General features: G+C 38.4%; 2 protein-coding genes across 4 annotated transcripts; both read right to left on the bottom strand.

Moving 5' to 3' along the window:
- Positions 1 to 27,787: 27,787 nt before the first annotated feature.
- On the bottom strand, positions 27,788 to 29,932 carry RpL4 (ribosomal protein L4). The gene is made up of 4 exons (XM_067762431.1): positions 29,797 to 29,932; positions 29,423 to 29,603; positions 29,000 to 29,370; positions 27,788 to 28,639 (listed from the first exon to the last, which is right to left on the bottom strand). The coding sequence occupies exons 1-4, from the start codon at positions 29,797 to 29,799 to the stop codon at positions 27,944 to 27,946; spliced, it is 1,251 nt and encodes a 416-aa protein (XP_067618532.1). The 5' UTR covers positions 29,800 to 29,932; the 3' UTR covers positions 27,788 to 27,943.
- Positions 29,933 to 44,944: 15,012 nt separating this feature from the next.
- LOC137237967 (colorectal mutant cancer protein) lies at positions 44,945 to 109,055 on the bottom strand. 3 transcript variants are annotated; one of them, XM_067762428.1, is made up of 9 exons: positions 108,408 to 109,054; positions 104,996 to 105,266; positions 104,729 to 104,931; positions 100,118 to 100,289; positions 86,264 to 86,421; positions 76,495 to 76,799; positions 63,393 to 63,530; positions 62,701 to 63,333; positions 44,945 to 48,159 (listed from the first exon to the last, which is right to left on the bottom strand). In XM_067762428.1, the coding sequence occupies exons 1-9, from the start codon at positions 108,702 to 108,704 to the stop codon at positions 47,865 to 47,867; spliced, it is 2,472 nt and encodes an 823-aa protein (XP_067618529.1). In that variant the 5' UTR covers positions 108,705 to 109,054; the 3' UTR covers positions 44,945 to 47,864. The 3 variants fall into 3 exon arrangements, with proteins under 3 accessions (XP_067618529.1, XP_067618530.1, XP_067618531.1); XM_067762429.1 differs by lacking the exon at positions 108,408 to 109,054 and adding an exon at positions 107,000 to 108,315; XM_067762430.1 differs by lacking the exon at positions 44,945 to 48,159 and adding an exon at positions 61,538 to 62,636 and having other exon boundaries at positions 108,408 to 109,055.
- Between the last annotated feature and the right edge of the window lie 12,099 nt (positions 109,056 to 121,154).

Raw genomic sequence — 121,154 nt, 5'->3', positions numbered from 1 at the left:
ATATATGGTTACATAAAGGTTTACGCACTTCCTGATCTGATTTAAGGTCTTGTTGACAGATGGTACAAATATTACCTTCGGCCTCTGAGCCTTCTGGTACCAGTGAAAGATTTTCATTACTATGTACTACTGCCATAGTGCTTTGTTTTCAAAAAATTTCCAAAAATAAAAAATATAACTCTTAAGGTGGTAACTTCGTTATGGGTAAGTGAACATCGAACGAGATGGAGTTCTAGCTGGCGTTTACTTGGACTATTGCTGACAGATATTTTTCAGTGGTCCATTGTTTTGAGTAGGGGTTGATTTTGGACTAAATAATGAACTAAAGTCGATAACTTAGTATTTCCAAAAATCACTTCTACTTGGTACAATGTTCCTTTATAGATTTTTTGGAATTGTATACTAAAGGTGATTATACAAGAAAAGAAAACAGTTAAGAAGAGCCAGGCGGTCGATTCTACTGGGTCTTGAACACGCCCCATAGTAGATAATCCTGCGAGGATTCAAAACTTATTTCTAATATACACAAAAAAAATTGTTTGAACTAAACAAGATATTTATGTGAAATTAAGGATATATATAAATAAAGATACTTGAGAAAGAGCATGTAGGAACGATGGAAAATGAAAAACGTATTACTAAAAAGAAACCGGTGCACTGTGGAGCAAAATGATGGTTGCAGATGTTAAAGTTGCAAATTATTATGTATGTGCAAACATGTACAAAGTATACATATATATTTCGCGACCTTTCCTCATAGCACTAGACCCCATTACATTTTATTTCAGAGTCCCTGTTTATTTATCACAAAAAAATTTATTTGGTGTGCACTGTCTCTCTAACTAACAAAACGCTGCTAAGGGAAAAAGGGGTATGAAAAGGGGAACTCCTCCTTCTCCAAGTTATGAGCTGCACAGGTGACATGGCGCTCGTGCTTCTTATATCCCTCCCTGCCTTGACATCTAATTTAGCACTAATCGTTGTAGATGTCCCTATGTAAACACCACTTACCACTTCACTTCGTTGCCACCATTAATAAATTTACTCACTCATTTTTTGTTTCAATTCATTCACATATTAGCTTTTTTATTTAATTAGAAATTCCGCTTAAAGTGCAAATATGTACCAAATTATATCTATTACATCTCGTGTACATACACAAGTACGTATCTAATTCATCCAATATCGAAATAGAAATATGAGAGCCTATTCGCCTATGTATGCTATCAATGTTTTATTATTTAAGATTGGAGAAGAGTTGTCAAAAAACAATTTATTTTTATACCCATGTTATCGCAGAAAAAATTTACCTTTGTGATACTAAAGTTCCCTATTTTAAATTGCATGTATAAGATAAAATATATGAAAAGTTTTAACTTGCAACGTTGTCGGACGTGCACAATTTATATATGTATGTAAGTGTTTATGTTATTCAAAATCAACGCAACACCACTGTTATAACTATTCTTAGAAAGTCAGTTTACATACGCTATTGATGTAAACCTTCTTTAACAACATTGGTGTTTGACGTGATTTGAATGTAATATGTTTGATATGTGCAAATTCCCAGAGAGCAATTATGTTAGTTTTTGACACAACATTCGATATTAAAACATCGAACATTTATACTTAATAAAACATTATCAGCACAATTCAACAAAATGTTCGCATCGACTTAACATCATACCAAAGAGTTTGCACAAAACTCTTTAATACAATTTATTTAACATCATATATTCTGACTGAACATTATGTGCTCTCTGAGTAGTGATACCAATTATATAAGTTGAGCAATGTTAACTTACGTGAATTGAGAAACAGCCCACGATGAAAGCGCTTCCATGTATGCGTGTTGCTCAGCTTGTAAAAGAAGTAATGTACGTGTATGTGTGTTATGACCGTGAGAAACAATTAGGGCAAGTGTCGGCAAAAATGTTGTGTGGATGTATTAGTGAGAGCGCTTTGATCGCACGAATCAATTAATTCACTGATCATTCTCTTGTTAAACTGCAACGGCTAAGCACGCAATAAATAATAAGTTATTGATGCGCACAATGGCAAGCGAATATTTTATGTTGAACAACGCCTTTGGGCAAATTCAATGCCCGGATCAAATCTACAGATACAGGATGCTGCTTGATAGGAATTTCAAAAAGACCTGCTTTTTGATAAATTTTTATAAAGGTAGTCCTTAAAATGTTTTTTATTATCTTTTACTTACTACTTTAAATTCCACTTGCATATGCAAATAGATCCCTATAATTTTCCTAATAAATACATACGTTTTTTACTATTACTATTAATATTTACAAATTTAAGACTGACACCTGATTGTACTAGAAATAAATGGGCAACAAAACTATATATGGGGTATTCCATGGGATGGAATACCCCATATACACTAAAAAATTAAGAATTTTGATGAAAATCTACCGAATTTTTAGTATTATTTTCAAATAAAATTTACAGTTTCTCTATTGGATTCTGTTGCATTTTTTCGTATTAAATTAGTTAAATTAATTCATATTAATAAAATGTATTTACGTAAATACTTGCATATATTTTTCGCTGCACAACTAGCGATACCAACACTCGATGTTGACACGCCAATTGCTCATTGCAGACTGAACCATTCACTAAACAAAGAGTGCAGGCTATCTGTGTGAGTTGCTCACCATCTTAAGATGTATGAAACGCCGATGTCTGAATTAGGGTGACCAGAATATTTTAATTATTTATTTTTTGCATATATACATATATTTTTTGTTTTATTATGCAAGTTGTTTAAGCTTTATAAACTCAACTCCGCACTTTTACAAATTTTAACCTAACCAAAGGCTTATTATTTCACTTTCATGAACAACACTTTCATGAGCAACTTTGCATATTTTGTATAACTAGCTTTTAGAATTACTTATGCATATATTTAATGTTTTCTACATACGCCACTAAATGAAAATGTTCCTTTTATTTGTTTTTTTTTTGCTTGTTTAAACGCAACTTTTCGAACAATTTTATGTAGCCATGTACATATATACTTTTTGTGTAGTGCTTCTATCGTTATTTTGTAAGCTTAAACACTTTTGTTTTTGTGCTATATTTACGTATTTACTTTTTTGGAAGTTTAGCTAATAACGTTGTTTTACTTGATTTCAGTTGCATTTATTTCATTTCACATCGTTTTGATTGCAACTCAAAGGGAACCAAAGTATATGCTTTCTTTTTTCATATTCACTAAAATTTATTATTTCTAATGATTTTATAGCAATTAAAAATAGTTTTTATATTTTTTCTTTTTTTTTTTTTTTTTGAACGGCTTTGATTTCACTCTTTCTTAATCACTTCATTCTCTGTGTTTTCTTTTCTTTGGCCTACACAGGTCTTTGTCTTAGCCCTTTTTTGCTTTTTTACAGGTTTTCACTTTACAATTTTCCGTAAAAAATTTTTTTTTCTTTATAGCTTTCTTGTGTCTATATGTAAATATGTTCACCTTTTTTTTTACATAGACACTTCTAAATTTTTCCTTAATTTTTACTTTGCCTTATGGCTTTCTTATTATGTGAATATTCTCACTTTTTTCCCTTTTTATTTATATCTACTTCTTGCCCAACAATTTCTTTTACATATATATAGGTTTTTTTTTTTTTTTGAAATATTACATTTTTTAAATTCTTATTTTTTTTTTTTTTATACAACCGCACTAAATTTTTATAGGTGTCTATTCTTCCGTCTGCATGATTTCAAACTGGTTGGTTTGGCGATCTCCTCCCTGCTTTCGCCTTCTCCTTTGTATTTTTCTGCAACAATTTATTTAGCTTGTGGTGGCAGAGTGGAAACTGTACCCAAGCGGTTTCTCTCCCACCAAACGTATGTCTCACACATGAATAATCTATGATTTCAGAAAATTCTTTATTATAGTTTAATAGAAATATTTTTTGGAATTACTAAAAAGTAAAATGAAACCTATACTAAGTTATACCTTTCTAAAAGAGGGTTGAAAGGAGTTTTTTTTTTAATCTTTAGATTCGAAATCTACGAAAATTTGAAATAGTGATATTTAATGAAGTTTTTGATTAAATACTTTCGGCATAAGCTTTGCTTTGCCTCGAAAGAACTTTTCTTTAGATAAGGTTGTATGTACATACAAAAATGTTCGCATACTTTTCATATGTACAACCAACCCTTTTTAAAGGAAGGTTTAACATATCTAAATTTTTATTTTTACTTACTAAAATATTTAATTTAGCATTTACTAAACACTTTTTTATTATAAAAATTAACACATCAAAAAAATGTCCAACTTACCAAAAAGGTTGATGAGTTTTTGACGTCCGTCTCGGGTGAAGATTAAATCCAAAAGAAGGAATGTCGATCACCGGAACGAAAACCAAACATCATTCTTGTCTATTTTCTTTCATTTCCTCTGATCAGCATATGACTTCCGTCATATGGAAATCAGATTGAAGTTTAACGAAACTCTACTCTATTACAATTTGGAACTAGGATGATTTTGCGTTAATACGCTGGAAATGAATTGCTTATATATTTGAAAATTCTGAAATCGCACATTACAAACTGGATAATTCACGATTTATTTTAAACCGGTAAATTAGACTGAAAAGGGGCGATCAAACTTTGATATCTTTGGCATGAAATGTTCCCACGATCTTCCCTTGCAAATCTTCTAAGACGTAGTAGGAATTACCCAGCTTCTCGCGAACTCTCGCTTTTATAAAAGCTTTACTTAATTTTGCATTGAAATTCGTCTCGAAATTACTTTGTGCAAAATTACGACGGAATACTTCTTGTCCTACTCTAAATGATACAGGTTTCGCTCGTAGATTGTATTGTCTTTCATTACAATGATAGGCATTTGTTAAATTTTTCTTCAACTTGGCACGGCCAAGGGATAATATATCGTCTCTAGCTAGTTGTATGCAAGGTTCATCTAGCGCATGCGCTTTGCGTAACAATTCATATGATGATCCATGAGTGATCATATCGAGTCCATATAACGCGTGGTATGGTGAGCATTTTTAAGGACTGATGTATTGAGTTCCGAAGCGCACAACTGATAAAAGTTAAATTTGTGTCCCATTCCCTGTGGTCATCCTTTATATAGGCTCTAATGGCAGCGATCAACGTACGGTTCACACGTTCTGAAGCATTCGCTTGTGGCGAATAAAGCGCTGTATATACATGTTTAACTCCATATTCCGTGAAAATGCTTCAAAATCGTTAGATTTGAACTGTGACCCATTGTCACTGACAAGAGTTTCTGGTACTCCATATGTATGAAAAATGTGTTTTTGTAGGAATTCAATTATAATTGAAGACGTAAATTTTTTTAGAGGACACAGCCAGTGGAATTTGGACATGTGATCCAGCACTATTAACAGTCCGATATGACCTGCTTTGCTACGGGGATAAGGTCCTAAAATGTCTACATAAATTCTTTGAAAAGGACGATCCGTACTAACTTGGTTTCCCATTGGTGGTCGCAACACAACATTTGGAGCTTTGGTCGATTTGCATACTTCACAATTACTTACGTAGGTTTTAACATCTCGAACTAATCCTGGCCAATAGAACTTGCGGCGTATAAGATCCAGTGTCTTATGAATCCCGCCGTGAGAAGAAATAATATGGTCGTGAGCACGCCACATGACATCTTTGCGAAGTTCACTAGGGATCCACAGTTTCCAGGCGCATGCTTCGGTGACAGTCGTACCATCTGAGTGCTCTGTGCGTATGTACAGCTCTTCGCAATGCATCCTAGACAGTGCATCGGGAACTATATTATCCTTTCCTTTTCTATGGCTAACGGAAAATGTATAGCTCTGCAGCTTAAGCGCCCATCTTTCCAAGCGGCCACTTAACTTTGGTTGCCTCATAAGCCACACGAGACTAGAGTGGTCTGTAATAATTTCAAATTCTTGCATTTCTATGTAACACCTAAAACGTTCTATTGCTTCTATTGCTGCCAAACACTCACGTTCCGTAACGCTATAGTTCCTTTGGGCAGAGTTTAATTTCTTTGACATAAAGGCTATTGGACGTTCGTTTCCTTCACTATCTAGCTGTATTAAAACCGCACCTATCCCGTAATCGCAGGCGTCGCAATGAACATAGAATTTTTTTGAAAAATCCGGGTTCTGTAAAACCGAAGCATTCATTAAACGTTCTTTAATTTTCTCAAAGGCTGATTGGGCAGCTTTTGTCCACTCAAACTTGCGTTTGGTAGACAAAACCTCAGTTATTGGATAAGCTATGTCCGAAAAGTTTTCTATGAATCTTCTATACCATCCCGCTAAACCTAGAAAACCTCTAACTTGTTTAATGTTTTTCGGTGTTGGCCAGTCCTTTATTGACTCAATTTTCTCTGGGTCTGTCGCAATGCCACCGTTACCGATAACATAATCTAGATATTTTACTTTTGTTACACAAAATTGACTCTTATTGATGTTAATTGTCAAATTCGCTTTTCTAAACTGCTCAGCTATCCTAACAAGAATAGATAAAAGGGATTCAAAGGTGTCTGATACGATACAAAGATCGTCTAAATATCCAAATACACATGTTCGTAGGTCAGCTGGAATGATTTCGTCCATTAAACGAGACATAGTCTGCGCAGCGTTACATAAACCGAAGGGCATCACAACAAATTGATACAAAGGACGTCCAGGCACAGTAAAAGCTGTAATTTCTTTGGCTTCCTCTGCCAAAAGGCATCCTTTAGATCGATTTTAGTTATAATATTTGCTTCTGGCAATCTAGAGAATATACCCTCTATTTACGGAAGTGGGTATGCATCTTTCTTTGTTACTTTTTCTTGCATCTAGACACAGTCGAATTTTATTGGGTTTTATAACCATATGCATTGGTGAGCTCCAAGGACTTTGAGACTTTCCAATAACTCCTAACTTCAGCATTCTATCTACCTCTTGATACATTAATTTCTCTACTGCTGGGGAAACTGGATAAAAGCGTTGCTTTATTGCCTTTGCTTCTCCTACGTCAATCTCGTGTCGCAAGAGACTTGTCCTGCCGAGTCCTTGTTTTTCGAAATTAGGAAAAAGTAACTTAACTGCTTCTAGCTGCTGACGTTGACCCTCGGTCAGCGGATACAAAATAGATTTATAATTTTCACTTATGTGTGGGTTATCCCTATCTGAACTACTTTCACATTTGTCGTTGGAAGAAATACTACTAATTATGCTTGGAGCCAATTCAAACAATTTCCAAAAATCAATTCCTAAAATTAGGTTTTGGCTTATAGATGGAATTATATAAAGCTTTATCCTTTTAATTTTTGCCTTGTATTCTAAATTTATATCAAGATAACCAGTTATTGTTTGAGATTTCCCATCTGCTGTCTTGACATTAGATTTAAATTTTCGGAACTCGGATAAGTTTAACAAATCCTCTTTGGCTAAACTAGAACCTATACAACTGATATTCGCACCAGTATCTAGCAATCCGAACATTTCGCGGTCAAGAAGCTTCACTTTTGCATAATACCTAGCATCTTCTTCATTTAAAATGGACGATATTAACATCTTTTTCTTATATTTAATTGCTTTCCAAAAGCGCCTAAGTCGAAAGGTTGATCTTTTGGTTTTTATTGAAGATTTATTGGGTTCAGGATGATCCTGGAATATTCTATTTCTTGCCTCAATATAGTTACGTATACGCTCATGTAATGGTTTGCGTGGGTAAATGAGTTTATCCACTTCTTTCGAATCGATATCTCGTTTTAAAATTTTATGGTTGTGGGAGTTTTCTACACCTAACGTTTGGTCGAATCTTAAATAATTATCGGAATTAATTGGAATTTTTTCACCGTCTCTCTCTAATTTTTCGGGTTTGCTGGACGTTCGCTTGTGATCGAACGTCTTCTTCGAGGGGTTTTTTGGCCTGGATATGCAAGTTTCGCATTGGGGTTTGTATAGGTTTTTAGCACCACATCCGTAACAAAAAATGTTACGTGCCTTAGTGCACATATCCCATGGGTGACCTTCTTCATCACAGTTCCAACAGATTAGTTGCCGGATGTGACCGGATGGTAACTCCACTGCCGATACTTGTGCTTCCTCAAAATCAGAGTTGATTTCTTCCATTTCACCTGCCTCTAACGATGCAACATTGCGTCTCGGAGCATATGTTGGCGGATTGGTCCGGGGTATGGGTGTTCGTTGACATGTGGCTTCATTTAACAGATTTTCCCTCATCTGTACTAACTTTCGTAGATATGCTACTGAAAGTACAGGAACATATAGAAGCTCATGTCGGATATCGGGACGCAAATTCCTAGTTAGCAACTCTACTAATTCGTGCTCTTCCATTCGCATGGGGAGTCGATCTATCATGGACATTATTGAGTCATAAAAAGTTACAAAAGTTTCATTTGGAAGTTGCTTTCTGTTTCTTATTTCCTCACGTAGGTCGTATGTGGAACGGTAATCTTTGAATTCATACCTTAACATAGTACAGAAAGAATTCCAGTCGATTGCCGGTACTTGTTTGTGATACCGCCAATACCAGGTTTTGGCTTTGCCAGCAAGCAAAATATGTAAATTTTTGCAAACTGCATTAAAATTGTTGTTTAAACTTTCCGCTGTCAGCGCATGGACGCGATATATAAACTCGTTGCAAGTTAGTCCGTCACCTGAGCCGTCAAATTTTACGTGCCAGTTTTGTATGATGGTAGTTATTTTATCCTGGCGAATGGATGGAACGTTAGCTGGCTGAAAACCTTGCTGATCCTGTCGTATTTGGTTATTATCCGGGTACTGGGTTGTATTCGGAGTATTGGACTGAAGATTTAAGCTGGATCTCAATCGTTCAATAGCTGCATCGACGATTTGAGATATTTGGCTACTATCAGCTAAGTTTGAATTAACGTTTTGCCGGGTATTATCGTTTACTCGAAAACGATTATTTCGATTTTCAGAATTAATTTTTATCAAAGGTAAAGAGCGATTTTGATCATCGTTATTAGTTGGTTATGATACGTTATTACTATTACTCTCGTTATATAGTCGGCGCTTAGAATTGTATCGAAAATTGTATCTGGGTACCGCTCCGCCTCATCCTTTTGAAGTTTGAGTCGGATTGGAAAATGTCGGATTATTACTTTTACCGATCGTAATCTTTTGCAATTCGCGAAAATTACAAGTTCTTCTACAATATGGACATTCTTGTGAAGTGGATAACCAACTTCTGATACACTCTGTGTGATATATATGGTTACATAAAGGTTTACGCACTTCCTGATCTGATTTAAGGTCTTGTTGACAGATGGTACAAATATTACCTTCGGCCTCTGAGCCTTCTGGTACCAGTGAAAGATTTTCATTACTATGTACTACTGCCATAGTGCTTTGTTTTCAAAAAATTTCCAAAAATAAAAAATATAACTCTTAAGGTGGTAACTTCGTTATGGGTAAGTGAACATCGAACGAGATGGAGTTCTAGCTGGCGTTTACTTGGACTATTGCTGACAGATATTTTTCAGTGGTCCATTGTTTTGAGTAGGGGTTGATTTTGGACTAAATAATGAACTAAAGTCGATAACTTAGTATTTCCAAAAATCACTTCTACTTGGTACAATGTTCCTTTATAGATTTTTTGGAATTGTATACTAAAGGTGATTATACAAGAAAAGAAAACAGTTAAGAAGAGCCAGGCGGTCGATTCTACTGGGTCTTGAACACGCCCCATAGTAGATAATCCTGCGAGGATTCAAAACTTATTTCTAATATACACAAAAAAAATTGTTTGAACTAAACAAGATATTTATGTGAAATTAAGGATATATATAAATAAAGATACTTGAGAAAGAGCATGTAGGAACGATGGAAAATGAAAAACGTATTACTAAAAAGAAACCGGTGCACTGTGGAGCAAAATGATGGTTGCAGATGTTAAAGTTGCAAATTATTATGTATGTGCAAACATGTACAAAGTATACATATATATTTCGCGACCTTTCCTCATAGCACTAGACCCCATTACATTTTATTTCAGAGTCCCTGTTTATTTATCACAAAAAAATTTATTTGGTGTGCACTGTCTCTCTAACTAACAAAACGCTGCTAAGGGAAAAAGGGGTATGAAAAGGGGAACTCCTCCTTCTCCAAGTTATGAGCTGCACAGGTGACATGGCGCTCGTGCTTCTTATATCCCTCCCTGCCTTGACATCTAATTTAGCACTAATCGTTGTAGATGTCCCTATGTAAACACCACTTACCACTTCACTTCGTTACCACCATTAATAAATTTACTCACTCATTTTTTGTTTCAATTCATTCACATATTAGCTTTTTTATTTAATTAGAAATTCCGCTTAAAGTGCAAATATGTACCAAATTATATCTATTACATCTCGTGTACATACACAAGTACGTATCTAATTCATCCAATATCGAAATAGAAATATGAGAGCCTATTCGCCTATGTATGCTATCAATGTTTTATTATTTAAGATTGGAGAAGAGTTGTCAAAAAACAATTTATTTTTATACCCATGTTATCGCAGAAAAAATTTACCTTTGTGATACGAAAGTTCCCTATTTTAAATTGCATGTATAAGATAAAATATATGAAAAGTTTTAACTTGCAACGTTGTCGGACGTGCACAATTTATATGTATATGTATGTAAGTGTTTATGTTATTCAAAATCAACGCAACACCACTGTTATAACTATTCTTAGAAAGTCAGTTTACATACATACGCTATTGATGTAAACCTTCTTTAACAACATTGGTGTTTGACGTGATTTGAATGTAATATGTTTGATATGAGTGTTAATACAATTTATTTAACATCATATATTCTGACTGAACATGATGTGCTCTCTGAGTAGTGATACCAATTATATAAGTTGAGCAATGTTAACTTACGTGAATTGAGAAACAGCCCACGATGAAAGCGCTTCCATGTATGCGTGTTGATCAGCTTAAGCAATTTACAATTGTAAAAGAAGTAATGTACGTGTATGTGTGTTATGACCGTGAGAAACAATTAGGGTGACCAGAATATTTTAATTATTTATTTTTTGCATATATATGTACATATATTTTTATTTTTTTTGTTTTATTATGCAAGTTGTTTAAGCTTTATAAACTCAACTCCGCACTTTTACAAATTTTAACCTAACCAAAGGCTTATTATTTCACTTTCATGAACAACACTTTCATGAGCAACTTTGCATATTTTGTATAACTAGCTTTTAGAATTACTTATGCATATATTTAATGTTTTCTACATACGCCACTAAATGAAAATGTTCCTTTTATTTGTTTTTTTTTTTTTTTTTTGCTTGTTTAAACGCAACTTTTCGAACAATTTTATGTAGCCATGTACATATATACTTTTTGTGTAGTGCTTCTATCGTTATTTTGTAAGCTTAAACACTTGTTTTTGTGCTATATTTACGTATTTACTTTTTTGGAAGTTTAGCTAATAACGTTGTTTTACTTGATTTCAGTTGCTTTTATTTCATTTCACATCATTTTGATTGCAACTCAAAGGGAACCAAAGTATATGCTTTCTTTTTTCATATTCACTAAAATTTATTATTTCTAATGATTTTATAGCAATTAAAAATAGTTTGTATATTTTTTTCTTTTTTTTTTTTTTTGATCGGCTTTGATTTCACTCTTTCTTAATCACTTCATTCTCTGTGTTTTCTTTTCTTTGGCCTACACAGGTCTTTGTCTTTGCCCTTTTTTGCTTTTTTACAGGTTTTCACTTTACAATTTTCCGTAAAAAATTTTTTTTTTCTTTATAGCTTTCTTGTGTCTATATGTAAATATGTCCACCTTTTTTTTTTTACATAGACACTTCTAAATTTTTCCTTAATTTTTACTTTGCCTTATGGCTTTCTTATTATGTGAATATTCTCACTTTTTTCCCTTTTTATTTATATCTACTTCTTGCCCAACAATTTCTTTTACATATATATAGGTTTTTTTTTTTGAAATATTACATTTTTTAAATTCTTATTTTTTTTTTTTTTTTTTATACAACCGCACTAAATTTTTATAGGTGTCTATTCTTCCGTCTGCATGGTTTCAAACTGGTTGGTTTGGCGATCTCCTCCCTGCTTTCGCCTTCTCCTTTGTATTTTTCTGCAGAAATTTATTTAGCTTGTGGTGGGAGAGTGGAAACTGTACCCAAGCGGTTTCTCTCCCACCAAACGTATGTCTCACACATGAATAATCTATGATTTCAGAAAATTCTTTATTATAGTTTAATAGAAATATTTTTTGGAATTACTAAAAAGTAAAATGAAACCTATACTAAGTTATACCTTTCTAAAAGAGGGTTGAAAGGAGTTTTTTTTTTTTGAATCTTTAGATTCGAAATCTACGAAAATTTGAAATAGTGATATTTAATGAAGTTTTTGATTAAATACTTTCGGCATAAGCTTTGCTTTGCCTCGAAAGAACTTTTCTTTAGATAAGGTTGTATGTACATACAAAAATGTTCGCATACTTTTCATATGCACAACCAACCCTTTTTAAAGGAAGCTTTAACATATCTAAATTTTTATTTTTACTTACTAAAATATTTAATTTAGCATTTACTAAACACTTTTTTATTATAAAAATTAACACATCAAAAAAATTAACACATCAAAAAAATTAACATATCAAAAAAATGTCCAACTTACCAAAAAGGTTGATGAGTTTTTGACGTCCGTCTCGGGTGAAGATCAAATCCAAAAGAAGGAATGTCGATCACCGGAACGAAAGTCAAACCTCATTCTTGTCTATTTTCTTTCATTTCCTCTGATCAGCATATGACTTCCGTCATATGGAAATCAGATTGAAGTTTAACGAAAATCTACTCTATTACAATTTGGAACTAGGATGATTTTGCGTTATTAATACGCTGGAAATGAATTGCTTAAATATTTGAAAATTCTGAAATCGCATATTACAAGCTAGAGACTTGAAACTTGGGCCGTGGGTCAGAACCCGGTGACAATGCAATATTTTATCAAAAAAATTCCGCTAGGTGGCGCATGGATCGAGATATTAGGAAAACAAATTTTAATTTGGGAATCTTTCAATCCATTTTAACTAACTTCCCGGTTACCTAGAGACTTGTAACTTAGCCCATAGTTCGCGACCCGGTGACAATACAATTTATAGAAAACAAAGTTCCGCTAGGTGGCATGTTAATTGAGATAACTACAAATCCCTGAAAAACGAAGGGAATATTGCGATCGATTTTTGAGTAACTTGCCGGTGAGCTAGAGACTTGAAACTTGGGCCGCGGGTCAGAACCCGGTGATAATGCAACATGTGGTCAAAAAAATGCCACTAGGTGGCGCATGGATCGAGATATTAGGAAAATTAATTTTAATTTGGGAATCTTTCAATCCATTTTTATCTAACTTCCCGGTTACCTAGAGACTTGTAACTTAGAACATAGTTCGGGACCCGGTGACAATACAATTTATAGAAAACAAAGTTCCGCTAGGTGGCGTGCTAATTGAGATAACTACAAATTCCTGAAAAACGGGGGGAATCTTGCGATCGATTTTTGAGTAAATTGCCGGTGAGCTAGAGACTTCAAACTTGGGCCGTGGGTCAGAACCCGGTATTGAGATAGTAAGAAAACAAATTTTAATTTGGGAATCATTCAATCCATTTTTAACTAACTTCTCGGTTACCTAAAGACTTGAAACTTTGCACTTAGTTAGAGGCCTGGTGGCAATACAATTTATAGAGAACAAAGTTCCGCTAGGTGGCGCGCTAGTCAAGATAACTGCAAATCCTTTAAAAACGGGGGGAATTTTGTGATCGATTTTCGAGTAACTTCCCGATGAGCTAGAGACATGAAACTTGGGCCGTAAGTCAGAACCCGGTGACAATGCAATATTTTATCAAACAAATTCCGCTAGGTGGCACATGGATCGAGATATTGAGAAAACTAGTTTTAAATTGGGAAGCTTGCAATCGATTTTTAACTAACTTCCTGGATATCTAGAGACTTGAAACCTGAAATATAGTTTAAAACTCGGTGACAGTGCAATGTTTGGTCAAAAAATTTGAGCTACGTAACGCACAAGTCGAACTGTTTAGAGGATTAGGCCATACCTTTATGGCTAGCCTACTGGGTGTTGCAGGCGTTGTAGAATTCCACCTCGTTGAAGGCCCAACTCAATGCACGTCCTTGCATACTTTTAGGTGTACGCAACTTTCACCACGATTCTTTTAGACTTTCAGGCGTATGCGAATTTCACCACGATTTTAAACTGTGCAAATTAAAGCCCCCATTACTGATACTTAGCATAGACTTGACTTGACTTGGCGTAAACTTGGCAACTTAGGCACGATTATACTCCACTTGGCGCATACAACCTGGCATCATAATCAGCGTTGAAATTTATTTTTAAATAAATGTCAATTTGTATGACAAAATGTCAAAATGAAATGGAAACAAACAAATGGCATCTCAAAATGTAACGTCACTTAGAACTTACATAGAAAATCAAAATTCAACAGACTTCTAAGTCAAGTTAAGTGTTGCTAAGTTTTGAGTAATCAGTTACATGCAATGTTCATTTAACAGAACTGTAAGTGACAGTTCTCACGCCAAGTCAAGTCTATGCTAAGTATCAGTAATGGGCCCTTAAGTAGCTGACAAACGAGGTGGAATTCTCTTGTTATGATGCGAGGTGGAATTCTGTTATTGTCGCCAGTGTTGTCAGCGAAAATTCCACTAATTCTATTAAATCTTGCTATTTTGAACAAAGAAATAAAGATACAAATTTTCACTTAGGAATTACTTAAATTACTAATCAAAGTTCCAATTGCCTTTTTGTAGGCAGAACTAAAAAATTTAAAATAAAAAGATGATACAAAAATTTTAAGGACTACCTTTATATAAATGGACCAAAAAAGAGAGGGCAGTATTTCCTTTCATACAGACATAGTCTTGTTGAATTTTGACTAAAAACCTTTAACAATAACTCTTGCAAAAGAATTTTGGGATTTAAAACTATAAAGGTGGAGCGCAATCTTTCAATTTAAGGCAAACCATGTACTTGGGATTAACTAATTGATTATTTAAAATTTAAACACGCGGTCTACCTTTATAGTTTTAAATCCCAAAATTCTTTAACAAGAGCTATTGTTAAAGTTTCTTAGTCAAAATTCAACAAGACTATGTCTGTATTAAAGAAAAACTGGCTTCTATTTTTTGGTCCATTTATATAAAGGTAGTCCTTAAAATTCATCTTTTTTTAAACTAAATTTCTCCAGGGCTCGGTTATATCAATTTTATTATAAAATCAGAGAAAAAGTTAAAAAAAAAGTTTCCAATAGCTGGGTGTTCGAATTTTTTTTTTAAATTTAATTCTTTACTCTTCCGTTTGCCAGTGCACCCTCACGCTTCAATTTTCCCATCTATGGCCTAGATTCAGTTAGTGCGGGTTTTGAAATGTACTTGTTTGTTGTTTGTTTAACAAACAATTAACGAAAATTGATTTGCTTCAAGATCCAACACTTTTCTAAACTATCTGCTAGGTGAAGTACCATTGTTCAGCTACATTTTGTTGCGTTACATTTTTTTGTAATAAACACATTGACGTAAATTATAAATTATATTAGGGTTAATGAAGGTGTGGAAAATTTTGTGGGTAGTGTTGAACATTTTTTTCTGAGTGAAAACGAACAATCTTGATTACAGCCTAAAAAGGACAAAAATTGGAAAAAAGGACCAGCGGACCAAATGGTGTTGGAAAGGACCATTTTCTGTCCAAATGGACCAAAAGTGGCAACCGTGCTTACGTAATCTTTTGACTGTTTATCGCACCATAGATGAAGTGTGGATCGCTCCGTGCTCTTTTTACACGGTGTCAGAGAACATGTCTCCGATGAATGGTTTAGCTCCTGTTTTAACTCTTCTCTAGACAACACAAGTTGATTTTTTTATTCCTTTTTATCGTGATTAAATATCCTTTTTTTATTCATTTTTTCTTAATTAGGTGCACACATATACATATATTTTTTTACAATATTTTCATTTCTTTATTTTTTATTAATTTATTTTTTACTCTCAGGAAGGCGTATACCTCCGCGGCTGGAATGGAAAGAGACCTTGCTTCCAATCCGTGCCTACGCATGGGCTATCTATGTATGTAGGTTAAAACCATTCCCTCCCAGGTTGTTATTTGGACGGTTGGGGATGCCTTGTCTCCCATCCGTACCATATCATGGCGTATCTATGTGGGTAATAATCGTTCTCTCCGATGTTGTTATTTGCGCGGTTGGAGAGGCCTTGTCTCCAATCCGTGCCTTTGATATAATGTCTTGATTATTTACTTACACCAGGTTTCCCATTCGAGTTTCTTTTGTTTATTGTTGTTGCCTAGTCTTTACTTCTGCGGCGCTGACTTTCCAGACTTCTTCCAGCCTGCGATGACTCTGGACTCCCCCGTTCACTTTTCGATACTTTGTAGCCGCAATTGTTTCGGGAGTGTAATTTTCCCAAATATACTGCGCAGTCTACATTTGAAATTATGAGACCTTGGGCATTCGAAAAAGACGTGATACACCTCCGCAGTGCGACCACTTATTATCTTCATAAACCGGTGATGGTATTCCTTAACATTAACATTATTCTTTTCTTGATAACGACATTCCATTCCCAGATGATTTTTTTTGGTGGACGCATCTCGATGTCATGGCTGCGAATTTTAATGACGACTTGCCCCACTTTTTACTTCCTTTATATTAGTTTCATTTCATGTTTTTCCACCAATTTCCAGATGAAATTGGAAACTCTTGCGACCCATTTTTGAGTAGCTTTCCGGAGAGCTAGAGTTTTGAAACTTCGGTACCCGGTGACAATTCATCGTGAGGGGAAAAAATTTTGCTATATTTTACAAATATCATAAAATTTCTAAAAAACGTCCGAGCTTGGAAATTTTTCTTTTGAATTTTCAGAAACTTCCCGATAGCTCAGAGATCTGAAACTTTGAACGAAACAGGACAAGAGTTTTCTAGATGGAACAAGGATCGAGATATTCAGGGATATTTAAAAAGTCCATTTACAACATGTGGAATTTTGCGACCACTATTTGAGTTACTTACCGTTGAGCTAGATTATTGAAACTAAAAACATATTTCAGAACTCCATGACAGTGCAACATGAGGAAAACAATTTCCCTTCGATGGTCCAGGGATAGTGAGGATTCAAAAAATCGTCCGAACTTGGAAATTTTGTTTTTAGTTTTAAGCAACTTCCCGATAACCCAGAAACCTGAAACTTTGGGCTCTATAAGGTTGAAATACTTAGGGCAAAAAGCTTTCTAGATGGGACATGGATCTAGATATTAAGAGGTAGAGAACTACTCACTGAGCTACAAACATGAAACCTTACACATAGCTCAGGGCACCTTGATAATGCAACTAAAGGAGAAAATAAAAAGACTGTGACGAATATTAGCAACACTAAGGGATACTACCATCTCTAAGCCGATACTAAGCAGTCACTCGTATCTAGATAAACGAATCAATCATTATGTCTACACATATGTACGTACACGCATCGGAGAGAAACGCACAAACAGGCATATATCTTATCTGAGATGCTCACAAAAGTAGGCAATAATTTGTGCAAGTATCACTCAAATATACACGCGCATATGAGAAGCTATAACGTGCATCTGTAGTTATAGCTGGTAATTTTATAGCTGGTAACTAAGTTAAATTCTAGAAACGCTTAGAAGTATGCGAACGAGGAAATCGAAGAGTATAAAAAAGCGCAAGTTGAGCAATCATGAAATTAGTTTGATTTAAGCACGCTATCTGTTGAGAAATAGAAGTGTTATTGTAGTTGAAAGTAGTCTAATAAAGACCATTTTACATTATTGAATATTGGAGTTATTTATTCAACAGTTTAGTGATTCGAACGTTAGCAGAAGGTTGCAAATAAGTGGAATTTCCCAATATTCGTTACAATCGGCAATTGGTGTCAGAAGAGGAATTGTTGAATAAATTCTGAAGATTTTGAATACAAATTGGACATGGCAAAGTGGAGTGAATTGAAGATCCAGCAACTGAAAAAGGAGTTGGAGAACCGTGGATTGAATACAACCGGTAAAAAGATCGAACTTCAGGCACGACTACGAGATGCTATGGAGTCGGAAGGAATTAACGTGGACGATGATGTCTTTCATCCTGATGGGGACAAGACAACAACAAAAATTGAATAGAAAAACGAAATATCGCAGACAGTTACGAGCACAGACTTGAACATGATTTTGGCTGCAATATCTGCTCTAACATCGACAATGTCATCTCAACTAGAAGAACAGAAAACATATATGACATCTCAGTTGGCTGAGCAGTTGAAACACAAGAAACGCGTATTTCAGAAATGTCGAGACAGATTACATCCAAGATGGAAGCACAAGAGGAGCGCTTATCATTGCAGGTGACACAAATGTCTTCGCAGTTAGAAGCACAGAATACAAAAATTGTACAGCTCGAGGACAAAATGGATGCCGAGATAGAAGCTTTGAGATGTCGTATACAGGAGTTGCAAATAAATCGCTCAACAGTTTCAGCGAGTAATCCAAAGGTAAAGACACCATCCTTTGACGGTTCCTTTTCAGGTCTTTAAGCTACAGTTTGAGAAGACCGCAGCAGTGAACAACTGGAATGCTGAAGATAAGTTGCCTACAGCGGATATCTTACAGACGATTCCAGAGTACGGACGGAACAGTTATGAAGCATTGATGGCCGCTGTGGAGAGACGTTATGGAAGCGAGAATAGAAAACAGATATACCAAATTAGTTGCAAAACCGTTACCAAAAAGCGAATGAGAATTTGCAGGAGTTTGTGTTGGATGTTGAAAGATTGGCTCATCTCGCAAATGCAGACGCACCCGTGGAATACACCGAGAGGGTTACAATTCAGTAAGTTGTCATGGAAACTCAACGTGGAGGAGAGGGTCAAGAAGGCCTCAACGGCACTCTATGCATGTAAAAGAATGCTGTGGTGTACGGGGGCCTATCGCCATCTCCTTATAATTGGGTTTTTACAGCGATTGTAAGCCCTATTCTATACTATGGAGTTCTTGTTTGGTGGAAAGCCACACAAAAAACAACATACCTCAAAAAATTAGAGGGGGTATGCACACTATCGATGCTTAGCATTACGGGAGCCATGAAAACAACCCCGACGGCTGCACTGTATGCCATTCTGCACATTCCACCTGTAGACCTGGTAGCAAAGAACAAAGCATTAACGACCGCAACCAGGCTCGGTGCTTCGGGGCAGCTTGAGCGCCGACCATATAGCCATAGTAGTATAGCGTCATCAATCACAAGACGAACAGACTACCTGATTCCCTATCTGCGCTTCGAGGGAGATCTTAAGGCCACAATAGAGGTGGACGGTTGGCGCAAGGGTGCGCAAATGGCGGACGAGGCGATACATGTGTACACCGATGGTTCCAAAGTAGTGGAAGTAGTAGGGTCTGCGGTATACTGCGCTGATCCGGAAATAAGCAGTTCCTACAGGCTGCCGGATTACTGTAGCGTTTTCCAAGTGGAAATATTAGCCGTAACCAAAGCAGTAGAGACCCTGGAAGAGAATAGCTTAAGCTGCAACCATGTTAACTTTTATATTGACAGTCAAGCAGCAATTAAGGCAATAATCTCGCATAGCACAGCATCTAAATGTGTGTTAGAGTGTCAGCAGTCTCTGGAGAGAATCGGGACAGGGAGAAGCATATATCTATATTGGGTCCCAGGGCATATGGGAATAGATGGTAATGAAAAAGCGGACGAAATAGCTAAAAAGGGCGCATCCCTTGAAGCTTGCTCCGTAGACGTCCCAATTAGACTGGGCGAGACTAAGCGAAGACGAGAGGTTCACATGATCGACCCAGCGGGAAAGGCGTGGGTTCAAGCGCGGGGCTGTAAAGTGTCGAATATTATGTGTATGTCTTACAACCTTAGACTAACAAAGTTGCTTCTATCATTGAAAAGAGAGGACTGTAGACTCATGACGGGTATTCTGACTGGACACTGCCTTCTGGCGTCACATGCCTTTAAATTAGCCTTGGTCAGTAATAGCAGATGTAGGAAGTGCGGTTTGGAGGAAGAAACGATCGAGCACGTTCTGCGCTCGTGCCCTGCACTTGCCAGGCTAAGACTCCAGCTATTAGGAGTGATACAGCTGTCAAATCTAGAAGCAGTAAGTGGCTTAAGTCCTAGGAAGGTTCTAGTATTTGCCAAGAGGACGGAGTTATGTTATAACATAGGTCCTGGTTTTTGATAGGGTTTTTCAGTTTGGTCGTTAAAACAAACTTCTGGTAACACTACGGACTCAATCAGACTATGTGAGGTCCTCATGGACCGGCCAGTTCAACCTAACTTAACTCGTTTAGATTTATGCATAATGTAGTACAATATCACTTAATATTATTAAAATGTATAAATACATCCTTATTTTTTCACTTTATGTCCAACTTCGCTCAATAAAATCGCTTGTTTACATTTCCAGCTAAAGTATGCAAATTAGAGATCGACGAAATATCAAGGGCACTATCGACGACACTATCGATAGCATTGAGGTAAAATAAGCATGTTGTACTATGTTTTATTTTATTTTTGGGTTTCATAAACACTTATTATGTACTTTAAATTTAAACACTATTTATATACTTAAATTAAAATTTAATAAAATTAAATTTTATTAAAATTTAGACACATTGGCGCTAAAAGTATTCACATTAAATATATGTGTAAGTAGGCTTTCCAATCTATATTTTATGTGCGAATAAAACTAAATTATTCCACTGTTTTCCCAACGTTTCGCTAATCATCGCAACCAAAAAAGTACAAAATTAACACGGCTAAGAACCTTATAAGTAAAGTGTTGGCCATAAGCCACAATAAATTTCACGAAACAAACTTAGAAAAACTAAACAACATTCTAAGCAAAAATAATTATCCAAAAAGTTTAATACGCGAATTAATAGACCAGGAGCTCATGAAAAGAAACTGCCACAACCAAATAATAACAAATTCGGAACCACAAACACAAAAGAAATTCTTCAGCGCAACATACATACCACGACTCACCGAAAATGTTTACCACAGCATAGCAAAAACACCTAACACAGTACTAGCTTACAGGTCAAACCAAACCATGTCCACAATATATACAAGAACAAAGCATCCCTTAGAACACCAACAACAAAACAATGTTATATACGAGGTAACATGCAAAGGCGATGAAAACGACGAATGTAGAAAAATATATATTGGTACTACAAAACGACCTCTTTCGGTTAGACTAGGCGAGCATGAAACGGACATCAGAAAACAAAAAACAAGTACAGCACTAGCGCAGCATATATTAACAAGTGGACACTCAGCTGACTTTACCAACACGAAAATTATTGATAAGGAAAAGAGAGAAGCAACAAGATATACACTTGAGAGCCTGAGAATTATGGAAAGACGAGAAAAGACGATCAATAAACGCGAAGATACGGAAAACATAGCGGCCGCTTACATTGTTTGTTTACAAAACAATAATTTTTAGTATTGACAAAGCCATTGTACAGGTCTACAAGTAGGATATGTAGCAGCACGCACATACACAGCCACGCTCACCTGATAAAATGCTTGTTCTTGTTCGTTTTTTTTGTGGATGCTATTTGGCACTGTTGTACTTCTTAGGACCAAACAAAGTTTAGTAGCTGCTATCGAAAACTGCTTAAAATTTTTTTTCTTATATTACAAAGAAATATACTTATTTCCTTTCAAACGAGCACTTAATTACATCTCTCTTTAATAACCATATATTTTGGACAATTTTAATTTGCAAATTGTGATACTTTTTTACGGGGACGATTGCTAAAACACGACCAAAACCGTCGGGGGAGGTATTAATAGACGCGTTTTTGCCTCGCTTCCAATAATTCGAATACTTTTTCTCTTCGGACTATTGACAACAGGACAAAACGGGCTATTCATTTTTCTTTCCGCTTTTTTGGACGGGTTATTGCAGTCGACCTCGGTTTCAAACTGTTTTTCGCGGAGAACTTTTGAACGGGTAGAAAAACTTAACTCCCGTGTTTGTATTCTTAATACTGAAATAACTACGCGTCCTCAGATACCCCAATTGAAGACTTTTTTATAATTTTCTGAAGGACCCACATGGGTGCACTTAAAATTTCCTACTAAATTCGTTAAAAGAAATTTACCATCACAGCAACCCATATCTGATATTCCGATCCCTTTTTTGCTTCCCTGTGTCGCTTTCGACGAAGCAACCCCGGTAATTTTGACACTTCGTTCAGTGTCAAAACTCATGTTCCACGCAGGTTCCACTGGGTTCCACGCTAGTTTGACACTGACCGAAGTGTCAAACTGCCGTGTGTTAGAAAGGGAAAGAAATTGTTTCCCTCTCATACATATCATACTTATAAACCTGTACAATGGACAAAGCTACCATGATAGTCAGATGGTAATGATTATATTGTGATGATTTATGTTTTTAATGTTTTTTACAACTGTTTTGATTTAATGACAAAATAACGTAAGTTTATCTTGTTAAATGTTAAGCTATTCACCAAATTATTTTTCTTTGTTGTTTTTCATGTCTGTTTTGAAAACTAATTTATAATTTTCATAATTTTTATATATTGTTTGTAACAGATAAATTAATAAATATTCCCCTGATGATGCTAAAAATAAAAATATTAGCGAAACGTTGGGAAAACAGTGGAATAATTTAGTTTTATTCGCACATAAAATATAGATTGGAAAGCCTACTTACACATATATTTAATATTAAAGAACCAATCGGAATATATATAAAATTCACATTATTATTAACGAAAATCGATGGTTTTCTACCAGAACGGAACGAAATACAAGTATATCTCAAACCATTCTCAAGTTGAAGAACCACGTTTGAGAAAAAGTTGAGAGATTATTTAGCTTCAAATGATTAATAATGCTGAATATCAAACTGAGAATTAATGTTTTCTCAAACATTTGAGAGAAAAAAATTTTCAAGTATGTCTCAAATTATTCTCAAGTTGAAGATCGACGTTTGAGAAAAAGTCGAGAAAATATTTTGTTTCAAATGATAAATAACTGAATATCAAACTGAGAATCAATATTTTTCCCAAACATTTGAGATTTTTGTTTTCAATGTTTGTTGAGGTTATATATATGATGAGAAATAATCTCTTCACTTCAAGCTGCTGGTTATGTGTGCGAAATATTACCGTTTCTTTCTATGTATGTGTGTAAATGGCGTACTGTCGTTGGGATTATTTATTAACAGCATAGTGACGTTAGAAATGTTAATATACGCCACAATATTGTTGGTCCTCATAAAAATTTTACAGTGGTTACACTGGACCACGAATTTCAACTTTTTCTCTTTACCAGAAACGCCGTTATGAAATTCGTATGTAAAATCACCCCCTGATTTCGAAAATTGAGTTCATTTTTGATTCTATGGTACGGTTTTTGAGATATTTGCTATTTACCGTTATTCGAAAAACCAAAAAGATGGCTCCCTTTAATTACGTATATCTCACGAACGGGTAAAGCAATTGCAAAAAAGTTTACAGAATCGGAAAGACAATAAAATTTGCTATAAATGCATCATACATTGTTTTGTGCTCAACCAGATAGTTTTCGAGATATTAGCTTATAATTTCAGATGTTTTTTTTTTTTATGAAAAAATATGAAAAAAAATTACTCTTTGCGAGGGCAGCATTCCAAAACCACAACTTTTTTTCCAGATGTTTTTTCTTTACGTAAAGCTCTGTCTAATTAAAAAAAAGATAAGCTACCATCGAAAAAAATCGATGCAAAACTACGTAAGTTATAAGCGATCAAATAAAAATACCCAGGTTGGGCAATTTCAACGTATACCTCAAAACGTATGTATGGTATAAAGAAGAGTGAAATATCTAGCTATGCTCTGTTTCTATTTAGTTAAAAGTTCAATTTATGAATGAAATTTCCCATATTTTTAACTTTTTTTTTAATTTATTTATGTTTATACTATATTCTAACAATCTTTATCTTAATTTGATTTTACTATGTAGTCGAAATAATTATGTGTTCTACTTTGACGCTTATTCAGTTTAGGATCGGTTTCTCTTATGAGAAACCAGCAGTAGTCACCCATCATTGCGACGTCCCAGAATCCTTGATATCGATTCTCAATTAATTTCATTTGCTGATGAAACCTTTCGCCATGTTCGTCACTTTCGTCGCCAAGATTTGCCGGAAAAAAGCTCAAATGTGAGTGCAGAAAGTGAATTTTTAAGGACATATTTACGCCTGGAAAGAAAATATTAGTTAGGTAAACAAGTTATAGAATTTTGAGAAACTAATTTAAATAAGCCTTTAAGCCATTTTCGCATAATTATTGATTAAGTCGTTCACTATCTGCTCGTAGTTAGGGCTTTTGTGTCTACCGAGAAAAGAAGCAACGACCTTTTCGATAGTTGATGATGTAGTTGCTTCATCTTGCGGTGTAGAGGATGGTGGATTCATTGTAAACTTTTTGATTTGGAATGGTCACTTCACTTTTTTTTTTTTTTTTTTGAAATATTTTTTTATCTGAAATTGAGTTCTTCACAACGACTTAATGCATTCACAAAAACTGTTGCGTTATATATGGTCTACGAGACGAGGTAATAAGAATGAAATGGTAATTTCAATTCTACCTGATGTGTCTTGTGGTGGCTTAAAAAAAACAACACAAGCAATTTTACGATCTGCAATTTTGTCACAGCGATACCTTCATTTTTTAAAACGGTTGAATAAAAAACCCACATAACTATGTTTACGAGATGCAAATGCATCACAGTGATGCCTTGGTTTTAAAAGGGTTGTAAAAACGCTAATTTCTAATAATTTTTTTTAATTTCTTTTCTATTACTAAGTTAAATTCATTTTTTCATTTACATATGTTCTGACTAAATAAATTTCTAAAGAGAAAAATAAACTCCAAAAAGAAAAAACATAGCCATTTAGCTGATTTTTTCATGTAAAGTGCAAAACCAGCGATTTTTTGAAATGTTTGTATGGTGAACCCCCAGGGGGGTTCCAGGGGGTGTGCCACTGGCATCGGTGGGTCGGGCCTCCAAAGTTAGTGGGGGTCAGTCATATATTTGGACTCGATTGGAGCACTCTAAATGGGTCAAAGTGGGATTTTTCAAAATTTGCCCCTACCCAAAAGTTCGACCCAAATTGGGGGACATAAGAATTCGTTTTAGAGGTATGGTTCCTTCGGAAAAGTTTCTTATTTTGAACCCTAGAATACGACTCACAGAGCAATGAGTGATTTTTAAATCGACCCGCCCTAGTGGTTATGCTAAAATTTGAATATCAAAGCTCAACAAGATTTGGTCTTTGTTTAAAAAAGACCTTTTTAATTTTTTTTTTTTTTTTTTTTTTTTGATATTGATATAAAGGAAGTCCTTAAAATTTGTTATCTTCTGTTTTTCATAATTGATATGAGTACTGCCTTCATTTTTAGTTACGCCAGTCATGTTGCCCTAGCCATGATTGGGCGCTGGTTATGCGTGTGTTGTTGTTGTTGTTGTAGCGATAAGGTTACTCCCCGAAGGCTTTGGGGAGTGTTATTGATTTGATGATCCTTTGCCGGATACAGATCCGGTACGCTCCGGTAACGCAGCACCATTAAAGTGCTAGCCCGACCATCTCGGGAACGATTTATATGGCCACATTAAACCTTCAGGCCATCCCTCACTCCCCACCCCAAGTTCCATGGGGAGCTTGGGGTCGCCAGAGCCTCTTCTGTTAGGTTATGTGTGTGTCGCATATTATTTCGCTTAAGTGCTTGGCAATTACAACAAAAGCTATGTAAGCTATGTCTTCCTTGAATACAATAATTTTACCTCCATTAGGTCCTTCGAGCGCAAATTATTTCTGGGTACAGATTTCGTTTTAAGCCTGCTTCCCTCTTCAAATTTGATATCGAAAATAATTGCTAAGTGGTCACTTTTTTGTAGCATTAACTGATATTTCCCTGACACAGTCTGTAGAGATTGGAGCTAACAAACGTTTTATATCGATAATGGAACCGAAGCCATTCCTTGAGACGCTATCTTGTACACCTACATATGTTTAGTAGAGCTACATGAAGGCAGCCAAATCCTTCGAGCAGAGCTCTCCCTTTCGGTGAAATTTGTTGGGAAACCCACTCGATAGCCCACCCATTGACGTCTCCTGCTTTGATGATCCGCTGCCTCGTGGTCGAGTCTATGATATTTTTCTGACTATTTCCTCAAAAATGTCTAGTGGGGTACTTGGTTGGGCATCAAGGACAGGACCATACATTTTGCGGAGAGCTTTTCTCTCGAACACTCCAAGAGCAATCTCCAATTGCCTACTCAGTTCAAAGTAGCACTTGTTGACAAGAGTGATTCTCCGCTAGATTTCTAAGCTGGCATTGGTTTGGTCTGCTTCCTAAAAAACGAAATCCTTCGCAGTTCCGAATGTCTATCCGCCAAGAGTTATGTGGCTGCCAATGCGGCGATTCTTTTTTTGGAAGTCAACAAGAATTCTTCTTGTCGCCATTTACCGCAAGCCCCCTTTTTTGCTTCTTACTCTAATCCCGAAAAGACCGAACTCACAGTATGTTTATCCAGACCAATAATATCAATATCAGCATACGCATAGATTGTACCATTGTGGTTTAGTTTTGCTGCTCAAATCATGAAGTCCAGCATTATATTAAAGAAATCGCAAGAAAGGCTTACCTTCTCTGAAGCCTCGTTTGGTTTCGAATGGCTCCCTATATTTACGGAGCTGGTGGTGTTGCTCAAGGTCATTTGGCAGAGCCTAATTAACTTTACAGGAAACCTTAATTCAGACCTAACAGCATACAGCAGCGAACGCTGCTTTGAAGTCGGTGAAAAGATGGTGTGTTGTGTTAACAGTGCTTCACCCCATTCAATGGGCACGACCATTCAGACATTGTCATCAAAGTCCGCTAACGGGAATGTGTGTGGTATGTGCCGCTTCTCTTATCGTGAAGATCGAGAGTAGATTTAGTAGGTCTAAAGCCGCACTGCTAAGGCTCGACATTAAGCAGGCTGATTCCGCGGTTTGCGCCATCGCCTTTCTGGGGATTAGGCAAAGTACACTTAAGTTCCAATCTGGAGGCATGCGCTAATCCGACGATATTTTGCATACGAGTTGATGCATGCTCTTTACCAACTCTTTGCCTCCGTGTTGGAACAGCTCGGCTGGTATTCCGTCATTTCCTGGCGCCTTGTGATTTTTTAGAAGGAATATTGCCATTCTCACTACGTAATAGTCGGGTGCCTGAAAGAGTCTTCCACCATCGTCGATTGGATATCGGGTCCGTCTCTTCCCCTCGCTAGCTGGCAATGAGAAAAGTTCCCTACACAACTTAAGCACACATTGTACGTCAGTTAACAGGTCGCCATCGTTGTTGACAATATTAAGCAAAATTTTCAATTTGAGACTGAGTTGTGACGATAGAACTTCCGAATGTTATTTTAGGAGTTATTCAGATTTCGAAACATAAATATTTCTTTCATAAATTATGGATTTTTTCCTCTGATGTTCGAATGAAATTTCAAAACCGATAACGACAATAAAAGGATTTCATAAACCCAAGTTTAAAAACATTTTGTTGTAAAAATTTCGATTACCTAGTACTTCATAATGAATTTCCGCGGACAACCTATTAAATAAATTCAATAAATCATCTATTTTATTAATTTAAATAATAACTATGTATTTCCTTTTTCTCAAGAAGTATTTTGTATTACGCATAGACCTTTTCTCTGTCCATTACATATTAAACAAAAAAAGTCAAAAAATTACTATTCCGTTCATGATGTATTCATTTCATCATGATCCCCTTTTTACTTCTTGGCTGGTGCATCTTTTTTGGCAGCAGTTTTTTTAGCAGCAGCTTTCTTAGCAGCTACTTTCTTCTTACGTTCAGCCAAAACTTTCTGCAACATCTTGCTACGGTTGGCTTGCGCTTTCGATGCAACAGCAGCAAAGTGTGATTTTGCCAAATCCACTTTACGTTTCTTTGAGATTGCCAATTTTTTGGCAATTGTACGTTTTTCAGCAGCTAATGCAGCACGACGTCTCAACACCTCAGCGTAAGGATTCAATTTGATCAATTGACGAACGTTGGACAATGGATTTAAACGGCGGACTCGACGGAATACCTTTTTGCGTGGATCACGTAATACTTTACGGATTTCTTCAGACTTCAACAAGCGTGCTAAATCTGTATTGGCCATTTTTGGTTGTGGCAAATTGTAACCCTTCTTCAAGGTTGATGGTGTCTTCCATGAACCGAACAATTCATTCAAACGTGCAAATGCCGACTCAGTCCAAATAACAAAACGGCCAACATGACCACCTGGAGCCAATTTCAACAAATTCATTTTGTCGACATTCATTGTTTCAATGCCAGGGATGTTACGGAAGGCTCGACGAAGACCCTCATCCTTATAATAGACAATCAAGGGCCCACGACGAGCAATACGACGCCGATCACGCATTGTACCACGACCAGCACGGAAACGTTGCGACTTGTATACCTGTCAAAGATTGGAGGAAAAAAATATATATTAAAAAAATGCATCTTCACACGCATGTATGTAAATTAATGTACTTTTCAAATACCCCGACTGAGAAGCATCAGTTGCTAATCAACGGAACGCCTAATGAAAAGCATTTAATCTTGCAGTACTTTGTTTATGTAAACTCCAGCGTATAGAAGTTATTTCACTTGCAATCGCACGGAATACTGCAAAATACCAAATTTGGCAATATATTTTGTATATTCAAGATGTCGGAAAGCTTCAATTTTACGGGTATTATGAGCAATATTTTGAAAAATGTTCTGCCAACTGTATGGTCATTTAGTCTCCCTTTGTAATTAATGTTATTATATTTACCTTTTGGATATCAGCCCAGATTTTCATGCGCCTCAAAAATACTACAGCTTGTTTGGTTTTCTGTAGTTTTTGCACTTCATCGGATACAACCAATGGAAATTCGGAAACTCCATCAATGATATGGCCCTTAGATTGTACAAGAGCTGGTACACCAGATGCAGCAATAGCAGATACTAGCGCATATCGACGTTGGTTCACATTAACTTTGCGGTGCCAGCGACGAAAAGTCTTCGTGGGCGCAAACATGCGTCCACCACGACACATATTACCGAAGGCACCCTGACCAGAACGATGAGTACCACCACCACGAACACGGGGAATACGTGCGACAGCACGACCAGTACCCCACGATTCAGCAGATGTTTGATGACCTATGCACAAAAAAATAATAAATCTAATCCACCATCATGTCTTTTTAAATACCTGCTTGTTCGCTAACGGCATAAGGTTGACGGCTGTTGCGGCGCATTAGCTGATGCACTTCATTCACAATATCTGGCCGAATGGGCGCTTTGAAGACGGTTGGCAAACAAATATTCTTGTCCTTAAGTTGTTCATTTTTATCCGAATAAACGGAAACCAATGGCCTCGCATTCGCTAAACTCTATACAGCAAATATATACAAAAAATATATATATGAGCAAATTACACACACGAACTGCGGCTTCCAATTGCCACATCTAACACGTGTACTTCAGAATTCATAACAAATGTCACTCAATGTGGCGTTACGTTGAATTTATAAGCATCAATCGTTTTTATTATTATAATCCAAACGTTTTAACGCGCTAGCTTACCATTTTTCTTTAATTATTTTATAGAAATCGCTCAAAATTCCGCTTTAATAGCAGAAGACGATCTCTAGCAAACAAAAGGGGACAGAAAAGACAGCAAACGGGCGGAAGCTCAAGATGGCTGAAAAGCGCTGTCACGTTACGGCATAGATGCCGCTATAAAATGGATAAGCGTTGACAGTTTAAAAAAGTTAACTAAAATGGGCGACATCTAGATGTGACGTTGTATTTCTTTACTGCATGAACGGCTGCAGTTTTTAAATGACTACAATTTGATTCAATTATGAGCAAATTTATTTTATTAGGCAGTTTCGGAATTGAAATTCAAAAATTTGCATTACAAACATTTCATTTCAAATAAAAAATCAATTATAATGGACTTTAATCTTTACCGCGATGAGTAAGTTTATTGCTTTTGCTATTCCTTGCTTATTATTTTATATTTGGAATGGATGCTTTTTATTGTCGCTGGAAATCAATGCATTTATTAAAGAGTATTTTCGACATTTTGTAATTCTTACCTCAGAGCATGATTCAATCACAAGAGGTTTTGCTCTGCTGACAAATTTTTTGACAATTGGAGCGATTTTTCTCCCAAATCGAGTTGACATCCATTAACTGTGTTGTTTCTTGCGATTTTTCGAAAATTATTAGTATGAGTACCCTGCAAAAATCGTTGGACCATGTGGTCCACTGGAGTACTTACCATTATACTCCACTGTAATGCAGCAATGGACCAACTCATGTTTCTACATGATCATATTGTAAGCCGATCATTGATCGTTTTTAACTATTGTAATCACTACACGATGTTTATTAGACTGTGGGTACTCCATGGATTACTCTGATGTAATGCGGAGCTGGAGTATATGGTCCAGTCCTAGGACATCGCAATGTTAATTGGACATATTTTTTTTATGAATTGTGGTTAATTTTGGAGCACTCGGTTGGTCCATAGCGAGTACTCCATACATGCGTGCATGGAGTACTCGCGATTTTTGCAGGGTAGCAATCAGTTTGCAAATACCCAATAAGTACTGAAAAGCATAATTCTTTCGAACAATTTTTTTAATTTTATGATCAATTTATTAACCATGATATGATCTATTAGTGCGGCTGAACATATGTAGGTAATTTTATGAAACGTGACGACACCAAGAAATCGTGCACTTTTGACATCCTTTGAACATACGAAACCTACATATGTACACCAATTTAAAATTCATCGTTCAACATCAAAAACTCGACTAGTAAATCGATTCACGTAAAAATGTCATTAGTAAATAATGGAGATGCCATAACGAAATGTACTCATTGAGCATGGTAACTTATTCATTCCGTATGCTCGTAACACTCATCTCCATTTAAGAATTTCGGGAATCGGTTTATATTTGGAATATTACATATATATATATATATATATATTAGGGCGGGTCGATTTAAAAATCGCTCATTGCTCTGTGAAAATCGTATTCTAGGGATCAAAATAAGAAACTTTGCCGAAGGAACCATACCTCTAAAACGAATTCTGATGTCGGGCTGCCAGTTCGAAATCGTCCTATCTCAAAATACTTTTCAAAAATTTCCCATTTCAGGATTTGTCACAGAAACGCCCTATATTAGAATTAGGTTGAAGAACGCCTTATCTTAGAAGGATTTTCATTAACTCCCTCTTATGTCAAAATCCATTGAACTTATGCTCAGATAAGGAGTTTTTTAAACAAATTTTGAGATAGTGTATTTTTGAATAGAATTCTGACGTACGACATCCTTCAAACAAGGTCTGAAAGCATGATCAGACCAACATAACGCTATATCAATTCACGAAATATTTAGTAGAAAATGAATTACTGCCCCAAAACCTGCTGGCATTTACAAATTTATTATCAGTACTAATATACTATTAAAGGTACTTTTCTACTAAAATTTCGCTGAGGGGGATTGAATTATTCACCTTTTCCTTACTTCGTAAAAGCGACCCCACCAGATTTTTAAACTTGAGAGTCTCAAATCTCTGTCATCATTGGAGAACAAACCTGTAGTAATTGAATCATGTTCCTTATGCCCTCAATTAACGCTGACAGCACACGCAAGGCGTGCCGATGTGATACTTATGCGGAGAGCGACCATACTACATTCATGTGGCTTATATTTAGGTTTCCTCTCAGATGTCATGTTTTCAAACGGTTTTGGGAATGCCTTTCAATTACAATATCAAGAATGTATTATTTATTGGCCAAAAAGGGCCGTGAATAATGGTCATAAATTACTCAAAATATCGTCATAAAATAATCATTTTGGAGTTCAAAAAGAACCGAAAATGAGCTGCGATATTGCATTTTGATGCGCTTCGTCCAAATCCGCTAACAGATTTCGTTCTATGGCTGAACTGTAATAACCGAAAAAAATAAAAATAAATAAATCAATGACGATTGAGGTTAAGGCCTCACCAAAGCCCACTAGGCCAATTCTAACACAAGATTCGGATTCAGCGCATCAACACGCATGGGAGTACATTTATCTTAAGATTTTGAAGAATTAATGAGCTTAACACCGGTAAATAATAATTCTTACTCAATTATTATTTTTGTTTATTATGAAAAACTGAAATGAAGAAAACAGTTATTGGCATCTTGCGATGGTACCATTTCAAAAACCGCCACGTCATCATCGTCAGGTAATTTCGTAAAGTTTTTATTTATTTCAGCATGGGACTGTTGTTGGTGTTTGCTTTCTTTGCTAAAATACTGTAACGAATTTAGTTAAACTCCGCTCATTTTACACCTTATACTAAAGTTCGTATCGCTAAACTGTTGAATAAATAACTCCAATATTCAATAATGCAAAAATGGTATTTATTAGACTACTTTTATAGTACTTCACAATAACACTTATACTTCACAACCAACAGCGTGCTTAAATCAAACTGATGCCAGATTACTCAGCTTTTGCTGCTTTTATACTCTGTGCCCAAATGTCTAAAGCTACGTCCACACCGGCAACGAAATAGCAAAGTTGTATAACAATTGTTTTAAAACAACTTTCAACTTGTTATACAACCAAGTTATCTAATTCCTTTGATCTTTACCGACAACCTCTGGGTAACATGTAACCTGCTATAAAAACAGAAAAAAAGTTACACAACATCGTGTTATACAGATGATGACGTGACGGTTTTTGAAATGGTACCATCGCAATGTACCAATAACTGTTTTCTTCTTTTCAGTTTTTCGTAATAAACAAAAATAATAATTGAATAACAATTAACAATTGTTTTTACCGGTGTTCAGTTCATTAATCCTTAAATATCTGATACCGATTTCGCACAGGTGGTAAACGAAATAATTAGTCCCATTTTTTACATTAAAACCCTTATTGAACTCAATTTTCCATACAAATTTCTAATTATCTCATTATTGCTTTATTGAATGCCTGATGGAGTCAAAAAAACTAGTACGACAAATGACAATCAAAAGTAAATTATTTTCAATAATTTACAAACAGCCCAATTCTAAACGAAAATTCCGTGCGAGTTTTTTCCCTTCTCCAATTCCTCGTATTCTAAATAAAAATTCCTTGAGAGTTTTTTCACTTCTCCCTTTCCTCCCTTCTGAAAAAGAGGAAACCGGTTATGGGAGAAAAGTAGGTATTATGAATATGAGGGAGAGGGAGATTTCTTTGCCATTTCATGGGAGTTTTTTCACTAGTTAAATTAAAGGGAATGCATCAAAATAGTTAAAGGAAATTGGTTCTTTAAGAAAGAACACTTATTTGTACAAATTTGCGCTAAAATATGTATTTACATTCTACCATAATATTCTCACTATTAATACAACAACAACAGCAACAATATTCTTTATTTTAAGTCGAAAAGTATATCATAAGCAACGGAATAGCTCTTTGTATATTTGATGCATCCAGCCAGAAATTGCGCAAGGATTTTTAAAGAAGGCTTAATTAGATTTTGGCATATGGCGAAAGGCGAACTCAACTCGACGTGGCCGCCAGAAAATTGCTTTGCAGAATGAAAGCAGGTAACTCCGGCGGATTTGTGTTAACCCGCCGTCTTCTTCTTATGCTCCTCTGTTGATGTTGCTGTGGCACCAATTCATTATTCATTTCAGTGTATACCACATGAAATGCAATAATGTGCATTGTTTATACCTTATTTCTTAATTTCAAACAAATTCGCAACAATAATTAAACTTTTCAATTTTTTAAACAAAATAAGAAATGCGCAACGAAATTTCAATTGACAAAACAGCTGACTTCGAAAATTCGAAATTCCTATTCCCCAATTTTTCTTCTCCCTAGGAGAAAAGAATTGGAGGAATTTTTCCGCGGGAATAAAAAAATCTGCGAGAACAAAATTCCGCGAGAATATTTAGAATTGGTCTGAAAAAAAAAAAATACAAAAAACACCAAAAAATTAAAAATGTTATTTTCGATGCATATGGCTTTTTGAAAAAAGGCACATATTTGGTTAGGTGCAACATCTACGAGTATTGGTGCAGTCCCTGCTTTTTGAATGCCTTTATAGTTAAGCAAGAAACGACCACTATCCATTTTAAAATTTTTTTGTAAAAGCGTAATTTTTTTGCGGCTGCTGATGTTCGCTTAATAAAGCAAGTGACCCTGTGTGAAAAGGAAAACTTAATAATTTCATTAAACAAAAATTTCATTCGATTAAGTTTCTGTGTGAAATCGGTATTAAGTTAAATTTTTATACTCAGCGTGCTTTGCACACAGAGTATATTAATTTTGATTGGATACCGGTTAGTTGTACAGGTATAAATGAATCGAGATAGATATACATAGACTTCCATATATCAAAATCATCAGTATCGAAAAAAAAATTGATTGAGCCATGTCCGTCCGTGCGCCGGCCGTCCGTTAACACGATAACTTGAGTAAATATTGAGATATCTTCACCAAATTTGGTACACGAGCTTGTCTGGACCCAGAATAGATTGGTATTGAAAATGAGCGAAATCGGATGATAGCCACGCCCACTTTTTATATATACAACATTTTGGAAAACAAAAAAAAACCTGATTATTTAGTAAATAATACACCTAGTTTGACATGTGGACTGAATTTGAAAATTTTTTTTAAAATGGGCGTAGCACCGCTGATTTTTAATAAAATCAATTTTACAAATATTATTAATCATAAATCAAAAATCGGTAAACCTATCGTAACAAAATTCGGCAGAAGGTTTCCTTCACTATAAGAAATGCTTTGAAGAAAAATTAACGAAATCGGTTAAGGACCACGGCCAATTTTATAAAAAAGATTTTTAAAAGGGTCGTGGACGAATAAAATAAGCCATATGTTTGCAAAAAAGAGCTCTATATCAATGGTATTTCATTTCCCAAGTGGATTTATAACAATAAATAGGAAAAACTTTAAATTTAAAAAAATGGGGAGCCATAACTCGAAGAAAAATTAACGGATCGTAATAAAATTTGGTACACAGATTTTCGCTATAGCAGGAAATATTTCTATCAAAAATGGACGAGATCGGTTAAAGACCACGCCCACTTTTATATAAAAGATTTTTAAGAGGATCGTAGACGAAAATAATAAGCTATATCTTAGCAAGAGCTTTGGATCAATAGAATTTTACTTTCTAAATTGAATTGTAACATTAATTGGAAAACAATCAAATTTTTGAAAATGGGCGTGGCACCGCCCCTTTTATGACTAAGAAATTTTTTGTTTCGGGAAAAATTAACGGATCGTAATGCAATTGTGTACACATATTTTCCTTATAGCAGAAAATATTTCTAGTAAAAATGGACGGGATCGGTTAAAGACCACGGCAACTTAAATATAAAACAAGTTTAAAAGGTTCGTAGGCTAGAATAATAAGCTATAACTTAGCAAAAAATAGTTTTGGATCAATGATATTTCACTCAAGTTTTACTATAAGATGAAATGGGGAGACATTTTTCTTTTAAGCTGGCGGGTGCCACGTGTTATGTAGGAAAGTAATTTATCTGAAATGAGATGTACAATTGAAGCTCACGCTCAGTATATAATGTTCGATTACACCCGAACTTAGACACCTTTAGTTGTTTTCATTGGTTTTTTTTTTTTTCTAATTTAAGAGCACGAAATGAGTCTGAGAAATATGAGAATTTTATATAGGAATTTCATAATGGCGTCTCTTGTGCATTTTGGCTGTAAACCAGTGTTATTGAAGACTCGCGGCAGTAGTAAATAACTCGCTACAAAGCAGGTTGTTCTGAATAGCGGAGAGACGCACCTCTGTTGGTAATAGTGTATAGCTGAATCGGTTGCGATGAATAGCGGACTCACACACTTTTCGGCCATAGTGAAGTGAAGAATAGTGTAGGGATAAAATGGCGGGGCATATTTCAGTTGCAATTGAGTTTGATGCATACTGAAATTTAACAGTACTTAGTTTCTGCGCAACAATTTCATAAGTGTAGATAAAGTTACACACTTAGGCCCACTTGCAAATCGGAAAGCTAACTTTTTAGGTCAGATTTAAACTGACATGAAGGGTTAAACTCAAACATTTTTGACATATTTTTTTAATTTGACTCAGAGCTAAAAAATAATTTCATTTTTAAGTTAAACGGTTTTATTGATAACAATACTTACATTAAGTAGTAATATGTAATACTAAAAGATAGAAAATAATTAGGTTGGTCCTAGGTACTAATCATCACACTCCTCATCAATCTATGGCGTTGATCAGGCAATTAAATAAAAGCGTTGGGCGTGTGAAATTTCTAAAAATGTGAGGTGTAGCATAACCTGATTAAGGTTCAGTTGGTCTTACTTATGACTATCAATAAAAATTTGACGCGTCAAACGCTTTTATTTAATTGTCTGATCAACGCCCTAGATTGATGGGGAGTGTGATGACTAGTACCAATGACCTACCTAATTATTTTATATCTTTTAGTATTACATATTACTACTTAATGTAAGTAATGTTTTCAATAAAACCGTTTAACTTAAATTTTTTTTTTATTATTTTATTTCTTATTGGGTCTGTAGGATGTCTATTTAGCGGTTTCAAGTTTTTTAAGCTAAAGTATCTCATTTATGTATAGAGGAAACTATTTTAGTTCGTACAGCCCAAGACTTTGTTATAAACCTGAAAGGGTTAAGTGCATATGTTTATACATTATAGCGGGTCAAATTAGATGGATGGATTTTTTTCATCAAGAGTATAGCAAAAACGTAATCTACAGATGATTCTAAGAAAAATTGCTGAAGACACCATATCTCTAAGTCCGATTTCGAGTCCCCCACTTTTGCAAAATAGATATTTTGCCATATGAATGTAGGGTTTGGCCAAAAAATCTTCATAGCTTCTGATAGAATTATAGGAAAAATATTGTGACGAATATTAGTGACACTAAGTGATACTCACATCACTAATCTGATACTAAGTAAATAAAGCCACAACAACAATAAAGCAAGCAGTCACTTGTATTTGCATAAACGAATCAATCATTATGTCTACACATATGTACATACACGCAGCGGAGAGAAAACGCACAAACACATTCATATATCTGAGATACTCCCAAAAGTATACAATAATTTGTACAAGTATCACTCACATACACACGCGCATATGAGAGGTTGTAGGCGTGCATCTGTAGTTATAGCTGATAAGTTTATAGCTGATAAATAACTAGTAAATTCTAGAATAGAACCGCCTAGAAATATGTCAATGAGGAAACCAAACACTATAAAAGCAGCAACATTTGAGGCACGAAAGTTTGTTTGATTTAAGCACGCTATCTGTCGAGCAATAGAAGTGTTATTTTGAAAGTAGTCTAATAAAGACCATTTTGCATTATCGAATATTGGAGTTATTTATTCAACAGTTTAGTGATTCGAACGTTGGCAGAAGGTTGCAAATAAACGGAATTGCAGTAAAATCGTTACGATTGGTGTCAGAAGAGGAATTGTTGAATAAATTCCAGAGGAAAACAAGGACATGGCAAAGTTAAGTGAATTGAAGATCCAGCAACTGAAGAAGGAGTTGGAGAGCCGTGAATACAACCGGCATTAAACTCGAACTTCAGGGACGACTACGAGAGGCAATGAAATTAGAAGGAATTGACGTGGAAGAGTATGTCTTTCATCTTGATGACGATGAGACAACAAAATTGGAGGAGAAAAATGAAACACCGCAGACAATGGCGACCACAGACCTGAACATGATATTGGCTGCAATATCGAAACAAATGTCCGAAATGTCTTTACAAATATCCACCAACGTGCAGAATAGCCAGAGTTGGTAGACACAATTTTGGAAGCACTGAAGGGATCACAACAGAAAAATTGCGGGAGTTATGAAATTTTTCAAGTGCGGCAACCCAGGTCACATTGCACGTCATTACAACACCGGTCCTAATACTTCCAACAATGTGGGTGGCCGTAAACGCAGAGCTGACGGAGATGAGCAAATCTCCAAGTCCACTCAATCGTTAAACTAAAGAGAGTCAGCCGCAAGGGGCGACAGCTGGCTCCCTCAATTGAATGCCCCATAATCTCTATCTCGCAAATTTGAAGAAGATAAAGCAATCTTACTGTCGGAGGACATGTGGATGGAAAGGAACGTTTACTGATTGAAGATACGGGTGCATCTCATTGCATCATTCGAGCGCATTTAGTCAATAAGAAGATAAGACCATTGCATGGAGCAAGATTGCATACAGCCACTGGAGAAGACACAACGGTTCTAGGAGAAGTAGCATGTGAAGTCGCAATTGGGAACGTCACGGTAGTGCACAATTTTATAGTGGCAGAGATTGTTGATGAAATCATAATTGGAGTGGACTTCTTAATCGACCAAGGCATCAAGATCGACATGCAAAGCAAGACTATGAGATATAAGAACATGGATGTGCCACTTAATTTGGGCTACGAGAGAGGCTACAGCAGTAAACGATTGTTGGTGGAAGAGAGTCAGCAAATACCACCAAAATCAGAAGCAGTCATCTGGGCAAAGGTTGATGGAGATTGTGGGACAAACAAATTGTGGGTTGTCGAACCAGCAAACAAATCAGCACCGAACATACTTGTAGGAAAAACCCTGGCTATTGCAAAACAAGATGGACGTATTTCGGTAAGAGTACTCAATGAGTTCAAGTCACCACTCAAACTGACCAAAGGAGCTATTTTGGGAAGATGCCAAGAGGCTAAGTAGTTATTAACTGTGAACAGCTCCACGAACACGTTTCATCTAATAATACTGATCTTTCAAATGACATCACGGCATGGACGGAGGGGCTAGAGGAAGCCTATCAGAGTAAGGCAAAACAAACGCTCCTAAAGTACGCGAACATATTTGACCAGGATGGTTCCAAACCAGGCCGCACCAACGTTGTGAAACATCAAATTCACACAGGAGATGCGAGGCCGATCCGTCAAGCTCCACGTAGTGTTCCACTGGCGAAGCGGGAAGTTGTGAGTCAAATCATACAAGAATTGAGCGACAGCGGCGTCATCGAACCATCAGCTAGTCCATGGAGCTCACCGGTGGTACTTGTGAAGAAAAAGGATGGGAAAATGAGTTTTTGCGTGGACTACCGCAAGTTGAACAACGTCACGAAAAAGGATAGCTACCCATTGCCAAGAATTGACGATACTCTGGACTCGCTATCTGGTACGAAATGGCTTTCCACACTGAACTTGAAAAGCGGCTACTGGCAAGTTGAGGTGAAGGAGGAAGATAAAGAGAAAACAGCGTTCAGTGTCGGTGATGGTCTTTGGCAATTTACAGTGATGCCTTTTGGACTTTGTAATGCACCAGCTACTTTTGAGAGACTCATGGACCAGGTACTGAAAGGACCACATTGGAAAACATGCTTTGTGTACCTCGACGACATCATCGTATTGGGCAAGAACTTTGATAAACATCTTAAGAACTTGGAGGAAGTTTTCCAGAGAATACCTGGCGCTGGTCTGAAACTAAGTCCCAAAAGGTGTTCGCTGTTTAAAAAGGAAGTAAATTATTTGGGTCACAAGGTAACGACAGAAGGCATCTGTACAACGAATGAAAAGATAGAGGCAATAAAGGATCGGCCAAGACCACAGAACTTGCATGAATTAAGAAGTTTCCTTGTACCGCCGCATTGTACCAAACTTTTCCAGCGTAGCCCATAGCCTCCATGAGCTTACAAGAAAAAATAAAGCTTTTGAATGGAAGGAGCAAGAAGTGGCTTTCCAAACATTGAAGGAGCGTTTGTGCACTGCCCCAATGTTGGCATATCCGATTCCAGAAGCAACATTTATTCTAGATACAGATGCGAGTGGATATGCTATAGGAGGCGTTTTATCACAACTGGTCGATGGAGAGGAGAAGGTTGTTGCATATTACAGCCGTTCGATTGGAAAACCAGAGAGGAACTACTGCGTTACGCGGAGAGAGCTGTTGGCATTGGTAGAGTGCATTAAACATTTTTACAAATACCTCTACGGCCAGCGATTCCGAGTCAGGACAGATCACGCAGCGTTGAAATGGCTTCTGCAGTTCCGTAATCCGGAAGGACAATTGGCACGGTGGATCGATCAACTACAACGCTATGACTTTTCCGTTGAGCATCCCAAAAGGTAGTACCCATAGAAATACTGATGCAATGTCACGAAGACCATGTAGTTTGGAATGGAAGCACTGTTCAAAGGCCGAGGCTAAAGAAGGCATTATAGATGTCCGGCTAATGACTATAACATGTACGGATGAATGGGATAAGGAACAACTAAGGAAGTGTCAGCTGGAAGATACTGATCTGTCACATGTCATACAAGGGCTCGAACGAAATGAAAGACCAAATAGAGGGGAGATGTCAGCAGAGAGTCCCATTGCGAAGTCATATTGGGCACAGTGGAACAGTTTAGAATTGATATCCGGTTGCTTGGCCCAAAACCCGAGAGCTAATGGGCCCAAAACCCGAAGTCATGGCCAGATGAAGCAATATAACTCAGGTGCGCCATTTGAAAGGATCGCTATGGATGTCGCAGGTCCATTTCCTACTAGCAACTGCGGAAACAAATATGTACTGGTGGTTATGGATTATTTCAGCAAATGGCCAGATATATACCCAATCCCAAATCAAGAAGCGGAAACAGTAGCAGAAGTGTTTATAAACAATTGGGTTGCAAGGTATGGTGTACCAATAGAGTTGCATTCTGACCAAGGCAGGAATTTCGAATCAGCTGTGTTCCAGGAAATGTGTAAATCATAGGGCATTCGAAAAACACGGGCAACTGCTTTGCATCCTCAGTCCGATGGCATGGTGGAACAATTCAATAGAACATTGGGGGAGCACTTAAAGAAAGTAGTGGAGTAGTGGAGTGGTCTAATAAAGACCATTTTGCATTATCGAATATTGGAGTTATTTATTCAACAGTTTAGTGATTCGAACGTTAGCAGAAGGTTGCAAATAAGCGGAATTGCAGTAAATTCGTTACAATATCATATTAGGCTTACTTTAAAGGTATTTTACGTACATTTCTAAATCTGTATTAATATCAATAGTGTTTTTGAATTTTAGTAGAGACATCAGGCTTTAATTATGAGAAATTAGCCTAAAATGAACTTTTAACTAATATATTATCATTTTTAACAAATTCCTTATGAAAATTTTTTTTCTTTACAGCTAAAATAAGTTCAGAACATTTCCAACAACTTTCATTCAGACAGTTTTTCTTTTCTCGAATTCGTTTTAGTAGAAAAAATTTTTCAAGGAATAAGCAAAAAACACAATTTTTATAATTTTAATGTAAGTTATTTAAAAAATTATTTTTTTTTACTTAGAATTGATCATTTTAAAGTCTTTTTCAAAATAAAAGTAATGTTGTTATTTTTTTTTTTTTAATCGTTTTTGCTCTCCATTCGTGGTTGTTTTTCACGACTTTCTTGCTGTAACAGCCATAACACCTCCACGTTTTTTTTCTGTAACACATTTCGAAACAGACGTTAACAACTATACATATCTTTCTGTTCCTTGTATATGCATTGGAATATTAGGATCATGTAGTGTTGGCTCATCATAACTTAAGAATTGTATCAAGTGATCGAATGGGATATTTCTTGTGCCGGTTCAGATAGTAAATTATCGTCATTCAGATCAATCATATCAGTATAATCTGAAGCATTAAAATTCATATTATAGTTTTTGTAAACTCTGAGTTTAGTTGGATAAAGTATTTTTTCTCGACAGTATACAATTTTTTTGATAGCTCTATCACGTATGGCTTTTCTATCATCAAATAATATTGTCAAATAATATAATCAAATAAAATGTTTTCTGGATGAGCGTAATATGAATTATTTTGGATTACACCATCTACAATATTAGGGGGACTCATGTAACCGTATAAATGCCTTATAAAGTGTGTAAACGTATAAATTTATCTAGTTTACGCACGAGCTGTCAAATTTTGTATGAAAAATCATTTACACAATCTGTATAAATTTACGCGCACATTTCATTGTGTAAACGCGGTAAACTCAAAGGAATGCAACCTTGCAGACATTACAGACGGCATTTTCATCAAAAATCTCCAACATCAGCAAGTAAAGGCGTTTTAGTTTTGATTTTTCACTTAATCTTGGTATTTTTTAATTTGTATAACAATCAAAAAAATTTGTTTGGAAATAATACAGCTGAAAAACAATCAAGTTTATCAAGAGTATTACTAGGTGCGTTCATATAACCGCGTGTGTAAATGGATATAATTTTACACCTTATAAGATTATATACTATCATGAGTCCCCCTATTAAGTAAATTACGTGGTAGGTATCGTATCCAACGAATAAACTTTGATAAAAGTACACTGCCGTATACAACAGAATTATAATATTTTACATTTAAATACATTGGCATATAAATTCTAATAATATTAACTGCTAGAGTTTTCAAATTTTCCGATGGTGTATTAGTTGTTTTATATAGACGTAATACCCTGCTGGCTTTGGTTAGGCATCGAGAATGTACAACTGGTCCTTTGTTGTTGTTTGTTGTTTTTAACTTGCATTTACATTTTCCAATGTAAAATAATTAATTTTTTGATTGTACGAATGCTGTAAATTCCTGAACATTTTTCTGTGTTTAATACTTTCGAGATATTTTTCAATTGAAACATTTAGTTTTCTTAGAATACTACATCTATAAATTAGTTGAATATTCAATTTATTCCGAATTTCAACCAATTTATCAATTAAATCGTTGTGGATAAGACAAGTGTGATATCTTATCCGTCAACTGCCTGGCAGGATGTTCAATATGGCTACTTTTTAGCATTTTGGCAGCGTTTTGACAGGGTGTTCAATATGGCGGCGGCGCATAGGGCCGGCTATCTTCAGCTGGTGCTAGAAAGAGATAAAGAATGAGACAGCGATAGGCAATTTAAAATCAGGTGATCCATTCTATTTGTAATTTTGACGTCTTTGCAGAAGTTATCACACTTGTTTTATCCACAATGAATTACATGAGGAGTTAGGTTTTTAAGCGAAAACATTTTACTTTGAATTTTAGCATGATCACTTAAAAAAAAATAAAATCTTAAAATGTCACGACTAGACGGTAAATTCAGATTATTTAATTCACTTGATAAACCAAATGCAATAATATCGTGTTCAAGTATATGTGATAAAGTGGCTTCAGATGATGTAGAAGGATGTGGTTTATCCATTTTAAATTTAAATACAAAAAGCTGTAAAGAAAAAGAAATTTCCATAAGAAATTTGTTAAAAATGATAATATATTAGTTAAAAGTTCATTTTAGGTTAATTTCTCATAATTTAAACCTGATATCTCTACTAAAATTCAAAAACACTTTAAAGTAAGCCCAATATGATATTTTTCCTATAATTCTATCAGAAGCTATGAAGATTTTTTGGCCAAACCCTACATTCATATGGCAAAATATCTATTTTGCAAAAATCGGGACCTCGAAATCGGACTTAGAGCTATGGTGTCTTCAGCAATTTTTTTTGGAAACATCTGTGGATTACGTTTTTGCTATACTCCTGATGGAAAAAAAATTTACCCGCTCTAATATAAATAAAAAAATAAATGTAAGGCCCGATAACCTCCGAAGAGATCTAAGGCCGAGCTTCTCTTCCAATTTGCGTCGTGTTCCTCTTGATTTTCCCTACAAATTGGTCGGCGGGACCTACATGTTTTATGCCGACTCCGAACGGCATCTGCAAGGCAGATGAGTTTTCACTGAGAGCTTTTCATGGCAGAAATACACTCGGAGCGCTTGCCAAACATACATGTAAAAAAACATAGGGCCCATATCGTGTTTTGCGATCCGTAATCGAAATCCATTTTGTTAACCACAAGAGCTCTTGAATGGTGAATCCTTTGAATAACATATGATTACCAGTGAACACACATTCTCAATAGATCCACAATTTAATTTAACTTTGATACTTAGCTTGACAGATTCATATTCATCATTTGAGTGAAATTGGTTTTTCATCCGTGATTGTATGCAACGATAGGGGCCCAGCTAATGTATGGCTCATATCGGAGGACCATTGTAAAAATGGAAGATTTAGATGTATTTTTTATGACACTTTTTAACTCGAAATGTTGAAACTCAAGTTTTGGAGGCTAACTTCGGGGAAACAATTTTTTTTTTTTTTGGTTTTTTGCTAAGGGATCAATATCTACAAAAACGATTTGGTAAACAGAAGTAACGTCGTATAAGAGCCATCCACTCGATACTTTGGCAAATTACTCGTTGTTTTCTCAAGATATTCGCTGTTTTTTTTTGTCAGATAAATTTATAAAAATGCCTTCTATACATTTTCGTGGTGTATTTGTGTTCATTTTAATGATTGCATTAAATTAATTAATTTTCTTTCCGAAAATCGCAGTTACGCAAAGTGACCGAATAAATATATTGGATACAGTTAACCAAAACATCCTTGAGAAAACATTCGACATGAATTGATTGCTTTGTTGTTGCCAAAGTATCGAGTGACGGCCCTCAACAAATAAAAACTTTGCAATTATAAAAGTCTGATCTGCATCAAAAATGTTATGTGTCGGCCCTATTACATTTCGGGAGTATCCAAAAGGAGCTGGATTCTTTTACAAAATTTATAGGAGCCTCTCGTGATATTAAACAGTACTTCGAAATTTTTTTTAATAATTTGATTATTTATACTTCAGCGCTATTTGTACATTATTATAATAGTTTAACAAGCAATGTATAATTACAAAAAGAACAAAAACGTGTTTGTGTATATATGTAGTTTAAATAGATATGCTTTTGGGTTCAAGTACACACACATACATGTGTATAAATATTAACCTGGGTCGATTTATTAACCGATATTGCGCCATCAATTTTTCGATAGGATCTGGGCTCAGGAAAAAAGCTCTACTACGCATACCCAAAAAAATATTTTTCGAGCCTGCGAAATTTCATTTTTTTGACTTTTTTCGACTTGGATTTTTAAGATTTTTTCATGACCTACTAAAAAATTTTCATTGATTGTAAAATTTTCATGTATACCCTGTCCAAATGTCTTTTTTTTCAAAAAACTGTTATCGACAAAGTTTTTAGTGGACATTTTTGCGTCGGACAGCATATGAAATTTTTTTTTGTAGGTTATGAAAAAAACCTTAAAAATCAAAGTCGAAAAAAAGCAAAAAAAAATTAAATTTCGCAGGCTTGAAAATTATTTTTTTGGGTATGCGATTATTTTTTTGGGTATGCGTAGTGGAACTTTTTTTCTGAGCCCAAATCCTATCGAAAAAGTGATGGCGCGGTTAACTTTCGTCCATACAATTCGACCCACCCTAATAAATATATCTAAATATTTGAGATAATTTATAGAGAAAATGCATTAATATAAGATATATGGGTAAATCCCAAAAACTTTAACTTTTTTGGATACTCGGGTTTTACACACGGGCAAAAAACTTAAGGTCAGAAACAAGTACAAGGACATTAAGTTTGGAGTTTGACTATCCGATCTGATGATTTTAAAAATCAAGAAAGTTGATAGTAAGTTTTTGCAGAACTTCGAAACGTAAAAAACGTCGATTTTTACACTTTTTCAAGCGATACCCTTGATTTTTTTTTTTTTTGAATTTTTTCGATAAAATTTTGAGGCATCGCTGAAACGCTATGGAATTTAACCTGAATGTTGTTTTTGAGACGGGGATTCTAAAAGTATGAAGAAGAATAATGTGCCCCTCCAATACTCAAAACTATCATCAATCAAAGTAGCGATACTTTTTTTATCATTTTCAACATTGACAGTTTTTTGCTTATAGCTTTTTGAGGCAACTGAGTATTGAAATTTGGATTATGCACGATAATAGCCTATCAGGGACTAAAAATACCTAGGGCTTCAAATTCGATGGGCCCCTTTCAGTTTTGAAGGTAGAGGTAGAAAAGTGGAAGCGCTTGGTTGCGTAAATTTTTTCAGTTGTTTTTTTGTGGGCACCGCTACAATTTTACTTTTATCACTTCATACCCGTTTGTTAATTTTTTCTTGGAATATTCACGCAAGGAAAGTTATTGATGTTTTTACATGGGGCAAATATACGACAAAAATTGGCAATCGTCAAAAAGTGTAGACATTTTCTTTTTTAACCAGGTTTTATTTAAAAGTAAATAAAAAGAAACACAAATTTGGTACAAAAATTAAGAAAAAAAATTTGTTTTTCTACACTTTTTGACGACTGCCAGTTTTTGGCGAAAATTTCGTATATTTGCCCCATGTACAAACATCAATAACTTTCCTTGCGTGAATATTCCAAGATGAGGCAATTGATGGTATACTACTGTGGTGTAGAGAAAAAAATTAACAAACGGGTATGAAATACTTGACGGTTACTCGGTTTTATATTTTTGCCGATATCTCTAAAACTGGGTTTCGGGTATCAACAAAATTTTACCTAAATATACCCCACATAGATATGTACATCCTGATAAAATTTCAACACAATCGGTTAAGAAGTGTTTAAATAAGTAAAAAAATTAAGGTTTTCCGGGTTTATATTTGTATCAGTATCTCCAAAATCGGATCTCAGGAATTAAAACTTTTTTACCTAAACATACTTCGTTCACATGTCTATATGTTTTTAAAGTTTCAAAAGCATCCGTAGAAAGGTGTTAAAATAAATGTGTTGCAAACTTTGCAGTAAAAAATATTTAGCACTTATTCGGTTTTATATTTTTACCGATATGTATCTACAAAACCGGGTCTCGTGTATCAAAAAAATTTTACATAGCTAACAGCTGCATATATCTCCATATTTTGTTAAAGTTTCGATATAATCGGTACAGAAGTGTTGAAATAAATGTATTTAACATTGCGACCTCAATTTATATATTTTTTGATCGATCTTCTTGAGGCATTATGTAAGATGAGTAACGGCGATGCACTATAGCTCCAATTTACCCCTCAATGTTCCTAACAAAAAGATATTTGCGTGTTACCATGTTTCAAAAAAATTTTTTTTTCTCCAAAAAAAACCAAAGTTTGGCGGATTTCCCCATATGTTTCCTTAACTTAATTCACAAAGGCCCTAGCCAACAGATTTTTGGAAACTGCGTTTTTCGCAGATTTTGGTCTGATATATTAAAATACATTCCCGGCAAAAATTTGAAAGTTTTAGAACCAATAACAAGAGATTTACGCCTCTATTAAAAGCAATTTCTGCATACAGTAAATGTAGAAAAAAAAATTTTTTTTTGCTCCTGTAAAATTTTAAATTTGTTTGGTGTGGCGTTGGGAATTAAGTTAACGACATGTAATATGTGTATTTAATGTAGGGATATACATATATATATTTATATGGAAATTGCATACTGGCACAAGGACGTCCGATTAGCTAAGCCAAGCGGTAAATGAACATGATAAATGGCACATTCGAATATTATCTTAGATTATATGTAAGTACTAAAAAATGTTAAAGATTCAAATTTGGCGTATGATAGGCTAGAATAATAAAACTAATCTTATTTGCAAATATACAACTTACGTATGTATTTAATGCAAACATAGCTTTTGTTATATGTAATTTATTTCTATTTTCTAAAGAGTAGTCTCAGGCACGATCTCTTGTATTTGCAGTTGTTGTGACTCATATGACTGTGGTAATTCTTCAGAGATTTTTGATTTTAAGCATTGAGGCGAGGGCGCTACATCGACATAGTCATTGGAGCTTTTAGTGATATTTTCATTAGTAATAGTATCATCGGTGAGATTAAGTTTTGCTCCGACATATTTTTGATCTAAGCCAAATGACATTTCCATAATTTTTTGTTCTAATCTGCGCACACGAGCTTGATATCGACGTTTATTTTGCTCTAAAAGCTGTGTTAAATTTCTGTAAAATTCACAATACTATGTTAACATGTATGAAAAAGGTTTCGTTTTGCATGGCGCCTTTGGTTATGGGTACCCAAACCGCAGCTCTGCAAATGTTTGTGATGGAGCAATATACACTGTACAGAACACAGCTGGGTATTGGACCAAACCAATTTTCTTGAAGAGATTTAACCACAAGCAAAGAGGCAATATTTCCGATCTTTTAAATTAGTTTATAAAACATCTATATTGGCTTTCGAAGTTCGATAAAAATTAAAAATAGTAAAAATGTAGGCGTGGTCTGCCATTTTTCCTTATGCAAACGGTATATATTTTATTGGATTTAATGACTCCTTGTCTCATAAAAAATTTAAAAGGTTTATAAATCTCTTTTTTTTTGAAATTTGTATTCAAACGTTAATTTAAAAAGCTTTATAAACGTTTTGTATTTTTTTTTTTTGAATAAGGGCGTAAATATTACAAGAGCACAAAAGGCAGATCTTCAAAAAAAATAAATGCTGTAAATTGCATAGCTCCGTAAAAAAGGTTCGACTTTCTTGAGCATAGGGAGTTTCTTTTTCTAAAACTTCAACATTTTTTACGCTCGTTTAGAATAAAATTTCAACTGAAAAAAAACTAAGCGAGTTGTTTATTTTGTTTTTGCTTTACAATTGAAATTTTGTTCCAATGCGAATTCAGTGGCGGGTGTTGATATCCCAACAACTGATTGCTTTTTCTTGATTATTTTCCATACGGGCGCCTTGTACTCAAGGCGAATCCATACCAGGTGGTGGCAAAGCGAATTCAACCAATTCGCCGTGCAGAAGAATGTCAAGTCAAAAGAAAATTTTCATTGATTTCGATTAACTGACATATTAAAGTACAAGGCGCTGTATGGAAAATTATCAAGAAGAAGCAATCAGCTGTTGGGATAACAACACCTGGTACTGAATTCGCCTTGCTTGTACTTTAAAATGTCAATTAATCGAAATCAATTAATATTTTCTTTTGACTTGACATTCTTCTGCACGGCGAATTGGTTGAATTCGCTTTGCCACCACATGGTATGGATTCGCCTTGTTTTATTCTAAGCGAGCATACAAAATTTTGAAGTTTCAGAAAAAAAAACTCCATAATAAATTAAAATAATACAAGGTGGGTCGAATTTCGGATACCAATATCTATGTTTTTAAAGCTAAACTTGAAGCTAACTTTGAAAAAAGGGGAAACCAGTTCTTTTAGTCATGGTGCAAGTCCATGAAAAAATTTGTTTGGTCTAATCCCAAGTTGACTTTGTATTATAGTGTTATTTAAACTACTATTTATTATGAATTCATACAAGTGGCGAATGTTCATGATAGTAAACAGCTTAGATCACGTGTTAAATCACTGTTCAAGTCCTTCAATCATTTTGTTACGGTCTGCTGCTACGGTCTACGGCTACGACCCACTTGGGAGCGTGTTCACGGGAACACACCTAGCGATGTGGAAAGGGTTGCGATGAAAAATATCGAAAAAGAAGGGAACAGACAGACCGGCCATCACGAGAAGACGGAAAAAAAAAAAGAAAAAAAGAAAGGAAGAAAAAACCACCACGAGTTTCCGAGGAAGAAAAAAACTTTCCTTTCCTTTTTGCTGGCGGTCTGAAGCGGTAGAGCACACAACCCTCATGACCAAAAAGTGGTCAAGTGAAAAATTACAGGATACTTAAGTGCATCCACATATAGTTGGTGGAACTGACGAGCGCGTTCTCAAAAACAGATAGTTCACCATCAAAATTTGGGCGGTTTATAGCAATCGTAAAACACTCCTCTACATATGTTCATCGTATTTTCGGAATTCCTCAAAGCCGTGCTTATATACATAGCCAAATTTTGAAAGGCTAAGGAGCTACATACGGGAAGTTTACATTTTAACGTTTTAACCCGAAAATTGTCTCCGAAATGAGTGAATTCAATTAAAAACGAAGTAAGCTAGCCGGTGGCCACGTTGAGACCGTTTTAACCTACTCTCAGGACGTGCTAAATTCCCGAACATCGTGAATACTAATAAATAGTAATTGGAAGGCATCGGCGTTGCCTTCTCCGCGTATGCGAGGAGCGCGGGAATGTTGGAATATTCCCAACGATTGCCACGTAATATACACGGTTCCTCAACTTAGCAATAGTGGTGTTGGCTTAGCGGTGTCATTTCCATCCACACCAACTGCAATAGCACCAACCATATCCAGTGACCCCGGCACCGTCATATGCCAAGACGCCAGACGTACCACTCCTAGAGTGACATATCAACAAACACAGCGCCATTCACCACAGCAACATATTAATGATACACAACAATTGCAACAATTACAATTGCAACAACAAACGCAAAACCATCATCTAAACGAGCTGAGCAAATATTGGGTGGTGTCCAATGGCCAAGCATTGCCCTATAACATTCTACCTAATGGCACGATAATCACACCTCATTAACGCCAGCCAGCAACATCTGAGCAACATACGCACACTCAGCAGCAGCAGGTTCAGCAGCAGCAACAGCAACAACAACAGTACCAACACCAACTACAACAACAACGTTTGAAACTGGGTGAGTCCGTTCCAACTCGGTGAAATTGTATTATGTATCTATGTGAAGTGATAAAATTCGTCACTTACAGATTATCGTTCCAAATTTTTGTAATTCATTCCAAGCACGCTTAATGAACCTAAAGACCCCTTTCTGTAACTCGATTCGAACGTACGGTGTATGCATTCGGACACTTTGGTGCTCTTAACTCTGTTGACCCGTCGGATAAGTGCAATGTAAAACCCGTTCTGCAATCTTGCGAATAAGAACCATTGTTCTGTAAAGCTTGTGAAAGGTCAATACAGTCAAGAAATAGAAAACCAAAATTATGAAAGTGTGAGTTCTGCAGATAATTTTATTCCAGTCGAGTTACAGAATAGTGTCACTAGTATATATATAATACCTTACATATTTGAATGTGTCACTCGGAACCATAAATTTTTTTATACTTACCTGCGAAAGCCATGTAAATGGGTAATGCATTACACATTAGCGACATAGGCCTTTCTGCGAGAGTTATAACCTAGATGCAACAGGGGTTGGGGAGCGATGTCCTTTTGAACCCGGAACAATAAACTCGTTTCAGACGTTTTTTTTTTGTATTTTCAAATAACGTCGCGAATGAACCCTTGCACAAAAAAAAAAAGGGAAGAAGAGGAAGAATTCCCCAAATTAAATGAAATACATAAAAATGAATTTAATGTAATTGCACTAGTAATTAATAACCAAAAGATATTTAGTACATTCAAAATATTTTCTACACTATATACGAAACCACTAGGCTGTAAGACATATAAGGAGTTGAATCCGAATAATTGTATGCGATGTAAATGTAATTCGGAATAAACGTAAACTCTAGCATCACATGTGAAACTTAGAAATTCTCGATAGAATCCTAAAAATTTAATGCATAAGTTATTAATTAGTATGAACTGTCAATAAATCTAAATTGTAAATGGGAATGCTGAGGTCTCCTTTCTTTTAGAGGGCACCTAAGGTATACAGGTAAGGGGCCACCGAGATTTAGGTGCGTCGGTGGCCATGGTTATTTGAGGGTGGGACAAGCACCGGGCGTCGCAACAACACCCGCGGCGCCCCCTATGTATATTCGGCCCTTTTCTTTTTTATTTTTAATTTTTCCAGCCTTTTTGTTATTGGTTGGTTTTTCAGCGTTTTTTTTTTGAATTTGATTTTCAACGTTGGTAACCGGCCATGTCCGGTTCGGTAATTTTTTTTTTGCGCCAGTTTTTTTTGAATTTTAAATTTTTGAATTTTTTTTTGAATTTAGATTTTGAATGTCAACGGTCTGTCCGTGACATCCGGTTCGGCCGGATGTTGTTTTATTTTGTATTGATAAGCGTTTTGAGTCGGTCTCTGCGCTTCTGCCAGGTTTCTTGAATTTGACAGCTGCTCGTTTTGATAGGCATGATAGGAACATTTCTCTGTTTATGGCGCAGGAACAGTAAGGTTGGCAAGGACCCGCCCCAGCCGACAATGACTAGCCACTGTGCACCAACACATCATGCCGACCGCCTTCCTTACTGATTCCATCGTAAATGCGTATCCATAACAGATGGCGCCCAACGCGGCGCCTGAAGCGCTGACCGCGGGGGTCAGTCGGGTCAACCTGTGAGGTTGACCATCCCACCAGTCCGAGTGAGCAGCCACAGAGCTGCCACCTACGTTGCGGTGGGATGGTTAGACGGATCAGGTTGTCCGGGCTGGTCATCGGGGGCAGTAGCGGAAGGAGCCACGGACTGAACGTCTTGTCCTCCGGACTTTTGTATTTCACCCAGTGAGGTAGTGCTAAACGCACTTGATTTTTTTTGTAAGTGGGTTTTTGTGTTTCCGGAATGTTGTCCGCAGTCGGCTATGGAAAATTATATGTCCGCTAATTGGGTTTTTTTTTGTAATGTAAAATTTTTTTTTTCTCTTTTCCTTGCCGAATTTTGTATCGTTTTGGTATGAGTGTGTGAGTGTATGTGTTGTAGGACCCCAGCTCATCCCACGTCTCAGGTGGCAACACATAGTGCCACCTGGATTGTGACGGGTTGAGCTGGGATTCAGAGTGGCACTCCTTCCTGTCCCACCAGACTGGGGGAGCGGTTCCGAAACCGCTCCACCCATTGCGGCGGAGGCAGGAGGGGTGTCCAGTAAAAATGAACGGGAGGCCTCAACACCCCCAACCAGTCCCAGGGGCAAGCCCCTGGAGACTGCCCCTGCGTTGCGGCTGGGCGTGTTGAGACCAACCCGTGTGTGCCTGGAGTGACCCTAGTGGCCTCAAACCAGTCTCGGAGGGGGGCCTTAAGACCCCCTCGCACTGCGGTTGGGAGCACTAGGGCCAAGTATGAATGTGTTTGTAGTAAATTTTTTCTCGACCTGTAGCCCGGGTGCCTTCTGGGAATGGGATGTCAGCGTTCCCATTACAATTGCTACCAAGTTTTCTCAACTCCTCGCGTAATTTTTATATGCACATTTTTTTTTCAAGGCATCGCCTAAAATATAAAGTAAAAGGGGGAATTCTGATTTTTTTTTGTTGACCCCTAACTGCGCTACGCGGCAAAAGTTTTTTCTAGCTACTACGTAACGAGCTACATATATATAATTATTTTTGATTATGTCACGCGAGCAATCGTTCGGCCAACCGGGGCGAAATACTCCGTTCGGGAGTGCGGGAGGGTTCCGGGGAAACCAAAACCGGGGCGGTGCTAATAGGGGGGCTTTTTCGAAAGCAAGGCGTCCTTTGGTGGTGCATACCCCAGTAGGAGAATCCTACGGAAATCCCGCGGGGACTCATATAGGCTCGGGCCCGAACGACGACCGCGACAAACTGGACATACCTGTAAGCACCAGCAATTTAAATGCATCGCTGCTAAACACACACAACATCTCGGGGATAATGACCAATGTGTCGAACTATGCACCAGATGGAGCGGGTGCCTTACCACCAAATCAAGAGGTTGGAAATTTTGGGGACGCTACCAGCGATCAGGCGAACCTCCTAGGAATGCAGGACGAAGCCACTCGTGGAGGCTCGTGGGTGGACGTGCTACACCAACTGTTCCAGGCTTCGCAGGAGGAAATGCGGAGAGAGATGGGCTCAATTAGAGCCAACATGGCCCAGCTCAACGCCGCTCTCGAATCCACGCAGCAAGCACACCAGCAACACAGGAACGCAAGCAGGATGGACCGTAACCCATTGCCATCGGTAGTACCGCCAATGTACCCGACTCCAAGCAGCATAACAGTAAAACCGCAGGAGTGGAAAATCGCATTCGACGGCACTGGGAGTGTAAGCGATTTCCTCTTCAAATTAAACACCTTGTGTGAGCGCACACAATGCCCTGACGAACAAATAATGGCCAGTTTCCACTTATTCCTTTCGGGACGAGCCGAAGAATGGTACTGGCTGTTCACAAAACAAAACCCAAATGCGACATATGCCTTTTTGTGCTACTCCTTAAAAAGAGAGTTTGGCACCTTGAAAACGGACCACGAGATCATGATGGAGATCTCCATGCGCAAGCAAAAGGCAAGTGAGTGTTATGACGTGTTTCACGCGGACATAATCTCCTTGAACGCGCGCTTAAGGGAGCCGATGTCAGAGCTTCTACTGATTGACATAATAAAAAGGAACGTCAACAGTAGCCTTAAGCTAATGCTTTTTAATGCGGACGTAAGGAACCTCCATGATCTGCGCGATGTAGCACGCCGAGGTGAACAAGTGCTGAAAGAGAGCAAGCTGCTGGGAGCCAATTACCCAGGACGGCATGTAAGCGAGGCCCGCGTGACAACCCCGGACATGACGATGGAAGGCGAGAACGGCGAGATAGATCCGCAGATAGAGGCGCTGGAATATAGACGCAGCAGAAGACCGGACTACTCAGGAATCCAGTGCTGGAATTGCCAGGGAATGGGGCACTCCTATATATATTGCGAGGAACCCATAAAAAGTCCTTTTTGTTTTAAATGTGGGTATAAGGGTGTATTCACTCCTAAATGCCCTAGGGACCATCGCAGGCAGGGAAACCAGTACCCGAGCGAGAAGATGGGGGAACCTCGTTCGGTTTCATAGCTCCCACATCAGCCAGTGCTCGAGGCGTCGTCCCGTGCGCTGAACCAGAGGGCGAATCTCTGCATGGAGGTGGTGAGCTTCCGAGGTGCAGTAGTACCCTGGCAGAAGAACCCTCGACTGTAATAATAACCTTCCCCGATAGTACTGACGATTCGAATAGTTCTGAATCCGAGAGTCGAACGTCCTCTTTCACGATGGGCGAGCAAATCAAAATTCTGCGACGCCAGCATAGGGATGTCGCGTGCCAAACGCAACTTTTCCCAACCCTAAAAGAAAGGGAGGATAGGTATGAACAAATGAGACATACCATTTTTGACCAATATCCGGTATCGGACAATATTTTGAAGTGTAGGAAGAGATACCACCGGAGAGTACAGGAGCGTAGACTGCTGCAAGCCACCACGTTAACGCTTACAGAGGACGAAAGGCCTTTAGTAAAGGCTAGAATTAAAAATAGTTTTCTTGTAGGGTTGTTAGACTCGGGAGCCAACGTCTCCATCTTAGGGAAAAATGGAGTAGAATTCCTAGAGGATAACGGCTTCGAATATCAGCCCTTACATGCGTTCGTATATACCGCGGGCGGCAACAAGCAAAAAATTTTAGGCTCAGTATCCCTACCGGTCACTTTTAAAAATATCACAAAGATTATTCGTTTTTACCTTGTTCCCTCGTTGCTCCAAGAAGCATACTTCGGGGTCGATTTTTGGAGAGCATTTGCGTTAGCTCCCGAAATATTCCCGAGCGTAGAGTGCTTAGAGACTAGGCTTGAAAAGGAAGAGGAACTTAACCTCCATGAATTGTCACCAGAACAGAAATCAGAATTGCGAAAAGTCATCGAGACGTTTCCTTCGTACGAGAAGTTAGGCCTAGGGCAAACTAAATTAGTGGAGCATCACATCGACACCGGTGATGCTGTGCCTATAAAAAGCAAGCATTTTCCTCTTTCGCCGCCGAGGCAAGCCGAAGCTTTTAGAGAACTAGACAGGTTACTACAGTTAGGAGTTATAGAAGAATCCAACTCCCCGTGGTGTAGTCCTGTAGTACTGGTCCGGAAACCAGGCAAAGTCAGGCTGTGCATAGATTCGAGAAAGGTCAACGCGGTGACTAAGAAGGATTCGTACCCCCTGCCTCATATCAACGGCTTATTGAGCAGACTGAAAGATACGCATTTTATTAGTGGCATTGATCTGAAAGACGCGTTCTTCCAGATCAAATTGACAGAGTCCTCGAAGGAAAAAACAGCATTCGCAGTTCCGGGGAGGCCTCTGTACCACTTCAAGGTGATGCCATTTGGTCTGTGCAATGGACCGCAGACTATGAGTAGGCTGATGGACAAGGCGATCCCTTCGCGTCTGCGAGAGAACGTCTTTGTCTACCTGGACGATCTGATGGTATGTAGCACTAATTTTGAGGATCATCTAAAATTGCTAGCGGAAGTGGCGAACTGTTTGAGAGATGCAGGTCTGACAATAAATGTGGAAAAAAGTAAATTTTGTCAGAAAGAAATACGCTACTTAGGGTATTTGATAGGCAGCGGGTGTCTGAAAGTGGATCCGGGAAAAGTAGAAGCAATACAAAACTTCCCGATCCCTAAATCCCCTCGGCAAGTGCGTAGGTTTGTGGGCATGGCGAATTGGTACCGAGCATTTATTACCAATTTTGCGGACTTGGCAGGTCCCTTGACCGACTGTCTCCGCAAGTCAGCAGGCCCGTTTAAACTCACTCCTGAAGCTATAGAGGCGTTCGAAAAACTAAAAGTAGCCTTGAGTTCGGCGCCTGTCTTGGCCCAACCAGACTTTTCAAGGGAATTCGTGATACAATGTGACGCTTCCAAAATAGGTGTTGGCGGAGTATTGTTTCAGGTCGATGATGATGGCGCTGAGCATCCAATCGCATTCGTGTCGAAAAAGCTGAATAATGCTCAACGCAATTACACAGTAACCGAGCTGGAATGTCTTGCAGCCATAATTAGCGTGAAGCGTTTCCGACCCTATGTCGAAGGATTACCTTTTCGGATTGTTACGGACCACTCCAGTCTCAAGTGGTTGATGACACAAAAAGACTTGAGCGGGAGGTTGGCGAGATGGTCACTCTTACTGCAAAGATACGATTTTAGAATGGAACATCGTAAGGGCACCCTGAATGTAGTACCAGACGCGCTGTCGCGTTTTGACGTTGACGAGTTAACTTTCACTACCACACCCGGAGAAATAGACTTAGTCTCTCCCGAATTTACCAGCAATGAGTATTTAGACTTAATTCGGACCGTCACCGAAAACGAGGAATCACTTCCGGATTTACGAGTGGTGGACGGTGTAATTTTCAAAAGAGTTAAGTTTCGTAAGGGGATGGAAGGGGAAGAAGACTCGCTGTGGCGTTTATGGTTGCCAAAAGGGTTGACTGAGGAAGCAGTGAGATTAGCACATGACGCTAACCGGAGTTACCATGGCGGATGGCTGAAAACCTTAGAACGTGTTAGGCAGAAGTACTTCTGGCCGCAGCAGACTAAGGACGTCAGGGACTACGTCCAGCGTTGTGACACCTGCAAAACGGTAAAACCCACCAATCAGCAGTCGAGACCACCTATAGGGAGTACCTTTGAATCCGAAAGGCCATTTCAGCGGTTGTATTGCGACTTTCTAGGGCCGTATCCGAGATCTAAGCGGCGAAATCAATTTCTTTTCATAGTGCTAGACCATTTTTCAAAATACGTTTGGCTAAAGCCCATGCAGAGAGCCACCACTGTAAACGTTATAAATTACTTCGCTTCAGAAATTTTTCCGGCTGTAGGGGTCCCTGAGTTTATTCACAGTGACAATGGTAAACAGTTCATCTCGAAGGAAATGAACCAATTTTTTGCAAACTCCGGGGTGACGCACGTGAGGACGGGGCTATATTCTCCCCAAGCGAACGCATCCGAACGCGTCAACAGAGAAATTGTTTCTAAGATTAGGATTTTCCTGAAGGATAAACCTGACCACACTAATTGGGATAAGCATATACCCGAAATTTTATCAGTTTTGAGAAGTGATTTTCATACAGCGATTCAGTGTTCTCCGTACTTTGCATTATATGGCCAAAACATGGTCCAACATGCCTCAACGTACAACATTTTAGGGAAACTCGGCAGCCTTCGAGAAGACCAGGTTACGGTAGTAAGCCGAGCTGACAAGTTGACTAATATTCGTGAGCAGATCCGCAGAAATTTAGATCAGGCCAAAGATAGGGGAGTAACCACCTATAACAAGCGCTCTAGACACGTCAACTATAAGGAAGGTCAGGAAGTTTTCCGGAGAAACTTTGCCTTAAGTAATTTTAAACAGGGCATTAATGCCAAATTCCTACCCAAATACCTGAAGTGTCGCGTGCTTCGAAAAATAGGTAACGCATTGTATGATCTCGAGGACCTAAACGGGAAATTGATAGGTCGCTTTCACGCGTCGGACATTCGCCCGCAATGAACTAGAAAACGTTTCTTTTGCCAATTTACAATTTGATTTTTTTTATACACCCACCAATTGGACCTTTTTTTTGTCTGGGCGTTTTGGCGGTCGGGGACATCTCGCCCAGTATTCTCCCCGAGCACTGACCTCATAGGTTGTTCACACGCGTACTCACCGAAGACCGTGAACACCCTGGCAGTCCACGCTTAGGTCGGACTAGCCTTTCGGAGTTTGGACGAGTTCTCCTTTACCAAAATGTCTACGAAAATTTTTTTTGTCTTGCCTTTTGTGGGGGCGATAACCACTAAAACCTTTCGGAGTTTTGACGAGTTCTCCATAACAAATGTCTAATTGCCGCAAAGCCCTTTTAAACTAGGAAACAGAATTAATTCCCAAATTTGACTTAACTTTTTTTGATGGACCCATGTTGCCCGGCTAGCTTCGTAGTAGGACTTTGAGACTCTTATCTCAGGGGTGAGTCGTGCCCCACGTTGCTTGTCATCGGAGATCCCTGGCAATAGCTTCCCACAGATGATCCGGTTCCCTGTTCGCTTCATCGTCAGGTCTTCAAAGCGAAGCAGGTTTGTTACGGTCTGCTGCTACGGTCTACGGCTACGACCCACTTGGGAGCGTGTTCACGGGAACACACCTAGCGATGTGGAAAGGGTTGCGATGAAAAATATCGAAAAAGAAGGGAACAGACAGACCGGCCATCACGAGAAGACGGAAAAAAAAAAGAAAAAAAGAAAGGAAGAAAAAACCACCACGAGTTTCCGAGGAAGAAAAAAACTTTCCTTTCCTTTTTGCTGGCGGTCTGAAGCGGTAGAGCACACAACCCTCATGACCAAAAAGTGGTCAAGTGAAAAATTACAGGATACTTAAGTGCATCCACATATAGTTGGTGGAACTGACGAGCGCGTTCTCAAAAACAGATAGTTCACCATCAAAATTTGGGCGGTTTATAGCAATCGTAAAACACTCCTCTACATATGTTCATCGTATTTTCGGAATTCCTCAAAGCCGTGCTTATATACATAGCCAAATTTTGAAAGGCTAAGGAGCTACATACGGGAAGTTTACATTTTAACGTTTTAACCCGAAAATTGTCTCCGAAATGAGTGAATTCAATTAAAAACGAAGTAAGCTAGCCGGTGGCCACGTTGAGACCGTTTTAACCTACTCTCAGGACGTGCTAAATTCCCGAACATCGTGAATACTAATAAATAGTAATTGGAAGGCATCGGCGTTGCCTTCTCCGCGTATGCGAGGAGCGCGGGAATGTTGGAATATTCCCAACGATTGCCACGTAATATACACGGTTCCTCAACTTAGCAATAGTGGTGTTGGCTTAGCGGTGTCATTTCCATCCACACCAACTGCAATAGCACCAACCATATCCAGTGACCCCGGCACCGTCATATGCCAAGACGCCAGACGTACCACTCCTAGAGTGACATATCAACAAACACAGCGCCATTCACCACAGCAACATATTAATGATACACAACAATTGCAACAATTACAATTGCAACAACAAACGCAAAACCATCATCTAAACGAGCTGAGCAAATATTGGGTGGTGTCCAATGGCCAAGCATTGCCCTATAACATTCTACCTAATGGCACGATAATCACACCTCATTAACGCCAGCCAGCAACATCTGAGCAACATACGCACACTCAGCAGCAGCAGGTTCAGCAGCAGCAACAGCAACAACAACAGTACCAACACCAACTACAACAACAACGTTTGAAACTGGGTGAGTCCGTTCCAACTCGGTGAAATTGTATTATGTATCTATGTGAAGTGATAAAATTCGTCACTTACAGATTATCGTTCCAAATTTTTGTAATTCATTCCAAGCACGCTTAATGAACCTAAAGACCCCTTTCTGTAACTCGATTCGAACGTACGGTGTATGCATTCGGACACTTTGGTGCTCTTAACTCTGTTGACCCGTCGGATAAGTGCAATGTAAAACCCGTTCTGCAATCTTGCGAATAAGAACCATTGTTCTGTAAAGCTTGTGAAAGGTCAATACAGTCAAGAAATAGAAAACCAAAATTATGAAAGTGTGAGTTCTGCAGATAATTTTATTCCAGTCGAGTTACAGAATAGTGTCACTAGTATATATATAATACCTTACATATTTGAATGTGTCACTCGGAACCATAAATTTTTTTATACTTACCTGCGAAAGCCATGTAAATGGGTAATGCATTACACATTAGCGACATAGGCCTTTCTGCGAGAGTTATAACCTAGATGCAACAGGGGTTGGGGAGCGATGTCCTTTTGAACCCGGAACAATAAACTCGTTTCAGACGTTTTTTTTTTGTATTTTCAAATAACGTCGCGAATGAACCCTTGCACAAAAAAAAAAAGGGAAGAAGAGGAAGAATTCCCCAAATTAAATGAAATACATAAAAATGAATTTAATGTAATTGCACTAGTAATTAATAACCAAAAGATATTTAGTACATTCAAAATATTTTCTACACTATATACGAAACCACTAGGCTGTAAGACATATAAGGAGTTGAATCCGAATAATTGTATGCGATGTAAATGTAATTCGGAATAAACGTAAACTCTAGCATCACATGTGAAACTTAGAAATTCTCGATAGAATCCTAAAAATTTAATGCATAAGTTATTAATTAGTATGAACTGTCAATAAATCTAAATTGTAAATGGGAATGCTGAGGTCTCCTTTCTTTTAGAGGGCACCTAAGGTATACAGGTAAGGGGCCACCGAGATTTAGGTGCGTCGGTGGCCATGGTTATTTGAGGGTGGGACAAGCACCGGGCGTCGCAACAACACCCGCGGCGCCCCCTATGTATATTCGGCCCTTTTCTTTTTTATTTTTAATTTTTCCAGCCTTTTTGTTATTGGTTGGTTTTTCAGCGTTTTTTTTTTGAATTTGATTTTCAACGTTGGTAACCGGCCATGTCCGGTTCGGTAATTTTTTTTTTGCGCCAGTTTTTTTTGAATTTTAAATTTTTGAATTTTTTTTTGAATTTAGATTTTGAATGTCAACGGTCTGTCCGTGACATCCGGTTCGGCCGGATGTTGTTTTATTTTGTATTGATAAGCGTTTTGAGTCGGTCTCTGCGCTTCTGCCAGGTTTCTTGAATTTGACAGCTGCTCGTTTTGATAGGCATAATAGGAACATTTCTCTGTTTATGGCGCAGGAACAGTAAGGTTGGCAAGGACCCGCCCCAGCCGACAATGACTAGCCACTGTGCACCAACACATCATGCCGACCGCCTTCCTTACTGATTCCATCGTAAATGCGTATCCATAACAATTTGCTAAATATTTTATTCAAACTCATTGTAGTAGATTATTGGTATTGCATTATTTACATATTTCAATATGTTTGCTTAACTAAAATAAAAATGAATATTAATATGTAGTCTGATTTTCTATAGATTCATTTAAAAGAAAAGTTGGTTTGAAACACAAATGGGCAGTTCATGGCAATATAATTTATTTATCGCGAGCAAATAAACAAGCCTTTTTTCCATTCTGTGGACATTCGCGACAGCCGTTCTCCCTGTCAACTTATTTGACATGGTAGGTATGGCAATGGAGGAATGAAAAGCATTGTAAAGGTCTACAAGTAGGAGGATATGTAGAAGCACGCACATACACAGCCACGCTCACCTGATAAAATGCTTGTTCTTGTTCGTTTTTTTGTGGATGCTATTTGGCACTGTTGTACTTCTTACGCCCAAGAAAAGTGTAGTAGCTGCTAACGAAAACTGCGTAAAATTTTTGTTCTAAAATTACAAAGAAATATCCTTATTTACTTTCAAACGAGCACTTATTTACATCTCTCTGTAAAATCCATATGTTTTGGACAATTTTAGTTAACAAATTGTGATACCTTATTACCGGGGACGATTGCTAAAACACGACCAAAACCGGCGGGAGATGTGTTAATGGACGCGTTTTTGCCTCGCTTCCAATAATTCGAATACTTTTTCACCTTTGGACTATTGATAACGGGGCAAAGCGCGTCTTTTCATTTCTCTTTCCATTTTTTGGACGGGTTATTGCAGCCTATCTCGGTTTCAAGCTGTTTTTCGCGGAGAACTTTTGAACGGGTAGAAAAACTTAGCAACCGTTTTTGTATTCTTAATACTGTAATAACTACGCGTCCTCAGATACCCCAATTCAAGACTTTTGTATAATTTTCTGTAGGACCCATATATGTGCACTACATTTTCCACGACAGCAACCCCGATAATTTTGACACTTCGTTAAGTGTCAAACGCATGTTCCACGCAGGTTCCACTGAGTTCCACAATAGTTTAACACTAACCGAAGTGTTAAATGGCAGTGCGTTGGAAAGAGAAAGGAATTGTTTCCTTCTCATACATATCATACTTGTAAACCTGTACTATGATGAAGATTCTTCACTTGTAAGCATTCACCAGAATTATTTACTATTTGTTCACACTTACAAATTTGATTTTTGCAATTCCTGAATATTATTCTGTAGTTGAACATGTCGCTCATCGGCGTTGAGTTGTGACGCAGTTACAGATGCTATCAATGTTTGAATACGACATTTCAGTTCAGATTCGCGAGTTAAAGCTTCTACTAGCTGTTGTTCTGTCAAAGCAACATGTTCTGATTCAGAATAAGATATACGATTTTCTGCGATCTTTTCACGATGAAAAAGGACACTACTAGTATCTGTACTAATTTCTAATTGTAACTGCAGCTGTAGCTGTAATTGTTGTAGCGCTTCTTCCAGAGAACTATTGCGCTCTGCAGAGAGGCGTTTTTCAATTTCTGCAGATTCAACTTTTGATTTTAAATTTATATTTTCTTCGCGTAAATTTAAGAGCTCTTGCATCATTACAGCCATTTCAATATCAAGTTGAATGCTGCTCTCTTTTTGTACCATTTCTTTTCCGCTCTCAATTGCTAAACGTGATTTTTCATAGAGATCACTAAATGGTGATTCCAAATTGACGATCGTATTTTGTACAGTCGAGCGGTGACCCTTTAGTTTCGAAACATGATTACGCAAACGGTTGTCATCTTCGGAAGTCCAAGGAGGTGAGCACAACTTGTCAGAAATACTGAATCTGTGAAATATGAGAAAGTTATAACAAAATGTTAAGGATTTCCTTTATTGCATAATTACGTTGATTGCCAAGGACCCAAACTATTCTCACAAATATTTTTCTCACTTTCTAATCGATCTAACAGATGTCTTGCCACAGTCTCAACAGCTCTTCTACTTTCTTCGGCACTGAGCGTCTTTTCCGTCATTAATGCCAACCTAAAATAAAGAAGAATAATATTGTAATGTTCTGCAAACGAATTACGGTTGTTTCTGCAAAGTATGCAAATGAACTAATCTACTCCACAACGTTTCTAACGATCACACAAGCTTATGAAATAATTTGATGAATACCGTAGGTATATGAACGTTAACTATGGCAGCAACCTTTCAAGGCATATGAGAATAAATGGCAAATTAAACGTCCTTAACCCTAACGCGATAGTTGTAACCATAACCATATCCATAACTATCTCCAATGTCATCGATTAATGGTGCCTTAACCTAAAAATCGTGAAAATTTCATAAAAATGAAGAAAACGCAAAAAATTACAAACATATTCCACAAAAAATAAGTCTCTTAGTCATAACGTATCCAAAACAATGAACAAAATCTACAAAAAGTTATTAAATTCACCAACTCAAATATTTTTAGGTTATGGATATGGCGAGAAACCCAAAAGCCAATCGTTTGGCTGTGGTATGGTTATGGCGTTAGCGTTATGGTATTGGCCCTTAAATAAAACGATTGCTGTTACACTCCATGATACAAAAGCTGATTGGCCAATGAAGTGCTGTTAGCAGTGGAAAAGGGTTTGGTCATTAAGTCCATAGTACAGGCCTACAAGTAGGATATGTATCAGCACGCACGTACACAGCCACGCTCACCTGGGCCCGTATTACGTGTTACGATCCGTGATCGAAACCCATTTTGTAAGTCACAATAGCTCTGAAAAGGTGGATTGGATTAACGCCATATTTGAACTAGCGACAAATAGTACTCGTCAGATCCATTATTTATTATAATTTTCAAAAAAGGTTTGACAGTTGCATAGTTATCGCTTGAGTGAAAATGGTTTTCAGTCAGTGATCGTAACACGTAATACGGTCCCTGATAAAATGCTTGTTCCTGTTCGTTTTTTTTTTGTGGATGCTATTGGGCACTGTTGTACTTCTTAGGTCCAAGAAAAGTGTACTAGCTGCTAACGAAAACTGCGTAAAATTTTTATCGTAAAATTACAAAGAAATATCGTTATTTACTTTCAAACGAGCTCTTAATTACATCTCTATTTAAAATCCATATGTTTTGGACAATTTTAATTAACGAATTGTGATACTTTATTACCGGGGACTATTGCTAAAACACGACCAAAACCGTCGGGGGAGGTATTAATAGACGCGTTTTTGCCTCGCTTCCAATAGTTCGAATACTTTGTCGCCTTTGGACTATTGATAACAGGACAAAACGCGTCTTTTCATTTCTCTTTCCACATTTTTGGACGGGTTATTGCAGTCGACCTCGCTTTCAAACTGTTTTTCGCAGAGAACTGTTGAACGGGTAGCACCCGTGTTTGTATTCCTAATACTGGAATAACTACGCGTCCTCAGATACCCCAATTCAAGACTTTTGTATAATTTTCTGTAGGACCCATATAGGTGCACTACATTTCCAGTGTGTTAGAGAAAGAAATTGTTTCCTTCTCATACATATCATACTTGTAAACCTGTACTATGGTTAAGCCGTCGTCTTTTTCTTGTAGCGATAAAGTTACTCCCCGTAGGTTTTAGGGAGTTTTATCGAAGTTGGTGTTTTTTTTTCGGATATAGATCCGGTGCGTTCCAGTAACAAGCACCATTAATGTACTAGCCGATCATCTCGGGAACGATTTAATATGACCACAAAGTTAATTGGTTAACTTTTGCGTATTTTCCTTATTTTCTTATATTTCGTGAATTGTCACGTATATCCTGAATTACGGCCCCTCAAACGTTCACGGAACGAAATCCGAAAAGATATCGAAATACGTGAAATTTTGAGCTTCAGAAACATGATCTTACAGGAATCTTTTAGGACTCTGATATGGAGAAAATTAGGAGCCGCATGCCAAAAGTTTATGTTTAACAAAGCAATTTTGGAACAAATTCACAACGAAAATAAGTACTGAAAATGGACTATTTATGAATCCATTTGTTGTCATAAAAGACTCTTATTTAGGCTCATATGATATATGTATGAAAAAAGGCTCATATCGGACGACTATCGCAAGAAGGGAAATACATTCATTTTGGACTCCTAATATAGCCAATAAAAAGCGAGAACGCTCCGATTTTGGACGCCTAGGGGTGTGAAAAATTACTGTCAACGTTGTACACCTTTTGTGTTAAAAAGGTGGAAACGAAGAAGGAAAAATAATTGCAAACTTTCCAATGATATGGCGAATATTAGCTGTTTCAATATTGTGGCGAATGTTGACATCACTAGGCTAGTTAATAATCACGCAACAACAAAAACAGGAAGCACCCACTCTTGTGTACAAGGCAACGAAGAGATACCTCACACATGATGTAGTCATCAGCCGAAGTTGTTACACATACACACGCATATATGTAGCTCAATTACCAAGCAGGAGATACAGCAGTTCTAGCAGGCGAAACGTTTAGACTTTAGTAGAAATGTGCGAATGAAGCAACGGAGAGCATAAAAGCAGTGCAAGCTGAGTAGTCAGTATTCAGTTTTTATTTAAGCATGCTATTGGTTGTGAAGTATAAGTGTTATTGTGAAGTATTCTCAAAGTAGTCTAATAAAGACTATTTTGCATTATTGAATATTTGAGTTATTTATTCAATAGTTTAGCGATTCGAACGTTTAGTAGAGGGTTTGGAATAAGGGGAATTCCTTAAATTCGTTACAATATGTCACTATGCCGCTAGTAATAAATGCTGGACGACAACAGCAGGGCAAGCGGATGAAAACGAAAACAGCCACACACATCCATATACATAGAAGCAACAGATAATATGAGATGCAGAGTTGTAGCGCATACTACTCACATATACATACATGGGAGGCAACAATGAATATGAGACGCAAACAGCAATAAAGATCGCATATTACTCAGGCATATAAACGCATGTACATAGAAGTCAGAAACGAGAAATTAATAATTTTTCGCAACGGCTGTTCACAAAAGGCGAGCGACACAACTGAGAGTATAAAAGCAGCGCAAGCTAAAGGATAGTCAATCAGTTTAATTTTAAAACAATGTAAGTGAAGTACGCGAGTAGTTTAATTGTGATATACTACTATCATAGTAGCGTTGTAAATAAAGAACATTTTGCTGTACTGAATATTTGAGTTATTTATTGTACAGTTCAGTTACTCGAATGATAACAGGTGCAGAAAAATCAAAAATACCTAAATTTCGCAACAATAAAAATGTAAAACAAATGTTAGGGCCTCATTTTGCCTCAGGAAGACGGCTCTAGGCGAAGCTAATTCTTACTTAATGACAACGTAAAGAGAGAAAATTATAACGAATCCTTCGCAAATAGAGAATTAATATGTCAAATTCAAACGAAAACAAAATAGGAGTGTTTGACCACAAATTCTAGAACGAGTTATCAAAATTTACTATCACAAAGAGCGAAACTTGCCAAGTTTTCAACAAACATAAATTAGCCAACATATTTCAGCAACCTACAAAAACATTAGTTGTGTTGTTTTTTACATGTATGTATATATATATGCACTTAAAATGTATATGTACTGCGAAAAGTGTAACTTTATCTACACTTATGAAATTGTTGCGCAGAAAATTAGTACCGCTAAATTTCAACGTGCATTATACTTAGTTGCAACTGAAATGTGTCTCCCCATTTTATCGCTATACTTTTCTCAACTTCTATGGCCGAAAAGGGTGTGTGTCTGTTATTCATGGCAACCGATTTAGCTATACACTATGACCAACAGAGGTGCGTGTCTCCGCTATTCAGTACAACCCGTTTTGAATCGAGTTATTACCACTGTCTTCGATAATTGCCGCTGGATGGGTCTCCTAAATATTATCTAAGAAATGTAGATGCAAAAAAATTCGGCTATTATTAAATCACTGAAACCAAATAAGCTTGGTTCTTAGACTTATTTTTTATTAAATCTCTCATAAAAAGGCCTTTATAATATTCAATTTTAAAATTGTATGGCTTTGTTGCGAAAAATGCAATCAGCTGATTTACAATTATATGTTTCCATGTTTGCTAATTTGTGCTAGAAGAAATTTACTCAGCACGAATTTGCTACTTCTCATCTTAATAAAATGTCAAAATTGGGCTCTGTCATTGGAAATTATACAATTGGTACATATTGGTTGGTAAAATTTTGTTTATACTCAGCGTGCTTTGCACCCAGAGTATATTAACTTTGATTGGATAACGGTTGGTTGTACAGGTATAAAGGAATCGAGATAGATATAGACTTCCATATATCAAAATCATCAGTATCGAAAAAAAATTTGATTGAGCCATGTCCGTCCGTCCGTCCGTCCGTTAGCACGATAACTTGAGTAAATATTGAGGTATCTTCACCCAATTTCGGTACACTAGCTTATCTGGACCCAGAATAGATTGGTATTCAAAAAGAACGAAATCGGATGATAACCACGCCCACTTTTTATATATATAAAATTTGGGAAAACAAAAAAAACCTGATTTTTAGTAAATAATACACATAGAATGTTGAAATTTGACATGTGGACTGATATTGAGACTCTTGATAAAAATTTGAAAATTTTTTTTTAAATGGGCGTGGCACCGCCCTCTTGTGATGAAATCAATTTTACAAATATTATTAATCATATATCAAAAACCGTTAAATCGTAACAAAATTCGGCAGAGGTTGCCTTTACTACAAGGAATGCTTTGAAGAAAAATTAACGAAATCGGGTAAGGACCACGCCCACTTTTATATACAAGATTTTTAAAAGGGTTGTGGACGAATACAATAAGCTATGTATATCTTTGCAAAAAAGTTATGGTCAATGGTATTTAATTTCCAAGTATATTTATAACAATAAATAGGAAAAAACTTAATTTTAAAGAAATGGGCGTGGCACCGCCCCTTTTATGACTAAGCAATTTTCTATGTTTCGGGAGCCATAACTCGAAGAAAAATTAACGGATCGTAATAAAATTGGGTACACAAATTTTCCCTATACCGTATAGCAGAAAATATTTCTAGTAAAAATGGACGGAATCGGTCGTAGACTAGAATATTAAGCTATAACTTAGCAAAAAATAGTTTTGAATAAATGATATTTCACTTATCAAGTTTTACTGTAAGAGGAATTTTTTTTAAACGGGCGGTGCCACTTGTTATGTAGAAAAGTAATTTATTCTGAAATGAAATGTACAATTGAAGCTCACGCTGAGTATATAAGGTTCGGTTGCACCCGAACTTAGACACCTTTAGTTGTTTTTTCATTGTTTGTTCTTTTTATTCGAATGTACATATGAAAATATTTGCATAGAGTGCTGACAAATGCATTTCGTGGTTGCAATACCATATTCCTTCCAAGGTTGAAAATTAAGCTTGATATTTTTCATTTAAGAGCACGCCTAGGAATTGATTTTAGCAAAAGGGAAAGAGTGCATGACGTAACTCTTCTGTTGTTGTTGTAGCGATAAGGACACGCCTCCAAGGTTGATGGTCCTTTGCCGGTTGCAGATCCAGTACGTTCCGGTACCAAGCAGCATTAAGGTACTAGCCCGACCATCTCGGCAACTATTTGGTATGACCACATCAAACCTTCTAGGCCATCCCGCCCTCCCACTCCATAGATCCATGAGGAACTTGGCGTTGCCAAAGCCTCCACTGCTAAAGAAACAGGATTCACCATGGGTAGGTGAGGTTGAAAATTGGACTGGAGAAGCTATATATTGCGCTGGCAACCCCTTGAAAGGGTTGCGCTACACAACCTTGAATCAATTTGGTATTTTAGTCGCCTCTTACGACAGGCATACCTGCCCATGGTATATTCTAAGCCCACTAACCCGCTGGGGGGAAATTACATACGGCAACATATGATATGGCAAGTATTTTCGCTTCACTTTGGAGTAAGGTAAGAAAGGTAAAAGCGCGAACTAAAACGATAGAGATCATTGCTAAGACAAAGTCATTGACACTTAAACGTTTAAACGATTTTGGAACTGACAGCAATTAGTAACGGGAATTTAAATCGTTTTTCTCCCAGTCCTTCCGGTAGAGTGGGATCCGCCCCCTTGCTCTGTTTCAAAAGTCGGCTCCCTATAGGAAATCTTCATGATTGGAACATAGTTTTTCATCCCCGGAACATGGTCGTGTATCCGCTGTGTTTTAATTCGCTGGACTATGTTGATGTCTGCATACAAATTGTAACGCTCGCCATTAAATTTTATTGGGTAATCGCCGGCGACACTCCGAGGCCAACTCATCTGATGTTGTTAGGATTCATGCTTCTGCATTTGCCGCTACGCCTTGATCAACTTGCTTATGCATACGCACGAAGGAAGTGTTTTTATATTTTGAAAGGGTTTTATTTAGCTTGACTTCACAGGCCGGCTGCACGGCCGTTGTGAACGAATTTTGTAATTAAACTTCCCGATAAGCTACAAGCATGAAACTTGGAATATAGTTCATAACCCGATGACAATGCAAAAATATGAAAAAACTCCGATAGGTGGCGCATGGATCGAAATATTTCAAAAAATCGTATTTGTGGTCCGATTTGGCTCGTATTTGGAACACATAATACATACAAGAATAGAACACGACCTATGAAAAAAAATCGCCGCTAGGTAGCCCAAGGGTCGAGATATTCAAAAAAATCGTATTTGTGGTCCGATTTGGTCCATTTTTGGAACACATAATACATACATGAATAGAAAGCGACCTATGATGTCCGATTTGGCTCATATTTGGAACAAATATTACATAAAGTCCGGTAGAAGGGACATCAAAATATTTTGGAAAGAGTCCTTGTAATAATGAGTCACTAATTGACCTAAATAGAATGAGAAATAATAGGCAATTAATGAAGACTAAAAAGTTGAAAATAAAATAATTTAAAAAAAATGTTAAATGTTAAACGGTTTTATACTTCTGTTTCCTTATCTCAGGATTTGTTACAAAGTCGCCCTATCTCACAACTAGGTGTTTGAGTTTATGCTCAGACAGGGCAGGTTTGAAACAAATTCTGATATAGTGTGTACTGCGTTCTTCATACAAATTCTGAAAAAATGATAAAAGCAATATACATAATTCTTTATCATTTCACGAAATATTAAGTAAATAAAATAATTTAAAAAAAATTTTAATTAACGGCTTGCGGCCACCATGGTGTGATGGTAGCGTGCTCCGCCTACCACACCGTATGCCCTGGGTTCACACCCCAGGCAAAGCAACATCAAAATTTTAGAAATACGGTTTTTCAATTAGAAGAAAATTTTTCTAAGCGGGGTCGCCCCTCGGCAGTGTTTGGCAAGCGCTCCGGGTGTATTTCTGCCATGAAAAGCTCTCAGTGAAAACTCGTCTGCTTTGCAGATGCCGTTCGGAGTCGGCATAAAACATTTAGGTCCCGTCCGACCAATTTGTAGGGAAAATCAAGAGCAGCACGACGCAAATTGGAAGCGAAGCTCGGCCTTAGATCTCTTCGGAGGTTATCGCGCCTTACATTTATTTATTTTTTTATAAAATAACTATATAACTAGTCATCACACTCCTCACCAATCTAGGGCGTTGAGCAGACAATTAAATAAAAACGTTGGACGCGTAAAATTCCTATTGATAGTTATACGTAAGACCAACTGAACCCTAATCAGGTTATGCTACGCCTCACATTTTTAGAAATTTCACCCGCCCAATGCTTTTATTTAATTGTCTGATCAATGCCCTAGATTGATGAGGAGTGTGATAACTAGTACCTATTACTTCATGTAAGTATTGTTTTCAATAAAACCGTTTAACTTAACATTTTTGTTAAATTATTTTATTATTGAAACTAATACGTTCTTGAAAAGTTATTTTCACATAATATTGTAAAATGTAATAATCGGTAGCAGTTTAGTTTAAAATTGAATGTGGAGTTAGAAAACATATCACTTCACAACAAAAACAACATGCATTCGAAAGTGTTGGAATTTTATTATCTTTACTTTTGTATGTCCAAGTGAAAAAATCAAGCACAGACAAGTTAATGCTTACAAATTATGCGTTTTATTCTTTTGCAGTTCAAATTGAGAATCCGAATATATATTAAAATGGATACAAAGCGAAAAAAGAACAGACAAAGTTCAGGGTTGCATGAATATGTACGTTGTACACAGAATTGTATTTCAACACGCCTCCTCAACGTTCATATGCATGCATATTAAATAAAAATATACATTCAATTAATTTAAACCTAGCATCATCATTAATTTCTCATGGCTAGGTTTAGGCAAATTCTTAGTCAAAATATCAGCAACCATGTCACTGCTACAACAATATTTGAGATCAATGTCGCCTCCTCTATAGATATCTCGTATATAATGGTATTTAATATCGATGTTTGCTTCTTGCATGGTATACGGGATTCTTCACAAGATTCATAGCACTGAGGTTATCTCCATTTACTACGATTGCCTTAGGGAACTCGAGCTTCATTTCACCAAAACTTTGTCGTAAAAATACAGCCGCCTTAACTGCAGATGTAAGAGCCATGTATTCAGCCTCAGTACTGCTGAGCGCTACCCTTGATTGTTTTTTCGACTCGTAAGAAAAAACTCCGCCAGCTAGTATAAACACATATCCCGTATATGATTTACGATCACTACCATCTCCGCCCCAATCCGCGTCTACAAAGCATTCCACATCTTTACCCGTTCGATGATATGTTAGCATTTTATCTTGCGTTGAATTTAAACATCGTAATATTCTTTTGGCTACTGCTAAATGCTCGGAATGCGGATCATTATTTCTCTGCGCCAGTTTGCAAACTGAATGCAAAATATCTGGTCGTGTGCACACAGCTAAATACATTAACGACCCTATTAAAGATTGGTACTGAACCTGGTCGACTTTCTTACAATTTTCCTTATCGCAATTCACCTGGTGCCCTGCATCCAAGGGAATAGCAATTGGTCTGCTGTCCATCATTCCAAAATCATTTAATATTTTTCTGATATTAGCCTTTTGCCCAATGGATATAGAACCTGTTTCACCATTACGATTCACTTCCATACTTAGAAAATGCTGCACTGGTCCTTTGTCGACTACCTCTACTTCCCTTGCTATACTGGCTTTGATATCATGCATTTGCTTATAGTCAGAACTAGCTATCAGCAAATCGTCAACATAGACCGCGATAATATTCATTTGCCCATTTCGGTGATTTACGTATACACATGGTTTACTTTTACATGGTTGGAAACCAATCTTCTTTAAAATTGTATCTAATTTCAAGTTCCATTGACGCCCGGACTGCTTAAGTCCATACAGGGCCTTTTTCAGTTTTAAGCAATGATTAGGGAACCGTTTATTACCGAACATTTCCGGCTGACTCATGTATATGTTATCGCCTAACTCACTATTTAAATATGCGGTGAACACATCCATTTGATGGAGATGTAATCCATATTCTGCTGCTATCGCAAAAATCATTCGTATGGTGCTATACCTAACGACGGGTGAAAATGGGGATTTAAGGGGTTGTGTAGCGCAATATATAGCTTCTCCAACCCAATTGTCAACCTCACCTTCGAGCGGCGAATCCCGTTTCACTAACAGACGAGGCTCTGGCGACCCCAAGCTCCTCATGGAACTTGGGGGTGGGGAGGGAGGGATGGCCTGAAGGTTTAATGTGGCCATATAAATCGTTCCCGAGATGGTCGGGCCAGCACCTTAATGGTTTTGTGTTACCGGAGCGTATCGGATCTGTATCCGACAAAGGACCATCACATCGATAACACTCCCCAAAGCCTTCGGGGAGTAACCTAATCGCTACAACAACAACAACAACAACACGGGTGAAAATGTTTCGTCGTAGTTCACGCCATATACCTGTGAGCACCCTTTTGCGACTAACATAGCTTTGAAACGTTCCACGTTACCATTCGTATCTCTCTTAATCGCATATACCCATTTGCACTTTACAGCCTTTTGCCCTTTAAGAAGTTCTGTAAGTTGCCACGTTTCATTTTTTAATAAAGAATTATACTCGTCTTGCATGGCCTCATACCAGTTATTAGCATATTTACTTGATAATGCTTGCTCTACAGACTCTGGTACCTTTATGTCATCGACGTTTACTAAATTTAAGTAATTACATTGCTGCCTGGACCAGGTAGACCCAGGTACCTCACTACGAACTAATCGTGGCCTGCCACGAGACTTCTTTAAACTAACATCATCTGCTGGCGCTTAGTCAGCTGACTCAAATTCATCGTCACTCTTTTCTGGTTTATTCAGCATCACTTCTCTGTTTTCGATCGGCGTTGTATCTAAATTTGTATATTTTTGTTGCACTTCGTTGTCAAAAATCTTCATATCAAATGCAATTCCTTTTTCTCGCACACTTTCTGCAACCTTAACATTCAACTGTTTATTTTGTTCAGCTGATGTCGACTCAATAAAGTAGACGTCCCTACTCACTATCAATCGCTGTGTTTGTTTGTCATATAATCTGTACGCTTTTGACGTATCGGAGTAACCAACCATGATATACTCCTTGCCTCTTGGTTTAAATTTATCTTTTTGTGTCTTATCTAACGCTATCGCGCGTGATCCAAATATACGCAAATGCCCTACTACTGGCTTATAACCATGCCACGCTTCGTATGGTGTCATATCATTCAATGTTTTTGTTGGTGCACGGTTTCTTAAATATGCCGCCGTATTAACAGCCCCGGCCAACAAAGATTCATCTACACCAGAGCTTACAATCATACACCTTGCCATCTCAATTAATGTGCAATTTAGTCTCTCCGCTACGCCGTTTTGCTGTGGTGTATAGGGAACTGTCAATTGTCGCACAATACCGTGGTCCTTAAGAAACTTATCAAACGTATTGTTTACAAATTCCGTGCCATTATCACTGCGAAGCTTTTTTATTCTTTTTTGGGTTTGGCACTCAACCATTTGCTTAAACTCCTTAAATTTATCAAATACTTCGTCTTTGCGTTGTAAAAAATATACAAATACAAATCGCGTTTTATCATCAATAAACGTTAGTACATATTTTGCATCACCAATTGATTCATGCCTCATGGGCCCACACACATCAGTGTGAATCAATTCCAAAATATCTGTTGCCCTGCTATCTGACTTACTGTATGGCCGCTGTGCACATTTAGTGGTCATGCACAAAGTACAATTTACGTCCGTTTGTATATTCACTTTCATTCCACGAACCATATTGTTGTTGCTCAGCTGACGCAAGCTAGCAAAATTCAGATGACCGTATCTTGAATGCCATTTCATTGCCTCGTCATCAGGTTTGCATGCAAAAAACAATTTCTTTTTATTGGGCTCAAAAAGAAACAGGACACATACCTTATTAGCACTCAATATCATAGCTCCGTGCTTAGTTTTAATCATTGCATTGTTTTTTGTAAATTCAACTTTATATCCACTGTTAACTGCCTTCGAAACAGATATAAAATTACATTGTAGTCCTGGTACAAACAATACTTCAACCAATGTGACGTCGAACATGTTCGTTTTTAAACGCACAACACCTTTCCTAGTCGCTACCATTTTGTTGTTGCCAGCAAGTATGATCTCTTCTTCATACTCATCGAATTCGCAGAATTTGTTGCGGTCACTGCATAAGTGGGAAGATGCGCCGCTATCGATACACCAAGCATCAGTATGTAACAGAAGTTTGTTAACCGCCGCAAATAGTCCATTGCTTTTGTTGTTGTCACCATTGTATTGTACGTGTGAGTTTTTTCGTTCTTTGCACTGAGCAGCGAAGTGGCCCTTTTTGCCACAACTGTAGCACTTCATGTTGTGTCGTTTGTTCTTGTTGTTTGATATGTTGCAAGCATCAGTTGATTTTGAATTCATAGAACTATTTCTTTTTACAGAATTTTCTCGAACCATAAACGCTTGTACGCTACTTTCGGGTTTTTCCGCACCATAAGATTTACGTCGTTCGCCTTCTTCTATCAATTTTATTTTTATTGAATTAATTTTGGGCAATTCATCGCGAGACTCCAATGCGACAATCAGATTCTCAAAAGATTTTGGCAAGCTTGCTAGTAGCATAATGACGAAAATTTCGTCTTGGAGACGTACCCCAATTTCCTCAAGCTTTTCTGCCAACGCAGTGAATTTACAGACATACTGTTGAATGCCCTCGCCATCGCTCATACGCATACCAAGGAGCTGCTTAAACAAAGTTACCTTACGTACCGGTCCTTTTGGCCTATGAATCTCACGAAGAGTATTCCATGCCTCACTTGACGCCTTGCAATTCTTCACATGAGCTATCTGCATGGTTGTTATACTCAGCATTATAGTTGCCGTCGCCTTCTCATCTTTGACTTTCCACTCCATCACTTTCTTGTCGTTTGAATCCCCATCTGGACATTTTTCTTCACCTGACGTTATTGACCATAGCTCTTGGTGTACCAACACACTTTTTAGCTGTATACTCCAGGAGTCGTAGTTGGACTCATGCAACTTCTCAATGTTAAAAAGTGATGAACTCATTTTCGCTTTTTTGCGTAAAACAATTAAACTATTTTATTTTTCACTTGAACCGCAGGAATTTGCACCTGGGCCCATAACCTGTTGGAATTTTATTATCTTACTTTTGTATGTCCAAGTGAAAAAATCAAGCACAGACAAGTTAATGCTTACAAATTATGCGGTTTATTCTTTTGCAGTTCAAATTGAGAATCCGAATATATATTAAAATGGATACAAAGCGAAAGAAGAACAGACAAAGTTCAGGGTTGCATGAATATGTACGTTGTACACAGGATTGTATTCAACAGAAAGTCAGAATTATTCAAATGTGCATTTATATATACTCGTAATACTTCATATAGCAAAACTAACCATATTGCTTGAATATGCTCTGAATTGAATGAAGGAAACTAAAAAAATGTAATATTTGCTTTTGCTTGTTTGCACACTCTGATATTTACATACATCACTTATACATACTTGCTCTCCAAAAGTGCCAGCATAACATCATAAGCTTCAATTGCACGATCGCTACAATTTACCGCTGTTTGTAATGCAATCGCATTCGATTCATATTTACCACAAAGTAAATATAAATGTTCACAATGTTCTTTACATTCGTCCAGCGTAAGCGAAAGCATTGTGTTGCGCATTTTTAAATGTTCTATTTTGCGTTGTAACCGCTGCATTTCCGTATCTATTTTTGAAACTTCGGCGAAACTTTCGGTCATACTTTTTTCGTATTGCTTGGAGTCAGTTATTAGTTGATCAATAATGGTATCATTCTGAGTAAATTCGGAAAACAAGAAAAGGAATAACTACATTCGATTTTCTTCATTTTTTTTAAATAGTTATATACATATACACTATATCGCACACTAACTACAAAAGTCATAACTTAAAAATTTTTTAAATCGGTTTTTTCCATAAACCAATTCACAGTACACATCTCTAACAGCCCCTTAAATTTCGTTGTCATTATTTTCTTCTTTAACTGGAAAATTACCGTTATGTCAGTTTTGGTGTTGATTGCATCGCTTGCGCTGTATCAACTAATGAGTACTATTTTTAGTTGTGTCAATGTGCTTAAGAACAAGTAAACAGTTTTTTTACGCATAAAGCGTATTATTTTAAATTCTGACTATCTTGTTGCAAACAAGTTTTAACTTTGTTGTGTATTAATTAAAATTGTGTCTTTTTATACGTAAAGAGTGAGTAAATTTGCTTGTATTATTATGAAATGTGCCTTTTTTGATGAAATAATTGTGAATGTACGAGTAGTACGTTTTCTTAGAAATAGTCATAATTCAAAATTGCCATATATTTTGTCCGTAAACAAATAATTACAACAAAATTTCGTAAATTCATTTTATAATGAAGGTCTCCTTCTTTGTAAAACTGGATTTCAGTATAAAATTACAGACGTTTTCACATAAACCATTTTTCTTCTCTCCTGAACATTTACATTTTTCAAGTTGTGACTCTTTTGTAGTTAGCGCGTGATATGAAAGGCCGGCAATAAAGTGTATTTACTTAGGATCACTTCAGAATTATTTCGAGACTATTTGGGGTCCAATTGGGAACCATTTCAAGAAAGTTTTGTGATTATTTTATGATCCTGTAACTGTCTTACAATTGCTCCGAATTGTTCTCAAAATAGTCCGGAAGTGTAGCCGAAAGGATGCTTCAACTGCCCCAATATTTTCCGAAATGATACCTAAATAATACCGAAGTGATCCTGAAATTGTTCCGAACTGAATGATCCGATATGTCTGCTTCTTTTAGAAAAAACAATAAGTTCGTGTTTTAAGGGGGTAGTTTTTACTGCCATTTTACTATTTTTTTATACTCAGCTGAGCAGAGCTCACAGAGTATATTAACTTCTTTCGCATAACGGTACCCCGTAACGGAATAAACTAATCGAGATAGATATAGACTTCTATATATCAAAACGCTCTCGGCGAAAAAAGAAATGCATTTATCCATGTCCGTCCGTCCGTCCGTAAACATGATAACTTGAGTAAATTGTGAGGTATCTTAATGAAATTTGGTATGTAAGTCCTTGGGCACTCGTCTCAGATCGCTATTTAAAATGAACAAAATCGGACTATAACCACGCCCACTTTTTCGAAAAACCGAAAAAGTGCGATAATTCATTACCAAAGACGGATAAAGCCATGGAACTTGGTAGGTGGATTGACCTTATGACGCAGAATACAAATCCTTGGTAAGGGTATAGTCACCATAACGATAACTGTTTTCTGTGAAAATGGGCGAAATCGGTTTAATCCACGCCGAGTTTTTTACACAGTCGACCGTATATCCTTCCGCTCGGCCGTTCACACGACAACTTGAGCAAAAATGAAAATGAAAAAGGTGCCATAATTCTATACCAAATATATACGAAAAAAGGGATGAAACATGGTGATTGGATCGGTTTTTCGACGCAAAATATGGTTATGTTAGGTTGAACTGGCCGGTCCATGAGGACCTCACATAGACTACTTGAGTCCGTAGTGTTACCAGAAGTTTGTTTTAACGACTAAACAGAAAAACCCTATCAAAAACCAGGACCTATGTTAAAAAGCAACTCCGTCCTCTTGGCAAATACTAGAAGCTTCCTAGGACTTAAGCCACTTGCTGCTTCTAGATCTAACAGCTGTATCACTCCTAATAGCTGGAGTCTTAGCCTGGCAAGTGCAGGGCACGAGCACAGAACGTGCTCGATCATTTCCTCCTCCAACCCGCACTTCCTACATCTGCTATCACTGACCAAGCCTAATTTAAAGGCATGTGACGCCAGAGAGCAGTGCCCAGTCAGAATACCCGTCATGAGTCTACAGTCCTCTCTTTTTAATGATAGAAGCAACTTTGTTAGTCTAAGGTTGTAAGACCTACACATAATCTTCGACACTTTACAGCCCCGCGCTTGAACCCACGCCTTTCCCGCTTCTAAGTCTAATTGGGACGTCTACGGAGCAAGCTTCAAGGGATGCGCCCTTTTTAGCTAGTTCGTCCGCTTTTTCATTCCCATCTATTCCCATATGCCCTGGGACCCAATATAGATGTATGCTGCTCCCTGTACCGATTCTCTCCAGAGACTGCTTACACTCTAACACGCATTTAGATGCTGTGCTGTGCGAGATTATTGCCTTAATTGCTGCTTGACTGTCAATATAAAAGTTAACACGGCTGCAGCTTAAGCTATTCTCTTCCAGGGTTTCTACTGCTTTGGTTACGGCTAATATTTCCGCTTGGAAAACGCTACAGTAATCCGGCAGCCTGTAGGATCTGCTTATTTCCGGATCAGCACACTATACCGCAGACCCTACTCCTTCCACTACTTTGGAACCATGTGTGGACACATTCATCGTCTCGTCCGCCTTTTGCGCACCCTTGCGCCAACCGTCCACCTCTATTGTGGCCTTAAGATCTCCCTCGAAGCGCAGATAGGGAATCAGGTAGTATGTTCGTCTTGTGATTGATGACGCTATACTACTATGGCCATATGGTCGGTACTCAAGCTGCCCCGAGGCACCGAGCCTGGTTGCAGTTGTTAATGCTATGTTCTTTGCTACCAGGTCTACAGGTGGAATGTGCAGAATGGCATACAGTGCAGCCGTCGATGTTGTTTTCAGGGCTCCCGTAATGCTAAGCATCGATAGTCTGCATACCCCCTCTAATTTTTTGATATATGTTGTTTTTTGTGTGGCTTTCCACCAAACAAGAACTCCATTGTATAGAATAGGGCTTACAATCGCTGTAAAAACCCAAATGACAAAGAGAGGGCGATAAGCACCACGTACACCTCAGCATTATTTTACATGCATAGAGTGCCGTTAAGGCCTTCCTAACCCTCTCCTCCACGTTGAGCTTCCATGACAGCTTACTGTCTAGGATGATTCCTAGATATTTTGCGCAAGGTTTCTCCTGTAAGGTCACCCCTCCTAGTTTAGGCCTGGTCCAATTTGGGACCTTGTACCTCTTTGTAAACAAGACCATATCCGTCTTCTTCGCATGGACTTTCAATCCGACATTAGATGCCCAGGTATGAATATCCCGAAGCGCCCGATCCATCAATGAACTAATCGTTGGAAGGCACTTTCCACTTATGACAATTGCAACGTCATCTGCGTAAGCCTTAAGTTTTACGGGTTCCTCATCGAATCGCCTGAGCAGTTGGTTGATGACCAGCGTCCACAGCAGAGGTGACAGCACCCCTCCCTGAGGCGTGCCCCTGTCCACTGATTGCGTGGCCTCGTACAATCCCCATTGTTATGTAATCTTCCTGCTATTTAACATGCAGCCGATCCATCTGGTTAAGGCTGGATGTACTTTAATGTAATTAAGACCATCCATAATCGCCCATTTAGAAACATTATTGAAAGCCCCGGCAATGTCCAAGAAGGCTCCTAAAGCATACTCCTTATATTCCAGGGATTTCTCTATGCTAATTACCACCCTATGCAATGCGGTGTCTACCAACTTTCCTTTGGTGTATGCATGATGTGTTGTGGAGAGCAGCTTTTCATCCACGTTGGACTTTATGTACACATCTATCAGCCTCTCAAAGGTTTTGAGCAGAAATGATGTTAAGCTAATGGGTCTATAGTCTTTGGGATACACGTGACCGATCTTCCCCGCCTTTGGTAGGAAAGCCACACGAGCAGTTCTCCAAGAGTGCGGTACATGATTCAGCCTTATGCACCCATCGAAGATTATTTTAAGCCATTCCAAGACCGCCCTACTTGAGACTTGTAGCATGGCCGGGAATATACCATCTGGGCCCGTCAATTTAAACTTAGAAAACGTCTTCACTGCCCATTCGATCTTGGAATCGGTCACCAAGCCCGGCACTACACGCTCCGTGATCGAAGTGTGAGTGATGTCTGCTGGCTCTTCTAAACCGTCTCCCGATGGGAAATGTGTGTCGAGAAGCACCTCAAGGGATTCCTCACTATTACGTGACCATTCCCCGTTTTCTTTCTTTATTAGTCCCTGGACTATGTTTCCCCTTGCTAGGACTTTTTTCAACCGTGCTGTTTCGCTCGAGCACTCTATGTCCGTACAGAAACTTTTCTATGAGATTCTCTCGCCCTGGAAATTTCACGCTTGTAGATCCTCAGGAGATCCCTATACTCGTCCCGACACGCTTCGCTTTCCGAGGTCTTTGCGAGCTTAAACATTTCTTTTACCTGTCTCTTTAGAAGACTCAGCTCATTGCTCCACCATGGCGGTTTTGCTTTTCCCCTGAATCTTCTTAGAGGGCAAGCTTTGTTATACGCAGTCAGAAGCGTCCTTGTTAGGAATTCATTCGACTCCTCTATTTCCTCCACATTGGCAACCTCTTTGGGTTGTCCCAGTTTTGTGTCTACCTGTTTCTGGAATTTAGTCCAGTTCGTTGACCTAGGGTTTCTAAAGGTTCCTCCCTTCTCTACCCTCTTTAGGGGGATGCTGAAGCTGATATACGCATGGTCGGAGAAGGATGGTCTATCAAGAACCATCCAATCATACCTTGATATATCACGCTCGGAGCTCAATGTAATATCCAGAACATTGCTGGATGTTGGACCAATGTATGTAGGGACATTTCCCCTGTTGACTATCTGCAAATTGGTTTGCAGAATGTAACAAAATAGAGATTCACCTCTCTCGTTCGTATCTGCCCCTCCCCACTCATTGTGGTGCGTATTTGCATCTGTGCCTATGACCAACCGCCCTTTGCTCCTTTCCTCCTGTACTAGCCTTTTACACTCCATCAGTGGAACCTCCGCAGCATGTGCCATCTAGCAGGACGCCAGGATAAATGCCTGCTTATTCTTTAGCTCAAAGGCCACCACTACGAGGTCCTCAGTAGTGTAATTAGGCAGCATATATGAATGCAGCTGTTTCCTTACCATTACTACAGCTCGCACCCGTCCTTCCGTTTGCGCGTAGTAAACGCCAAACCCGCGCGCTAAGTCCAGAAACCTTTCCTCCCGATGAGAGCCACGGCTCCTGGATCAGCGCCACGTCAAACGAACCCTCCTCCAGGGTTAGGAGTTCGCTCGACGCCACTTTACTGCGTTGGAGGTTTATCTGTAGGACTCACAGCACCATTGGGCTGTTTGTCCCCCACCAGCACCTTCGTCATGACGTCGTCGTCCTCCCCTTGCCCTTTTGGTTTAGAGTGTTCGAGGCCCCCTTCAGCCTCTCGTAACTGTTGTGCCGGCTGTTCCTCTGTGCGAGTCAAAGCACCATTTGGCGGTTGGTGCTCTTCTAACACCTTCGTGGTGACGTCGGCGACCTCCACCTATCTTTTTTCCCTTAGGCTTTTGAGGTCCTTTTCGCCTTCGCCCACCTCTAGCGTGTTAGGATTTTTATCCTCGGGACTTCTTTTCCTGAGTCGTATGTAAATTTTGCCAGTGCCAAAGGACATTTTGCCAAGCTGCGTATACAAAATATGCTCCGCCAGCTTGTTTATTTGGAAGATGTAGAACTGACCTTCCTCGGTAGGCCGAGATACAGTAAGTACCTTCCAATCCTGTGTCGGTATGTTTGGATTCTGATTCTGCAGAAGTCGCAGTGTATCCTCCGACTTTATCACGCATGGTATCCATACCTTAAGTTTTGGTACCGTGGGGATTTGCGCCTTATCCACCACCTCAAACTGCGCGTTCGTGCCTTGCCTTTGGAGGTTTGGAACCACTTCCTCCAGCCACCGCAAGCTCGCGATGTTGTCGCACGCTATCATCTTCACACCATTATACCATCCCCCGAATCAAAGGTTGGAAGGGGCTTACTTGGTTGATCCCATCATCTTAAGCATTAAGCTAATAAGCTCCGTTTCCACAGATCTCCACCTTTCAGTAGTCATTTGTCCGAAAGGACTGCTACGATCAACCAGCGCTACAGCCAGTGACTGCTTTGCCACATCACTTATCTTCTCGGAAAAAGCCGGAGTCTTAGTGTTATCACCCTTTGGCACCTCCGAGAAAGCCGGAGTCTTTGCGTTAACTCCCTTTAGCACCTCCGAGAAGGCCGGAGTCTTAGCATTATCTCCCTTTGGCTTATCTCCTTCTTCCGTAGTTGGAACTTCCCTCTGACTCGCAGCTTTCGAGGTAGTTGCTACCTCGCTATTGGGGCCCATCTGTCTTACAGCTTTGGGCCTACTTGTCTTGTCTATGCGACTACCCTGCCTCGCGGCTCTAGGACTGGGTCCTTTCGGCCTCTTGAAAGCAGGCTTGTCGCCTTCCGCCGAACGTTCCCTCTTCATTCTGCCATTCGACGCTTCTTCCTCCTCGTACTGGTTGCAGAACCGAGGATTTCTCGCAGCAAACCTTTTGATCTGCCTTCTACCTACTTCTACCGCCTCATGGGCCCATTCTAAGCGCTCGATCTCCACTTCTGTTGGGTCGACCACTGCTCCCAAGCGTTGTACAATTCTTAGTGCTGCACGGTACTGCGAGAGAGCTCTTTTGCTTCCTCTGCTCCGTACTCTTCTCCACTCTTCTACTCCGTTTTCATTTGTGTGCTTCTCCAACATGGAGTTCACTGAATCAGCACTCTCGCTCCCCGAGTCCGACGCATCGCTTAATGCATATTTGTCGTCCTTGGCTTGCGACTCAGTCCTCCTCTTATCATCGTTCTTATTACAATCAGGTAATGAGTCGTTCATCTTGGTCGTACGACCACCCGCCCGACAAGGCGGGCTCAGCGGTCCAGTATTATATACGGGGAAAGAACCGTCCGCCACAGCAGCGCCCCTTACTGTGGTAAGGCCATCAATATTTCCCGAGGTGGCCCGGTATCGGCAAGGCTCCGTTCGAATACAGCTGAATTTATCCCCTGGCTGCAAATCGTCCAATAGGCACGGTCCGCATAACACCCTGGATTACGGGGTTGGCAGTTCTTGGTCACCGACATCCCGCCGCCCTCCTATGAGGCGAAACGGTGTAGATGTCAGTCCTAAACAGCTCCGCCTCATAGTCGGGCGCTTTGGAGCTCGGCTAAGCCCTCACACCAACGACAACGTGCCTACCCTAGTGAGGGACGCAAAATATAACTTTTGAAAAAACTTTGTAAAATGGGTGTGACACCTACCATATTAAGTAGAAGAAAATGAAAAAGTTCTGCAGGGCGAAATCAAAAGCCCTTGGAATCATGGCAGGAATACTGTTCGTGGTATTACATATATAAATAAATTAGCGGTACCCTGACATATGTACTGGGTCACCCTGGTCCACATTTTGTCCGATATCTCGAAAACGCTTTTACATATACAACTAAGGGCCACTCCCTTTTAAAACCCTCATTAATACCTTTAATTTGATACCCATATCGTACAAAAACATTCTAGAGTCACCTCTGGTCGACCTTTATGGCGATATCCCGAAATGGCGTCCACCTATAGAAATATGGCCCACTCCCTTCTAAAATACTCTTAAATATTTTCCCTTATTTTGTCTCCAAAGCTCTCAGCGGAGTATGTAATGTTCGGTTACACCCGAACTTAGCCTTCCTTACTTGTTATGTTTTGCTTTTATTCACTCAATATAAAAATAAGTCGGGTTTTCCCTCCTGATGCTATAACTCCAGAACGCACGAACCGATTTCCACGGTTTTGCATTCGTTGGAAAAGCCTCGTGCTCCGTGAGGTTTATATCAAAGACAATTCAGGATCTACGCACAGGGTCTCGAGAGATAGGCCAAAACGTGGACCAGGGTACCCCTAGAATGCGTTTATAGAATATGGATATCAAATGAAAGCTGTTGATGAGTGCTTTAGTAGAGGGTAATTTTCATATCTCTGGGTGACTAGGGTCTCGATATATAGGCCAAAACGTGGACCCGGGTACCCCTGGAATGTGTTTATAGGATATGCATATCAAATGAAAGCTGTGGATGAGTGCTTTAGTAGAGGGTAATTTTCATACCCCTGGGTGACTAGGGTCTCGAGATATAGGCCAAAACGTGGACCCGGGTACCCCTAAAGTGTGTTTATAGAATATGGATAACAAATGAAAGCTGTTGATGAGTGCTTTAGTAGAGGGTATATTTCATACCCCTGGGTGACTAGGGTCTCGAGATAAAGGCCAAAACGTGGATCAGGGTAACACTAGGATGTGTTTATAGAATATGGATAACAAATGAAAGCTCTTGATGAGTGCTTTAGTAGAGGGTATATTTCATACTCCTGGGTGACTAGGATCTCGAGATATAGGCCAAAACGTGGATCAGGGTAACACTAGGATGTGGTTTTACATTATGGATATCAAATTGAAGCTGTTGATGTGTGCTTTAGTAGAGAGTAAGTTTTATGCCGCCAAAAACATGGACCCGGATACACCTAGAATGTGTTTTTACATTATGGGTATCAAATTGAAGCTGTTCTGTATGCTTTAGTACAGAGTAAGTTTTACACCCCTGGGTGACTAGGGTCTAGAGATATAGGCCAAAACATGGACCCGGATACAGCTAAAATTCAATTCAATTCAATTTATTAATTCTAATTAAATTAATTTTCATTGTGATATTCGATTTAGTGCATCAACCTGGCAAAACTGATAAATATGTATGCGAAGCCGAAATAAAGACATGAATTTATAATAACCACATGCCTATTTACATACGTCCTATTCGATTTGCCTGAAATTTGGTATATAAATTTTACTGCTTTTTTCCGGGAAGTAGACCAGAGACGGACTGGGACTGGGATTAGGACTAGGACTGGGACTAAGACTGAGACTCAGAGTGGGACTGGGACTGAGACTCGGAATGGGAATAGAACAAAATACATACCACCCTCTGGGACTGGCAATAAGATATGTGACCCGGTCTATGAAAAGGTGGCCTATGACTCAAAAAAAAAAAAAGAAAAGCACAAACGTCCTGAAGAAATGCATTGTTTATCTTTAACAGCTGTTTCTCGCAATTTCTTTTTTGAGTCATAAGCCACCTTTTCATAGACCAGGTCACATATGAAGAAGAATGAAAAAAACTTGAGAGAAGAGAAAAGAGAGGAGACTGAGAAAGAGATAGAATGAGACGAAGTTGGAGATAGATGAAGCGAAAAATGCGGAGGGAGGAGTGGATACAAAGATTAGGAAAAAGTGTAGAAGGGGGAGGGCAGGGTTAGATGGAAAAAGCTTATTAAAATGTATGCAGATAGACCAAATTTAGGGCAGAACAACGTCTGCCGGGTCTGCTAGTTCACTCATAAAATAAATACACTTTTTGTCGCCAGCCTTTTATATGTAAGCTAACTTACCTCATTATTAAGGATATCTGTTGTAGTTTTGGACACGTGATTGGAATGCATTGACTTGATTCCACATTTTAGCTTAACGCGTTCAGCAATTTTTGGTACGGGCGGGTGTACTTGGGGTGTTGAAAGTAACTCATATGGCTTTAAAGGTGTTACAAAATCTTGAAAGAGATAACACACATTAATAATAGGTAAATAATAATAAATAATAGGCACAAATTAGTTATTTGTTTATTTATCTACAGGTCATAGTCCTCGCAGATAGGTAAAATGATAATAAAAATTAAAAAAATAATACAATAAAAAAAAATACAATAAAATTATATTATAACAAAAACACAATACATTTATAGAGTTAATTTTAATAGTTAAAATAAGTGCCTAAGCGACAGAGTTTAAGGGGTTGACACCAATTCGATTTAACTTACATATTTAAGGTAGTAAGTAAATATTTTTTAATTCTGCATATCGAGTCGCAAGCGTCTACGTTTTTGCAATGTTTATTATAATCCTGTAATTGGCAAGTAATTATGTGCAGTAGTTAAAAATGTCTAGACGGTCCCACTGCAACATTGAGCTGAATTTCGCCAAGTAAGAATGGGCTAGAAATTGTTGTTGTTGTTGTAGGAGTGAATGGGGTTAGAAATGACAGTCCTTGGTCGAGAAAAATTCTCCAACCCAATTTTCCACCTCACCTACCCTCGGCGAACCCTGTTTATTTAGCCGCCGAGGCTCTAGCGACTCCGAGTTCCTTATGGAACTAGGGGGTGGGCGGGATGGCCTAGAAGTTTCAATGTGGTTATATTAAATTGTTCCCGAGATGGTCTGGCTTATACCGGAAGGTACCAGATCTATATCCGGCAAAGGATCATCAACATTGATAACACTCCTCAAAGCCTGCGGAAAGTGTCTTTATTGCTACAACAACAACAACAACATATACAAAATATATTGCATGAGTCATGCAATTTAAAGAGTAATATCGCAGTTTTAAGGAACATTTTCCGGGTTCCGGTATTCACATCAAAGAAATTTCATTTATTTTCGACCAAAATAAAATATTAGTTTGGTACTATTTCAGTCCCGGATTAAGTAATTGGTCGCGGACCAGGGGTCCCAGTTTTCGGAGCTCCCGAAATTCGACTGACTAAAACTATATGAACTCCGACACGCGAGAAAAAATTAGCACACACAACCGAAATGGATCCCATGTCGTTGTTGTTGTTGTATCGATAAAGACACTCCTCCAAGGTTTAGGGTAGTGTCATCATTGTTGCGACATTCCGGTAACAAGCACCATTAAGGTACAAGTCCGACCATCTCGGGAACGATTTCATATGACCACATTGGACCTGCTAGGCTGGTTCTCCTTTCCCTAATTCCAGAAGGAACTTGGAATATGGCATGATACATTTGTAACAGGATTAGCCTCACGTAGGTGAGGTTGACAATTGGGTTGCGGAAGCTGTGAATTTCGCTTATCAACCCCTTGAATGTCTTCGTTTTTTTGGAGAGGCAGGACATCAAGAAGGCGTTGGAAAGGACCATGAGGTGGCTCATAGCCAATACTTTTTCAGTGCGTTACTTTTAGATGTGCTGAGTATTTTGCAACCGTTGCTTTGTCCACAATGAATAACTTGGCCCACTTTGGAAGACCAACGCCAAACAGCACATGATTTTTAGACGTAGCTTGGAGAAACAGGAGTTGTAGAATGTGTTGAATATTTTTTTACAATAGAAAAGGCAATGCAATTTACATATTGTTGTATTGAGTGCGGTAAGGCGAAAGTAAGGGATGCATGTTTTCGAGTAGAAACAACTCGCGCTAAGGATGAATATTATCTTAGCCATTTGTAGCTAGCAAGTTTTTAAATGTATATAATGTAGGGTTATCTACTTGAGTTAAATATATTATATTGTATCGAATTTAGTGAAATTCCGCTTATTCCAAACCTTCTGCTAACGTTCGAATCGCTAAACTGTTGAACAAATAACTCCAAAATGGTCTTTATTAGACTACTTTGAGAGTACTTCACAATTACACTTAACTTCGCAACCAATAGCGAGCTTAAATCAAAACTGCTTAGTCATGCCTTAGCTTGCGCTGCTTTTATACTCTCGGTTCGTTCACCTATTTCTCTAGTAAGGTCTAGTAATTTCGTGAACTTCATGCTTGGTTACCAGCCATCTACATGTATATTTGTAGTTTGTAGCCATATGCGTCTGTATATGTGAGTACTGACTACTTCGGCTGATGGTGAGTATCTCTCTGTTGCCTTGTATGTACATGTGTAAATGATGATTGATTTGTTTACGTACATACGAGTGGCTGCTTAGCATCGGCTTAGGGATGCTAGTGTCACTTAGTGATGTTAATATTCGTCACAATATTTTTGTTAATTATTTTTGAATTACTTTACTTTGTATTTTATTTCAAAATGAAAATTTTATTGGCAGTTATTTAATAAATTTAAAAATGTTAATAAACTTAATTTAAATAATAAATAAAATGTTACTGATAATTATAGTTAAGTAAATATAGAACTATGTAACATGCAGTTTTGATTGTGATTATTTTAATGGTAAACGCCATATAAGCAACGTATCAGTCGTTGCATCCGTCATCCTTTGCCAACTTTCGAGTTTTGACATACGTCAGCTACGTCACATATACATATGTTGTACAATATTTTTTGTCATTTATAGTAGACGACGGTGAAAAATTGGTTTTTAAAATTAAGCAATTCTATTAGTCGACAACAGAGCTGTAAAACTGTGCAATCATTTGAAATTTTAAATCATTGATTTAAGAATGCTTGCTCTTCATTCATTCATTCCTTGTTGAGGAATGTGGCTTAAAAGTTAACCCATTCTTCATTCAGTAGTGGAAGAAAAGACTGCACTCCTGAACTCATTCGAAGAAAGAATGGAGTAATTGAATGAAACACAAACATTTTTCAACACAGAATAAGTATTCAAATGAGTGTGCACACACTTTTCTAGTACCAATCAATTATGAAAAATGTCGTACATGCACAAAACTCTCTCAAATATCACATACTTGCTTACCTAATTGGCACTTAACTCTCTAAACGGTTAGAGCTGTCCAACAAGGCGCGCCAGTCGCTCCTTCGCTCCGCCAACCGGCGCCAATTGGTCACACCAAGGGAGTTTAAATCGTTTTCCACCTGCTCCTTCCAACGGCGTGGGGGCCGCCCTCTACCTCTGCTTCCATAGGCGGATTCCGATAGAAACACTTTCTTGGCCGGAGCATCATCTTTCATTCGCATAGCATGGCCTAGCCAGCGCAGCCGCTGCGTTCAAATTCGCTGGACTAGGTGGATGTCTGCGTATAGCTCATCATTAAATCTTCTTCGGTACTCGCCGACGCGTAGAGGTCCATAAATCTTTCGAAGAACTTTTCTCACGAACACTCCCAAAGCCGCTTCATCTGCTGTTGTCATGCTCCATGCTTCTGCCCCATATAGCAGGGCGGGTACGATAAGTGACTTATAGAGTATGATTTTCGTTCACCGAGAGAGGACTTTACTTATCAATTGCCTACCTAGTCCAAAGTAGCATTTATTGGCAAGATTGATTCTTCGTTGGATTTATGAGCTGATGTTGTTAGTGTTGATGCTGGGTCCCAAATAAACGAAGTCTTTTACTATTTCGAAATTATGGCTGCCAACAGTAGCGTGATTGCCATGGCTGGTATGCGCTGACTCTTTGCTCGATGACAGCAGGTACTTCGTTTTGTCCTCATTCACCATCAAACCCATCTTTATCGCTTCTTTTTCCAGTTTGGAGTAAGCAGAACTAACAGCGCGGGTGTTTAGGCCGATGATATCAATGTCATCAGCATATGCCAGTAATTGCACGCTTTTATATAATATTGTTCCAGTGCGGTTAAGTTCTGCAGCTAGTATAATTTTCTCCAGCATCAAATTAAAGAAATCGCACGATAGGGGGTCCCCCTGTCTGAAACCTCGTTTAGTTTCGAACGGCTCGCAGAGGTCCTTCCCAATTCTGGCTGAGCTGATGGTGTTGCTCAAAGCCATTTTGCACAGCCGTATAAGTTGTGCGGGGAAACCAAATTCAGACATAGCGGCATATAGGCAGCTTCTTTTCGTGCTGTCGAAGCCGGCTTCAAAATCGACGAAGAGGTGATGTTTGTCGATTCTCTTTTCACGGCTTTTTTCCAAAATTTGGTGCAATGTGAAAATCTGGTCAATGGTAGATTTTCCAGGTCTGAAGCCGCACTGATAAGGTCCAATCAGCCGGTTCACGGTGGGCTTCAATCTTTTCGCACAATACACTTGAAAGGACCTTATATGCGATATTAAGAAGGCTGATTCCACGATAGTTGGTGCATTTTGCAGTATCCCCCTTCTTGTGGACTGGGCAAAGAACACTTAGATTCCAATCGTCGGGCATGCACTCGTCCGCCCGTATTTTGCGAAGAAGCTGCTGCATGCGCCTTACCAACTCTTTGCCGCCGTACTGGAATAGCTCCGCAGGCAATCCATCAGCGCCCAATGCCTTGTTGTTTTTCAATCTGGTTACTGCTATTCTAACTTCGTCATAATCGGGCGGGGGGACATATATTCCATGATCATCGATTGCGGGATCGGGTTCGTCATCTCTGCGCGGTGAATCGCTGCCTCCATTTAGGAGAGCAGAGAAGTGTCCCCTTCATAATCTAAGCACTCTCCGGACATCAGTTACAAGGTCGCCGTTTTCGTTCCTACAGGAGTTTGCCCCGGTCTTAAAGCCTTCCGTCTGTCGCCGTATTTTTGGTAAAATTTTCGGGCGTTATTCCTAGTGGCTAGCAGCTCAAGCTCCTCGCACTCATGCCTTTCTGCTTCTGCTTTTTTCTTCCTGAAAAGGCGTCTCGCTTCCCTTTTCAACTCACGATAGCGTTCACACACTCCTCCTGTTGCGCTCGCTTTTAACGTAGCCCTGTAGGCAGCGTCTTTTCTTTCGGTTGCAACGCGGCATTCTTCATCGTACCAGTTGTTTTTTCGTGGCCGCCGGTAACCAATTTTTTCCTCGGCGGCAGTACGAAGTGCTTTGGAGATATGCTCCCACTGCTCCTGTATTCCTTCAGGTTGTGCTCTCAGAGAGCAGGTGTGAGATTTGAGTTGCGAAATCATTGGCAGTCTGTTGTGATTGTAGCTTTTCGACGTCTAGCTTTCCTTGTGTTTTTTGTTTTTTGGTTTTAGCCGCGCTGAGGTGGGTGCGTATTTTGGCTGCAACGAGATAATGGTCAGAGTCAATGTTAGGTCTCCGGATCGTACGCACATCTAAAACACTGGAGGCATGCCGTCCGTCTATCACAACGTGATCGATCTGATTGCGAGTATTTCGACCAGGAGACAGCCATGTAGCTAGATATATCTTTTTATGCATGAACCTCGTGCTGGATATGACCATGTTTCGAGCACCGGCAAAGTCAATCAGCCTCAGTCCGTTAGGAGAAGTTTCATTGTGTAGGCTCAACTTTCCGACTGTAGGGCCAAAAACACCTTCTTTGCCCACCCTGGCGTTAAAGTCGCCAAGCACGACTTTTATATCATGACGGGGGCAGCGCTCGTATGTGCGTTCTAATTGTTCATAAAAAGTGTCTTTCACCTCATCAAATATCACATGGTTGCATTTAATTAAAGCCACTTCAAAATATCAATACAAAAATTTAATTATTGTCCGTGATGGCAAGTTTATTCGTTATATAAATGACAAACAATAAAGCACAAAGAAATTAACTGGAAAAGTAAAAATTTGATAATAAAAAAGTCAAATGACAAAGATTTTAACATCCCTGTTCCGAAAATTGTCATCGTTCTAAATAAGTGTTGCCAATGTGCCATATAAAAGGTACTTGCATGAAAAAGTACTAACCTACATTTGAACGTCCTCAATTGGTGATTAAACAATTGAAAGGCAATACATTATAAAAGCTCTTAAGTTCCTTCTTCCTAGCGGTATATGGTCAAATACTGTATCTATACAGGTTTGTGAGTTTGCAACTTGTACTAGCAATATACTATTTTTCTCCATTTTCTAAGAAAAATATTCTTCTAAACACAATAGTTTGTAATTACAGTCAATTAACCGAGGCTCTATAGGTAGTTGCAGCTTTTTTGATAGCAAAGAAAATTGACTTTGAATACAAATATACCTAAGTAAGATAGAATTCAGCAATTTCAATATTTTACCAATGCCGTGCAAATAGGCAGATAGACTAATGGTCCTTCTCAATCACTCGGGTCCTATATTTGTATCCCGTCAAACACTATCAAAACATCAGCTTTAAAAAAACTGTAGTCCGATAGAGCCACTCAATCTCTTTGTGGGGAGGAAAATTAATAACCTCTAAAGAGTTTCTACCAATGGAACATGTTTTTTTTTTTTGTGGCACAAATGAAAGAAAACGGGGAAGGCGACTGAGGTGAATAGAAAAAGCCTGAATCGCTGTAGGACGATTCCATGGAAATAGACATAATTTTAACGGCACTTTCGGAATTAGGAAGCTCCAACAAAATAGCCGATAGACCAATGTACTTTGATGTATTTAAATTTTAATTACTTAAACTCAAGTATCGGTTTTTGTTGTATGATCGACCAAAAATAACCACAATTTCCTCTATTTGGTCGATGTACAATGTGGTCATTTACATAATCCATTTTACAACAATAGCAAAATAAGTAGGACATATAGTAACATTTTGGCATATAGCAAGAAAGCAATAGATTGTCTTTGTGAAGTTTTAGCCAAATTCAAATATCTTCATGTTTTTGGAATACTTTACATAATCAAGAGCCCTTTGCTTTTATATAAGCAAGTTATCCCAGAGATATACCTAAAAAGGAAACCAGTCAACCCACAAGAGCCTCAAAGTTTTTGATCTTACACGATTAGTAAAAGAAAAATCAACCCAATTACCAAGTGTACAAAATCTGCTATGAAGTACTATTTCTTGTATGTCTTATGTTTGGACACCATGAAGATGATTTAAGACTATCTAGTTTTATAATAAACTACTTGAAAAACTATAAGGGAAAAAATAACCTTGGGGAAAAAGTATTTAGTACTGAATGGAAAAAAAGTGTGCATTAATTTCAACTTTACATTCAATAAAGATTGGGAATGGTTCCTGCATTCACACTCTATATTAAATTATATTTTACCATTCAATAACTCACACACTTTGGCTTTGAGTTGAAACTATTTTAAGCCATTCAGGAATGGAAATTTATAATGTGCAACCAAAGAATCATGATTTTTAAAAGAATGCTGAGAGAATGCACACTCATTGATTCAATCTTTTTACAGCTCTGGTCGACAAGCTATTATTATTTTAATAACGAAATCTATCATTTTATTGCAAGGTTAAGTTATTTACCATTGTGGGTAAGACAAATATCATGCCTTCAGCATAGACGTCAAAATTAAAAATAGAAAAGATCACTTGATTTTTAAAATAAATATCGTGGCTTTATTCTGTTTCTTTTTCTATCATCCGCTGAAAAAAGCCGGCCGTGTACAATGGCCGTGCTCGCAGCCATATTGAACATCCTGTCAAAACGCTAAAAATTAGCCATCTTGAACATCCTCTCAGACAGTTGACGAATAAGATATCACACTTGTTTTCTACACAATGGTATTTACGTCAAGCGTTTTGTATCTCACTTTACTCTAACTCAACTACACCTTTTCCAGTTTAAGTTCTCAATCATCGCCTAATATAGTCTCCAATTTAAATAGCGCAATAAATTTTGGCTCTCTGGTGCTCACTTTAGAAGATATAGTTGTAGGAGTGAATAACATAAAACCCTCTATGAAACCTGATATGGAAGGTTTTTCGTCATATCTTTTTAAGAACTGTAGAGCTTTGGCTCTTCCTCTTCTTCTCATTTTTAACAAATCCCTTGGAAGTGGAGTTTTTATTGATGGGTGGAAGTTTACCTCAATTACCCCTATTCATGAAAGCGGTAATAAAGCAAATGTAGCTAACTACCGCCCTATTGCAAAATTATCAACAACGTAGAAGCTGTTTGAATACATCGTTAAACAGAAGATGTATTTCTCTGTAAGTCACTTAATTTCCTGCAATCAACATGGCTTCGTGTCTGGCAGATCCTCAGTTTCCAGCCTGGCGGTTTTCTCTGATTACTGTGTGCCAACTTTTAATGATCGGCAGCAAGTGGACACTGTTTATACAGACTTCTCAAAAGCCTTTGACAAGGTTAGTGATTAAATTTTAATAGATAAGTTAAATGTCGGTTTTCATTCAACCTACCTATCATGGATTAAATCTTATCTTTCTCTTCGCAAGTGTATAGTCGTTGTTGATGATTATGCGTCCGATCCCTTCATTGCCTCTTCAGGCGTTCCTCAGGGCAGTATCCTAGGTCCCCTCCTTTTTGTTATTTTTATTAATGATATATCTTCCTGTTTTTTATCCTCTAAGTTCCTTTTGTATGCGGATGATCTGAAAATCTTTTCAAAAATTTCGTGTATTTCTGAAGCCCATAGTCTTCAAAATGATCTGGACTATGTAGCCAGTTGGTGCAGAATAAACCACCTGCAACTCAATATTACTAAATGTTTTCACCTAACGTTTTCAAAATCCCGTTCCCTAATTCCTGCATATGATATTAATGGATCTAAACTGGCTATGCAGTCTAAAATACGAGATTTAGGAGTAATTTTTGACTCCAAATTTATGTTTCATGATCATATAAATCATGCAATTGCTAAATCATACGCAATGCTTGCCTTTATACGCCGTTGCAGTACTGATTTTACTGATCCATACACTCTAAAACTTCTTTACACCTCGATGGTTCGTTCCACGTTAGAATACGCTGTGTTTATATGGAGAACATTTTACGATTGCCATATAAAGAGGCTAGAACGGGTGCAAAAGACCTTCATAAAATTTGCTCTGCGCAGATTAAACTTTGAAGAGCCTATTCCGTTTTATAATTCTAGATGTCTCCTTATTAACCTGAAGACGTTGGATAACAGAAAAATCTTGCTTTCGCTTAGCTTTGTGTTTGACATCATTCAAGGCATAGTAGACGCTCCGCCTCTTTTACAACGAATTAACTTCTTGGTTCCACAGAGGAACCTAAGAAGTAATGATTTGTTTTTTATTGAATGCGAGAGGACTAACTATGCATATTATGCTCCTCAGAATTTCCAATTTAAATTCAGAAATTTACAATTCAAGTTCAGAAATTTACAATTCAAGTTCAGAAATTTACAATTCAAGTTCATAGTTTCCAATTCAAGTTCAGAAAATTACAGTTCAAGTTCAGATTTTTCATTTCAAGTTCAGAAAATTACAATTCAAGTTCAGAAAATTACATTTCAAGTTCAGAAAATTACGATTCAAGTTCATAAAATTTCAATTCAAGTTCAGAAAGTTTGCCAAGAATTTTTTCTTTCATGCAATGGAAATTAAAGTATGTAAGAAGGTAAATGTTAGCGCTATTAATTTGATACAAGGATATGAAGGCCCACTATCTGTTAAGGAAGCTTTGAACTTCTTAACTCACTTCACATCAATTTTGCTCACATGTAGGAGATAGCTAAGAAAAAACCATTTCCTCTCTTTCAAAGAGTTATCCTCTGATTGATTTCTTAGCTCCGGATGTACACGCCTTGGAGAAAACTTGGGGTACAGTATATCCAAGCGACCATTGTCAATGAAGCATCAACACTTCCGTAAATAACATATTACATACCGTAGTATGGATTGGAATAACTTTTAAAAAATAACACCCTACTTATAATTTTCTGAATTTGAATTGTTATTTTCTGAACTTGAAATGCAATTTTCTGAACTTGAATTGTAATTTTCTGAACTTGAAATGAAAATTCTGAACTTGAGTTGTAATTTTCTGAATTTAAATTGGAATTTCTGAACTGAACCTGGTTCCAACTCATCTATTTTTCCGAGTATTTTTTTGGAACACCATGTCTCAAAATTCTGGAAAGCGTCGTGGCGAGACCTTGGGCAATGAAGCTGAAATAATTAAAAAGGCTCCTCGTCTAAGCGATTCATCCCCTAACCTCATTCGTACAATCGACCAACGACTGATAAAGTACAATGACTCGTTGTCCAATAAAATAATGGAAGCAGAAAAGCGTATGATGGAGTTTACATGCAGAAAACTGGAAGATAAATAAAAAAACAACTATGAGATCTTCAAGGCTGCGATCCATCTAAAGAAGAGGAAAAAGGTTTTATCGGTCTTCACAATGCGCGGTATGGTGCATATAAAACGAAAAATCAGCGACCGACCCGAAGCAGTCCCCAGCCTGAGTTTTCTCTACAGTCTCGACCCGGAAAACAATACTTCCTTTCGTGAAGACGACACGCCGGTTGCGAACAACGCCCTGGAGGGCCACAAAAGGCTTAACTAACAGCCTCCTGCTAATAAATATTTCTCTTTGCTCTCTTCAAATCTATTTCTTCTCTGTCTTTTTTTCCACCTACAACATCACAAAATCGTTAATTATGTTGTTAGCCAAATTCAGTGTAAATCATTCACTTAATTATTTTTATAATGTTGGTCTCCGATAGTGAGTCCCCGAGTTCCAAAGACTGTCTATCTACTTTGTTGCACATAGTCAGCAAAAAAGCCAACGGGGTGAAAGTTGTCCATATCAATGCGCAAAGCTTTTATAAAAAGCTTGACGAGTTGAGGTTTCTGTCAGAAGGCTCCGATATTGATGTCATATGTGTTTCAGAAACATGGTTTTCTTCGTTTCATAAAAATTACATGGTGAAGATAAATGGATACCAACTTTTCAGAGTTGATAGAAGTGGTCATGGTGGTGGTGTTGCGATATATGTAAAAAGTAGTATGTCCTGTAAATTGTGTTGTTGTTCTAGTCCAGGTGATCCAGTGGAATATGTGTTTGTTCATATGTTTTCTGAAAATAATAGTAGGCTTCTTATCGGTTGTGCATACAGACCGAATCGACTAGTAGATTTTTCCGCATTTACTGAATTTCTTCAATCGTTACTAATAGACTATGACAATATTATCATCGCTGGAGATTTTAATAGTAACCTACTGGTGGATGCCACTTTAAAACAAAGCATGGAATCTCTGGGACTTTTTCCCACAAACTGTGCTATACCAACGCATTTCACAAATACTAACTCTTCTCTATTAGATTTATTTTTTGTCAATGATCTTCATAAAATGATTCACTACACGCAACTATCCGCCTCCTGTTTCTCAAAACACGACCTGATATTCCTAAACTATAACTTCCAAACATCATGTAGACCAAGTTCGTTCGCGTATCGCGATTACAGAAGTATAGATTATTATTCTCTTTCTGAGTCCGTTGTGTCGGTTGAATGGAGCTTGATTCGTACGTTGATATCGGTTGATGACCAGACAAAGTTTCTGCAGGATAACATAAATAAGTTATTCGATGATCACGTTCCACTAAGAATAAAAACACCTAAATACAAGAATAGCCCTTGGTTCAATGCTACATTAAAACACCTTATCCACCTTCGTAACCAAGCCTACTCACGGTGGAAAAGGTACAAAACAGTGGAAGCGCATAGTTGCTTTAAAACAGCTCGGCTTACTGCAAACAAAGCCATAAGGCTGGCCAAGGCAAATTATTTTAAGTATAAGTTTAGTTCTGCTTTGGATACAAAAGAAAAGTGGAACAAAATCAAACAAATAGGAATTGGTAAGCCCAAAAGTGACCTGTCTCATCCCCCTGATGTCGACATCAACGAAATAAATAATACTTTTGTAATACTACCAAACTCAGCCGACAATGTGTGCATTGATAACTACTCCGCGCGTGTTAATGTTTACTTACTTGATCAACTCAATTTTGACGGCCGGTGTCTTTCCAATATACTGGAAAGCTGCAAAAGTTATTCCAATCCGTAAACAAAATAATGAGTATCGACCAATAGCCATACTCCCTTTCCTCTCTAAGGTCGTTGAACGTATTCTACATGGGCAAATCGTATCATATGTACATGAATACAAGCTCCTGTCAGGCAGTCAGTCCGGTTTCAGGTCAAAACGGAGCTGTACAACGGCACTATTATCTGTGACAGACGAAATTCGTAGTTACATTGCCTTCTTAACACTTCTTGACCACTCCAAAGCTTTCGATTCTGTAGACCACACTCTGCTCTGTAGGAAGCTGGAAAACCTATTTAACTTTTCTGGTCATGCAGTTGCCCTTATAAGATCATATCTTGGCGATAGGACTCAAGCAGTATGTATAGATGGTGAAAAGTCTGACTTCCTACATGTCTTAAGAGGCGTCCCTCAAGGCTCTATCCTGGGTCCTCTGTTATTTGTTATGTACATCAATGACTTACCCGATGTTCTTAAGTATTGTAATGTTCATATCTACGCTGATGATGTGCAGTTGTTTACGTGTTGTCCTCGTGATCAAACTAGCTTGTGCATAAGTAACTTAAACCACGATTTGAATCAAATATTTTCATGGGCTGCTATGAATGGCTTATGTATAAACCCGAATAAGTCAAAATGTATTGTTATTCATAGAAGGTCTTTTCCCACTAATTATTTAGAGAATGTAGTGTTCGACAATTCCGTTATAGAATACGTAGATACGGCGAAAAACTTAGGTGTAATTTTTAACAAAACATTGACATGGAAAGACCATATTTTTAGAACGGTTGGAAAAGTGTATGGAATGCTTCGTACACTATGGTTAACACAGTATTTCACGCCTTTGCACATAAGACTGCTTCTCGCTAAAGCGTACTTAAAACCTACGCTACTCCATAGTTGTGTGATTTACTCAAACTGTGACTATCTGTGCAAGAACAAACTAAATGTTGTTTACAACAACATTGCTAGATATGTATATGGGTTGAAAAGACTTGACCACGTATCACAACATGCTGAAAGTTTGCTAAACATTTCTTTCGAAAATCTTTTAAAAGTCAAAACACTGTCCTTCCTCCAAGCTTATTTCTCAATCATCAAGATCGGTGTTTCTTCTTAAGCACATTAGATACCGCACGCTAACCTCTGAGCGCCAATTCTTTGTTACTGCAATACGTCTTTGGAACTCCCTACCTACAAGTCTTCGACTCTTAAGTAATGCTCTGCACTTCAAAAAAGAGCTAACATAATTTTTAACGACTCTTAAGCTGGATCTCAAATTGATGTTGCTAAAATGTTCATTTCTAAGTCCTTTTCCTTTCTCTGTGTCTTCTTTCTTCATTTGTTAAATACTATTCGATCTATAACCAGCCAAAGGTTATCATCACTACTGCTGTCTTTTAGTATTTATTAATTACTTTTATTTAGTTTTAAGATTTACATTTACATACATAAATATTTCACTACTATCCGTTATATTTAATTTAATTTGATTAATCTAATTTATTATTATTATAAATGTTCAATTTTTTATAGCTCATGCTATTCATGACTAGCACTGTTAAATAATTTGTCAAAATTGTTGTGCTGGGAACAAATTTTCAAATAAATACATACATACAATACATACTTGAATTGGAAAATCTGAGCCTTAATTGTAAATTTCTGAATTTAAATTGGAACTTCTGAACTTGAATTGTAAATTTCTGATCTTGAATTGAAATTTTTCTGAACTTGAATTGTAAGTTTCTGAACTTAAACTGGATAAGATGTAGCTTACTTTGTGTTTTGCTTTCCATGCAATTCGCTTAACTACCTAATGTTTTACTTCCACTTGCTTTCAAAGAAATGCAGCTATTAATGCGATTATAATATTTTTCCACTACCGTTATTTTGGCATCTTATTCGAATGGGTAAAATATTTCCATATATTACCTGACTGTGCCATTCCATCCGAATCACTTCCATTTTTCATTTTTTCATATAGGTTCGATGACATATCCTCCTTAATGTGTTTTAGTTCTCGTGCAGGAATTTGACTATTTGCAATTTCTGACTGTAGCAGAGCTATTTGAGCCTTTAAGTGTAAAACTTCTTCTTGGAGTGCCTTATGGTAAAAAAAATTTATTCATTATGATGATAAAATTCGGGAAATTAAATTTTAACACACAAGATATTTGGCTACGTGGAAAGTACTAGCAAAAGTTGTATTGTTTTGTAATTATTGGGCGGCTTATTTGTATGGCTACCTAGTATTACAAGCCATGATCCCCAGAACAATCCAAGGGCAACGGAATTTTATTTATTTATTTAGTCTTGTAGACCTAAATTAGGTACATGTATGTATGAGATCATTATCTAAATGGTAGTGCTTTGCAATAGTTATATAATAATTTCTTAAAATTATTGTTATTTTGACATTGTTTTATTTCACTGGTAATTCGTTGTATTCTCTCAATCCCTCGTAGTATATATTGTTCTTGTCGAATTCTGATTGAACAGCTGGCAGACGAAAGTTGTTTCTTTTTCTTGTGTGGTAATCATGAACCCCGTTGTTATATGTTATTTGGGCATTTAAATATTTCGGTAGGTTGCCTAGTTTCATTTTGTGTATAAATTTTAGGGTGTAGTATAGTATGAGTTGCTTTACACTCAGCCAATTTAAAATTTCTAACATTTCACGTTTTGGGGTATCGTATCGTTTTCTAAGAATAAACCGCATTGCTTTATTTTGTTTCACCTGTAGCTTTGCAATGTTCGAGTCGGCTAGGTTAGGTGGTAGCTGCCCTGATAAGGATAGCTCACTTGGACAACACGAAGGTCTGTTGTGATACCACATACACCAAAAACAACGGTGACTTAGATCTAGCTACGTACAGAATCATTGGGTAGCGACGATAAAGCTCCGAATGATGCCGATCTCAACTTTGGATAAATCCTCGGGAGATCCAAGTGAGTCGCGACGACAGTACTTTCGTCTAGTTCTGGCAAAAGCTGGGCAATCAAGCATAAAATGATTTGGTGATTTCACCTTATCATCCTCCATACAGCTGAATCAGGATGGAGTATCCAGTATATTGAGACGTACCGCATGGATACCCATGGGACAGTGCCCTGTCAAAACCCCAATGGCCATTGAAAGGTGAGCCTTAGTGAACCCAATTTATTCAGCAGACCTCCTGCCATCCACTTTCGGCCAGAAAGATCTTGCTACCCTGCAAGACGTGGTGTCCGCACAACGTTTGCTGAGCTGAGTCGAGGTCCAGCTATGGAGGAGCAATCCAGAGGTGGTCAGCGGAATCCCGAAATCCCTACAGCCATCTTCATCCGGTTCAGTTGTACCGATGCGTGCTAAGAGATCCGCTTGACAGTTACCCGGGATATCACTATGGCCAGGGACCCAGATAATCTTAATTGTAAAATAATTCGATGTAATAGCAAGCGAGGTCAGGCACTCCCAGACCACCCTCGATCAGAGTAGATGTTAAATTCCCTAACCGTAGTAGCACTGGATAGCATTCCATCCACCGCATCGGCATACAATAGTCCGTTCTGTTCGGGATAAAGTTGAAACTGGTAAAAAGGCTAGAGTGTCCGCAGTCAGAAAGCCCATAGCGCATATCGAGTCGGCTAACATGAATAAAATCGTAAGGCAGTATATGAAATGAGGCTCTATAATGGACCTATAAACCATAATTTTATAATATTTGCTGACGTGCTTGCATGTTCGGAACATAAATCCAATTTTTTTTTTTTGATATTTTTACTCACTTACTTAATTGGCGCTTAACCGTCTAAACGGTTATGGCCTTCCAACAAGGCGCGCCAGTCGCTCCGCCAACCGGCGCCAATTGGTCACACCAAGGGAGTTTAAATCGTTTTCCACCTGGCCCTTCCAACGGAGTGGGGGCCGCCCTCTACCTCTGCTTCCATAGGCGGGTTTCGATAGAAACACTTTCTTGGCCGGAGCATCATCTTTCATTCGCATAACATGGTCTAGCCAGCGCAGCCGCTGCGTTTTAATTCGCTGGACTATGTTGATGTCTGCGTATAGCATTAAATCTTCTTCGGTATTCGCCATCGCCAACGCGTAGAGGTCCATAGATCTTTCGAAGAACTTTTCTCTCGAACACTCCCAATATTATTTTTGCCCTGTATATTTAAGATGCTCATCGAACTTAAGTTTCTCATCAATTATAATTCCGAGGTATTTGATTACATTGACTTTTTGTATGGTACTGTTTGCTATTTTCAAGGCTATATTATTTTCTTCGACATGCTTTCTTCTCTTGACCATCTATTTCGTTTTGTCAATATAGTAAGCTTATTTTGACACAACCAGTTGTATACAGAATTCAAGTCCGCTTGCATTTTAGACATTGCTTCTATCTCCGAAGAACAGCTTATGGTCAATAATGCATCATCCGCGAAGAGTCGTATCTTACAGTGACTAAGACATTTTTTATATCGTTTATATATAAAATGAATATAATAGTGAAGCTAGAACAGATCCTTGTGGAAGACCTATGTCAATATCAATTTCAGGCGACGTTGCGCTTCTAATTATGGTTTTCTGTTTTCTGCCAATAACGTAGCTTTTAAACCATCGCAGTACTATATTACGTACCCCTATGTTATGCAGTTTCCTCAGTAGAATGACCCTATCGATGGTTTCAAATTCCCTTTTTAGGTCCAGGAAGACCGACACTGTTACTAATTTTTTTGACGTGCTTTCTTTCCATTCTGCTATAACCGGGTTTAGAGCGGTTTCACAAGAGTGTTTGGTTCTCAACCCTGATTGTTCGCATATGATAATTTCATTTTTATTCAGGTAATCGAGAAGCTGGTGTTTTACGATATTCTCTATAATCTTTTCATCACTAGGCAACGTATTAATAGGCCGTATGTCCTCTGGTTTTTCAATTCCTTTAACTTTTTCAACTGGTACCACTGTCTTTATATACACCTGTTTTTCTATACACCTTCTGATACCAGCTTTTCTCCCATACTTATTTTTTAAGTTAGCCGCTGTTCGTATGCGCTGTTCTGCATTTATTTCTTTCAGTTCAAAAAACTTCCATTAATATCCTCTGTAGCTTTATCTGTTGTAGTTTGTTCAATTGTATTACATATTGTGTTGATGCTCTCGACAAAGAACTGATTCAATTGGGCCGCGATCTCGTGGTCTCCTTCAATGGCTGTACTATTTATTACTATACGTTTTACTTGGGCTGTGTCATTGGGTCCATTGTAATACCCTATTCGGTCTCAAAGAGAACCCCTACCCTGCCTAAAGCGGGTCGAACCACTTCGTGGAATTTATATATTTTGCTAGAGCCTTGACTTCATAACTAGAGACCTCAGCAAGGTCATGTAGAAAAAGGTTTACCAAGGTTGGCCAACCTACGCCTACTAAGCGCTGGACACTGACAGAGAAGGTGCTGGACACTCTCCTCCTCTTCTGTACATCTGCAGCTACGACAATAGTCGAAGGTCATTACCCCCATTCTAGCACCATGCGAGCCTATTAAACAATGCCCTGTTAAAACCCTTATCAGGGACGATAAAACTGAAATGTTTATAATCAGAAGGGCTCTTGCGCGCCCCTTTCCCGGAAGGATATGGTCGGTGGTGTCTCTTATTGCCAGCTCGCCTGCTTTGCAGTTGCCCTCAATATCCCTGTGCCCAGGTACCCATATAAGGCTGATACTGAAGTGCTGAGCCATCTCGTTAAGAGATCTGTGGCACTCAGTGACCGACTTTGCGTTGTCGACGACTGAATCCAGGGCCTTTAAAGTGGTCTGGCTGTCTGAGAAAATAAACACCCGTTTACCATCCTTAGGCATAGACCCGCGATGAAAAGAGATCTGCTCCCACCTTCCCGTCAAGCTTAGAACCATCCGTGAATATGTTGATGGCACCCGGTACCGTATGTTGTCTGGTATTCCAAACTTGTCGCGATTTATATCCCCTAAGATAGTATTAATAATTTGAACCCTAAGTCCTATATCACATTTATTCAGTTCCGATATATTGTAATTCCTAAGGAGGGCAATCAGACTTTCCTTTGTATAATTTTCCCATCATGCGCGATTTTCATATATTCTCATTTTGTGTCTTTCTTGAACGGCTATTTTGATACAGATCGTTTCGTGAGCTGATATTCAAAGATTTTCTAGATTTTTTATTTCATTTTTATCATTGTTACTATAAAGGTCTATTTTTGTTTGTGACACTTCTGTTACACTTGTATTAAACTTAATTAGTTGTTGCATTGATGCTATCGCGAATGTATGATTTAGCTGGTTTGTGTAAGTTGACTGTACATTTACATTTATGTAAGAATGGCCTATCATAATATTATTTTCATTTTTACAAAAATATTCTTCTAGGTTACTGCTGTTTATTTAGCAACGAGAGCATTCCCTCTCTGACAAACTTTTGCCCTCTTCCAGTGCTTCAACCCGACTTTTTTATTTAGAGTGAATATGTGAATTGGATTGTGCTAAAACAGTTGTTAATATCACATATGTATACCATTTGTACCTCTACTTGCCCCTTTCCAACGACATCATTCATTCTTTGCTGTTCCGTTAAATCTACGCAATGCAGATTATCACTATTGCTTTGCCCTTCGCAGACAGACTGTTCAGCTCCACTTTCCACAAGATCTGTTTGACATTCGGCATCGGGATTTGTTAAATTTAATTCGGAGTTATATACAGAAACATCTTCTTGATAGCTTAGTTCTATATAAATGACATAACATAAGAAGTATATATGTTGTATTATTTTTACTTTACTCTAGCTTACCACTCTCTTCAGGCTCATTTTCTTCCAAAATTACATTTTCTTGTTTGGCTCTTAGCTTCTTACTTAGTTCTGCAATGACGCAATGCATTTCTGTTATGCGACATTCGTGCGCAGCACTAATAACTTCTAAACGACGTAAGCACAATTCTTTTTCACCACTACATTCCTCCAATTTGTGTTGTAGCTCCATACGTTGCTGTTCAGAACTTTGAAGGCGTTGTATCAAGTCTCGCACTTGAACTTCCAACTGTTGAAGTGACAGGTTTTCCACCTTATAAACAAATAGAAGAAAAATTAATTTAAAGCAGTGTTTTGCTAGTGCAGTGGTATCAGGATAGGGTATATTTGCATTCCTTCACGGTTACACTAAGGTAAAATTACAATTTCTCTAAATAAAATGTCATTATATAAAATTTACAAAAAAAGAAGCGAAAAATGGGTCAGATAGTGGGCGAAAACAAGACAAATAACACAATGGAAAAAATCTATCGCTTTTGGCAATAAAGGCTATCGGTTGAGAAGAAATACCAAATCACCGCCAAAGAGGTTCAAGAAAACACCAAACATGCTAAACCATCCAAAGCAGTAGGCCCCGACGGGATTGCCATTTTGACGCTGCAAAAGCCACGAAAGTTTGAAATATCTATGTAGAGCTCGTCTCTTCTGTCCACTTTCATCGACCAATACCTCCCCTCCTATCGACCAATACCTTCTATTGTGAGTAGCCAAGACTCTTGAAACCCCTCAACACACAGATAAGTTATAGACTGAATCAAGACCCAGACCAAGGAACGCTGCGCTAGAATTATCAAAAGCCTTTGCTACAGTCAACCATGGCACGTTTCTGCAAGATTTGGAGGGTTCCACACAGTCCCAAAAGGTGAAATGCAAATCATCTGTGTGGTCAGCAGGCATCGGTGCAGTTCAGGAACGTTACACCTAAACCAAGAAGAATTAAACAAGGGGTGCCTCAGGGTTGTGTCTTATTCCCACTTTTGTTAAGCTTTTACATAGCGAAGCTCTTACCCCACCTGAAGGAGCTACCATTATGTGCTACGCTGGTGACTGCACGATAATGGCAACAGGTCCCTGCCTATCCATGAGCTATGCTATAAAATCAACATGGAAATGACAAACTTCAACCACATTAGATACGTTTGATAGGGATGTACATTTTGGCAGCCGCAATTGTACCTAAAACCCAAAGCTAAAGATATGAAAAGATAAAGAAACGCTCATAGCCACTTAAAAACCAATTGGCCCGTGGCTTAAAGAAGCCCAATCCCCTATACCCTAAACACGCAAAATACCCAGGGAGACGCGCATGTTGTTGTTGTTGTATTAACAGTGCTTCGCTCCATTCAATGGGCACGACCACTCATAAATTGTCATCAAAGTCCTTTAACGGGAGTTCAAGGAAACTAGCTGTTTCAACAGGTGCGGACCATAGGGAGATAGGTATTAGAGGCGTAGGTTCCACATTACACTTGAAAAGATGGTTGATGTCATGTGGGAAGACATCGCATGAAGGACATATTCAGAATGGTGTGTGACGAGGTAAGAATAGTTACATATATTGATATGGTAATGTTTGGTTCAAACGTCACTGATGACCGCTGCAAATTTATGACTGTTTGTCTATTAGGAAACTTTGTCGAAAATCGATCTTGCCATCAATTAGCATATTGGATTGAACAATGTATTGTCATGTGAAAGAGATCAAACAATAGTTTCCCTATTGTTGTCCACTTTGTTTTCACTTTGTTGTCCGGAACAGGCAAACATAAAGATCAACAAATAAAGGTACACTTGCTGGCCAGCTTGCGCATATATAAATCTGTGATATTTTAATTTACCGTAGTTTGACGAAACAGAAATTACTGAGTGGTTTTACAGACTAGCCCAAAATCGTTTAGATATTATATTTTATTAGTATGTAATAATGATGCGTTTGCATGCATTATCAGTTAGTTAAACAATATTTATTAAATTGTGGTGTCCTACATTGAATTGCGGTATTGTCAGCGGCTGTGAAATCATTGTAAAATCCCATTCTGGTGGTAGTAAATTCTCATTAAATGGTTGTTGTTGTCGACGTTGTTGCATTTCGCTGCAACACATACAACTCAAGCTTCTTGTGAGTGGAAGCCAATATTCCATAATCATATTAATATGATACAAATTAAGAATAAATTAGAGTTGAAAAAGTAAGTTTGTAAATTTGCATGCTCTCAAAATATTTTTTATTATTTTTTTTTTGAAATTTGGTTTAATGGAGGTGACTATATTGAAAATCCCATATTCCAGGTTATTATCAATATTATATGTCGTTTAATTAATGGATTAAATTTCCAATGTTGTATAGACACACGTTGAGCTCCACCAGTACACAATGGTAATACCAATTCGGCCAGAACCATGTGTAGCAGCTTGCTATTAGTATTTGACTATCCGTAATTTGTAAAATGGTATTTAGATGGCACCACGCCAGGTTATATTCAAAGTCTTCGTATTTAGTGTTATATATTTTTATTTTATTTTTTTTTGAGATGTAATTTCAAAGAGGCCAGAACCACGTGTAGCAGCTTGCAAATGGATGTCAATTATTGTAATTGTTCTCAAATTCAATTGAGATTGGCATTTCGATGGCACCACGCCAGGTTATATTCAATTTGTCAATTAATTAATTAATGATCACAGAAAGTGATTTTAAAATTTTTGCAATCAAAATTGCAATTTAATGTTCATAGATATGCACAGTATTGCATAGCTTTTAAAACGAGCTGCTTATTCAGCATAAAATTATAATCCGTAATTTGTTCCGTTCCTTAATTTCCAGTATATGGCCTGTTGCCATGTGCTAAACATTTTCCCGTTACGACAGTTATACGTAAATCGAGTTGGTATTATGTGGCCCACGTCAGGTTATCAATTCTAATTTTTCAATATGCTTTCACTTATACTTTCACTGATTCCTGTTGGGAGTGCACAACCACTATCTGACACCAGATCAGTGAAGCACTGCATCTCCCAACTCCGCCGAAAAGCCAAAAGGAAGCACAAGGCCAACCTTGAGGCCTATTAAAATTTTCGACTCAACTAAAAAAGCCCGACAAATTATAGTTGAGCCCAGGATGACCCGCACGACCACTCTGACTGAACGACTAGAACGGAATGTTTTTTATTATTAGTTAAAAGTTTTAAAAACTATCAAAATAAACTTTGTTCACAGGTCATTCACGGTTTGTTTGTTTGACACACCCTCCACCTTCCACACTGACCCAGCAATTTGTTTAAATAATGAGTGGCACCATAAACGCACTTGCGCACTATGTCAATAGTTCTTCGGCAACAAAAACAAAACAAACTACCACCCAATTGCGTATTTCTCATACTTAACAGTAAATATTACCTTTCCAATATCCAGAGTGGAGCAGGAGCTAACGTTGTTATCACTTTCATTAGTATCGCGATGAGTGTGATCCGGCGAATCAATATCATTGGGAGTAGTCATATCCGCATTTCTTGTTGTATGACCCGTCACAAAAGGTAGCTCCGTTGTATTGTGTACTAAACTGTTATTGACATCCTTGATGTAGCGTGTTGTTGTTGTACGTCGGTTGTTAACTTTTGCCTCAGCAGTTCCCTTACAGACGTCTGCACTGCGTTGAATTTTACTAACGCGTGCCAAGTGTACATCGTTAAACATAGTTTTAAGTTATATAGTAAAAACACTTGAGTTAAATTTTGTTGCTGTAAAATGTAAAACCACTGTTTTAAAAAATGATTCCTTTTTATATGTACACTGGTTCCAATACACAATGGCACAGCTCCAAAGGCCCAACAGACATTTTATCATTTTTGCGTTGCTCCGCTTTTATTACATACAACAAAAAGGATTCAAATATTTCTCCTTGTTAAATTGTTTGGCGATAATCCTTTACACATTTAATATGTTGCAATTTTTTCTGTTATAAAATTATTACTAAATGCAAAGAAAATATCATAAGAATAAATATGGAAAAGTTTTGTGTGCATAAGATAGATAACGTAAAAATAGAATGTCAAAGCATAAAGAAACAGCACAAATGTCAAATGACCACATTAGGGGTGTCCCTCTAAATCCCACTACTCAAATTAAGGTTCATGCACATTATACAACGCGACATGTAGCGACAAAATATTCTTTGAATGTATTCCTATAGAGCCATGCACATCTAGCGACAGTCGTCCAACTGGCCAAAATGCCACCAATAATTTGTCGGAACGTGTCGGTACATGTCGCGTCGTATAATGTGCATGAACCTTTAGGTCTTAGGTTTTTCTGGTTTTGCAGAGGAATAACAGAATTCTTGTGTTTTGGCGGAGAAAATAACAGAATTCTTGCTGGCGATGGCATTTGCACAAATTAAAAATTAAAATACTGCTAGATCAAAGCTAGCATAACCTAAACGGTTACCAGCAAACACCTTCAATTTTGTGTAGGAGTGTTTGGTATATTTTTCTGACAATTGTCCGATCGTGTTGTATAAGGAAGTAATCATCTCGTTGAAAGAGCTACCACAGACTAAGTGGAAGTTCACATTTACGAGAGCTAACTACCTACAAGCCTGCGCCTGCGCCTTTGTTACGGCCTTTGCGCCATCGCACTGCACGCTGAAGAAGACCGAACCAGCAAAAGATAATGCGTCGTTAAATTAACCGGGTAGTTTGTAAACGCCTTAAAAAAAATTTAAAAAATTTAAATTTGTATTATGAATAAAGGGATTGCACCAAGCTATTTAATAACTAATTCTAGTTTATGCGTCCTTTTCCCTTGTAGAAAAGGTGGTCGTGATTTTTAACTAACAGCCCTGGCCAGTTAAAATTGTATAATATTTGACATCCGACTTTGGAAATATCCTTTCCCAACTGCATCAAGATCTTCACTAGCTTATCTTGGAGAGGAAGCCATCAGTCTAATTTTTGCTTCTTAGGGCACCTTGAGATTAAACAAAGTGAAGCCAAGAAGTGTGTGTGGCTAAAAACGGTAGGCGTAATGGCATGCAAAGAAGGGCGGATGATCCGGGGTCAATCATGTCAGTAGATCAAATGTCTCATCATGCGTTTCTTATTTAGCCAGTTGCAGTTACAAATGCTGCGAGCCAATAGTACATGCAATGCACGAGCCATTAAAGTCGATTACAGCTTATGTATATGGTATTTTGTTTTTACAATTTCGTTGGAAACAAAGAAAAGTATCCATTGATTTTATAGAGGTAAGAATAGAGAATCAAGAATTTAAAACATGGAAATTAGTTTATGATAATAAAAACTATTGCATTCCGATCTGAGCATTTTTATATTCCCTCAGAAAGATGCTATACTCCTAAAAGTCACTCTCCGAGTGGTTTTCGTTAAAGGTCTTACTGAGGATTTAAATCATAAGCCGTTACTATTTTTATCCGAGCAGGGAAGGAAATTCGTTATGCTCTTGGAGATTGAACAGCTAGCTTTTCACACTACCTTGAAACATTGTTCTAGCGTACCAACACGGTCCTCCATTTTGCGGTGATAAGCATCGACGCATCCGCGCTTATCGCCAGTCGCATCTCTACGTAGGCACGCATGCGCAAACGTCACTGCTGTTGGGTTAAGAGACTCGTGTACGTACCACATATACCATGAGACTCTGCACTTTGGCCGCTTAAGTTGAGATGAGCAGCAACGGTAAAAGTCCAGTTGAGGGGTGGACTGCTAATACGCTACCCAAAATATCGAGAGAGGTGTCAAAAAACGCGTATTGGCGGTTTTCGTTAATATCTTTTGAACCAGTTAAAATTTTAATTTTCCGCCTTCGGATTATTGTTGTCGAGGTCAATACGCATCTTTTGGCACCTTTCTCCATATTTTTGGACGCGTATGAGCAGCCGACCCCCCAACTAGACTATTACCGCAGCAACATTTTATGTTATCGAACAAAGTGGCGAGGATAAACTCTATTCAACTTTAACTGAAGTTTAAACTCGCACTCAAAAACTGGGCATTAGAATATTTATCGATAATTTAGGCCACAATAAATCCACAGCAGCTAATCTGCGAGGTTACATATATCCAGTCCCTAAAAACTAGATTAGCCACCAAACAGTTTTCTAGATCCGATCCACTCTCGAATCCCACGACAATGCCCTGAATCAATGAGAGACTTCAGAAGCAGATGTAGCTGTTATGTTTCATTTCACACATAAGACTAATAGCCAGGTACCGATATCTATTTTTGAAACAGCAGGTTTTTTATAGGTAGCGTATGACAACTAAGTACTAGAAATTAAACAATAAGGAAAACATGAAAAGCGCCAACTTCAACTGCAAATATCTCCGGACAGAGATAAAATTTTCCGGTTTCGGATTATTGTTGTCGATATTAATACGCGTCTTTTGACACCCCTTTCGATATTTTTGGATGCGTATTAGCAGTGACATGCTGTCGTATAGAATTACCCCCCGCTTATATTAACAAATACAACATTTTGGTTGATTGCGACTATGTTTTTGGAATGCATAAGATTGCGTTGAATGCATCTATATCAAAGAGAATAGATATTCTACTATCTTTGTTTATATGAAAAACTTCATTGCGGCTCGGCCATATGTAAACTGCTTGCTTTTTCATGTGATATGGCGCCAGTGCCAATCCGTTCGGCGTTGTTCATATGCCCTGTGATTCGACCATTATACGTGCTGCAAATGAAGAACGGCTAACCTCACGTTCCAATGAACAGTTATCCAGATACCGATACAAATTGAACATACAAAAAAAAAATATAAAAAAAAAAAAACAATTTATCTATATGGATCACATTTGCTGTCATCCAGTGAGTTTTACAGCTCCAGCTCACGCTCAATTCTCACGGGAATGCTCTGGATAATTGAGAGACTTGAGAAGCAGATGTCGTGAAATTTTTGCACACGTGAAATGTGATCGGCAGATGTCGCCGCTTTTTTTCATTTAACTCATACGGCGAAAGGCCAAGCAGCGACATCTATTTTTGAAAAAGGAGTTGGATTTTATATAAGGTGCCACGATTTGCAAACTTTTGTTGATTTGTAGGGGTAGAGGGGGTCCAAAGAATCACAAAGTTATCATCAGCAGCTCTAGGAAACTCTTAGTTTATGAAATATAAGCTTTTTAATTTCCAAATTTAGTAAAATTTCAACTTAAGTCCTGCACTTAAAATTCGGGTCGCACATGTCGATAGCGGTATCAAAAGACGCGTATTTGCGTCAAGGTTCAGAATCCGAAAGCAGAAACTATATTTTGTATCTCGTTTAAAAGTTATTCGCGAAAAACACGTCGGTACCATTGTCGCTTTTTTCGTTGTTGCTATTAAACAAATGAAGGTGGTGAATAGTGTTGCCAGCTCCGCAACAATATCTTTTTATCTTGGTGGAACATTATAAGGTGGTGGCACGTCGACATAAATGCAAACAAACATACACTATCAATGTATTTTTTTTTGTAAAACACTTAATAATTTGTAGTCTAATATTATTTGGGGTGCTGCGCAGAAGGGTGTACTACGCAGAAGGACATCGCCGTGGCGGTAGCCACGGTTATACCACACACCCGGACTTGGCATGGCGTAGCCCAGGGTTATTTTTTATAAGCGCGGCCGAAGGCTGCATATGCAGAAAGGTGTTCTACGCAGAATTACCGTTGGAATCAACATAAAAATCTCTATTAAGTCCGATTTTTTATTTTTGTTTTTTACAAATGTATGTATTCTGCAATTGTTCCAATTAAATACATTAATTTCAAATTATTCAGAGAATTTGTTATGGTCTATGGTTACGGTTGACTTGGGAGCGTGACTGGGGATGGGGCGAAAGTTGCGATACAAAAGTATCGAAAACAAGAAAAAATCAGACCGGCGATCACTAGCAAAAATTGCCATGAGTTTCCGGCCGCAAGTAAAACGAAGACGTGGAAAAATTTAGAAAAAAAGCAGCAAAAACGATAGCCACGAGTTTTCCGGCCGGGAAAAAACGCAAGAAATAGCTTTTTACTTTCGCAGTTAATCGGAAATTTTTATAAAACCAAAAAGGTTTATCGTAAAACAAGTAAATCAAATTTGTGATTTGCTTCAGCCTAAATTTTGGCAGCTCTGCGACCATACCAAAAGGATCGTATTACATCTAGGACACAACTTCAAAACCAAAGGCGTCATGCTCAGAGACTGCTTCATTAGCACTATTGCTTACCTCAACTGCACGCCCCCAATTATATTCAACTCATCGCAAAACAACCTCGCGTGCTGTGAACATTTTCAAGAGAGTATTGTGAAGAACCAAAGGACTGCAACGTGGAACCGCCGGCCGATTCCTTAACCCAACTACCAAAGAATAAACCGGGAAATGCCCAGAAACTAGGAAGAGTCCATAGCGCAAAGTACCGACACAGTCCATCCCGACAAGCCTCGTTTTTACTCGTCTATTTCGGGGTGGTAATAAACCTTACGACGGTTGTGTGGTAGTGACACAAGCTCCCCGTATAGAATATCCAGTTGAAGTAGGTCGGCGTTTCACAGTCACACCTAGTGAGGAAAGTTTTAGTAATTCGGATTCGGACGGCACTAAACTAAATGGTGATGAGAACCCTTGTTATCCGAAGATAAACCCCTTTCTCTACGTTTACGAAGTACACTACCACCTTCGGAAAAGCGTCCGACACCACCTCCGCCTCCAGGGCCAGCAGTACGCTGCCGCGTAATACAACTAACGCCAAGATTACCAAGTCATCCAGATCGTAAAGGTCAGCACGAAGTTTTATCGCCACCAGGTTCACTCGATTACCTCGGACCAGAGCGCAACAACCACCAACAGTACCAACACAGCGCGCCCAAGACCGCGCGCCATAACCAACAACAGCGACGGCTTCACCAGCAACAACAACATCACCAGTAACCACGCCGGCAGAGGCACATGATACGTACTCTGGCGGCTATGTAAGTACCAGCAAAGTATAACCTAGATGTAATTAGTTAAAAGAAACTTCTAAGCAGTACCTAGAGAGTTTTATAGAGCCCGGTTAAACCATTTAACAAGGGTCGATTTTTTTTTCGTCAAATTTTATTATTGAATACTTGAAATTGTTGGCTTTACAACAAACGGCATACATTTTTTATATCATTTTAATAATATATTTTGTTGCTTTAAAATGATTCAAGTTAGCTCTATAAATTTTATTCATAATAAGCCGTCTTTATCACGTGAAACGTTTTGGCGATCCATTTTTGGAGCTCAACCATAAATTGTTAGAAAAAAATTTGCGACCACAGCCGTTGGTCGATTATGCACGAATTGGCTAAAATATTTAAACTTTTTTTCTTATATCATACAAATACAATATATATATGATATATATATTTATATATATATATATATATGAATCACTATTGCTAGCAATATCGTTCGAACAACCAGAAGAAAATAATATACGTGCATATAATACATAGTGCTATCACAATTTCATCTTTATTGCTTTTATAACAAATTTTCTTAGTACATATTACATATTATTATCATTATACTATGCCATTATACCAGATTGATATTTTGTTACACTCAAAATTAAGTTCTACTACAACAACATAATAATTTTGTAAGAGAGCCCCAATTACCGGAATGGGTATCCAAACTTTATTAACATCTGAAATACAGAGGGCGTTCGAAACAGGGGAAACAGTGCTTTGCGCTTTCCTTGATATTGAGGGTGCCTTTGACAACACATCTCACGAAAGCGTAAACATAGCACTGCAGAGAAGAGGAGTTCAGGTGCCAATCCAGAAATGGATTGACAATCTACTCCGCACAAGAATCGCTGAAGCTCAAGTAGGCAGCAGCGCTGTTAAGGTTATTACAACGAGGGGGTGCCCCAGGGAGGTGTCCTGTCACCCCTTTTGTGGAGCCTAGTAGTGGATGAACTCCTGCAACAGCTATCAGACAATGGCATAAGATGCCAAGGATACGCTGACGACATCGTCATAATTGCAAGGGGTAAATTCGAGAGTACGCTCTGTGACATAGTACAAAGAGCATTGATCATTACAAGGGAATGGTGCGCCAATGTGGGTCTTAACATCAACCCATCTAAGACAACCATCATCCCCTTCACCAGAAAAAGGGTCCTACCAGCCCTGAGAGCAATAACAATAGATGGCGTGGAACTAGAATATGGAACCGTAGTGAAGTACTTGGGGATCACTTTTGACACCAAGCTCTTGTGGAAACAACACTTCGACTCCATGAAGACTAGGGCCACGAGGTCCATCATGGTATGCAAACGTCTAGCAGGCAAATCATGGGGCTGCAGCCCACACGTGCTAAGATGGATGTATACCATGATAGTAAAACCTATGGTAACATATGGCTCAATAGCATGGGCATCGGGAACAACTCGGGCGACGACGAGGAAAGCGCTGTCAAAACTTCAGCGACTGGCATGTGTGTGCATCACGGGAGCCATGCGCACATGCCCCACAACAGCGCTGGAAGCTATCCTCGATCTAACCCCGCTGCATATATCGATAGAGCAGTCAGCCAAGCGAGCCCTCCTTAACATCGTCAAGGAGGGCTCGGGCAAAGGTAAAGTCATATCGTCCCGGAACATGGAGGAATTGAGAGAGAAGATCCCAATCTCTCAACTCCCGAGGGATGACATCCTCAGGCAGATAGTATATGAGAAAAGATATAAAGTAGAACTGGGAGACAAGGGTATGTGGGAAGAAAACAGAATTGAGAGCATTCGGCAGCTAAACAGTATAGTATGGTATACCGATGGCTCGAAGATCCCAGAGGGGATTGGATCTGGAGTCGTTGGACCCAGAGCCAGGATATCAATACCCCTGGGAGCATACCCGAGCATTTTTCAAGCGGAGGTATTCGCCATAAGCCAGTGCGCGGACCTGAACCTTCAGCGGAAATACCCCAATGAGAAAATTGCCATACTCAGTGATAGCCAGGCCGCCCTTAAGGCCATCTCGGCATTTGAAATAAAATCAGCACTAGTCCTTGAGTGCGTGGAAAAGCTGAATCAACTAGGAGCACACAATGAACTACTGCTGGCCTGGGTTCCTGGCCACAGGGGAGTCGAGGGAAACGAGCAGGCGGACAGCCTGGCCAGAGAAGCAGCAAAGATACGACCTATTGGTCCTGAGCCATTCCTGCCAGTAGGCCCACAGGAAATTAGGTGGCATCTATTAGCAGAAGAAAAGGAAAAGAGGGAAGAACACTGGCGTAATATGCCAGGCCTGAGACAATCTAAGCTACTGTTAGGGGGTTACTGCACAACTCGATACAGGGCATTTATAGGCCTCTTGAAAAATAACCTAAGAATTCTAACAGCTATTCTTACAGGACACTGTAGACTGAACAGCCACATGCAAAAGCTGGGTATAATATCGAACAACACATGCCAATTTTGTGATCGATCAGCGGAGACGGTGGACCATATCCTCCTGGAGTGTGATGCAATCTCAAGACGTATAGCTAAGTTTATGGGCTCACCATGGCCAGAGCATTCTCACATCAAATCCCTCAAGCCAGGTGAACTGCTAAGGTTCATCAGTGATGTCGGCTTGAATGAGGTGTTGTGAAGCAGATGAGGGCACAATAGACCAATGGTCGCAGTGCGATCCTCAATTAATTATCTATCTATCTATCCAAACTTTATAGCCCTAAAGTATGTTTTGTGAATGGAAAAAAGGGGTATTCAACCAAATTCTTACTTTGTATGTAGTATATTTACTATACATAAGTACATTTAATTACATTTTTTTTCACACAAAGCGTTTATAACGCTTATCAAAAAAAAGGGGGAGACACAAATATATGTATAACTTGAAATATTACGAGCAAAAGTAAGAGAAAAGAAAAGAACCCCCAACAGAACAAATTTAGCCAGACTTAAGTATTCATATTAGATTTCGTTTTCGATTTCGGCCCAATAAAGTGTGAACTGTTGGATGATTTTTTTTTCTCACACTTTATATACTACATACACTTACATACATTTTCATAGTGTAAATAGCTATTCCGAGTTCAACATTTTTTTTTCTCGTTCTGAATTTTTCTTGGGACGATGCTATAAGCAGCCTTGTTTTGGCTTTGGAGCCTATGCTGTAGCCCTGGTTAAGAAACCTGCACTATCGTATTTTTTGTAGCATACATACGTTAATAGAAATGAGTATTGAATAAAATTTGTAAATAAATGGGAATGCTGGTGTTCTGGGGGCCTACTCTGTATTGCGATGCGAAAGAAAAAATACGCGAAATCGCAAAATCGGTACTCTGTATCTTGACATTCGCATGCATATTTTGACTTTCGCATTCACATTTTGCCTATTCGCAATTTTTCTCCCTTTTCGCATTGTCGGCACTCTGTAAAGCGAAAGCGAATGTCAAACAGCATTCATTTTCGCATTTTTCTTGCTACAAGTTATACGCATTCGCATTGTTCAAATATGTAAGTATTAATTGATGATTTTATAAATTAATATCTTTATATTCATTTAAAAATATATAGGACAATTTAAAAAACAAAACAAACACATAAGCAACAATTTGTAATCCTAGTGGACTTAAAATACATAAATAAATAACAATTAAATCGAAACCACTTTTTTATAAAGCATTTCTATTTGAATTCATGTCATTTTTTATTTGTTCTCTGATACAACTAGCAATATTTCCCATTCTATGATTTTCCAAGTTTTCTGTATTTATCACGTTCACTTCTTCCAGTTCAATTTCTGAACTGGGAGGATTTCTTCATTTAAATCAATCCTTTCTTCATTTAAATCGTTCCATAATGCTACAGAATCCTTTTTTTAATTTGTTCAACAAAAGTTAATCGTTTGCAGAAATTGTAATCGCCTTGTTTCTTTTGTTTTCTTTCTTTGAGTTTGGTCAGTGATGCATACTCAAGCAAAAAATTAGCGAAAAATAAAAAAGCGACATTGTTAGCGATGCGATAGCGCTACAGAGTTCCAATTACCTTTCGCATCGCAATTTATTTTCGCATCGCACTGCCTTTCGCATCGCAATACAGAGTAGGCCCCCTGGCTCATTTAGAAGGCACGTAGGGTTACCAGGTAATGGGCCACCGAAATTCAGGTGCGTCGGTGGCCATGGATTTTGAGGGTGGGATATGCACCGGGCGTCGGCTCAACACCCGCGGCGCCCCCAAGATATACTCGGCCCTTTTATTTATATTTTTATTTTTCAGCCGTTTTTTTTAGTTTGATTTTCAACGTTGGTAACCGGCCATGTCCGGTTCGGTAATTTTTTTTGCGCTTAGTTTTTTTGAAGGTTTTTTTTTTTGAATTTTAAATTTTTGAATGTTTAACGGTCGGTCCGTGACATCCGGTTCGACCGGATATTGTTTTAGTTTGAATTTATAAGCGTTTTGAGTCGGTCTCTGCGCTTCTGTCAGGGTTTTTGATTTTGACAGCTTTCAGTTTTGATAGGCATGATAGGAACTTTTTTCTGTTTATGGCGCAGGAACAGTAAGGTTGGCAAGGACCCGCCCCAGCCGACAATGACTAGCCACTGTGCACCACCACATCATGCCGACCGCCTTCCTTACTGCTTCCACCAAAGATGCGATTCCATAACAGATGGGAAGTTGACCATCCCGCCAGTCCGAGGTGAGCAGCCGCAGGAGCAGCCACCTATGTTGCGGTGGGATGGTTGGACGGATCAAGTTGTCCGAAGTGATCATCGTTGACAGTTGCTGAGGGCGCCATTACAGATGGCGCCCAACGTGGCGCCTGAGGCGCTGATCGCGAGCGTCAGTCGGGTCAACCTGTGAAGTTGACCATCCCACCAGTCCGAGTGAGCAGCCACAGGAGCTGCCACCTAGGTTGCGGTGGTATGGTTGGACGGATCAGGTTGTCCGGGCTGGTCAACGGGGGCAGTGGCCAAAGGAGCCACGAGACTTAACGTCAGTTATCCGGATTTTTGTATTCACCCGGTGAGGCTGTGCTCCACGCACTTTATTTTTTTTGTAAGGGGTTTTTTTTTGTAACCGGAAGTTGTCCGTTAGTCGGCTTTGGTACATATATGTCCGCTAACTGGGTTTTGAATTTTTTTTTGCTTAAAGTTAATAGTTTTTTTAAGTTTTTTTTTTGCCGAATTTGTGTTGTCTGGTGTGAGTGTGTGAGCGAATGGTAGGACCCCAGCTCAGCCACGTCTCAGGTGGTACCGCAGAATACCACCTGGATTGTGACGGGTTGAGCTGGGATTCAAAGTGGCACCTCTTACTGTCCCACCAGTCTGGGGAGCGGGCATTGAAGCCGCTCCACCCATTGCGGCGGAGGCAGGAGGGGTGTCCTGGGTGAATGAACGGGATGCCTCAGCACCCCCAGCCAGTCCCACTAGCGCGTCCTCAGAGACCGCCTCTGTGTTGCGGCTGGGTGTGTTGGGACCAACCTGTGTGTGTAGAACATTGACCCTAGTGGCCCCAACCAGTCCCAGAGGCCGGTCCTTAAGACCCCCTTATGCGTTGCGGTTGGGAGCACTAGGGACAAGAATGAATGAGTTTGTGTTTTTTTTAAATTTTTTTTGGAGCCCGAGTGCCTTTGGGGAACAGGAGATGTCAGCGTTCCCATTGAGTATCCAAATTTCCGATGACCACTAGCCTTTCGGAGTTTGGACGAGTTCTCCATTTCAAAATGTCTACACCTTTTTTTTTGTTTTGACTTTCTGTGGGGGCGATAACCACTAGAAATCATCTTTCGGAGTTTTGACGAGTTCTTCATAACAAATGTCTAATTGCCCCAAAGCCCTTTCAAACTAGGAAACAGAATTAATTCCCAACTTGACTTAACCTTTTTTTTTGATGGACCTATATTGCCCGGCTAGCTTCGTAGTAGGACTTTGAGACTCTTATCTCAGGGGTAAGTCATGCCCCACGTTGATTGGCATCGGAGGCCCCTGGCAGTGGCTTCCCACAGAGGATCCGGTTTCCTGTTCGCTTCATCGTCAGGTCTTCGAAGCGAAGCAGGTTTGTTATGGTCTACGGTTACGGTTGACTTGGGAGCGTGTTCGTGCGAACACACCTAATGACTGGGGATGGGGCGAAAGTTGCGATACAAAAGTATCGAAAACAAGAAAAAACAGACCGGCGATCACTAGCGAAAATTGCCATGAGTTTCCGGCCGCAAGTAAAACGAAGACGTGGAAAAATTTAGAAAAAAAGCAGCAAAAACGATAGTAACGAGTTTTCCGGCCGGGAAAAAACGCAAGAAATAGCTTTTTACTTGCGCATTTAATCGGAAATTTTTATAAAACCAAAAAGGTTTATCGTAAAACAAGCCCTATAAGGCGTTATACCAACGAGAAGATTTGTGATTTGCTTCAGCCTTAATTTTGGTGGCTCTGCGACCATACCAAAAGGATCGTATAACATCTAGGACACAACTTCAACACCAAAGGCGTCAGGCTCAGAGACTGCTTCATTAGCACTATTGCTTACCTCAACTGCACGCCCCCAACTATATTCAACTCATCGCAAAACACATTCGCGTGCTGTGCACATTTTCAAGAGAGTGTTGTGAAGAACCAAAGGACTGCAATGAGGAACCGCCGGCCGATTTCTTAACCCAACTACCAAAGAATAAACAGGGAAATGCCCAGAAACTAGGAAGAGTCGATAGCGCAAAGTACCGACACAGTCCATTCCGACAAGCCTCGTTTTTACTCGTCTATTTCGGGGTGATAATAAACCTTACGACGGTTGTATGGTGGTGACACAAGCTCTATGGTGATGAGAACCCTAGCTATCCGAAGATAAACCCCTTTCTCTACGTTTACGAAGTACACTACCACCTTCGGAAAAGCGTCCGACACCACCTCCGCCTCCAGGGCTAGCAGTACGCTGCCGCGTAATACAGCTAACGCCAAAATTACCAAGTCATCCAGATCGTAAAGGTCAGCACGAAGTTTTATCGCCACCAGGTTCACTCGATTACCTCGGACCAGAGCGCAACAACCACCAACAGTACCAACACAGCGCCCCCAAGACCGCGCGCCATAACCAACAACGGCGACGGATTCACCAGCAACAACAACATCACCAGTAACCACGCCGGCAGAGGCCCATGGTACGTACTCTGGCGGC

The sequence above is a fragment of the Eurosta solidaginis genome, chromosome 1, assembly GCF_040869045.1.
Source record: "Eurosta solidaginis isolate ZX-2024a chromosome 1, ASM4086904v1, whole genome shotgun sequence".
NCBI lineage: Eukaryota > Metazoa > Arthropoda > Insecta > Diptera > Tephritidae > Eurosta > Eurosta solidaginis.
This window is presented reverse-complemented; position numbering and strand designations above follow the sequence as displayed.

Excerpts from the sequence above, each read along its gene's own strand:
- RpL4 (XM_067762431.1), bottom strand. Across the intron at positions 29,371-29,422 it reads TGCCGTTAGCGAACAAGCAG|GTCATCAAACATCTGCTGAA; the intron begins GTATTTAAAAAG and ends TTTTGTGCATAG. Across the intron at positions 28,640-28,999 it reads TCTGGGCTGATATCCAAAAG|GTATACAAGTCGCAACGTTT; the intron begins GTAAATATAATA and ends AATCTTTGACAG.
- LOC137237967 (XM_067762428.1), bottom strand. The coding sequence starts at position 108,704 with ATGTTTAACGATGTACACTTGGCACGCGTTAGTAAAATTCAACGCAGT. Across the intron at positions 104,932-104,995 it reads AAATGAGCCTGAAGAGAGTG|AACTAAGCTATCAAGAAGAT; the intron begins GTAAGCTAGAGT and ends TCATTTATATAG. Across the intron at positions 86,422-100,117 it reads GGATGGAATGGCACAGTCAG|ATTTTGTAACACCTTTAAAG; the intron begins GTAATATATGGA and ends ATCTCTTTCAAG.